Source organism: Nymphaea colorata, chromosome 8 (assembly GCF_008831285.2).
Source record: "Nymphaea colorata isolate Beijing-Zhang1983 chromosome 8, ASM883128v2, whole genome shotgun sequence".
In the NCBI taxonomy this organism is placed as follows: Eukaryota; Viridiplantae; Streptophyta; class Magnoliopsida; order Nymphaeales; family Nymphaeaceae; genus Nymphaea; species Nymphaea colorata.
In genome coordinates, this window is record NC_045145.1 from 22,966,173 (window position 1) to 23,098,039 (window position 131,867).

Below are 131,867 nucleotides of genomic sequence, written 5' to 3' on the forward strand. Positions count from 1 at the left end.
AAGCAGGAGGAATATTTCATCTTACTGTCCAGAGTGAGCCAAATCTCTCCTGCAGGCCTCGAGGCTGCATAGATGATGCCTCGTGGATCTAATGTACATTGACACAAAAATATAGCGTTCATGGGAATTGAACTGTTGATCGGGCTTCCACCTATTACCAGCTGAACCAGCTATGCTATGCCCCTTGAAACAACGAAATGCAAGAACATCAATTTACATTTTTTGAATTGGACATTTCTAGTGATCAAAAACTTCAATTGAACTGGACAGGATTTTGTTGATGCTTGAAAAATGGTTCTGCTTTATTGAAGGTATATAGACATGTAAAAAAATATAAAAAGTACATAATGAGAACAATAATGAACACCCATTCTAATAACATTGAAAAATCATGTTAGAAACCAGGTTTAGCAGCAAAGCAAGCACCTTTAAGTAGCTAAAACCCAATTTTTGGCATGGTTCTGGTGCCACAGATGGACATTATACCCCAAACCGACTCAGGGATCTTAAATTATTTATTGAAGCATCTGTGACATGTATATATTATATACTTAAATACTTACACTAAATGCAATAGTCAACTTCCTCGATCTCTTGATTACAATTATAATCGGTGTAATTAAAATAAAGATCGAAGTTTGCCAACATTTTGTCATGGTTCTCCTTACAGATTTTGGTTGTCAATGATGCATGTCTATTTTATGAACAAGGTTGGTAAACACAATTATGTGATATTTCTTTAGTATGGTGCAAACATTGACATGATTTATACTTTTATTCGCTGGATCAGGAGCATAAATGGCCTTTCCACATGTACTTAGTTTTTAGGCGGTCATGAATTTATGTGCATGTGCCTTCACATTAGGTGTTTGCACATGTGCATGTGTGTGAGATGCAAAGAAATAGACAAATCATGTGATGTGAGCATCATTGTACTATGAATGATTAAAACAGCATCATTTGACAATTTCATTATCGAAAGTTCTCTTTTTTTCTTTTTGGTCTTTAACATGCTTCATGAGATTACAATCTTTTGAAATTTGACATTTAGCTAATATAGTAATTACAGTATCGTGGGTTGCCAATGTTTGGTAGCAATGCAATTAATAGTATGCGCATCTTTTATATAATGAATCTTAAATCAATATGTTCACATTTTTATAGGAAACTTGTTTTGTTTGCCAATAGTATATAATGTAGTATATCATGCTTCAACAGCATTGAGGCATGGCAAAATTCCTTATTTTCATTCACGATTCACTTGAGTTCATGAACTTGAAAGTTCTAGAGAAGACATCAAAGATCATGAAGCTGGTCAAATTTTGCAAATAATTGGGGGGAACTTGAGTGTGTGACCTCAAGTAAGCTTGAAATAATGACAAGAAGATTACGACCCTTTTTTCTAGTTTGTAACAGTATGTGATTGGTTTATCAATATATTATTGTCTCATGCATATGCTCCAAAAATTAGAACAGATTCACGAAAAATGTGTTACATAAATCTGCTCCAATTTTAAGGCAGATACATGGAATAGTATAGTAACAATATGTTACTAGTACTAAACACCCGCTTAGGTATTCACTAGAGCGGTGTATATTGCTGCAAGGCCGAAGCAATAAGGAGACTTTTTCTTAATGGGAACCTGAGAAGCTCTATATGGAAGAAATACTGATTCAATGTTTTGCAAATTCAAGATATTATCGATGTAGTTGTGCGATTCATGCACACAAGCTCGAATATTATTTTCAAGATTTTCCTTCGTGAATTGATGTAATTATAAGGATGTGAACTTCATGATCATACGACTAGCTAAAAAATTCAAACCAATATTTGAATTAACTAAGACTGTAATTGCAAGGCATTTCTGCAATTATATTGCATTGGGTTCAGCCATGTCTTAAGTATAAAGCTAAAAAGAATTCAACCCCCTTACCTATAACGGGTGCAAGAGCTGGCCGGATCTAATTTAAGAAATAAGTTAACCCTCAAAAACCCGCGGCTTATTTTCTCAAAATACCAAGTTATATAAACCAGGAACGCGAAGAAATCACGTTTACAAACAGAAGGACCTGAAATTTTCATGCAAATGGTTCTGAAATTTCCACGAGGAAAGCTACCATCTTTCTATCATACAATAATTGGATTAGACCTTCTTGATGATACCTCATTTTTCCATCATTTGTTAACGATCCTTTTCCACCGCCTAAACTAAAAGAAATTTTGACAAAATCTGCAGAAGAGTCAGTTCGTAGCCTGAAACTGAAGTAGCTCAAGTTGCAGCGCCGAGAATCTGTAACACTAAAATTAGAAGCATCAGATAAGTCACTATGATGTACGAACTAATTTCAGAACATTAAGGATTTCAATAGCTCTAATTTTGTGGCTCCTTACGGGTGGAAACTCTCTCACTGGTTATATCGGGATAACATTGGCTCCAGAAAATTGAATGATCGATCCTTTCTCTCGCACATAAGATCTCCATCCGAACGTTGTCAAAGTTGGCACTCAAAGTGATTCGTTTTACAAATGATGAATAAATTGGAATATGATTGCTGTATCAAATAGGAGTGAATTGATTTGATTGTGGTTTTTCATTTATAAATGAGTACTTCAAAAGTTAAGTAACATGAATTTTTTGGTAGAGACTGTATTGTTCGAGGGACGGATACTCTTAGCCAGAACAAAGGACTTTTTTTACTGGCTAGAAACCCTTCAAGAGGTCGGAGAATGCTGGATGATCCTCGACCACAAGCTTAAGAAGACAACACCATGGAAAAGCTCAGGCTGCACTGTGACAATACTAAGACTCGAGTCAGTCATCAACCTGACACCCTTCACAGGCCCAAATACGATGAGGAAGATTTACATCTATGAGCCAACGCTAGAAAGTTGGGATCTGCATGCAATATTGAAGAGCATCTAAAGAGGAGTGGTCTGTGGGGAAGAGAGTCACAGACAGAGAGGTGGCGGATGAACATAGGAGCGGGCAAGGGAACAACAAGCACAAGTAGGCCACTGCTTTGAAGAATTGCCCATGATATTTGTTGTTTTCATAAACCCAAGTTCCAAACACTGGAATTAACTTTTTGAGAGACTAGAAAAAGTACATTTCCAATTATATATCTTAAATAGCCATGAATATATCTATATATATACACAAACATATGTATTTCCTTTTTTTCTTTCAATGTCCTAATTGTCCGGATCTTTTGACGAATCAAATATGGCCTTAACAAATAAAAATCAGATTTACACTTGTACGGACATAGACCTAATGCAGTAACTAGTAATTTTGTTCGCAGAACGGAGCTGTACCAACTGAAACCTCAAACCATGTATGTCATCGCCACCTCTATGATGTTCATGTGTGGCACACTCAGATTCGCTGCACCAGCCCTGCAGTTATTTCTCAAGAAGGCATACAAGTAGTTGATAACCAGTTTCTTGACAAACAACGAGTCCTTTCTTGCCCTGACATCTCCGTGAGCCAGCAGATACGTGACCCCAGAGTCCGTGGCTTCCCTCAAAGCTGAAAGCTCATACTCCAGAGCTGGATCCTCGTCTGATGATGGCATGCTAGCAGTCGGTAGTGCTGACCCATTGGCATTCTCAGAAGACGACTCAGATGGCACAATTCCAAGCTCCCCTCCTCTTTGATCTGCCATTAGAGGGATTTGAAGCTCTCCAACCGCACTGGGAGCTTCACGGCTCCTTGACACAACTGTTTCGCTTTCAAAATCCAAGTCAGACGCACCAAACTCAAGCGCCAGCTCATAAGCCTCCTTCCTCAGAAACTTCTCAAGGCTCTCTATCAGAAGCTGTTCAAATGAGTTATGATCCTCTTTCCTTACATCTTTATACCCATATCTTGCTATGCAACGAAACATGTGGTAATCCTTTGGGCAAACCCTTTTGAAAAGAAACCTTTCCTCTTGAGGAACAACTGGTACAGGTACATACTTGATGCAGACAAACACAATTGTTGAGTGTATAGCTGGAAGGTTGAGTAGAAACTGCCCAAAAATTGAAGGAACACCTTGGACAAGCTCATTGTACACTAATCCAATTCCTGGAACTCTAACGGTTCCAAGAGTAGAGCCAAGATCTAGCAAAAACTCCATTGATATCTTCTCCCTGACCTCACTTTCATACTTGAGCACACTTCCGTAGTTCCAAATGAACATCACACAGAGGAAACAAGTTGCAAATGCAAGAGGTAGCCAACCACCCTCCTTGATCTTGCTCAATACTGCAGATAAGTAGATGAGCTCCACCGAGCCAAACACAATGGGAAAGAATAAGGCCAGAAACAGATTTTTCTGCCATATTAGAAGCATCACCACCGTTACTAATGTGGTGCTAACCATCATCACGATAACCTCAGCAATGCCTGTGGAAGAAACATAAAGGAAAATATTTTGCAGTTAAAAGATCTGAATGATTATTTGAAGTTCTAAGAAGGGAAGTATAGTTGCTCTTGGACCTATGAGAAGTAGTTACGAACACTTTTTTGATAAGTTATGGTTCGGAGAATGAGAATGAGACAGAATCTCCCAGGAAATGAGAGATAATTCTGTCAGGCTCAAAAGTCTTTACAGTACCTATGTAAGTTGACAAGTCTTTGCCTTTCCTTTGATAAAAAGCTATTAGCAGATAATTTGGCTGTCCCCAATTAATTTTTCTAAACATATATTTTAAAACTTCCAATCATAGAGTACTTACCATATGCATTAGCTATGTCATTTGTACTCCTGAATGTGGCAACCACAACAATGCACATAATCATCAGGAACCAGTTGATTACTGGAATGTATATCTGGCCCATGTATCTCTTGGAAGTATGAACAATCTTCAGCCTTGGGAAACACCCTAGAGCCATGGCCTGTTTGATACATGAAAAGGTGGCTGATATCATGGCCTGGCTTGCAATTACCGCAGCAAGTGTCGCTATCACAAAAACTGGCCAGAATAGACCATCTTCCTCAAAGAAGAAGAGACAAGAGTTCTTTTTAATTAGAAAGAGTCAAAATATCATATAAAAGAAAATGAAAAGTGTTGATCTAGCAGGGCTAAAAGTATATGATGAAGCAGGATTAGACTCCCAATATTCCTTTTTATCTGTTTTCATATCATCCAACCAGCACTTACATTCACATCCAATTTGAAGAAAAAAAAAATCAGCTTCTATTAATTCAGATATCTATTCAAGCAGATGTTCTCTCTATCTGAAAGCAAAATTCCATTCATCTTTATGAGCATAAAATGTTATTTCCAAGATAAATCCTTAATTCATCATATAAATTTAAAAAAAAAAACAAACTGACCATATGACATTCAGTCAAACTTACTTGGGACAGAATCATAGAATATTCTTCCAACTGAAGTAGGGTTTTCTATTAAATATGCAGCTTGGCCCATGTAAGCCAAAAGAAGGCAGGGAAACACAACAAATGTGAAGGCGATCTGCAAAGCACAAAACATATTAGAGAGGAAATGTGCTAATAAGTTAATTCCAAAACTTTATCACAGCAATAAGCATCACTTTAGGGATCATTAATGGCATAAAACAGAAAAAAGATAGCCAGATAATGTCTAAGGCAGTAAGCAGCAAGTCAGTGACTTTTCTCTTTTGGTTCTGATATTTAAAGATGAAAACAAAGTCGCAATCTGCAGTTTGTCATTTTAGCGGACCCAGCAAGCTCATTAATTTCAATCAAATGACTTGTCTTAAGCCCTTGCTTCAACCGATTTAGAGAAGCTCTACAGTTACTAATCCCTATTGGGTTTGTGAACTTTGCTTGTTCAATATCCCAGTGAGCAATAGAAGAGAAATATTGAACAAATGACGGGCTGGACCTGTATGGAAGCAACAGAGAAGTGGCCAAGGTCTGCAAACATTGCTTCAGCACCTGCACATAAAATTCGCAATCATTCAAAAAAAGTGCCTCAAATAAAGTGTCTAATTAATTATTTAATACCTACTCGGACATACAAAAGGAAAACATCATATTGGATCATCAAATATTATTGACTTAGACACATACTGGACCAATTATTACCAAAAATCTTAAGCTAATCTTGCTCTTGTAAATGCACAAAAGCCACATTGTACATTATTCTTCCACCGAAAGGGGCAAACCGTAAGACATTTATGATCACATGCCTCTAGAGAGAGCGCTATAATCATTTAGCATGATTTTATGGTTAGTTCATGGTTGCACAAGTGGTTGGCACTTGGAAAGACATACAGGCTAAAAATTTGAGAACTAGACAAAAAAGACAACATGATACACTTATTCCATTGATTTATGCATCGACACTATACAGTTGTTCCAGTAATTTCTCATATATGAACGGAGTTTTTTTGCTGAATCACACCATAAAGAAGGAACTCCAGAAAAAAAGGATCCAACCATGATCACATGTTCCAAATAATAGGAGAACAACACCTATGATCAAATCTGAATGCTCTAATCATTTACAGATGTTGAAGGGATCCAGCAGCAAGATAACCTGTTATGCACAATACACAGCCTCCAAGAGCTGACCATGCCTGTCTGCTGTTTCTTTTGAAGAAATAATAGATGTAACATGGATTAAATGCCTTAACGACGGCAATATTGTATTTGCATATGTTGTAGAGTCCAGCTGATCCCAGATAAAAGAACCATATCGCTAATGCCGGTGCAAACAAGAAAGCCACTTTGCTTGTACCAAATCTTTGTATGCTGAACAAGGCAATGAGTATTATAATTGAAACAACCACAACGGCGTCTGTCACAATCAGTAGAGAACATTACAATTTGAAAGAACATGAAAGGAAAAGGGCAAGAAAGGAAACAACAGATTATGTCAAATATCGATTTATATATCTCAAGATGAGCATAACAAATTGAGTCCCATGGAACGGCTGAGTGCCACCACGTCAGCCACAGTCCACAGTACTGATCAGGCTTTAGCTAGGTCTGGTCCCTCTAGGAAAAGATTTGGACCTCCCCTTATGTATAAGTTTGTAACAGGCGTGCGGTCACCAAAATGAGCTACTTTATCTATTATTTAATCCAGCTCAAATTGCTCACAATTGGAGATTGCTTGAAGTTGCAAGCCTAGCCTCGCGATCCTTAAAAAGTACCTGACCACTTGTCTGCCCTCATACAAGATGAAATATTAGGAAAGACAAACAAATGTACCTTTACCAAAGCCATTAACTGCACCTTGCAGGCCACCCACAGCAGACATCACTACAAATACAAGGGGACAGAACACATTATCTAGCTGTAACTCATGCACACTTCCTCCAAGATATTTGTCAATTCCCTGACATATGGACATGAAAAACAGGAGGAATAAAGATACCTGACATTGCTGGAGTCAGAATGCCATCCCCAATAATCATGGAAGTTCCCATCAGCACTAGCAACAATAAAGCAGTCTTCAAGGAGGATGTTTTTTCTAAACTCTCTTTTATATTCAATGCTCTTTCCATCTCAGGAGTCGGTACCTTAAGTTTATAACTGGAGATACGTTCATCTGCAGGCTGCCGATTAGGAAGCCTACTGACTTTAGCATATCTGCAAATCAATGAATATAATGCAAAAGTGCCTCCTGCAGAAGCACTTCACCAGCTTCAGGCTTCAATTGTGAAATTGTGAATACATAAAACTCTATGCCTTTGCAGAAGGCAGCACTAAAGCTACTATTTGACACAGGAAACTTCAATCAACTGCACATCAAAGTAGCTACTGCAAACAGTGATTTCAGGGAAAAAAAAAACCAATAATAATCATTATCACAAAGAAACATCTCACCTTCACCGTTGTCATTAGCTTTGAGAACTATGAAAACATATTTTGCAAAAGGAATTATTGCAATTGTGTACATCACTAGAGACAATGCTCCTAGAACATCAATTTCAGACTTTATCGGTACTTTACTGAAGACATCGCTGAAGACATACAAAGGGCTTGTTCCCATATCACCATATACCACACCAAGCGTTTGGAATGCCAACGTAATGAGATGCCAATAGGAGGGATCCTGAAAAAATATACATGTGAAACATAAACAAATAAGTAAATAAAATTTGTATCCAATAGAGATATAAAGACATAAGAGGAGCATGTCCTTCAGGCAGTTGAAACCCCTTAGATTGCAAATAGTTAAAAAATAAATGGAGTGCTGCACAGTCATAATGTGCCAGTCCTGGCAGAAAATTATGACTGTGAATTCTTTGACAATCCCATTGCCATATGACCCAACAGAACTGCATTCACTGAATAATCACCTGAATATTTGGTAATTGGTATTCATCATCAGACAAGATGGAGTAGTTCATGAAATAGAAGGTATAAGAAAAAATAACCAAAGACACTATGGAAATAGCGGCTCACAAACAGACAAGCTAAATTCACTATTGAAGAATATGGACATCAGACTATAAAGTTCCAAAGACATAGTACCCATCCCAAAAAAGAGCAAGAAGTCCATCGCTACTACCAAAGATAAAGTTGCACAATAGGTCACCTCTGGAAAATACAATACCATACGAGGGACCCTGGATTCTAAATTGAACAGGTTAACTGGATATTAGAATTTAGAAAAGAAACTGCAGAGGAATCATGAACATGGAAATGTTCTAAAGGCCGAGACTCACGCTCCACATGAGAATGCAAATTCTGTTAAAAATCTACACAAGCAGCCAACAGTTTTGAAACCATCGTGAAGTCCATGCCATGGCTTTGTCCATCACATCGAGACAAAATGGCATATAAGAGCCAGCGCTTTGAAGGTTTAGGCGATTTAACCTACTTGACAAATATAATATTCCTTTACATGACAGAATACAGCACAGGAAACTATTTTCACTTTTATGTGTTCCTTCCAAATCCATTCGTTTCCTAATTGCAGAAGTGTTATGGTATGAACAAGGCACGTGGAATCTCGGGAAACAGCTGAGTGCAACATGCTTAACCCCAATGAAAACCCAGAAAATTACATGTCTGGACAACAAAACCACCTGTTTCTTATTTAGCAAAATTGTCTGAATACCACAAAGCATCCGTCCAATAGCCATGAAACAGAAGTTCATACCATCCAATAGCCATGAAACAGCAGTTCATACCCTCCAATAGCCATGAAACAGCAGTTCATACTTCATACCATCCAATAGCCATGAAACAACAGTTCATACCATCAAATTGCACAACTGAAGGGATCACTGATTCCAAAAGGAAACAAGTATAGGCTCATGAAAGATCACTTCACAGGCAAAAGTTAGAAGCAAATAGTAAAGGAACAATTATCGAGATCTGATAAACTTGGACTACCTAAAATTTAAACAAACTGGTTGAACATCAATTGATGAGAGCATCAGCCATCTCGTCTTCATTTGCCAAAAAATCAATCAGAAAAGAGGGAGACTCGCATACCTTCTTATGGTGAGCATTGTAGGAGGTGATTCCCATGGCCTCAACATCAAATGAATCAATTCTCTTGGGCTTCTTTGTCAACCTCCTCCTGACACCGCCAAGCTCGCTGTCCCTCATGGTGGCATCTTCCGCTGACCATTTTGAGGATTCCGAGTCTATCTCACTACCATCGACCCACCTCGTTTCCGACTGCACCAACCTCACACCTTGCTCACTACTTTCCACCACCTCCATCTTGCCCCTCGAATCAGAAAACCATGAAAAACCCAGCTAGCGAATAGATAAAGGTAGCTACATAAGCAAATCCTGAAAATCCGGGAGAGGCTTTTCCTCGATGCGTGGACTAAAGCTCAAGCCTGGGATGAAGTTTCAAGGATACCCACATAAAAGAATAAAAAAGAACCTCAGCGAGAGCTGAATTCAAGCTGGGCACTGAGTTCTGGGACACCCAAATGGATGAATCACCTTGTCCGAACTGGGATCAACTTTTTCTCCTTCCTCTATGACTGGCATCTATCTATCCCCAACACTGTGGAACCAAGAATGACAGAGTTTACTGATCCTGAGGGAAATGATCACGTAAGAAGAAAGAAATGGTGGCCTGTTGGAACTGAAATCGTCCAAATTCTAGTTCAGAGTTTGACCATGTATGAACCAATTACAGCATCCATGCCTCCCAGTCTTGCATCGAGCAAGCACGACTGATGGCACAGAGATGAGGCATCCGGAGCGACAATCATGAACTACGTTATCTGTAAAATGGCAGTAACATCCATCGGCATGACTTTTAGAAGTTACCAATTGCCAACACCCATTTAAATTGCATGGGATCTGCAATAAAATCTTTCATAGGTTTATAATATGATATTTTTTCCAAATGATAATCTTATCTTATCTTAAATTTAAAAGGGTCTCACCTTTCTGAGGTTCTTCCATATGGACCACAAGTTCTCTAGCATTAGCAAACCTCTGTCAATTTCTTATTTTGTATTCTTTGGTTCAAGCTTTTCATGTGTCCTTGAAAGTAGAGAAATACTTATCTAGAAAGTTTGTCATGTTATTAATAAAAACTTTGTCATGAGTTGAGCATGATAACATAGACTAGATTCTCATGTAGTAGCTTCTATGAAAGCTCAAGAATACGTCAGAAAATTTTGAATCATGAGAACTGTTTTCTTGAAGCTAAGAACAAACAGGGGACTTCTGACGAGATTTTCCCTTAAAAAACTTAACAGAAGATTTGGTTAAATAAAAAATTTGTTTGTTAAGGTTTCATACAAGGTGTGCCATCATAAATAATAAAATCCAAAGTCATGCAATCTAAAGCATACCAAAAGAAAGAGAATATTACCCTTTATATGAAAGAAGGTTGTCATATTTTTAATCATTGAATAAGGTCTCCTAGCAAGTATCATTGCTCACAAGGTTTCATTTTTCACACCTTGCCTTAACCCAAGGTAAACTGTTAAAGCCAAGTTAACAGAAATCAATTTTGTTAGAATATATATTATCAAGAGAAAAGATAAGAAAAACCCTTTTCCCATTTTGTGGTAATGAACACTTCGAAACTTTTGTCCAAAATAGACAATTCAAGGACTGGGCCCCCTGAATGATGGAGTCAGCCATTTATCTCTTCGGATTCTCTGATAGGGTCCTGTGATCTACCATCTTATTGGTTGCAGTTCTGAATAAGTCCATATCCACCGTCCGTTCTTGGAAATCTACGTCTCCAAAGATGCTTTGCTGGAGCAATTTTATTTACCAAAGAGGCTCTGCTAAAACAATAATTACACAGAAGTGCTCAAGCTTTTTTAAATTTAGATTCAACTGGTCGTGGAGACGGAGCATCTTGGGCTAAACGAAGATAAGAACGGAAATATCTTCGTTCTTTAGTTCGTCGGTTTTTAAATTACAATATAAGAAAGTAACCATTTTTGAAACTTTCAAAAAATTAACTTCTTTTTTTCTGGTCAGTCCAAGACAGCCGTAACACGAGACTTTGTGTCAAGAGGCTGGAAACAATGAAAACACCTGTAATTGTTTTTTTTTTTTTTTAAAAAAAAAAAACCATTCCCTATATGGCAAAAGTGAAATTCTAAGAATTCCTTAAAAAGACAAAAAATAAAAAACAATTGTGGTGAAATTGGGTGTTAGCCACCTAACACAGAAACCAGTCTCGTCAATGAAAATTTATCGTTAAGTCTCAAATGTTGTGGGACTTTTTTACTTGATTTGAACAGACTCCACTGCACATATAAATCTATATGTAGTGAGAGAGGAAGAGGATAGAAAGAGAGAGAGAAAAAAAAGTCATGAGAGAGAGAAAGGAGAGAGAGAGAGAGAGAGGATAGAAAGAGAGAGAAAAAAAGTCATGAGAGAGAGAGAGAGGAGAGAAAGAGAGAAAAAAAAAGAAGAAAAAGTCAACCTTGTCATGTGTCGGATTAAAATTAAAAAAATCATCATTAAAAAGCTATAAATCATATTTAAAGTCATCATAAACTATTGTCATTGTGGCATTTTGGTAATGCCAATCTATTACTTGTTTTTTAAAAAATGCATTTTTAAATTTCAACAGTATGACAAGATCTAATGGTAACTATATATATATATATATATATATGTCCATTTTGGCTTGAAACTTCATCACCAACCATTTTGAGGTTTCGAAGAACCCCAAACTTTGAAATGAGGAGGAATTGATGTTGTGGTACAGTAATAAGTTTCATCAGAAATGGGTTGAAGAGGTATCGTAAAATGATATTGCTGAACACGATAAGAGAGTTTTAAGCAGAAAGATTTAGGCTTGTAGAGAAAGCATAGTGTTTTGTTCATAAAACCATCAAACGATGGACAAAAAACATCAATGGCAGAACCAACATGACAAAAGTATGGTAGACAGGTTCTTTCATATGAAATAGTTATCAAATGACCTTAAGTTGTATGATCTTAGCAAGCATGTTTGGTAAATGACGCACATACAAATATATGTAAGAAATAGAGCCGCTCACTCTGTAGTGCTGTCACACAAATATACTTAAGTTTGAATTGTTTCATTTGGTTGCCTCTAATTCAAAAGTTAAATACAACAGGTGAGAGAGTTAGCTGCTCAACTAAGATATCATAAAGCTTTACATATATATATATATATATATATATCATTGTCTTAGTTCAATTATTTGAAATGATGACCCGGGTGGATAAGAAGGGAGAGAACATGGTGCCACCACCGAATAAGAAGAATCAACATTTGAGTGATAATAGAGCAGCGAACACATGGGGAATGTTTCTATGTGAGTTCACATAGGGCCCATTCGGTCAATTAAGTTGGACTCACCGAGCCACTTGAGCTGCAACTGGCGTAAAAGTGGAAGGGAAATGAGGGGCATAAATGGGGTCAAGCTATAGTTTAAATGTTTTATTTCCTTGCTTTAATGGCATTTATTTTATCTAAAAACTTCAAGCAGGTCATTGTGTATACTTATACATACGACACAGAGACAAAGAGAGATAATTTGAATGTGACTCTGACTACCTAGTGTCACCTAGTTCACTCACGAAGACTGTTTGATCAATCGTGATAGATAGTTGACATAAAAACAAAGAAAAAAGTTAGACATATTTTCATTATTTAGTATTAGTTCATATCATTTTTTCTTTGTTTTGAGTGAGCTTGATGACTCTTCATAACCAAAGCTACCATTATATATACATATATATATACGAAACTATATGATTTCATTATGCCAATGTATCTGCAAGTACGTACTTTATCAATTTTGGGTAATGGGAGTCAAAACTCAAAAATTTGTTCTACAAAAACACTTCTCAAATGCCTAAAAAATGTGGAAGGCCTCGAACAGAACACTCCGTTCTTAGAACATGATGGGAGCTCTGCCCAACAGTGGAACACATCTAAGAGCATCTTCGTTGAAAACATGAATCAGTTTCATATGAAAATATGCATTTTAAACATTGAGAAGAGAGAGCTCAATGCTCATGAACCTTCTCGATCGGCAAGGTTGATGCCTTCAAAACATTCAATAGTTACTCTCCACATCGAAAGAGTTAAAGCCAACGTTGAAAATGTCAATTTCCAATTTCTATTGAGGTTGCGTTTGATTTTCCAGGGATTTCAGATCTGAAGAAACCTGAAGTCAACGACGGTTGAAATTCACAATAGTTCAAATCCACAATTTTAACAAATGTAGATTTCAGCGCCAACCCGTAATATGAATCTCAAATCTTCGCTATACTGTATAAAGCGTGAATTTGAAATCCCATAGATCAAATCACCGTGACTAAGGCGCGTCAGTTCTTGCCGATCATTTTTAAACTGAAAAATAAATATATATTTTTTCTATCATTTAATTCAATCGCTCTCCCTGTCACATGCATCCGGATAAGATACATTGAGAGAGAGAGAGAGGTCAATGGTACTTCCGGAGGTGATGTAGGTGTACTCGTCACTCTGCAGCCTTGAGTTTGCTCAGAGAAAGGCTGCACAGAAATGGCGTGTCTCGTGTCCTCTTTGAGTTTGTTCATGTGTTGGAGAGGGGGAGAGAGAGGGAGGTGGTTGGTGCTTGGTTGAAATTTTATATTGATAAAAATGAGCTCCTTCCCCGGGAAAGTTCAACGTTGATGGGGTTCACAAGACACCAACAGCGTCAAATCTCTCAAAATATTCAGAGGAGATCGGATTCGGAAGCTGAGGAGGGGAGATCAAGAAAATTCCTTCACTGATGGAGAAGACAGGGCTGCTGATTCCCCTGGAGATCTTGAAGGAGGCGTTCGACATCCCATTCAAGAGCCACAAGTTCCTCCTCTTCACCTTCCTTATCTACCTCCCCCTCTCCCTCATAAGGCTCGCCATGGATCTACTCACCTATCCCCAAGCAATAGAAGTTCAATCCCAACTCCTCTTCCTGCATTCGCAGGGAAGGTACAGCCCACATGTTCTTGACATCCACACCAAACTCCAAGAAAACTCTCAAAAACTTATCAAGAATGAGGTCCTGTTCTTGGTTCCCATTGATGCCCTGACCTTCTTTGGATTGGTGGCAATTGTTCACACCGCTTCGGTTCTGCACATGGGGGAGAAATTGAGCCTCAGAGAGATGTTTAGCAGATTGATCACTAAAGCCTCGATCAAGGGTCCTTTGCTGACACATATATGTGTTGATTTGATGTCTTTTTCTTATATAGTTACTGCAACAATGTTCGGGATCGGCGCCTCTCATGCCATTGCAGGAAAGATGATTCTGATCTTGGTAGCTTATGTTTTGCCTGTGAGCATGTGGGTGTTCTTGCATGCAGTGTGGAACTTGGCCATGGTGGTGTCAGTTGTGGAAGGCAGGCATGGCATTGGGGCCCTAGAGAGAGGCTGGGTGGTTTTGAGAGGTAGGAAATTTTTGGGGTTTCTGTTGATGTTGGTTTCATTTAGTTCCTTCAACTGTGTTTGGGAATTAAGCCTTGAAGCAGCCAAAGTTGACAACAGAATGAGGCAGAAAGCTGCTTTTTCTGTAATTTTTGCTATCTTCTTTTGGTTTGGGAATGCAATGAGATGGGTTATCAGCTTGGTGTTCTACTACCACTGTAAAAGGCAACAGGGGGAGAAAAATGAAGGTTTGGGAGGAGAGCAGGAGTTTGGAGCCCTTTCCCCGAAGTCTCCTGTGTAGATTGGAGATTAGTTCTTGAGTTGTTGGGCAATTGAGATTCTTCCTTTCTTTTGTTCTTTTTTCCTTAAGGTGTCATTGTTGGTCTTATCATGATTGTTTGTGCATCTGGAGTTGCATAAGGTAGTTGGGGGCCATGATGAAACCAGAAAGAAAAATGGGTGATCACCAGGATGCTTCCAACCTACTCAATGTCTGTTTCTCCATCTAATCGTCTACTTTTCATGAATTTTTAGGCTTACAGAGATAAACTACTGGAGTAAACACACTTTTCTGTAATTTCCTTTCCATGCTGTCAAATGCTTGGACATAAAAATCTGTATATAGTATATACTGTGCCCAATCTCTCTCTCTCTCTCTCTCTCTTCCCTTGATATAAGTAGATACCATCTTATGTGATTGATCTTTACAGTTTTCAGCCACAGGATCATTTATAGTTTCTTTACAGCTTTTTCTTAGCAGTAACGTTGATGGTCCACCTGTAGGTAATAAATTGCATGCATATAAAATTGGCACGACCGAGTTTGCTGTTGGAAGAAGGACCACATATACTAACAAAATGTGTCTGCAAATATTCTGATAGAAAAGAAATGTGAGTAAACTAAGCAGCTTGCCCTGTAGAGCCAACGGTCAGTTAGATCCCCGCTTAAAGAAAGATTAATTTGCCTACAGTGGTCATGTGCTCTTCCCCTTCACATTAATTGTGCCTGGGGAGGAAACACTGTCCATTTTAGGGGCTGAGGCAGATGTGGGCGCTGTGTGGTCAGTTGCCCATACATACCAATAAAAAAGATGCATATTTTCGTATTGATATTTGAGGGTAATTTTTCTCGTTTATATATTGGTGCCTTTTAAATATTTAAAAATTTGCAGATATCCCCTCTTTTTTTCTTGCATGCTGGTTGTTTATTTCTTTCTCATTTTTTAATATTCTTTCTTCACCAGCTTCCTGTCATTTTAGTCATGACAGCGAGGTCTTTGTTTATGCGTGTCGTGTTCGTCTATACCTTTGACATCATCTCCAATATATGAATCGTTTAATATTCACTTTTCTTAATTTTTTATGCCTTTTTTATTCAGTAAGATGTATATATTATCAATTCCTCTGCCATTAATACGAAGAAAAACCTGATTCTTGTTTTAGGTAAATGTGTTCTCAAGTCTCCCTCCGTGTTTGTACTTTGAAAAGACCTGATGGCTTAACAAACATGCGATTCTAGAGCGAACCCGAAATCCTTACCTCATTATTTAACATCACAAAAAGTTCTGATATAAAATCAGAGGGAAGGGTCAATCTAGTGTGTGGATCTCAAAATGTGAGGTTTTTGAGATATAAAGTCTGGGCATGTAGGCAAGAGGTACACACGGTGAAGCGAGAAATTTTTTATACCAAAATTAAAACTTTTAAATTTTGATAGAAGCCGAAATATCATTTTCCAAAATTTTTATATAAAATAAGTACAATTTTCTCAAATTTACATGTATTTTTCTTTTTGAATTGAGGTGGGGCCGGGACCATGCAGGCCCCCCTTTAGCTCCGCTCTTGTCACTGCAGCACTTGAATTAGGCATGATAATGGATCGAATTCGTTCCGGACTATCCTACCAAACTGCTTCAAAAAGTTGAATATGGAAAAGTATTTTCATATTCAAGCATATTATGATTTGGATTGGGTTTTATGATCTGATAATAAGCATCGACATGCCCAGTCAATTTAATTTACCTATGTCCAATGATAGATGAATTCAAATTCGGATAGAATTCAAGTTTTTTAATTTAAAAGTCGGATCTGGATGTGGTATGGACTTTTCTTCATGCCTATTCAAATTTAAATATGAAAATGTTGAGCTTTTGATAGATCAAATTTTTGTACTTATTCGAATCCAATCCATTGTCATCCCTAACCTCAATGCAGTCTCACATGTTATATATGTGGTTAAATTGTTTTTTTTTTTTAAGTTCTTGTAATATTCCTGTTACTTGGGTCTCAATTGTCATTTCAAATGAAGATATTCTTGTGTATAGATGCGATACACACCCGCATGCAGCTTGAAGAAAGGTGCATGTAGCATCTACAAGCACGGGCGGAGTCAGGATTTTTTTCAAGAGCGGACCAAACGATTTGTGGATTGGGCCAAGAGGAGCGACAGGTAGAACCAAGAAGGACGATGGGTCAGGCCAAACTAAAAAAATTTGTCTGCCTACAAGAATGATGATTATGTCTTTCTTTCTATTAGTTTAAATTCTACATGGTTGCTCGTCATTGTTCATTTAATCATGCATATAATGCCTCTGTTGCTTTTCTCTTGCCACTAAAAGATTTTTTTTTATTTTTTATTTATAATGACTCTACGTTCTATGTATATATACCTGTATTATTCATATTGAATTGATATTATAGGGTCTCCAATGTTCTTATTGGGTTTATGACTATTTTATTATACAATAAACTAAGCTTTAGATCTTTCCTTAGTGCTTGGTAGGCGAAGCTTTACATGAGCCAAGCTACAAGAAAATACATATAAAAAAATAAATAAAATGCAGCTCAATTGGAATAAAGATGGAAAAGTCTTTGACATTATGTCAACTTTTTGTATTACAAAAAAAAAAAAAACATCGATATATAGATTGAAACATAGCATGAACATCATCTCCAAACACCAAGCAATGAAATATGGGAAAAGATCTCCAGACACCAAAAGCAAACAATGAAATATGGGAAAAGATAAAGACTTCGACTCTCACCTGAGTGATCGGATGAAAGAACCCTTGTTGATAAAATTTAAAACTAGAAAAGGTTGTTTTCTTGAAAAAAAAACAAAAATATGGTGATACAAAACAAAAGATGCCCTCACAAATGACAAACACAATGGCAAAATGTCCACTAACAGCTGACTATGGGGGCCCATCATAATGCTCCACACTGGATAAAATAATATAAACTAATAACAAAATACATTTGAATTTGGTGTTATTTTTTTCTAATCTGAATCCAGATTTGTAAGAAAGATCCGGTTTGAGAAGATCACATTGAAATCCAAACTTGGTTGTCGGATCCCACTTGGCCAGACCTCCTTTTTCTTTTTTTGGGTCGGACTCGGTTCCGATCCAGTCTTTACCGAATCTGACCCAATTGAATCCTCCTTATGGGTCCATACGCTAACTCAAATTTGGACTTGAGTTCTTGAAACAGTGTGGATCCAACAACCGTCGATTCTTATCCAGATTCAGTCATTAAACCCACACCACTTTCGAACCGGATCCCAGCTACCACCCGCGGTTTGTCCCCAACTGTAAAATTTGCATATGCGGGCCTAATCTTGATCTTATTTACATTTTTTTGCCAAAAATACGGTAGTTTGTTTATTGTTAATGTTCAGTCGTCAGCTGTAATCACATTTCTTCTGTCTAATCTTTCTACGGGGAGCAAAAGATGAAAGGGTGTAAGGGAGTAGGGCTGGGCATACGGTGAACGTCAAAATCATCAAACCTCGAAAAACCGTATCGGGTCAGCCCGAGGCCCGACTCCTTTATACTCCTTTATAAACGGGTCGGGTCAGGCCAATGTAATTTCGGGCATCGGGGTTCGGTTAATGCTCGAAGCTCGGCCCGGTCCGATTGATAATGGGCCAGGCAGGCTTAGTGGGGCTTTTGGGCGGAGGGCGGCCGGGCCTGTTTCTTATTTCTTCTTTCTTCTTTTTATTCTCGAAAGAGAAATCAATCGAGTGGTTGTGATGGACAGTTCATTGAAATGCAAAATCTGACGATGAAATGAAAAAATGATCGACTGGTTGCGATGATAACGAGAAGCGAGGGAGAGGGTGATAAAGAGGTGGTAGCGAGGGAGAGGAGCGCGATGGAAGAAGCCCTAACAGGCAGAATAAAAAAATCGTCGAAAAAAAGTCAAGCCTTTACGGTGATGGTGACGGCGACGGGTAAAACCTATGCCTGTGCAATGGTGATGGGGAGGACCGAAGGAGGTAGCCGAGGAGGATGGGAGGAAGCAGATGGAGAGATAAAACTTTTAACAACAAAACAAAAAGTTCAAAACCTTAATTTACTTAAGTTCATTTTTGTTAAAAACAAAAAATAGTATAATAGTAATGGGCCCCATAGAAAAAAAGCCCAAAACGCAAGGAGGAAGGAATCTGGCAATGAGTATAGGTCAGAGGTGACTTTGTGAATATGCAAATATTAAGGGACGAATATAGAGAAAAAAGGACGGGGGTCCGGACTCCGGAGGCCAGAAGGGAAAGGGTCGGTTCTTATTCTCTCTATCTCTCTCTCAGAAGAAATTGGCTCTTTCTCTCTCTAACTCTCTCTGTCGGAGGGAAATCGGCTGTTTCGAGCTTCACAACTGTGCTGGTTCTGCTTTGCCATTGAAGTGCTCTCTTTCCCTTTCTCTCTCTCTTTGTCTCTCTCTAAGGATTAGGGACGGTCCCACCGGCTGAGTAGGTTCGAAACCCAGTTTTTTGTTGAGTACGAGCCTTGAAGTTCCAATTTTATTGAAAAGAATTTTTTGTGCGTCTGTTTCTAATCTGACGCTTCTGTGCTTCTCGGCATTCAGAAGTTCTGTCAGCTCGCTGTGCGTTCCAGCACCGTCGGAGGAGATACTTTACGCAGGCGGCAATGGTTGGTTTCCTCTCAATTTATTGATGTTGGAATTGGTTGAAGACTTTTTTTCCTTGAATCGCGTTCATGGGAACTGTTAATCGTTCAAATTGAGGTTCTTGATGATTTTTTTGGTACCTATATGCGATATTCATTAGGTCTTCTGTCCTCTAACCTAATTGGTGGCAAGTGGAATTGTGGCTTTTGTTTCTCTGTTGTAAGCTGGTAATGGATTAAGACACGATGGAATGATCTTTGGTAGTGTTGAATTTGCTTTCGTTGTGGCGGTTTGATGTACCATTCATTTCATTTTTTTCAATTTAGTTTTTGTTTTTGCGTTTTTCTCCGGGGGAAATATTCTGCGTATGGATACAGGGTTTCCTATACTATATGAAGTGCCGAGTCGTCTTCGTGACGTTTGCTTCACTTTTCATGGGCACTTCTAAGATTTTGGTTCATGTGGCAGGGATCATACTTCTAGGTGTTGCTTAATGGCCATAATATCACATCACATATGTTTTCTACTGGTTTTCCATGTCAAACTTCGGTTGCATACTTGACAAATTAATTTCGGCAGGAGAAAGATGGGGATTGCAGTTTAGAACCCAGTTGAGCTTGTACATCATTCAGGGAGATAAATTTTATTACTATGATTGTTTGTTCTTTAGTGTGTTCAAACCTTGAAGATGCTGGAAAATGGCAAATTTTACTTTGAAAGTGCAAAATCTTGAGGATGCTGCAAAAGTTTACTTTGAAAGTGATCAGTGGATTATTGTGTTCCCTTTTCTAAGGAAAAATATAATTTTTAGTTGCCTTTTTTTCTTGGTCTATGTGGAAAGATTCAATTGACCTATTGTTAGTTTTGGAGGTGCTTGTATTATCTGTCCCATTTTTCTCCTCTCACATCTCCTGCTTGGATCTTGCTTAATGTTAAATTGACGTTGTCTTCTGCCATAACATAGAAAATTTGTGTCTGCAGGCCACTCTTGCCGATTCTTTCCTGGCAGATCTTGATGAGCTTTCAGATAATGAAGATGATATTATTGTGAGTAATTGCATACTTTTACGAAATTTGTTCGCTGAGGTGGTTCTTATGGTAGCTTTCCATTTGTGTGGGCCTTTTGTTCCTTTTGTTATTTTGTTTCATATCATCATCTAATGCTGGAAAACTCACTGTTCTTCTAGCATAACTTCTGATCGATTATAAATTGATTTAATACAGGAGGAGGAAAATGAGGGTGCTGGGGAGATGGAAGAAGATGATGGTGATATGGCTGACATTGAGTCCCTCAATTACGATGACCTGGATAGTGTCTCAAAGTTGCAGAAAACACAGCGTTATGCTGATATTATGCAGGTACATATGGATAACTTCCAAAATTTTATACCAATGCCACCCTTTTGCTTCACATATGCATCAGTTTTCATTTTTTTTTTCTCCAACCACATAAACTTTATGAACCTATGTAATCAAGGATCAAATTTAGAATGCACCAAGGCGAAGCATGAACCATGTGACTATGGCTTAACCTTGAAAGAAGACACAAAACAGGAGCGCTTTTATTCCAGCTATCTGGTATCCAGCTTTTATTTCCTCTTGGGGGGATGGAGGGGGTTTATGGCCATTTATGGAAGCTTTATTTGATCATGATGCTTGATGGCTGATAAAAATTAAAATGATAGTGCAAAAAAGCCTGAAGCACTGAATGCTAAACACGCTGACCTTGGGGTACTAGGTTGGATAAAAGAAAAAGCACAGTGGAATAGTGCCTTCTTTGAATACAATAACTTGGACCAGCCTGGATGGATTTCCGACATTAGCTAGGTAAGAACTGGCCCTGCCTGTGGTCATGTTGAGGGTTGAAGTTGGGATGGTTTTGGATTGCTTGGTTCTAGCTGGCACAAAGTTCATGGTTACATGTTAAATTTCCAATGGATCAATTTATTTTTCTAAGTTTTAAATATATGTTAGCTATGTAGTGGACATGTAGAGGTGTCAAAGTCATATATGTGAACAAAATTCCACAAAAATTCATACATTTTATTAAAAATAAAAATGGGTTTACCAAAATATCATGTCTTGTATCCATTGCTGTTGGGCGTATTGACGCACGTAAAGGGATCAATCTGTCATATCCATGTTACTGTCATACTTGTCTGTCCACAATCAAATAATTCTAATATCCATAATGAATCCCTGAGTAAACAATCTGACTATTTTTTTTTTAATTTCATTTGTTGACTTTCTCTACAAATTATGCAGAAAGTCGAAGAAGCACTAGAGAAAGGGTCGGATATGTCAAGTAATGCAATAGTACTGGAGGATGATCCAGAATATCAGCTTATTGTTGATTGTAATGCTTTGTCTGTTGACATAGAGAATGAAATTGTCATAATTCATAACTTTATACGGGACAACTATCGTTTGAAGTTTCCAGAGCTTGAGTCACTTGTACATCATCCAATTGATTATGCTAGGGTTGTGAAGAAAATTGGAAATGAGATGGATCTAACCCTTGTTGACCTGGAAGGACTTTTACCTTCAGCAATTATTATGGTTGTCTCAGTTACTGCTTCAACTACTAGTGGCAAACCACTTCCTGAAGAGAACCTGAAGAAAACAATTGATGCATGTGATCGAGCTCTTACCTTGGATACAGCAAGAAAGAAAGTTCTTGACTTTGTAGAGACCAGAATGGGATACATTGCACCAAATCTGTCTGCCATTGTTGGTAGTGCTGTTGCTGCAAAACTAATGGGAACAGCTGGTGGCCTGTCATCCTTGGCAAAAATGCCTGCTTGCAATGTTCAACTTCTTGGGGCAAAAAGGAAGAACTTGGCTGGATTTTCCACTGCAACTTCCCAGTTTCGTGTAGGATACATTGAACAAACTGAGATTATTCAAAGCACACCTCCAGCTTTGAGGATGCGGGCATGCCGACTTTTGGCAGCCAAGTCCACCCTTGCTTCACGAATCGATTCAACAAGAGGTGATCCAACTGGGAAGAAGGGGAGGGACTTGAGAGAGGAAGTACGCAAAAAAATCGAAAAATGGCAAGAGCCTCCTCCTGCAAAGCAACCAAAACCCCTTCCAGTTCCCGACTCAGAGCCTAAAAAGAAAAGAGGTGGTCGCCGGCTGAGAAAGATGAAAGAGAGGTCCACATATTTCCCTTCTATGAATCCATTTTTTTACTGCATTCGAGTCAGTTCGTACTTGATCTTGCATGCGTAATGGTTGCTTTTTCAAATTTGTAGGTATGCAGTCACGGACATGAGAAAACTTGCAAATAAAATGTTGTTTGGAGTACCAGAAGAGAGTTCTTTAGGTGAGTTAATACTCTGTGTCAATGGGAGTCTCCGATAATTATGTTTGTCATCTTCATTCATGTTTGTCCGAATTCGCTAACTGTATGTATTTTTTGGTTCTCTGTTTTGTAAGTTAAGTCACTTCTAGATTGTAATCCTTAATACTTATGCCGTGTAGAAATACAAAGGTCTTGCCATTCGTTTGAGAAGGCCTTGATATATAATGGATAGAATTTTGAACATATATTGATAGCACCATGTGTGTGTATAACTGTATGTCTAATAATGGTCAGGGTGGACAAACACAGGTCCGCTTTGACACCATATGATAGTCTGAATTCCTGCTTCTGATCAAGTGCTAGATATAACAAGAGGCTTACTTTGCTTTGCTTGACATGTAACAAGTTTCTTAAGTGTATCATGTGGTTCAATTATGAGATAACAAGGAATCAATAATATACATCTGATGATGCAGATGATTTAAAATGGTTCAATAATTTGCAGTTGTTTTTTGTATGAAAGAGCAAATAAATCACACCCTTGGTCCTCTTTGATTTAGTTTGACTAAATTTTGTTGCTGAGATTCTTTTCGCTTTTCCACTTGTCATAGGTGATGGACTTGGAGAAGGATATGGCATGCTTGGTCAAGCTGGTAGTGGTAAATTGAAGGTATCAGCTGTGCAGAGCAAACTTGCTGCTAAAGTAGCTAAAAAGTATGGCCTCCATCTCTGTTGAATTTTCTGCCTTGAGATTTTTTTTTTTGTAGCATCATTGGCAGTGCATGAAGTTTAGGTGGTCATAGCTATATGTCACGTGAATGTGCCATATGAGCTGCAGCACTTGAATTGACTGGGCTGTGGGACGGTGCAGATGGGCTGTGTGTGCAGCTGTTTATAGATGTGGTTATATATGCGTCACAACCTAAATTAATTACATATGCTTCTTTTATATACATATACATAAGCTTGATGTAGATGCATGCACACCTATACAAGTACATAAATATCCTTGCCACATCGATACCTTGGTTTCTTCTTTAGAAAAAATAAATGCAGCACCCTCATCTAAATCTGCACCTGGACCTGCAATGCACTTGCAGTGACACTCGTGACAATCAGATGTTTCTGCCCTTTGTGGGTTGAGTTTGCTGAATATGCTTTCCGGGCATCTTTGGTTTTTCGTGTTTTCTTTTCCAGGTTCAAGGAGAAGCGCTATGGGAGTAGTGGTGCTACTTCAGGATTGACTTCAAGTCTGGCATTTACTCCAGTGCAGGTGAGGGCAGTGGTGATTTTGTCTTCCTGTTCTTAATTAGGTTTGGTGAAGGATCCTTCAAATTTCTGTAAGGTTTAGTAGACAGTTATTGCTTTTAACTGTTTATACAAAATAATTTCATAATGGTATAAAGATATTGTTGTTGTAACTTCGAGTGAAGATTTCTGGCTTAATATAAAGCACTACAGCATCCGTTCTTGTTTTTGAGCTCTTATGGTGCTGTAGGTGCTCTGAAGAAGTGGCACTACGGTGGCTTCATGGTAATGACTAGTGTGACTCAATGGCATGCTAGGGTGCTGGCCTCGTGTGATACATGAGATTACTGGTGAATCTTATCTAAGAAAAAGGATATCCAAACAGACTTACTAGTTATGCCATCATGAGGGACGTTAGATCATTTGTCTACTTAGCTAGGAAAAAAAGGATCTAGTGTCAACAGATTGATGACTAAACCGGCAGAAATTCTTCCAGTTGAATGAACATATTAGTTCTAAACTTAATGTACTTGATCTAATCGGTCCCAGATGTACTCTGTGACCACATGTTTCAGTTTCTTAGCATATCCAGATCTGAAAATTGCTATGTGAACATTCATCTAGCTTGTGTCTGAGCAGCTTTTATTGGCTTTGTGCCTGAAAACCATGGATGTGACATCCATATCCATATTCCTTGTGCAAGGAGGACCTACTTGGAAAAGTTTGGGGTTGAGCTCTATTTATAAAGATTCTGAAACATCGTCATTGACATCAAGCTGAATGATAGTGTGAAATCTGATGCATAACATTTTCCAAATATTATTGTACAGGACATAAACGTTCTGGGTTACAAAGGTGGTAAACCAGCTGTAGCTTGACCTGCATGATAACTAGAAATACGAGCTTGATAGGGGACTGGGTTTGTTATTCCACACCAAAAACTAATTTGGGATTGTGCAGAATTAGACATGGGATGGCAATGCAAATTTTTCCAATTTCTTTTAGCTTTTGAAGTTTTTCCCCCCATTATATCAACGTCCATACTCTTCATTATTTTGTTATTGCTAAGAAATTTAGGGGCCATAGGAAATCAGAAATGAATAAACTTGCAGTCAAAGACATGATTGCCTCTGAGCTAAAGTCTTCAACTAGCTCGTTATGAATCAGGGCACATGTCTATCTCATTGCACCTCTGAATGGTCCTTTTTCATAACAAATCTTTAGTCCAAAGCAACTTGCAATTAAAAATTTTCATCTGGCTGGCTGTTGCTGCTTTGTTTTAGTGGTCAGAAATCATTGATTGATCTCTTTTGCTTTTGTCATTCTTTCAGCTGGTTCTTTTCCTCTCCACATTTTATTGAATTAGACATCGCTAAGTAGATTTTGGCTTGGAGGAGCCAGTGGTCGTGGTGGCTGTTTTTATTTCTAGTGGCTGACATGGAAACAGGGGGCCAGCTTATCTTTGGAGATTCATTCCTGCTCTTGATGATATTCTGGCTAGTATTCTGGACTTAGTTAATGTAGAAATATGTCCTTTACTGTTCTAGGAGCCCTTGTCACTTTTAAAGTGCTTTCGGAGAGTTGTTCAAAAACTCAAGAAAGGACCTCAATGAATCTGAGTTTGGATTGGGACCGGCACAAAGAGAAAAGATCAAACATGCGCCAAATACACATGTATGATGTTAAGTTCTTTGAACTATTGTGAATTCACTGGCTTAAAAAGATATGGATTATGAAGACAGTCGTTTGTATGTGTTGGCTTCTTTATTCAACCATTGCAATTGAATGCGTGGCACATTGTTGTGAAATGGGCAATGAATGAATTGATGCTTTATTTTATATTCAACAAGTTCATTAAATGAATACAACGTGCAGGTGTGCACACACACCTGCACGTTGTATTCATTTAATGAACTTGTGTTTAGTGACTCATTCTTGTTCTGGCTTCTGTGGGGAATTGAGCTGACAATCCACATTGTATTCATCTAGTGGTTAGTAACTTATTCTTATTCTGGCTTCTGTAGGGAATTGAGCTGACAAATCCACAGGCATATGCTCATCAGCTTGGTAGCGGAACCCAAAGCACCTACTTCTCTGAGATAGGAACGTTCTCTAAGATCAAGAGGACATGATGGGAGAACCATGGTACATCAATTGTTCGGTGATTGCTTTAATCTACTATTCTTTAAAGTGGAAGTCTTGGTCTATTATGTGCATTTTCTGGTCGCTTTACACCCGAAAAGAGAAAAATTGGTCTCTTGCTATTTGCTAATTTTGTTAGTAGACAATCACACGTCACTTCTTTATCTCTTCATGAATTTCCAAATGTGCTACCATAAGATCTGTGTCCTTGAAGCAAAAGCCAACTGTTTTAGAGTGTTGACTTAATTTTGGGAAAAGCGTTGCTTGAATTAAACTTGCCTGCAGCATGTGGTCTTATGATAATGGTTTGTTATTCTGCAGCTGACAGTGTGTGGTGTACAAGCTGGAGGACAGTTTCTCACGGTACAGATTGACGCGACAGATTTTTACCATAAGCTTGGCGGATGGAAGACTTGATGGAAGAAATGCAAAAGGAACATGGACAAAGCAGTCAACTTTTCTTCAGACTTTTGTTTCTCAAATTTTATATAGTCGACCAGTGTTAAAACACAAAGTAGTTCACTATTTCAAGAAGATGAAAAGAATGAGCTGAGATGGAAAAGTCAGTTGGGGAAGAAGCTCGAATCGGCTTGCATCTTCTAGCACATGGATACGTGTTATATCTTATGTCCAGAGATGGATAATTTCCAAACAGCCTTGAAAATCATATTTGTCTTCTCTAAAACTGATCTTATGGAAGTAATTTCCAAGTATTAGAGCTTGAGAATTTTTAATTGCGTACATTAGCTTATATACACACATAGCAACAGCCAAGTACCATACTAGCAATCAAAGTGAACCCACCGCATGCCAAATCAGATTGTATCTTTTTCATTTAAAAAGAGGAATTTGAGTAGGAAAATCATGTCTACACAATCAGATTAGCTGTTAACATGAGGACAGACCGTGGCTTGTGCACGTCATTCAGTCAGAATAACTGTTAACATGAGGACAAACCGCGGCTTATGCATGTCATCCAGTTTCCATACAAAAAGAAACAAAGACGTATAATATTGATGTTGGGAATGAACAAGTAGCTTTACTGCTGAATCGGTTCACACCGAAGTGTACTTGTTTCAACTTGGTTTAACAACATGAGTAGGCCTGCTATGACCATTTGAGAGCTTTAATGGCTTGCGTTGTTTGAACTTAGCTTGATTAGGCTCGATAATCAAATAAGTCATTAATGAGCTGCCCAACTTGGGTGTGTATGTAACGTGCTTATGAAGGCCGTGCTGCTTAGTGCTTGCTTACTGACATATATTTACGTTTATTATCAGTCATTTTATGTCTTATTTTCTTGTATTTTTAAATTTATGTAACATGACTCATAAGCAGAAGATGGACTTCGAATTTTAAGACGAAATTGTACATATATATGCTCGTGAACGTTAGATTGCTTTCACAACCTCAAGCTGTTCAATGTCCGTTGTGTGAATTGAGCAGTTCATGAAGCAAGCAGAAGCAAGTTATGTGCATGGTGACAGCAATGAGGCCAGATTTAGATTGAACTGCACTAGCCAATTCATAAATGAGATGAGCTTCAACATGCAATGTTCGGCTTGTTGACTTGATATCCTATGAGAGCACATATCCTAGTGGTAGGGATGTCGTTGAATGTACCATTTACCATATCTGATTTATTAGGAGTTCTCATGGTCGGATTTGAATTCAGAAAAAGGATTGAGCCATATTTGAATATGATTTCGAAACTAATAATCTGAACATGGATGCCAATCCGTCTTTCAAATTCATATATGAATCTGAATATTATTTCGAAATACACAATAGAGTCCAAATCGCGCTATGATATGTTAACAACCGATTTTCAAAATGCAGGCATATTGGATATAACTATTTGTTTAAAACTGATTCCAAATCTAGTTCCAATCATATGTGATTTCGTACTTCTAATTCTGAGCATGCGATTTCATAACTATGAATCCGATCTGGTTTCTTAATCAAATGTTTTTTCTATTCAGTTTGGTTGGATATCTGATTCAAAATTAGACAATGACATCCCCATCTGTTGGCTTCGTGACACTAAACTGGCGGGTGGACTTGAGGACTGATTCTTGGACTACATAAGGGAGGCAGAATCAGCACAAACGCTAAGATGCTTCTGGATGCCGTGCCGGAAATTCCAGTTCTCCTTGGACTGCTCTCATCTCTTCTCTCCTCTTATGAATTAACACGGGAACCAGTCTCCAAGATGCTGATTGTTCTGAAACAAGCTGAGAATTTTTTTTTTTTTTTGGGTAAAAGGCATTTTAATACCTTTAGAGACTCACTCAACGTTGCCATTCAAAAATAGTCATGAGGCAACACGGGTTTCATGTTAGGAGCTTCAATTCATGAAAATGCTCAATATTTTTTTGAGTGAGCAAAAGAAGTATTTCATCCATCCATCCAAAAAGAGAGTCTAAGCTCCCACCTAAAGGAGTATTTCATAAAAATGCAAAGTTTTCTTGAAAAGTAGGGATTCCATTCTGAAGATAAAAAATTATATTTGTGGAAAATATTCAAAATATTTAATTCTTTCAAACGGGAGAACTGGTTTCTTAGTGAAGTAGCTTTCTGTGATTTTTCATACATTGAAATTTTTTTTTGTAAATCGGTCAATCGTGGTCCGGTTACTCATATTTTTTTGTATGTATCTTTTCAAAAGAGTAAAAGGCGACGGGGAGGAAAAACGTCCGACAAATTTGGAAATATGCAAGAGAGGAGACAGAGAGAGAGCCTCTCTATCGGCTCCTTTCATCGTGCCGATTTCTCTGCGACGCCTCTCGATCTCCTTCCTCTCCACCCTCCCATGGCTACCTTCCTTCCCTTCCCCCTGATGCTTCCCTCCTCAACAACCCTCAAGCTTCCCAGCCTCCAAGTACATCTTCCCCCTCTTCCTCCCATGGGAGGAGATGATCTCCAGGCCCTCCAATTCCTCCCTCTCGGTCTCGACCTCCTCTGTTGCTGCATTTTTGTCTAGCTTGTATTCGTCATCGCCGTTACTGCAGTCGCTCATCGATTTCTGCCCTTGGCGGAGATGGGTGCTAGACCCACGCAGCGACGTAGTTCTCATTTGGTACAAGTGCTTCCTTGTCTCCTGCCTCATTGCTCTCTTCCTCGACCCTTTCTACTTCTTCCTCCCCACCGTCGACCCCGACGCCACCTGCCTCTCTATCCACGTCAGGCTCCGGATCACCGTCACCGTCCTCCGCTCCGTCACCGACCTGTTCTACGCACTGCACATCCTCAACAAGTTTCGTACTGCGTTCGTTTCTCGGGAGACCCGGGTCTTTGGCAGCGGTGATCTCGTCATGGACCCGAAGAAGATTGCCAGTCGCTACATGAGGGCGGGGTTCGCCATCGACCTGCTTGCCACGCTGCCGCTGCCTCAGGTACACTCTTTGCCATGGCGTTGTCATTTTGCTTGTAGGTTTTTTTATCATAAGGTGGAGAAAATGGTTTGCATGTGTAGCTTTCGATTTTGTATTTTCCTTTCATTGTTCTTTGTTTCTGGAAAAACTGGTCGTCGAATTTAATAGGTTTTGGGTGATGAGCTCCATAGTGGTTCTCCAATGGCTTTGTGGTATTCGCACATAGGTCGCATAAATTAACTGTCAAGGAAATTGCGTCCAAAAGTGATACAATGGACACATTTTTTGTTTTTAGAGGATGAAAACTAAGCTTAATATTTCACGGGCTTCTATCGTCTAGTTCGTCAGCTTTGTATATGGAAGAACTGCGGCTAATTGGGGACTTTGAAGTCATAGACTGTGGCCCATTGAGAAACTAGTACACATGGAAAGGAGTTTATTTCTATTGTTTCCATTTAGTCACAGTCTAGGAACAAAGGTGGTCTAGACAGTAACGGATGTGTTATGATATTAGCATTCTATCCAGTACTTGGAAGCGTCAACGTCGCGTATATTCCATTGCTAATGGAGCTGGCAATGCAGCTCCTTCCCCAAGACCGTAATGCAACACTATCCTGAGTATAATCATTTAGAATGAAATGTTTTGATGTTGCATCGGTCGGGCCGACCTATACGCCGTATTTGCGTATTGTGTATCGGTCGGGCCGACCTATACACCGTATCGTAACGTATCGTAAATGTATCGTAACTTATCGTAAAATTAATTTTTTAATTTTTAAAAAATATTAACAAAATATAAAAATAGAAAAAAATCAGAAAAATTTAAAAAAAATCAGAAAAAACAAGAAAAAATCAAGAAAAATGTATTTAAAGGAACATTCATGTATATAAAGTATGAAGTATGAACAACACATTCCAAAATAAGACATCAGACATTCAAAAATCAAAATAACATAATAAGCAGCCGAAGAGAATCCGATTACATCACAATTCGTAAGTTCAAAAGTCAAAAGACTCAAAACATATAGACATAGTTATCATCTTTCATGATTCAACAATAATCCTCATGTACATAGGGTGGCAATGGGTTCTTTAGGGAGCCATTGCATTGAGCCACATCGCTGTGTGTACCAGCTATATGGTGTTTAAAACGAAAAATCCCTCTTGATATGATTTGTTTACAATAATTACACTTAACTTTTAACCTATCTTTGGGATTCACCCTTGTACACCACTTCCATGTAGGATCCGACATTATATCTTCACAAACAAGTAAAAACATACAAATAAATGTAGGAAATAAGAGAAATGAACGATTGAATGGCGAAAATGAGTTATTTCTAACCTTTTTGCTGTTAGAAACCAAAAAACACTCTTTCTCCAACCTTCCCACCGTCCCTAGACTCCTCACAATGAGAATGAAAGCTTCTTCACAGGCAAAGCTTGATGCAAATGGAGAAAATCTCTTCCTCCCACGTCTCTTGCAGTGTTTACAAACAAGAAAAGAGAGAGGGAGGAGCGTCCATTTTAAAAGAACACGCAAAAAAGGGGCCGTCGGGCCCCTTTTTTGATTTTTCCCCGTATCGTGCGATACAGAGGCCGTATCGCACGATACACGTGCGATACGCGTACGATATGCACGCGTATCGCTTATCGATGATGTATCATATAGGTTCATTCGACCTATACGATACGTATCATACGATACGCGTGCGTATTGTATGATACAGATAACATTGGTTATACCCTTATATGTATCTTCTAAGCTGCATGTGAAACCTGACGAAAACCTTGTTTCATGTCTAGATAGGCACAAAAATCCCAACTTTTTCGAAAAAGACCCAATAAAAATGCTCAAAACAATGAAACCCCATCTTTTTCTAGAACTTTTCTCCCATTCTAGAAAAAAACTCCAAAATGATTTTTTCGCATTCTTATTGTTCTCTTTTCTCATTATTTTTGCTTTACAGTTTAAAACTTAAATGATTCGTGTTCATTTGTATCATTATTAAAACATCATTTGTATGATTTTGTCAAGTTATTTTTATGTTTTCATGTTAGCTTCATTTAGTTCACTTTTTCCTAATTTTTAAGATTCTTTTTTTTTTCTAAAGAAATTGCTAAAGTCTTTCCAAGATTTTCTCGAGATTTTAAGCTTTGGTGAAAAATAACATAGAAAAAGCTAACCCGTTAACGATATTTGTGACTGTGATAGTACATCACCTATTTTTTCAAGACTAAGTTTGACATCTAACAGCTGCCTACACACATAGGTCCTAGATATGGGGTGGCATTCTGTCTGTAGATTTGCAGGATACATTCTAGGTGGTGATGGACGCATACATGTTGAATTGTCATGAGGTCAAACAAATGGAAATGCACTGCAGAAGGAACCACCAATATTTGTGTTACGATTTATCCTTTTCCAATATTTACTTCAGCACATTTGGTTTTGTAATTCTTTACTTGTTTTTTCTTAACTATTCTCAAAATGAATTCTCTGCAGATCTTGATCTGGTTGATAATTCCAGGACTTAAGAACTCATCCGATGTTCATTCCAACAACAAGCTTGCTTTGATTGTTCTATTTCAATATGTGCCTAGATTGTTCCTTATCTTCCCGTTGAATCAGCGGATTGTTAAATCTTCTGGAGTTGTTACAAAAACTGCTTGGGCAGGAGCAGCATACAATTTACTTCTCTATATGCTAGCCAGTCATGTAAGCTTCCCATTGCATCTCATGGCTTATCCGTCAGCATCTTTATCATTTTTCTATGTTTCATGTCAAAATTGGAATCCATTTAAATTGGCAATTGACGTTATAGCTATTCTTTTGTGTGATGGAGCAGGTGCTTGGTGCTTCCTGGTATCTCCTGTCAGTTGAGAGATTAAGAACATGCTGGAGACGTGAATGCAGTAGGGAGAATGGCAACCTCCACACACCACAGTGTGATCCATATTTTTTAGATTGCAGTAGTTTGGGCCAGTTAGAACGTCAAATCTGGGTCAACGTTACCCATGTGATTGGAAATTGTGCTGTTGATAACAGTGGTATTAACTTCAACTATGGCATGTTCGCTGATGCATTGACTAATCATGTTGTGTCTTCTTCATTTATTGAGAAATACTTCTATTGCCTTTGGTGGGGCTTGAGGAACTTAAGGTACAGCTTCCAACAACTCAAAAGTATGGAGTTCTCTATAATTTCAGTTTGTGGTAAAAGGTATTGTGTAAAGAAGTGGTCAACTAAAGATTGAACTTTGGACACTGTTAAACGCCTTATCTATTTTGTTACTATGTTTATAGGAAAAAGGTTATGTTGATTATGGGTTTCAGACAAGGAGATGTAGTTTTATCTTGAAATGAACTTCTAATGCATTGTTTTGTGACCTCTGGTCTTAATATCATAGCGGTTGCGCCATTATAATATAAAACACACATGCATATGCTATGTGATGTGACCTTTTTACGGAAATACGTAAAGCCTTTCACTTTGTTGTGTATAATATAAAGGAAACAATGTAGAGATATACTTGCACAATAAGTGTTATTATTAAATAAAGTTTTTTTTGTATTGCTTTGGTCAATGGTGCATTACATTTATATACAAACTAAAGTATGCTAATTGCCATGTATATACTTGTGCTCTGTTTTATGAATGCTGCTTGTCATATAACTATACACATACATACATGCCATCGCTAGTGCTCCTATAATGACTGCTTTTTTGCCGTGATTTTTTTATTTTTAACCACCATGATTTTTTTTTTTTAAATTTTTAACCATCTGGCATCCAGCAGATTTGAACTCTGAGGGTTCAAATCTGCCGGATGCTGTAGGGTGGTTTAAAAATAAAAAACTTATGCATAAACTACAATTACTACAGGAGCGTTAGCGATGATTAATGGTGCAAAAACAGTTTATGGGACTTTTAACAATGATTTATGGTGTTTTCGGTGACAGTTTTTTAACTTTTAACCATCCGACAACATTTGACATTTGGCAATTTGAAGTTTCCTCTCTCTCTCTCTCTATATATATATATATACTCTCGGTATGAAATCAAGGGAAAAGGTGCTTTGTTTGTTGCACATGAAATGTCTGATGGCGCACACTTTGTATATAAGGCATTTAAAGAGTGCCGGCACCTGCCATTAACTGTCCATTTGTTTTGGGCACTTCGTCCGTGGAGTGTCAATTTTCAAAAGTGTTGGATATTGACACATGGCCGTCTAGAAGTGGCAAGTTAACATAGTCTGTGCATTTATAAAAAATTAGGTCACATGTTTACTCATCCAGAGTCACTGCATTTTGTAGCTTTGTCAATCAAGAAATGTAAACACAATTTTATCTGAAAAGGCTAATATATGGGTTACTGGCAGATCACAAATCAGAGTTTCTCAACCACCAGACTAAGTTTTGTTTCGTTCTCATCTAAATGTTGAGACCAACTTTTTACATCCATGGTTACATAAAATTGTACTCCCCTTTAACTTGTATGATGTCATATATAAAAAGTGTAGACTTGAATCAAGAGGGACAGAATGCTTCTCTTAGTTGCTTTTAACTTGTATGATGACATACATAAAAAGTGTAGACTTGAATCAAGGGGTTTTGATAAACAGAATGCTTCTCTTAGTTGCATGACTGCATCGTATTCTGCTAAGATGCTCCTTAGGCATCTTTTTGTTTTTCATCTTCTTTTGTTGTTGCACTTAGCTTTTCTATTTGGATCCTTATCAGGTTTCTTTCTTTTGATTCCCAGTTCTTATGGTCAGAATTTGTCAACAAGCACTTACATGGGGGAGACAGTATTTTGCATCCTAATATGCATATTTGGCTTGGTTTTGTTTTCACAGTTGATTGGAAATATGCAGGTAAGCTTTCTATAGTTTATTATTTGAGAAAATTCAACTTTTGTTTTCTTGTGCTTTTTTCGACTTTTGTTTTCTCGTGCTTTCAACTTGCAGTAATGATGTATACTAAAATGCTCACATGGACCACTCAGTTCAGGTCATATACAAAACTGCCCAAATTTCAGAAATAAATTTCATAAATACTAACTCGAGTTTGTAAGTCAACTATGAAAAAATAGCCTAGGTTTAGTTCTTTAGTTGATATGCCTTCGTGAATGCATGGTAATGATCCATAGCTGAATGAGTTTTTTCCATCAGCTTGTTCCTTCTTTTTGTAATTTGCTTCTTATATGGAAAAGTTAAACCTGCTTTTACAGTTGATAAGGGATTGGTTTTGCAAGACAATGAGTGGTGCAAAAGCCTCTTGGTTCAGCTATTCTACCACCACGACAGGTTTTGTACTTTCACAGGAATGAAGAGGACTGATTTTCTCTCCAAGGGCCTATTTGATTGCATGGATTATTTTTCCATGAAAAGTTTTGGTCAAATAGTTCTTTGTGCTTATGTTTTTTACCCTATGGTTTTTTTACTTTTCTATATTTCCTGTGCTGACTGACTGGTAAAAGACCATCTTTTTTCTGTGTTTCCATCACACATAATGTTTTAACTTGTAGCAAAGATGATGAGGAACATTTTTCTAGACAAAAGGTAAATTCCTTAAAAAACTTAGAAAGATTTACTTAATTGAGCTAATATAACACCCCACATGAAGGTTACCTGTCTTTGAAAAAGGGTGCCAGGCCTTCTAGAGCACTTTGGGCTTCCAGCTCCTTGGTAGGGGCTAGATATTTTGGTGGTTTCATTATTTTTATGGGTATCACCATGTTGTGGTTAATCTTGCTGTGGATGTGTAATTTTAACGTTTTTCTTGTATTATGTCTAATTGAGAATTTTTTGACATCTCTATGAAGACATACTTGCAATCTATTACTGTGAGAATTGAAGAATGGCGTGTAAAGCAACGGGACACTGAAGAGTGGATGATACACCGTCAGCTGCCCCAGGATTTGCAAGAACGTGTGAGGCGGTTTATTCACTATAAATGGCTTACTACCAGGGGAGTTGATGAAGAAGCCATTTTGCAGTCATTACCTTTGGACCTCCGTCGTGAAATTCAGCGGCATCTATGTCTTGGCCTCGTTCGTCGTGTAAGAAAGCACTTTTGCTCTTAGTTTTGCCATGTTTCTGACTATAATGAGGTTAAATTGCATTTAAAGGATCTCTCTTTCTGAATGAAAATGCACTCTGATAAATGTTGTTGTATGACACTAGTAATTGTCTGCCTGCTTCTGCTTTAGTTTGGCCTTATTCGCTATTTAGAAAAGCCACTAGTTGCATTCATGACTAGTGATTTTGAGTGGTATTCAAAGTAGCTTTTAAAATTTAAATCCATGTTTCCTCCAAGAATGCTGTTATTTGACAATAGTATTTGTCTGCTCGCTTGTGCTGTAGGTTCCCTTCTTTTCTCAGATGGATGACCAACTTCTGGATGCCATATGTGAGCGCTTGGTGTCATCATTGAACATAAAAAACACATACATTCTTCGCGAGGGGGACCCAGTCAATGAGATGCTTTTTATAATTAGAGGTAAACTTGAAAGCTCTACCACCAATGGTGGCAGAAGTGGCTTTTTCAATTCCATTATGCTTGGGCCTAGTGACTTTTGTGGTGAAGAGCTATTGACATGGGCGTTACTCCCAACCTCGAGTTTAAACTTGCCTTTATCAACACGTACTGTCCGTGCATTGGATGAGGTTGAGGCCTTTGCATTGCGAGCTGATGATTTGAAGTTTGTCGCCAATCAGTTTAAACGTTTGCACAGCAAGAAGCTGCAACACACATTTAGATTTTACTCTCACCAATGGAGGACATGGGCTGCTTGCTTTATACAAGCTGCATGGCGGCGCCATAAGAAGAGGAAGTTGGCAAGGGATCTGGAAATGCATGAAAACTTGTTTTATATGTCTGAAGATGCTAGCAGTTCAGATGCACTGCTAATTGATGTAGCTGGTGGCGGCGGCTATGATGGTGGCTATGGTGAAATTGTTATAGATCCTTCATTAGAAGGTTCTAACAACTTACCGCATCTTGATCTAGGTGCTACCATATTGGCTTCTAGGTTTGCTGCAAATACAAGAAGAGGTGTCAACCAAAAGATTAAGGGCACAGATCACATTGAAGAGAAAGTTCGGTTGCCAAAGATTCTCAAACCTGATGAACCTGATTTCTCATTAGACCTTCAAGAGGAGGAATGAGGAAGGTAGTATCTCTGACAAAGAATGGCTTTCTGTTTATGCAACTCTTGAGTAAATTCATAAGCTACCAACAATTATATGAACAGGGATCGGGAATACATCACCATAGGGCAGAAATCTTTCTTTTTTGTGACCGTAGCCCAAATGCTTTGTGAATAAGGTGAAAACAGAACAAAAGAGGAGACTGTCTTGATTCAGTCACTCAAGCCCTAGTTTCTCTCGTGGAGAAGAGGTTGTGGTGGGTACATGTTTCCTCCTTGGTGAGTTGATGAACTGTGAATACATCCTCACTTATTGTTTGTACTGAAAGGCTGTTAACTGGGAAGGTTGTGTTCCCAAAGAGCAGATCCATTTCTTTTGTTCAGATTTTAACTGCCATCTTTTTGTTCAGGTGTTGTATAGCATGCAGGAATTTAACTTACTTGGATTGACATACTAATTTGAAGTGCAAATAGATTGAGTTGTGAATTTCATCCTTGAGTTTTATTTGATGTCTCCATTCCTACAAAAAAACTCGTATTCTTGACTCTTGAATTTGTTGTTAATCTGCGAATATGAGAGCGTGCTGCAAGGACAGGAGTCCAGGGGAGAAAGTGTGCTTTTTTGCCGTGGAGCAACTGATTGTACGACAGCCTGAAAGTGAAGAGGACGACGTTTGCCTTTCGTCAGCTTTTTACTCATCTCTACTACAAAATTGGGAAAGATAGTGAGAACGACGAGCAACCAGAAGAATCACTCTGCCTATAACAGTGTAAAATTCTGAACCACCGCAGAATAATTGATGGGCAAATTTGCCCACCTTGAATGGATCAGGAAACAACTTGCAGTAATGAAACTAGCAAACAATTCAAGTAAGTAAACTGGTTAAGCCATTTATTTTTTGCCTGGTGGGCCTCGTGAAGATTGTGGGCGACTTCAGTGGGTCCCTTTTTCTCCATGATGGACGGTGGTGATTTCACAGCAGCAGTTGCTTATGTTGTGTCACATGGCCTGATCTGATGGAGAAAGCAGAGAAAGATCCGACAAAACACTCGGTCGGAACTTCAACTTTGGCACAATATTTATTAGAGAGAGATAGCACGTTGATGTGTTCAGCTTGAACATATTTTATGGAAGCTACATCTTATCATAGTGTTTCTGTCATCCTGCCACAATGAAGACGATAAAAGATTCAATTAAATTGCATATGAGCTTATCTTTTCTCCACAAAGACGTCCCCACATTATAAAAGAAAAGGGGATAGCGCCCACTGTTTCACAAACAGACTGCTGGAGTTTCAGTCATGGCATTATCACATATCCAAAATAATTGGTACCCACGAGCCAAAAAGAACACTTGGGTCCCTCGTTTCCTAGAACGTACAAAATGTCATTTCACAAAAAATGTCATGCACTCTTCCTTGTACATATTACAGCTTATAAACTTTCAAAGGGTTACCCTCCTCCTGTAAGCCAGTAAGGAAACCAGTTCGGGATTGGAACAAAAGAAACCAGATATGCAAATGAACTTGAATAACCTGGATATTTGGAAGTTTTAATTTATTAAAGTCCTGTATAGTTAGAATTGACATTTTCTTGGGTAAGTGTTACTGTTCATGAATGTTGTCTGAAGGCCTTCCCATTCTCCTTGCATCCTGGATCCTAAACCGTGTCGGAGACCTACGTTCGACGATGTGCCTTATGTGCAACCAGGTATATAGTACATCTCTTGAGGAACCTAGAGGACTTTAAAGAGGTGCTTTATCCGATTACCATTCTCACCCATGCATGTTTATCTTAGGTGTCACGATGGGAATCAAGGAATTTGAATAATATAATTACACCAGAGATTAGAGTTTCTGAAAAATAGTTGAGGAAAACTATATTCAAAATTTTATGTGATGGGTTCACATCTACATGAAGAACTTTCAGAAAGGTCACTTATCCCAACACTAGTGCATTTATACTGGTTTGATCAGATTCAAAAGTTCACATCCTTACTCTTTCCAAAACAATAATCGTCATCTCAACTTCTATGACAACTAATTTGTCCAGTCAATTGCTTCAATGTCAGCCCCCCTAAATGAAAAAAAGGCAGGGTCGATATTGACCCCTCTCAAGTGTCCTCTAGTAATCGGCTGAAATTTTCCGTACAATCCATTTATTTAACAAAGTAATAAGCCATTTTACATATTTTAATTACAGTTGCAGTATTTTAAGATTTTATGGGTACAGACAGATTTTTTGTCTTCTTTTCCAAATAATTCACCTCCAATACTGATGGTGGCAGCATCGAGTGTCCTTTCAAGGAAAGGATTTACTAAACCACGACCCGCTTTGGGCAACTTTTGACATCAGCAGAAGATGAAGAAGAAAAGTTCGTCACGCTTTTGCCTTTTGTCCTGTGTACAGCCCCCATCCTCCATCCTAGTGCAGAAAGAGAAGGGGACAGTTGCCAAGAGAGCACGGAATGAGGCATTTTGCCGTCATGGTGTTTGCCTAAGCAAAAGGCTCTCTCACTTGAGTCTTGAAAAGCAGTGGGCATCTAAAGAGAAGCAGCTCAGAGCCCATTTCAAGATAACCAAATGCTTCATTGAGGTTCACTGGTTCAAGGTACATAATCTATTGTCGCTCTGTCGAAGGTCGGCGGTTCGAGGCGAGTAGTGAGAGAGGCCACGACCACTAGGTAGACAAGGTTGGAGGTTCGAACATGAGGAGCGTACAGGAGTGGGACGGGCTACGACTCCCTTGAGGAGACAGCATAACGGGACGAGTTACAACCTCTAGATAGACAGTCATAGGAGGATTCAGTAACCAGAACACTGTGTTAGAACGCTGTTAGTATTCCATATGAATCTGTAAGACAAAATTTGAAATCACAATTTCTTTAACCAAATAACCCCTCAATAATATAGCGAGACGGGCACTGCTAGGAGATTTGAAGTTTGAACCCCACATGCACCCACTCTTTGTGTGTGTGTGTGTGTATATATATATATATATATAGAGAGAGAGAGAGAGAGAGAGAGTATATATATATATATATATATATATATATATATATATATATATATATATATATATATATATATATATATATATATATATATAGAGAGAGAGAGAGAGTATATATATATATATATATATAGATAGAGAGAGAGAGAGAGAGAGAGAGAGAGAGAGAGAGAGAGGACTTCCCTTCCTATTTATTAACAAAAAATAAAGAGAACATGCTTTTTTTATAGAAAGAAACAGAAAAACAAACTAAAATTGTGATCCAAAATAGCTAGATCACAGAGAGCTTACAAAATCCCACTCTACAACAGTAATAGGCTCCCTTTGCCGGAAAGATCAACAACCCCGGGAGCTGGGTTCGATGGTATGACCATGATGCTACCAATCAACCGTTGGCTTGATATCTAACAGTAGTTACAGTACTACGCTTTCTTCCCGGTGACGGGACTTTCGATTAGGCAACATTCACGAACGTTTCTCTACTAAATGTATAAGCTAAGAAGACATCCAACTCTAACAACACCTGCTTTCATGAAGAAACCTCCTTGAATATTTGCATTATATTATATACCATCTTCTGAATTCCTCTTGAACATAAAAACAGTGACTGCACTGGAAGGACATCCGACACCTGACATTCAAACAACAATATCCACAGCTCCTTTTCAGGCCCCATTTGAATAGTTGCAAGTGAGTTGGATATGGTACAAGCGTTTTGTCAATTTCTGGCGCTATGGTTGGGAAAACAATTTCCCAAGCTCGTCAGCTCATTCGGAGATTCTGAAAAGACCAAAAAGACAATGTAGGCAAACAGCGGCCCCGGCATTAATGACGGCTTTATTGATGCTTTTTTCTCACGGTTAGTAAAGGAATCACTGGCGGTAAAGATGCCTAGAGACAAAAAGGAATTGGCAGCGACAAAACCCGGCAGGAGTCCTAATTGGTTGGCCAGGGTGGGGTCGAACTCGATGTACACTTGAGCTTTGACTGTGCTCGTGTCATGAAGGGGTGGGGTCGAACTCGATGCACTCTGAGCATTGACTGTGCTCGTGTCATGAAAGAGCACGTGGAGTCGAGCTGCTATCATTTAGTCAGTTCTAGGAAGCCCTGGAATTTCTAGAACGTTTAGTATTTTAGTAAAGTAGCGTGCAAAGTATCAGGATAATATGGATATACAGATAAACAAAAGGATAATAGTCAATTCACTCGCCAAAGGGAGCTATGCCAAGTTGCAACTCTAGGCATAGCTAGAAGGATTCGATATAAACGTGACTAGCCCCTAGAAATCGTAAAATGAAAGAACGGATTAAATATTTAAAATATATATATATATATATATAATCTGTTGTTTCAAGTCATTATCAGGTGGAAACAAGATATTTCGGAATACAAAATTATCAAATATCACATTTTTTTTAGTGCAGTGAAACTATTAATGCTAAAAATCTTTTGAGAGAAATATGTTCTTGAACACAATTAGAACTTTGGTTTTGATTCTTGGAGAGAATATCTTCGAAATCATTAGCCAAATTGCAAAACTCATGCGATAAAAAGGAATATCATTAACAGTTAAACAAATATGTACAAGGTAGAAAAGAATATAATTTCGTGTGAGGAGGAAGTTGTCAATCTATCCAAAAGGTCTTCCCATTTGCCTTTATTTCCGGAATCATTGGCTGCATTAGGATCAACGATAATAGTAGTGCACCCTTTAACTTAAGTACTACGCCCACTGCTTAAGATATAAAAGTAAAATGCTTATAAAAAATAGATCGGCTTTTTCAAGTGCTCCTAAACTCACTATATCTCTTAAAGGCAAATCTGAGAAAACATAATTAAGATACAAGTAATCATTTATTTTTTGGAGTTAATCTTTCAATACACATATGCGTGCACGCCTTCAAATAAATCTTTACACACCAACATGTAACTTTTATGAATCAACGCACAAGTTTTGGTAGTAAAATAAGTAGGCACTTAAGTTGCGTCACAAGTTTTTGGTGTGCTGCGAATTAAATGGCAGTGTTGTTACTGATTGATCTGATAAGGCAACAAAATAAATATAGTTTTCCTGCGACATATCATTCTTGTTTGGGTCCATTTGAAAATTTAGCTAATATTTTTTGAAAATAGAAACATGATTTTATGACAAGACGTGAATTTTTCCAACCGTCCGAGTAATATGAGAAACGCAGAACCATACGAATATATATATATATATACCGTGACACCGTTGTCTGGAAAGGCTGACAGGAAGACAGTGCCGTATTTTCACGGTATTTTTGGAGACGTTGCAGGCATCCCACGTATCTGACAAAATATGGGAAATGCAACAGCGTTCTTGCTTCTAATTCGAGTATTACTGAGGGGACCCACTAGCTGGTGATGCATCCCCACCACCTTTTGTACTACACTACTGTATGTGCCAATACCAAAATTTGCAGGGAACTCCTTCATCGCCAACCCGCCGCCATTAAAGCCTTCTCCTCACGAGGGGGAGAGAAAGAGAGAGAGAGGGAGAGGGGAGAGAGAGAGGCTCACCCACCCCCCTGACCTACAACCACTCAGAGCCACCATGACCGTACGGATCACTCCCTCCCTCCTCTCCCTGGCCATGCGATCCTCTAAACTCCGATCACTGGGTAATAGAGCGTTCTCTCTTGTCATTTTTCTGTCATACCGCCATTTGGAAGGTCGACAGTTCGATCATTCCATGTGGACCTGCTTTCTTTCATTTAAGATGGCTTTCTATTTTTTCCTTTTCTTTTCTTGTACTTTTTCTCTGTCGATGTTTTTTCTTTCAGCATCATCATGAATTTATTTTCGCATTGTGGTGATTGGCTGATTGCTTTTACTTTTTTTTTTCTTTTTGGTGACTTCATGCTTGTATTAGCACGGGTCGATTTGGTGTATGAAGGTTGTTCTTTCGGTACATTTTCTGAGTATGAAATATTTCTGTTCATGAAAATGGATGGATGATCAAGTGCCCTGTTTATGTCGTTTACTTTGAAATTTGTATTTTAATATTTTGACGTTTCCTTCTTCTTTTGAGTTCTTCAGGGAAGCCTGGAATTCGTAGTGCCCGTTTGGTCATTCTTTCAATTTTACTAACTTTGTAGTACGCTGCTGGAGATTATCGGTTTATGATCAACAGTCTGCTCAGTGGCTAATAGTCTTTATTTTTTGTTTCGAATCTATCTCAACGTTCGTAACTCCTTTTGCCATGAATTTCTCCAGTTCTTAGGGCATTTCTATCCGTCCTGGCTGATAGTTCAGGCTGACGGTTTTAAGGCCGCCATCTTGGCGTGGATTGTGTAGCCCTTAAGATTACCAGGTTATCTGTGTGGCGCGTCTGAGTTACGCAAATCATAGCCCATGGACTTTTAGGCAGAACTGGTTTTGGGTCGACTAACCATAAGATTCTTTGCGCCTTCATAGCCTAATTCCGATTTTCGACAATTTTGCAGCTGGGGTAGCTAGTATGATAATCATTTATGTTATATTAGCATTAAATTCTTGTTGGTATTGAATGATATTGCTGTCAATGGGTCATACTCTGCTTGCACATAAATTCAGCAGATAAAAGAAGCATTCATGTCATAGTTGCCGAATCTGGAGTACGTTTTCTTCATTTTATTGGATCTTTTTCTACAGGTAAGAATTTTACAAGAAATACAAGAAGTCGCCTGCTTAGCACTGCGGTTGCAGCTGAGGAACCTATATCCCCCCTGTTCAAGTAAATCTGACACAGCTACTTATCGATGGGCAGTTTGTTGATTCCGCATCAGGTAATCCACAGGGTGTTTTTTATGAGACTTAAGTCATAAGGCATACGTGAAGCCAACATATATACTTATTGCGACTTGTGAAGAAGAAATGATGTACAAATGTTCCTGTTGGTGCCAGGAAAGACGTTTCCAACACTTGACCCCAGAACAGGACAAGTAATTGCACATGTTGCTGAAGCAGAAGCTGAGGATGTCAACAGGGCTGTGGCTGCAGCTCGCAGAGCATTTGATAATGGACCATGGCCAAAAATGACTGCTTATGTAATCATTACTTGTTTCCATTTCAATTTATACCTGCAGATGTTAAACTATCTGCGATGTCTAAGTTTCTTTTACATAACACGGTAATGAAAATCTGGTATTTAAGTGGGTAGTGATTAATGGAACAATGAACTCTTAACAGAAATTCTGCTCTTTGAGATTGTGAAATTTACTGAATATCTAACCAGACTTTCTACATTTTGTTAAAGCATTATAATAATTTGTTCTGAAAATTCTGCTTCTGAGTGTTTTATAGGCTTTTTATGTTCTGTTCAAGCATTACAGTCATTTGTTCTAAGAAAATCCTGCTCGCATTCCAGGAAAGGTCAAAAATACTTCTCCGATTTGCTGATCTGCTTGAAAAACACAGTGATGAGCTTTCAGCTCTTGAAACGTGGGACAATGGGAAGCCTTATGAACAGACATCTAAAGTTGAAGTTCCAATGCTGATCCGATGTATTCGGTATTATGCTGGTAAGTTAATTGAAAAACTACATCTCAAATTTCCATCAGCCAAGATGTGTAAGATATTCTAGACTGGGATTGGTGGGACTTCTTCAGGTTGGGCAGATAAGATCCATGGTCTCACTATTCCAGCTGATGGAAGCCATCATGTGCAAGTATTGCATGAACCAGTTGGAGTTGCTGGACAAATAATTCCTTGGAACTTTCCACTTCTCATGTATGGTTGGAAGGTTGGTCCTGCTTTAGCCTGTGGAAACAGTGTTGTTCTGAAGACTGCAGAGTTGACACCCTTGTCTGCTTTGTATGCATCCAATCTGCTTCTAGAGGTGAGTGCAAATGTTTCTGATGAACATGTATATCATTCTGGATATTTATGTTCTCAATTTGTTTGTTCATAAATTGATTGGCGATATAAAGTTGTACATTATCATCAGGCCTATGATCTTGGTAAGGAGCGGACAAAAAAGATGAGCTGATGTAGTTGCAGCGCATGCAAGATGTTTGGTTATTGTTGCAAGGACTCAAGAAATTTAATGAGATGCATGTCTTGTTCTTAAAGAAAATGATTTTTTATTGCTGTTGCACTAGAAGTCTTTCAAATAGACCCCTAAAGGATCCAAAGAATAACTTGAATTTCGCTATCTTCTCTCATGGGTTTCTCCCATTCTTTTGCCATCTGTCCCTTGTAACTCTCAAGCTTGGTAGTTGTATCTTTCAATTCTCCAAGGAAGAAAAACATGCATCAATATTCAGGCCTAACTGTTTGGGACTTAGCTTCTGCTTGCATTGGCAAAAACTTTTCTCTGAGGAGGAATTTAGCTTACTCCTATTTTAGTGCATGTGCAAACAAATGAAATCCCACTGTACCTCTTCATTCCCAAATTCCACCTTGAAACTTTTGTTCAGAGAGCCTCATCTATCAGGGTGAAGTTTACTGATTTGCTACAAAAGACTTTTAGAAGTTGTTCTTACTTTCCGCAGTTGGCTTACTGCTTTGCATATCTATAGGCTGGGCTGCCTCCTGGTGTTTTGAATGTGGTTTCTGGATTTGGTCCAACAGCTGGAGCGGCAATTGCTAGTCACATGGACGTGGATAAGGTACCACTGATATTGCTTGATTACTGTTTTGGTAGTTTTATCCAACTCCTACATTCCAGTTTTCAAATTGATTGTAAGAAAATTGTGCACATCTTTCTTTGTGGTTGATATGAGAATGCTTGAGGAATCTATCTAAAGTCTGAACTAATCCATTTTCCTGCAAATTTTTAAACCATTGTAAACAAGATGTTTGTCTACATTTCTTATTAATTTGCATTGCTTGAAAATCTTCACCTTAGTTCTATGCCATTCTCTTCCCTTGATATCTTTATAGGAATCAGGTTAAAGACACACATATTTATATGATGGGACATGTCTTTTGAGAAGCATGAATTGAAAGAAGATTGGATGTCAAACAAATGGTTCAATGTAGCACGTTCTGAAGTCCAATTCTATTAGTTGCTATGGCTATGTTCTTGATGGTTCATGTAATAGAGCCACTGTGTTATGAATGGAATACTCAATCATCAATGCTGCGCGGTTCTTGATACAATTGAATATTAAAATGTATTAAATTCTAGTATGTCCAGTAAAATGTGTTGAATGTTTGTCTGCCATGGGTGTCCAGGATGCAGGGTAAACCCATTTAGCTCCTGATCATTGTAGAAAGACAATTTTTTTAATGAATTGTTTATTTACTTGTCTCTTGGATGGATTAATGATAAAAGCATGTACATATCAAGTTGTTCTTTCCAACTTCTCTTGAACTTTTGAAATGCATTTTAGAATCACAAAAATATCTTGGCAACTTTAAATAGATTAAGGAATATGGGAAAATGGAAGAAGGATTCTCCATAGAAAAGAAACATAATTTTCGTATGGGTATGCTTTCTCTTATATTATTATGTGGACAAGGTTTTCTGAGAAAATATGGTACTCATATTTTGAAACATACATGATACTGATGCGCTAGCAGGAAGAAGATAACCTTTTGTGTTTTGAAAACAGCAATATTCGCCACATACTTGAACATTAAGCAGCAATGATTACCTGTGTTTTCCACAGGACGCATCCAGCTATCTTCCATTTAATTTTTCCATTTTTCTCGTTAGACTCTCTGTGTATATAAACGATACCTTTACTAAATTCCAGTATTCAGCTGAAAGGGGTTGAAAAGGACAGAATGAAATTATTTCCTCAAGTAAGGTCATCCAACATATCTTGTACTGCTTGCAATTAAAATTTCTTTCAGTTAACCTTGATAGACTCATCCAGAGCACTTTCCAAAAGTTGGAACATACTCTTTTCAGTTTTCTGTTAGGCAGAAGAATCTTGTGGCACGAGAAGTTCTCCACTGACATCCCTTTCTGGAAGCACATCTAAATACTACAGAAAGTAGTAGCTCTAGAAGTAGAATTTTAAAAACTTTTCTGCTAGGTTCAGGTCCTCATGATCTAGCATTATGCTAACTGAGCATCTGTTCCATATCTCTGCTGAACTATTAACTTTGCAGTTCATGAGACGGGGTTTCTGAACATAATACGTAGTGTAATTTTCCAGATTGCTATAGATTGATTTCATTGCCTTCTGTTTCTTCACTTAGTTTTGCATTCTGCAGATAGCCTTCACTGGATCTACTACAACAGGAAAGATTGTGCTTGAACTAGCTGCAAGAAGTAACATCAAGAACGTCACGCTGGAGCTTGGAGGGAAATCACCTTTCATCATATGTGAAGATGCTGACGTTGATGAGGCTGTAGAACTTGCACATCGTGCTCTGTTTTTCAATCAGGTGAGCTAACATGCTTGTGAAAGTCCACGAGTCTTATATGGGGATAGTTAATGGGGACCATCAATACCATTGCAGGGGCAGTGTTGCTGTGCTGGATCTCGAACATTTGTACATGAAAGCGTTTATGATGAATTTGTGGAGAAAGCTAAAGCACGGGCTCTGAAACGAGTGGTTGGTGATCCATTCAAGGAAGGTGTAGAACAAGGTCCTCAGGTATGAACATATCAACCAATGAACTGATCCTTTTTCCAGCAATTGTGGTTAGCATATAACTGAAAAGGACCATGTTCTTGCAAGAGAAAGAGACTCATATGCTAAACATTTTCCTTAACAAGAAGTTGGACTCTGTTTGTGCTTTTTCTTACGAACCATAACATAAGTCCTGATGCAGACACTGGAATACAGCAGCATGAAGGGCGTGCAACAATACTTTCAAAGGAATAGATATAACAAAAAATACAGAACAGGAACATAATTCTTATGCATGTGTTGTCCATATATATATATATATATATAATTAGAAATGCCTAGTGGTTCCCTGGTTATGGTCTGGAACTCTGAGTCAAATAGTGGTAGCAGTGTCAGGTAGAACTGCCATGTTATATAGCTTATATACATCTCTTTTGGAAAATGGATGCAGATAGATATGGCACAGTTTGAGAAGATATTAAGGTACATAAGATCTGGCATTGATCATGGAGCTACTCTGGAAGCAGGGGGTGAAAGACTGGGTGATAAAGGCTACTACATTAAGCCAACAATCTTTTCCGATGTTAAGGTACTTGCTTTCTTTAATTCCAAGTCAACCTTAAGCAAGTTATGATGCTGAATTCTGCTCGACAGGATGACATGCCAATTGCCACGGATGAAATATTTGGTCCAGTACAATCTATCTTGAAGTTCAAGTAGGAACTCAAAGAACTCAGATTTCAGTACATTCTACCTTTTACTAATAAAGTGTATCCATCTACTGATGTTTAATCTGCTTACAGAGATTTGGATGAAGTCATCAGGAGAGCAAATCAGTCTCACTATGGACTGGCAGCGGGCGTCTTCACCAAGAACCTCGATACTGCAAATACTTTGACACGGGCACTAAGAGTAGGTAGTGTCTGGATCAACTGCTATTTTGTTTTTGATGCTGCAATTCCTTTTGGTGGGTTCAAGATGAGTGGTCTGGGTAGAGAGAAAGGTGCTTATAGCCTGCAAAATTACTTGCAAGTCAAGGCTGTGGTTACGCCCTTGAAGAACCCAGCTTGGTTGTAGATGTAACTTCACACTCTGATGTATTGGACACTGGAGAGAGGTAATCTTGTGGATTTGAGAGCAACAATAAGAAGCAATAGATACTCTTTCATGGTATCATCATTTAGGCCACAGTGATCCGTGAACATGAAATGCTATATCCAAACCTTATCACCATCAAGGTTCTTTTCTCACTTGATCATTCTTTAGATCAATATCTCTAACAATATGTGTGCATTTACTTGACATCTAATATAATTAAAAAGCATATCCAAACCTTGTCACCATCAAGGTTATCTTTTCTCACTCTCATTCTTTAGATCAAATATCTCTAACAGTATATGTGCATTTACTTGACGTCTAATATAATTAAAAAGCAGTATATAAGAAACTGTTTGAAGAACAGAGAAAGGGGAGAGCAAAAGCTGTTTGGCAGTGGTACTCCGCCTGCTCTCGCAAGCCACACACCACCCCCTCTCTCTCTCTTTCTCTGCCTCCAACGTTCATGGCTACACTGGGGCTTGGAGTGGAACCTAATTTGGTGCCACTCTCCATGCCATATGGCCTAGGAGCATAGAGCCTGCTCCTATAGATATTGAATTGGGGAGGTGAGATTTTCGAGCTTACCAGCTATGCTATGCCCCTTAAGCATTCTAAGTGTGTTGTGCATCGAATTTTAACATAGTTTCCTTCGGTTTTAGCGGTGGCAGTAATTGACTATACATCCATCAGTCCAAAGTTTGGTTGAAAATGTCTCTGCATTTGGAGACAAAGACAAAGAAGTAGGTGGCCAATAATTATAAACAAAAAAATGGCAGAGGGCATATGAAAAAAATTTGGGGATTGATAATTTATAAAAGTCATCTAAAGTGGCTTTCGCTTAAAGACCATTAAGAGATGATCTAGACCGTTCATCCCACCAACCTAATGAGGAGATCACATCGTGTGGAGTGATAAAAGAATGAGATTCTCTAACCTTCCAAGTAATGCACCAAAAATATGCCACATTGCATTGGGCAACCGCTTGATATACATTTCCTTGAAAAGCATGTCAAGCCAATCGTGGGTGACCATGTCAATGTAAAATGCCGCCATGCGTCCACGTGTTTGGTCGCATCGAGGCGGCCGCAGTCATGATGTGGTGGAACGCAGCCATGTGTTATAAGATGGTAGGTTCGCATCACATTGTAAATGAACAGTTATAAAAATGGTTGGGGGTGGAGGGTGTCAAGGGATCAGATTCGAATCAGATATATCCTTAATCATATCCGTTTTTTCGAATATTCATATGTTCGGATTTGAATTCGAATAAAGAAAAGCCGTATCTGAATCTGAATCCAAATGCGAAATCCGATTTCACAATTCGAATCTGATCCGAATTCAATTTTTATATTTATATCCGAATCCGAATCCAAATTTTGAATCGGATTTTACCAATTTTCAAAATTTAATATCATTCAATACTGGATATTTAGCTAAAAATGAATATGATCCAAATCTGTATTTAAATCTGATCAGATATTTATGTATATCCGAATCCCAGCGGATGCCATTTATTAAATCCGAATCTGATCCGATTCTTTTCATACTGGATTGGTCGGATATCCGATTTAAATGTGATATATTGATCCCTAACAGGCAAGTGGTCACTATGTTTTTCAACTTTAAATACAATTTTTTTATACAATAAATAAAGAAAAATAAAAATATGAAGACTTATGTACATCTCATGTAAGCATCACTCCATTATCTTTCCACATATGGACCCATCTTTGAATAAAATGGGAACCTCTCCAATTTTCTCTCTCCCTCTCTCTCTCTCTTTCTCATGATCCCTAGAACACTTCAAGAACAAAGCCACTCAAATAGGGCTAGCCACTTAGATCTATTGTATTTTCAATTTTCATATAAACTGGATTAAATCACACAATATTTGTCTTTTAAATTAGCCAAAATACAATTTGTCGCGTGCTTTAAAATGTCATCCTTAGGGCCCATTTGATGGGTGAGTGAAATTTAACGCGGTAAATTTACCATGGTAAATTTTTCTGAAAAAATTTACAGGATGAAATTTCTTCTCATAAATTTTTCTGAAAAAATTTACAGGATGAAATTTCTCCCTCTTCCAATCTGAGACCCTGTTTGATGCGCAAGAAGAATTTATCGTGGTAAATTTAACCTTGTTTGATGCACAAAAAGAATTAAACATGGTAAATTTAATCATGTTTGATTCATAAAAAAAATTATGTTGTTTTTTTTGTGTCTTCTCCTCTCCAAATTTAGCTACCTTTGCCCTTGCCTTTTCATCAAAGTATGATTTCTTCTCCAAAAGAAGGCCGACCCTTGTGATGTATCGAATTTTTGGCCTTTACCAATCATTTGGGTCCCAAAAAGATCATTTCCATGGTCATAGCTAACTTGTTGAAGCAGCCTCACCTGGTGTCATCTTCCTAGCCTTTTTTTTTTTTTTTTTTTTTTTTTTTTTTTTTTTTTTTACTGTGAATTCATTTTTGCTTCCGAATTAGCTCATTTTTGGCTTCTTGCGGCTACCCACTTTACATGTTCAAGGTTGATTTAAAAAAACATTTTGCCTAGATCACTAACTAACACAACAATTTTCATTTGCAAAATAATATTTGAAGTTTGAAGGCAGCAAATCACGTTTTTCTCATCAAGTGTTCATATTTATGGAGAAAAAACATAAAACATCAGGCCTGCAAAGAGGGACACAGAGACAGGGCAGCAAATCCAACGCCCAAATCTCTATTTGAGGAGAAGCGAGAGAGATATTGATGAGAGACTCACGGGGCAGTAACAGAGTTACAGAGGGAAAGGAGCGGCAAATGTGGCAGTGGCCTACCAGTGAGAAGCCAGAGAAGAACGACTTACGGCAATAGAGAAAGAGAGAAATGGAAGACAACAGAGAAAGGGAAAAAGGAAGAAAGTGTACCAGCTGAGGAGCGGAGAGGCGACGGCGACGGTCAGAGCGGTGAGGCCTCTGTGCGACGGTGAGAAGGCAGGAGGGAGGAGGAGCTGCGGAGGGAAGTTGAGAGGGGTGAAATGAGTCCGAAACAAGAAACTCGAGCGGGTGAAATTTCACCTGCTCCCTTTTGCGTTAAACGGGTGAAATTTCACTCCCTTTAATGGGTTTTCAATCGGGCGGGTGAAATTTCACCCGCCCGTACAGATTTCCCCCTCCCCACAACATTTCACTCGCCCATCAAACGGGCCTTAATGAAAAATTTTCCCTCCATCAGCAATTAGTTGGTTCCGAAGCGAGCTTCGTTGGATCAGCTTGAGCAGGGCTTGACTCAACCATCTACCATTTGTAATATTATTGAAAACGGTTTACTAGATTCGGGTTGCAGATGACTCACGCCAGCTTAAACTAGTCAGGATTGCTTCAAGACCTCAGTGGTTTTATGATACACGCTTTAATTTGAATGTCACGCATGCCGCCGTTTGAGTTCAAGAAAAGTAGCGCTCATAAGAATCAAACTGATGGCTAGACTATTACCAGCCCACAGGCACCACCAGCCATTGATTGAATTGAAGTCTTGAACTCAACTTGTTAAAATATAAGGGTCCAGCTTAGCTTTTTGCTTGGCTCCTGTCATTGTTTATAGCCCTTTCATACTCGAACGTGCACCCATTTTGTTTTTATTAAATAAAACAATTATAGTGATTTCTAGAAACCTATATAATCCCAATAAAACTAAAATTTTGAAATAATGGCCGTGTTATACATATTATAGAACTTAATTGATGTTTTAGCATAATCTTATGGGTTTTTGTTTAAAATACAAATATTCCTAAAAATTAAGATTAACCATTTGAAATAAGATCAACTAACAAAAAATAACGGGCATTAATTAACCATGAAAGCAAAAAAGAAATAAAAATCAAATACAGCTCAGACCTCATTGCTTGAGTGTAAGCTAAAACTAACCTGGGCATCGGCCTGTCACCCAAAAATCGAGTCCGAGTTCAGCCCGGTTAAAAAAAATATTTTTTAATATAAAATAATTTTTTTTAATAATAGAATATATATCATTATTAAATAAATTAAATCGAGCCGAATAAGGTCAACCCTGGCCGGCCTGAGCTGAAACCCAACTTAATTTAATTCTCCTTTGATATGGTAGTCTACTCTAGAGCTGCCTCAAGACTTGATCAAACTTATGGTTACACATTTCAACTTGAGAATAGTGACTGAATATGAAACTGAAACACGTGATGGGAATATGAAATCAATATCCTTTTCCCATGAGCTGCCTTGCCGCCTGGTTGCGCTATGATTACCTATGAAGCTAATGACCCTCCAATTAATGAGGCAGTTTTTTCGATGTTGAAATGAGTTTTGAGCCATAAAAAAACCTAGTAGCTCAGGCTCTTTCTGTAACACTCCATAAGTTTAGTCTTGTATCGAAAATTATGAAGGATATTTAAGGGTTTATAAAGGGAGGTCATTAATGAAATGATTGTCCTGGTTCCTACCATTTTTGAGGCTGGAGCCGAAACCCTTAGAGGGCAAGTTGAGATCTGCTGAACCAAAGGCCCGAGCCTATGTGTAGGTCGGGTTGTTACACTCCCTTTCTCTTTCTCAGAGACACCATATATAGCTGACTTCATGCACTTTCTAATCATATATTCAGCAATCTAGTTTTGATTATCTAAAACTAGTATATTTGTCTTTTTATAATAAGAAAAATTTTGACTACCAAAATCAGACATTCTTTTCCTTAAAAATCAACTTGAACAAAAGCATATTTTATAACAAACAAGAAGCAGCAAACAAATTTGCATAATTTAAATTATCTCAGGTGCTGCGTGATACCACTCACTTCTACAGCTCACCCCTACCCCTTTTTACTTCAAGCTCTTGTGGGGGCAATGGCCCTCCATTAGGGATGAAATTGTGTCTGTGGTTATCATTATAAACAAGGTAAAGACCTAAGTCAACTTGAAATGTTGAGGCTTTCTTTGGCAAGTCGACGTGTTTTTATGCAACAACGCCGAAGAGAGCTCATTAGCACAAAGACTTTTCATGGAATATTTAGCTATGTTGTTTTTTATGGAATATTTAGACAAGGAGAAATAATGTTTTCTTCATAAGAATATGTATGACTTTCAAGTTTTACTTTTCAATATCTGGGTTAAATAATCTTGGGGTGCTGATCTAATCTCTACTTTTGCTTATTATTTCTCTTTCTGATTCCTTGTATGCTTTAAAGTCATTATTCATGGATATATATATATATATGAAAAATTGGCGAAAAACTAGACACTACGTACGTCAGGCATAAAAACCAGACCTAATGATTTTTTTGTTAAAAAACTATTTGTAAATAAAATGTAAACATCTGAATATGTTTATAAAGACTATTTAGATATAAAACATGGTTTGATCTAAGTTGTTTTAATGAAAAATATTGATTTTTTTTATTATTATGCTATGGGGCTTGTTCACTTTTTTTATTATAAAAACACCATTAAAGTTTTAACAAATGATCAACTTAGTATATGTTACACCAACCTCTTTTTTAAGATCACATCAATAAAGTTAGGTTGAAAAAATAAATAAATAAATAAATCAAAATCAAAGGATCTGATTTTTATTGACCTGGTTTTTACCAATTTCTCTCTCTTTTTCTCTCTCTCTCTCTAAATCCTCTGGTCTTCTAGCTTGCAATGGGCTATGTATGTGAAGCCCTTATTCTGTTGGGAAAAAAAGTCCTACATATATAGTATATTTAAAGACATGCATTCAACCTCTTGTGCCTTAAGGCGGTAGGCGTGACATTCAAGTTGAAGGGTGTTCCGTTTTATCACTGACATCGATGCAGCTGAAGACCCCAGAAGCAGGAGGAATGAAGGGACCTTCGGGCTTCGCTTCGAGCTGTGAGATTGACTCTCTTGCTCACCCGAAAAGACATGCATTCAACCAGTTTGGTGGTCTTGATTGGTTTGAAGTGAAATCCTGTGGCTGTCCATGCTGCGTTAGGGAATGCAGGTGTGTGTCTGAAACCCTTATTTAGTTGAAAGCAGGAAAAATCCTATATATCTAATATATTCAACCAGCCCCGTCTTGTTGATTGATTTGACTGGTCACTTAATTTTCAAGCAATTAATTTCTTACTCGAATTTTCTAGAATCTGCCTTATGAAAGTGACAAAAATATGAAATTATAAAGAATATGCCTGATAGGTGTACCGATAAAATTGTAATGAAAAATTGAATCCCATTGATCACTAAATTGTATGACAAAATTATTATATGTCACTAAAAAATCATCACAAAAGATGAATTCGATTGTTAGATGGAAAGTGCATTTCATTGTCAAAACCGAATTGAAATACATCTTTTGCGATAGTTGTTAATGACACAAAATAAAAAAAATAATCAAGTTGATGAAAGCAAACCAGTTAAATGAGGGAAACAACTCGCTTCGGAGGCCAGAGTTGATGCAGCTAATAAATTGGATAATGACGTGAACATTCTGTTCTCATCGACCATCCCCCAGTACGGCCGATGCGGACCGTCCACGGCAAATTTTCAGGCGATATCGAACCAACACATCAGGGTGACTCAAACATGGGGTGGACAACTAAGGGCCACCGCGTAGAGAAAGTACAACAAAATGTGGCCTGTAGTTGGGCCACATTTTCTATGCTAAAACCAGATTCTTAATATGCTTCTAGTCGCATCTAGATTTTTTGAATTTATGAGTTTTAAATGGTACTAAATTCTGCTAATGGCGGAGTTAAAAATTTTGAATTAAAAAGACTCATTAAGAATAATTTAAAAACTTAAGGGTCATCAATATATTATATATATTTTAGTGTAAATTATTAAATCATGAATTTAATTTTAAAATTTTGAAACTATAGTTTTTGAGACAAACACAATTAGGTCGGCAAATTTGATGAGAAAAATACAAACACTTATAATAATTTGGTTGCCGCTTTTTAGGATGAGAACCAAAGCAGGGAGATGTGGACGTCATATCCTTGCGTTCATGCAACCCTTGAAGTCGGCAAGTTGGAACGCTCGGCAAAGCTTGTCTGTTTGCGTCATCTAAAGGATAAGACGTTTGATCCCGTCTTCCTTTTGTTCCTGATCCATCTGAACAAGTCGCACCCAACCAACCGCGAGAAAGACCACATGCCTTTCTTCACCCACCTTTTATTTTCAACAGCGACCTTTGGCGATTGTTTCTTAAAATATCGCGATAAAATCGACACGGTTTTGGAAACGGCGAAAACCAAGAAAGGAACTTGGTATCCGCGAAGGATCGCAAATTTTGAGAACTTTGTATTCTCATTCGATATTATTATTATATCATCCGATCTACGGACCTAACGTGCTCCGGAATTTTAAAAGGTTAAATTTCCGTCTTTTTTGTTTTCAAATTTAAAACGAGATTTTGTTGGTTTTCTCCAGGGATGAGATTGAGATTCGTTCGAGGGGAAGAGTGGGACCTACGGGTATGGGCCTCCAGATCCGATATTTTCGGTCCACGGCCGACGCCAGGAAGAAATAATTGTTCGGGTCAAACCTTCCTCTCACTCACTCCTGCATGTCGACGCGAACTAACCCGGAGTCTTCTTCCCCCCGTGCATGCATTTGCCACGTGGTGGAGATCCGACGGCTGAGATCTCGAAGGAGCTCGGAAGATCGGGTCCGTCCGTTTCAAGAGGTTGGCGACAAGAGATGGCGACACGTGTAGGTCTTTTCCCTCGGATGCGAATCGTTGGATCCCCTCCATCGGGGAAGCTCGACCAAGGGGCGAGTCGACCGCCACGTGTCCGTCGAAAATTTCTATATATGGGTTGCCACCTCTGCGGTCTTCCTCAAACCGACCCTCTCACCGGAAAAAACTCCCAACGCCTGGTTTCTCTCTCTCTCTCTCTCTCTGTCTATCTATCGCTCTCTCTTTCCTTCTTCGAAGACCGTTGGAGAACAGACGGGCAATCTTCAATGGCACCGAATTCCGGGCACCGGATTTTCGCGTTCCAAGGGGCACCGCCCTGCCACGACGCCGACCCGGCGGCGCTTCTCGCCGTGCTGATTGAGATAGCCGGACGGGCTTCCAGGCGGCACGTGCGGGACGTCAACGCTCGGGAGCTCGCCCGCCAGGCCGGCGTCCTCCTGGCTCTCTTTGAGGATATTCGAGACCGGTACCCGCAGAAGCGGCCGCCTCCGGCTTGCGCGCTCTCGCTCTCCGAGCTCTACCTGGTGCTCAGGAAGTTGGATTGGTTTCTTGAAGAGTATGCCACCGCGGCCGGCAGCGGCGGCCGCCTCTGGCTCCTGATGAACGCCGAGCGCGTCGCCACCGAGCTCCGGATCCTCGCGCGGGACGTCGCTACTGCGCTCGACGTCCTTCCGATGCGTCGGCTGGATATCGAGGCCGAAGTGAAGGAGCTCGTCTGGTTGGTGAAGAAGCAGGCGAGGCAAGCGGCGATGACGGTCGATCCTGCCGACAGTTGGGCCGCGAGAGAAGTCGCTGCGGTGTTCAGGGGGTTCGAGCGAAAGATAGCGCCGGATTCCGGCTGCCTGCGACGGATCCTCGATTACCTGGAGATAACGAGCTGGGACCGGTGCAATGAAGGGATTCGGTTCCTTGAAGAGGAGCTCGAATTGTTGAAAGCCTCCGGCAAGGAGCGGGAGAAGGAACTTACCGAGGCTTTGATCGGACTCTTGCTGTACTGCCGGTGCGTGCTCTTCGACTCGACGAAGCGATCGCGGGAGGGCCACGTAGCCGAACGCAGGGACGACAGCAAGGAAGCTGTTGCGCTCATGAACATTGAAGATTTCCGGTGTCCGATCTCTCTGGAGCTTATGACGGACCCCGTGACTCTGGAGACGGGACAGACTTACGATCGGGCTTCGATCCTCGAATGGTTCAAGGCCGGAAACTTCACCTGCCCGAAGACGGGGAAGAAGATCGGGACATCAAATTTGATCCCTAACATTGTTCTGCGCAGCCTAATAGAGCAATTCTGTCGCTTAAAGGGCATTCCGTTTAACGGAGGGGACGGCCACCGCCGGAGTCCGGGAGCGGCGCCTCTCGAAAGCAGCATTACAGCCATGGAAGCGAGACGGATGATATTCGAAGTGCTCGTTGACAGATTGACAACGGGAACTCCCGCAGAAAAGGGGAATTCGGCGTTCGAGATCCGATTGCTCACAAAATTCAGCGTCGTCGATCGAGCACGATTGGCGGAGGGCGACGCGATTCCCGCCTTAATCGATCTGCTCTACTCGACGAGTCCAATCACTCAAGAGAACGCCGCGGCCGCACTTCTGAATCTCTCGAAGCACGCTACCTGCAGGAGCAGAATAGTGGAGGAAGGCGGCCTGAGACCGATCCTCCGCGTTGTCAGGTCGGGCTACAGGATGGAAGCTCGGCAGACGGCTGCCGCGGCCGTCTTCTACCTCTCGTCAATCGACGAGTACCGGAGAATAATCGGAGAAATGCCCGGCGCGATTCCGGCCCTCGTCGACCTGCTCAAATGCGGCAACTCCCGGGGGAAGAAGAACGCCGCGGTGGCGATCTTCGCGCTGCTGCTGCTTCCCGAAAACTACCAGCAGGTGCTGGACGCTGGAGCCGTCCCCTGTCTCGTCGACCTCCTGTCCAGCGAGAGAAACGATCTCGTGAACGACTCCCTGGCGGTGATCGCGCGGCTCGCGGAGCAACCGGAGGGAACTGAAGCCATCCTGGAAGCGTCCATCGTACCAATGCTAGCGAGCTTCCTCCACTCTTACGCCTCCCCTGCAGCGAAGGAGTTCTGCGTCTCCACTCTGCTGTCCCTCTGCATCAACGGAGGCGACCACGTCGTGTCCGCTCTGAGCAAGACGCCGTCTCTCATGGCCTCCCTCTACACTCTCCTCAGCAGCGGCACTTCTCGCGCTAGCAAGAAGGCAAGCTCGCTGCTCAAGATCCTCCACAATTACTACTGCCTGCATTCGGGTGACCAGAACGGTCCCGTTCACGGGGAATACATTGTTCGTGTACAGTAAGGAAACTCAGCCTCCTCCGTCTCCCATGCATCCATACGAGTACTTTTACAGAAACATGGATGCGCCATTTTTTTTCTTCTAGCTCGAATTTTTTAGAGCTAGAGGAAAACTTCGAGGTGTATATATACATATACTTGTGAACTTGTTCTCAAGATTCAATATTCTTTCAAAGTTTTTTAATAAAGGGTATCGATTTGATGCACAAAGAGTTGTTGAGCGTCGCAAAGTTGATGACGATTCAGAGATCCAAGCATTTGATGCGAATGTTTAATTTGTTTCTACAATTTTTTTTTTTTCCCTTGAATGTTGATTCGAAGTTTAATAAGTCCGACCGGTTATGTTATACACCGGTTGGCCGGACAGAAAATTTTTGATATCACTGAGTTTTTATTGTTCACATATAGTACAGTAGCTAGGAAGAAGAATAACATGATGTTAGGTAATTTTATTGACCATGCCATAATCGTTGTTTCCAATGGAAATTAATTGTAGCTTTCTTAAATAGCAAGTTAATTGCGGAGTTCAGTTAAGTATTGCTATTGTACTTGAATGCTAGCAAATGCTGCCATTAACTTGCTTAATTGGCGATTAATTGCGCTTCAGGTTGGTCTCTTTGCTCCATTATGGCAACTGAAGATCCAATTTCGCCAAATTGCTTGTTCTTAGATCCTTTCAATATTGGAAAAGAAATTGTGACGAAACATGAGTAAAGCAATTACATAGACCCAATCAACATGATCGATATCAAAAGCCATCTCCAAGTTGGAAAATGTCATAAGGAAAAAGATGACATGGTTCTATGCTATAAGGGATTTCCATTTACAGGCCTACCATTTGGCTGTAATTTCATATTACAGGCTATTGGGCATCTGGTTTTTCCAGTAACGGTCTCACCTTCGCTGATGTAGAAAAGAGTCTAAATCATGATATGCTGAAGCACCTGAAAAATGTTTCTTTTAATCTTTTCAATTTTTTTCGACTTTTTTCAAGTCCTCAAAAAAAGTATTATTTTTTCACTAACTGGAGGTATTTTAGTCATTAATCATACTGCCACATGAAAAATTCGTACACCAGTATGGGTAGGTGTTGGGTCTAAAATAATTGTGGACATTTGAATGGAAGATTTTCTAACTTTTCTGTTGTCCGATCGCTATCCCGAAGTTTTATGAATTGGATTCAAATCAGATATATTGTTTACCATATTCGATTGACTAGGTGCTTACATATTCACATTTTATCTCCGATTTGAATATGAACAAAGAAAAGTTTATATCACATTAGAATTCGATTTTTATATTTATAATCCAAACCCACTCTGAGTCTGATTTTTATTTTCACATCCAAATTTGAATCCGGCTTTTAGGTGCCTATCAAACTCTCAAAATCTATACATATTGGGGTAGAATATTTATTTGAAGAATCCGAATTCAAAGCCGAATTGGAATCCAATTATTGAAGGCCGAACCTGATCTGCATGGATGCCATTTCTTAAATCAAAACCTGATCCGATTTCTTTATCGGATATTAAATTTTTTTCCATGCCTGACATGTTTGAAGCAATTCGGCCGGATGTCCGATCCAAATCTAATTCATTGACATCCCAATTCCAAGCCTCACAAAACTTTTTGTTTTGTTTTTCTTAATTGAGGATGAGCTCCAGCTACTGAACTTTTCTAGAACACCAATAGGAGAAGTCTCAGGCACAAAATGACAACATTGGGGCTTAATCTAGGGTTTACAACTTCACTCCTTTCACATTATTATTTTGTCACCATACCATCATTCAAGCGAGGTCCTTTGATTTAGGGTTTGGTTTCTGTCGCTTTTGAGTGGTGGTGTGATGTACCGAATACCTGTAGCTCAATAATTTAAATTTATGATGGGAACTAAAAAAAAAGTATCACAAGTTGATAACAATCTCCTTGATTGGAAAGGAACTAAAAAAAGCTTATATGTCAATGTCGAATTGGTTGTTTTTAATCGAGGGGTTCGATGAAGCCAAAACTATGGAATTTTTTCATTATTAATGAAATGGGAATTGTGTTATCAAACAAAGAATTTTTTGATTCTTCAATTATAATTCTGGTATTATGATTCTGGTATTTTGAATTTTTTTTCTCTCTCTCTTTGGAGCACAAGGCATGAAGACTTCGATTCATGAATTCTATGAGATTAATTCCCCTTTCCAACCAAAATTCTAGATTATCAAATACAAAGAGAAACATGAATTGAAATTTTCAATCCAGTTTCAGTTTGATTGTGGAATTCTCATTCCAAAATCAACATTTCAAGCCATCAAATGCCTCCTAAGAGTTTGGTACGTTAAAAAGCTTGATTTTTCATGAAGCAAGCACGCAACAAAGGGGTTCTATTCTACTGCCGCTCTCAAGAGACTTAGTTTAGTTTTGAATTGCCTTTTCTCCTACCAAAAAGAAAGAGAGACCATTTTGGATATTTCTTTTTCAAGTTTAATACTATAAAATTGAAAAAAAAAAAGAGGCTAAGGTACAATGCTTGTTGGGGTATCCTCCCTTGGGGCCGTTTGATGCATTGAAAATATATAATCGGAAAGAAATTTTCAGAAACTTATTTCAAGAATTGAAGAAATTGAAACAAAATTCAGATTTCCAAAACCCCTTTGTGTTTGCTGGACTTGGGTCCATGTTCTTGGAAATAAATTTGTTTGATAGGAATAAAATATGAAAAAAAAACATAATCGTTTGATTAAGCATTGCTTTGAGATACCCAACGGTTACTTTTTTCCGTCAATGAATTTTTTTTTCCACCCCTTAGGTCGGGACGGAATTTTCAAAAGAAATTTATGAAAACCAATCCACCAGTAATTTTTTCAACCCAAGTTTAATGGGCAAGACAAATTTTTAAAAATTTGAATTTTATTTCCAATGCTACAGGAAATATCCCGTCCATCAAACGGGTCCTTATAGTTCATTAAAAAAAAGAGCCAGAGTAATTGAGGTTATAATTGCAAATACTAAACAAGTTCAACTAATTGCAGTGTCAACTTGCTCAAGGGTCTGACACTCATGAGAATTGAACTAAGGATTGGCCATCTGTCAGTCTATGCCAAATTCTTTTGAGTCGTTTGGCAAGTCTTAAAAAATGTAGCAGTGCATATTCATAAAACATTGTAACATAGTGTTTCTTGAATCGATCCTAATGTTTTAATTAGATTCATATTTGTTAGTGTTGTCAAACGGCTTCCCTGGAATCTCAATTTTTTTTCTTTTACCATAGCATTTTCTGGGTGTTTTTTAAAAGCTTGAACATATAATTGAGAAAATACTAAAAATGTTTATAGATATATAACATATATCTATAATATATTAGCATAAAATACATAATGATATATGTTTATTGGCATTGAATGTGTGAACATGCCCTTCTGAACCGAATATGTGATGAACATCACATTCTTTTACCAGCTTCTTATACCACCAATGATAAACATTAAGAGAAACTTTAAAGGACTCCTCACATTTTTCATATATTCACATAGAACCATCAAGTGCTTGATAAATTACAAATAACTGCTAAATTTTATAACGCGTATTTTTGTAAATGAAAAATATTTAAAAATATTTGAAAAAAATATCTTTACCTCAATAAAGATACTTTAAAGTAAGTTGTTTACGTACAATCCACAACTTTTTTGTTGGACTTTTCCCGCTCGCCTATTTTTAACTGCTTTAAAGTCTGACAGTCAAAAAGAAAATGTAGAGATTGAATGCGAGAGATGTGAAATCATTGAGAAATTGAATCACAATGTGATTTATGAAATTTCTTACTTGAATGAATTGTCTCTTTTGTTAAGTGAAAAATAGTCTTCTTGAGCATATTAACTTAACATTTTTCATTCATACAAACACAAGCAGTAATTTGTAATTTCTCAAACATTAGGTATTTATTTGTAAATATACTAAAAGTAGAGTACGGACAGTTTTCTGTAAAATCAAAGAACTGTTGTTAATTTGGTAACGTGCCATCCGGACCGGGCTGGTACACACTGCATCTGCTTCCTTAGAAAACGATACGTATGCTGACACAGCTTGAAAATGTTCCTTAGTCTTTAGTTTTACGATAAGTTTATATTAATTTTTTCTTATTTTTTAAAAACAAAATTAAGTTCTCATGTCACATCCAGAATTATGCAAAGTTTCTCCAGAAAAAAATTCTGCTCGTCGAGTCTGACGTTTCACATCGTAGTTTGGAAGAAGTGTCTGCGCAACATGGCTGTTCATCAAGATATGTATATTTCAGTTTAGAAGACGAAGCTCTTTACGTCGTGTACTTATGTGCAGCATCATCTGTATTTGGACTGAGAGGAGGATGTGTTGCAGGGAATGAAGTCTGGCTTAAATTTAGAGTTGTTGGTAGCGAGGAAGGAAGAATTCAGATGAGACCAGATGTATAATTTCTCTCATGTGCAGGATTAAAAGGGGAGAATCTGGGGATGCTTATTCATTTTGGGACCCTAAGACCAGCATGAACTTTGCAGGTATTTTAGCAGTAGCTTCTTTCTCAGTCAAATGTTCCTGAATGGGGACTCTCTGCAAGTGCTTAACTACTAGGACGAAGATGGAACACATACTGGGGAGTTGTTTTAATAGAAAGGAACGGTGTAATCAGCTGTTCAGATGTAGCTGAGGGTAGAAGGTAATGGATTCTCCTTCTTTTTTTCTGTATTCTGGACTATTCTAGGGTGCATAATTGTGTCTGTGGCATTCAGATTTTCTGAGACTGACTGAGGCTCACGGCCTCCACATTGGAAACTTTTTGGAGGATTGTAATATAGTGTTGCAAATTGGTTTTGTGCAAATTTGCTTGCCTGTTCATTCTTTCTCTATTTGCCCAGCATTCTCCCGAAATAAAAGAAAAGGGGTATTATTCCTAGCAGTCCTGCGATTTGCGTGTTCTAGATTCATTCGATGATGCAAGGAGGTACACTGAAAATGAACTAAAGATCCCTTGAAATGGCAAGAGAATTCCCAAGATATATTTGCTTGCTTTTTTGAGACATCAAGCAAATTGTGAAAAATGGAAGGGATGCGTATGCAACATTTTTAAACTTTCAACTGTTTGCAAAAGCAATTGAAAAATATGGACAAAAGCATTGGGAAAATGTGGACATTGTTCCAAAATGCCAAAAGAGAAAAGGCTTATGAGGACATGTGAATCATTTATGCCTTCGACATGTGGACTGGATTCAAATTACAAACTAACCTGCATAGAAGATTCAGACTGTCCATGATTTTGATGTATAAAGGGTACAGATTTCGAATACCATGTTAGTAGATCTTATGCATGTTTTAATTGTAGTAACAAATGCATGAGAGGTTCATAGTTCAAACATGAACAACGTATGCCTTACGGGCTACATCAACGACCTTGTGATGCTCGTCTCTTCTGCCTTAAATCTACAGACTTCCAATTACATTAATTGCACATACTGACAGACTAAAATTAATGATCATATTATGTTGCCTAAAACGCTGCCATGGGTTGATGAATGTCTAAAGGCAATGTCGCACACAATGGAACATCGAATTTCATTGAAGAACTTTTCAGTAAGGGATAGGCAGCGCATTCTCTTCCTATCTTCCTGCTGAACAGATTGTGCATATGACTGATCTGCCCGGCCCTTTGCGTTAAAGGAGCCTTAAGTTTCTTCGTGATCTTCAATTTGTCTACTATCTTTTAGATATGCTGCGGTCACCAGTCGCCGCTCATAGCACCCTCAACTTGACAACTATTGCAGTTGCATGTTTAAAGTGCAACTCTGTTCTGCTATTAACCTAGTTCAATATGCAGTTAGATTTCTGTCAGGTAGCTGGAAGAACTGACTTTTGGGAATTGACAGTACACACAAAGAATTGTATATGAAGCCTTTTTCATGATCATAAATAGGTTGAGAGCAAAACCCAAGTTAATCTGAAGGTCACACAATGAAAAATGGGATGTTGATGAACCTTGGAAGGACGAAAACCTTGCAATTCGAGCAAAGTTACTTCTGACCAATCATACCAAGCTAACATTCTGCCTCGAAATCATGAGGTTGGCAGTTGATCTTTCAATCAGGATCCCTATGATTCAGAAAGACCTAAACCCATAATTCAAGCCAAGGTTATCTCTCTTACAACCATCTCTAATGTCAAGAAACTGTTGCAGAACCTGAACATTTAGATGCAGTTCTGTCCAAATATTAAATTATTAAACATCTTAGTCCGATGAATTGGAATGGTGTTCATATTATATGCCCCACGTTGGAGATGACTCTCCACAAGTGATTCCATTCAGATTGACACATGGATAATAAAATAATAGTATACTCAAGCTGGTAAATAAATAAACTCAACAGACATGTTCTTTGAGAATGCGAGCGGCCAACTATAACCATTTTTATTTCAATTCTCCATCTATTATGAGAAGTAATCGTAATTGTAGCATGGTGGTAGTGGTGGTAGCTGCAGCAACGGTAAGAACAGGGGAACGAAAAGCACCACCATATTCTTGAGAAAGAATAAAACCGGTGGTATTGAGAAACCCATAAACAAAGAAAAATGAAAGATACTGACCAAATGATCTGAGAAAGTAGTTTACACAAAGTCTATTTAGAAAAGGAAAATACACGACAATGGCTTTAGGAATTGATAGAAGCTCCTAAGAAATGGCAAAATGGCAAAAGTATAAAATGTGAACCAAGGAACCAAATATGCTTAACAAACCTGATAAAATGAAAAGCTCTTTTGCCACAGAATATGTGTTACAACACTAACACTTAGCTTCAGTCTAGTCCAGAATCCAGATAATTAGTTTACCTATGCATCTAATGAATCAGACATAGCCTAAGAGATTACAATAAAACAAATTAGCATCAGCAGCACTGCTAAATAAGTTCATCCCTGAGCCAGCTGAATGTTTATATTTCACCAGATTTCTCCAGCTGTTCTCTGTCTCACAGCATAAAGTACGGTGTCAATCGACTCTGACAAGGTTCGAGATTTTTTACGTGTAAGAAAAAATATAGTCGTATATAACAATTTCGTCCGAACTTTCAACAGAAGCAAAGATGGTTTAATGCCACCATATTAAAGAAAACAGAGAAAAAACACGTATAACCAGTCAATAAACAGAAGACATCTCCTAAAAACTCAAATAAACTGCACTCTTCTGTCTTCATTTAGTATCTCATCATGTATTCACTGCCCTGTTCACATTGGCTTATCAGAACCTGAAAATACCAAGCCTGTTGAAGAAGCCCCCGAGTAACAACCCGTAAGAGAAGCAAAATCAAAGTAACAATTTGGGCCAATCACTGTTAAGAATAACAAAGATATCTACTTTTCTTGAGATCAAATACACGAAAAGTAGAGTAGATCCACCATCCCTGCCATCATAAAGAGACTACACACAGTAGATTCAGGAATTAGGAGCAGAAACCATTTCATTAACTGTTGAAACCTGAGGAGTGGAGCCAACAATAGGAGAACCAGTCAAAGGAGCCACAGCCAAAGAAGATGGGTCTGGGCTCACCGGAATCCCAATTGCAATAGGTTGAGCAGTTCCCAGTTCATCAGCCACACTCACAGGACCTCTGCCACTTCCCAATTCCAAATCATCGACTGCCTTCAAGAGGGTGCACGACCGGCATATGGGACAAAATGGCGTCTTGAGCAGCCATAAGTCGACACACTCAGCATGGAAACTATGTTTGCAAAGAGGCAACAATCTACATTTATCACCCGTCTCGAAACTTTCCAAGCAGACAGCACAAGGAACAGGGCTACCCTTCTCCCCCACACATCCATAGTGAAAGCAAGGAAGCCTCTCTAGCTCATCTTTGCTCATTCCATCACGCACACCAATGTTCCTGTCTGCCCCTATATTGCTAAGCCCTCTCCTAATAGCCCTACCCACAACACAGATATGTATGAACACCAAAACCCCAATACCAATGAACAGCAAAATGATAGAAATGATGATTGCCATGACCATTACCTGTGTGGCAATCCCTACAATCCTCTTATTCATCCCACCCCTTCTGAAGTCTAGACCGCCGATGTTTCATTAAGAGCAAGCAGCAGCAGCATTAGAAGAAGTAGAACCCTTACACTGTGGTTGGATGGATGGAAAGGAAAGGAAAACAATAAAAGGAAGAGAAAGCAGAAGAAAATAAGTAGAACTTACCACAGTCAGATTAGTTTGATGGGGATACGTGAAATTCTAGGTTAGAAAGATAAGAGATGGAACATCAGCACATGGGGACTGGGGAGTGCAGGAAATCAGAAAATGCACGACAGAAGGACTCTACAGATTAAGAATTTTGCACTGTTATTTGTCGCCGATAGGCGGTGGTTTCTCTCGAGTCTCAATAGTGGAGTAGGTACAGAAAACTTCAAAGGAGGACGAAAACAAAGAGACAAGATTGCTATCATCGGTGCATGCGGGTATCAGAACAAAGTTGCGATACGCAACAGATATTGGCATGGATGGTCAGGATTGGGCCGATTGGAATTTCGCCCTCCCTCCACCCTTTACGTCCTTTCCGCAGATTCCTGGACCAACCAACTGCTCTTTGCTTGACTTGTACACAGGCCACGGATTCCATATTTCCTGGTGTACAACTTGATCTGCATCTGTAGAATATATACGGCAGATAAAAAGATTATGTAACCAATTGGTGGTAGAACGTGCAACAACATCCAGGTAATACGAGAAGTTCATGTGCAATAAAATTAAACTACAGAGTGGTGTTGATTCCTCGGAGCGCCCCCAGTAAAAAAACAGAGCCTATGTACAATAAAAATGAAGGGACGCGATGTGGCGTTATTAATTATCATGTTGTATTTCCGATGCGAACTGGTCGGATCCACGATGACTGAAATAAATTGGAGGTTGGGTCCAAATAGCACTAAATAGTGGAGGAGATGACGAAAGTTGAATATCGCGTCCGACTCAGTTGCAACTTAGATTCTCACTAGCACTAAAGGTAGATTATATTGCAAGGATAAGATTGTCTAACCATCTTTCCTCCATTTGTTTGTATTTTCTACACAGTATGAGGTCCAGTATGGACTTTGATCAGATACCTTAAGTTGAAGTAATTAATGGATTAGAGTTGCATTTGTGGAGCTTCTAGTGCAAGTGACAGAAGCACAGTTGAAAAATAGGTGGAAATCTACATTGAACATTCAAATTCCTGAAGTAATTAGCCAGGTTTAATAAACTTTCCTTGGGTGGTACTTCGATAAATTCACCACCACCTATTGAATTTACTCATGATGTTCAATTTGAGATCTTTTCCAGATACACCAGATAAGGAGCTGAAAAATGGTGATATGACAAGATGGATGATTTTGGACTTAAGCTCATGAGAGGACCGTCTCCCAAATTCAGATTCAACGTTAAGGGTGGACAAGTGATGAATAGATGATTGGAAGTTTCCTGATTCCTTTGCATGAGGGCACATCAAAGCCAAGCAGACACCCATTTACTGGAAATGATCCCAAGTCTTCAGTTCCTCTTTCAATGCCTGCAGCACAGTTGAAATTTACTGCACCTGAACTGAGTCTTCTTCTATCTGTTCATATTTAATAAAGGTTTAGTGGAAAATGATTCACCTCCATCCTGAAAAGGCCTGTCTTCGTTATAAGGGTTCCAGCCGTTTTGATTTATATCACAGGTGCAAGTGCGGGTGCAGGATTTGTCGACACATACATAGGTGCGGGTGCTGGTATGCCAATATATACGAACAACAATTAAAAATTGGCAAGCTGTGATTCTATCAATGATTCGATGAAAAAGAAAGCAAATTTAGTCAATTGAGCACTTAGGCTCCAAGCATTAACCCATCACTTAAGCTCCTCCACAAAAAGGATCTCAAACCAAAGCATTAAGAAAAATATGTGGGATCTTCTTGGTTTTCCACTGCCAAAAGATCGTCTCCTTCAATGTCTTCTCTGTCACCAAGGATCAGGCCAAGGATACTACCAGGGGTGGAGCAAGGATTTTTTTTAGGAACGAGCCAAACAGTCCAATATTGAATCCGGGTATGGCCAAACTGAACTTGAATCTAAAAAATACATTGCACAACTAAAACTTTTTAATTTTTTCAATGTATTTTTTTTTTCAAATAATTGGGGTGGGGCCATGGCCTAGGTGGCCCACCCCCTCCCTCCGCCCCTGAATACTACAATTAGGACGGTAAATGAGGGGCACATGTTGGTGAGATTTATATTTTTCAAGGTTCAATCGGCCTTTAACAAGCTAACTGCGGCTCAGGCTCTCAAAGAATTCAAGGTAAAAAACCATGTTTAAACTGGCTTAGCTAAACAAGAAGTGCACCATTGAAAATCAAACCTGGAAGTTGTGAAATTATGATTGTGGAGTAACTGAGATCCTAACTGCTATAGAATATGATAACCGATATCATTCTTTGTTTCTCTCTTGGAAATGCAAAAGGAAGGCAGTCAAAGTAGGGCAACACAACGAGCAGAGCCAACTCGGGCTCGACTCGAACTCCCTTAAAAAAACTCGGCTTGTAGTCGACTCGTTTATAAACGAGTCGAGTTCAAGCTTATAAAAATAATCGAAACGATAAATGAGTCGAGTTTGAGTTTCAGAAACTCAACTCGTTTATAATCTACTCGACTCGCAAACTGGTATTCTATATAATATTATCAAAACCGGTTCACTGAATCACCAGTTTTAACTTTTAGGGCAAATACAAATTTCCACAAATTACACGAGTTAAACGAGTTACATGAGTTAACACTTACACGAGTTGATGCTTACATGAGTTAACACTAAAGAGATAACACTAAACGAGTTAAACGAGTCTAGTTCGAGCTCCATTTTGTGTTAATTGAGTCGACCTCGAGCTTGCCATAAGGAGCTCGACTCAATTTCGAGCCAAGCTCAAGCTTGAGTTTTTTGAGCCGAGTCGAGTTCTAGTTTTTTGAGCTGAGTTGAGCTCGAGCTGACCAAGTTTGGGCTCAACTCAGCTGGTGTGCAGTCCTAAGTCAAAGTGTAGAGAGATAAATCAAAACGGCAAGGGTTTAAGGGACAAACTTGATTTCATCGAGGACTTCGTTAATCTTGTTAAATACTTTGAATGGTAGTATTAATGCACAAAATTTTTGTACACCAGTATGGTTAATGATGAAAACACCTTTGGTTAATAAAAAAGTGAACTTTTTTTAGGGATAAAAAAGGAAAACGAAAAAAGATTTAAGATTAAAAAAGACAATTTTTTAAATAACTTTTAAAATATCCCCACTCCCTACCCATTTTTGTTGGTGTACATATGTTGTGTGCACTGAACGGCTAGCTTGCACAACAAGTGGAGCAACTCAAGCTTGTCTCATTTTCTTAAATGAGTTGAGTTACTCAACCTTGACTCATTGATTAGATGAGTTGAGTTTGTGCCAATGGTGAGCTTGTACTAAGATGTATGTTTACATTCACAACCTGTGACTTAATCTAAACTATTTTTTCAATATATATATATATATATATATATATATATTATATATATATATATATATTGAGACAATAAAATGAAAATGTATAACAAAATTTGGGAACAAGAAATCCTCTACATACAAGAATAAACTGAAAAAACAAAATAAAAAGAACGAAATATACAAAACAACAACACAACAAAGAAAGAGAGGAGAGGGAAAGGGATAAGTAGATACTAGGCTTCAATATGCCAAACGTTAGGACATTTGATTTTAAGATTAGACATCTTTTCGACAAAAAAAAAAAAAAAGTCATAGCACTTGCCTTGAATCAAACAGCTCTTAGAAATGAAATTGATTGGAAAAAGGAATTTAAATTGTTGAAACTACCCAATTGCATGTCTCCTGAAAAATAATGCAAGTTAATCTTTACATATATGGAAGGGCAAACTGAGTTGAGCGGCTACAATAAAAGTTTTCCAGAGACAAATGTCTTGGGTTCAATCTCTAGCCAGGCAGTATCAAGTAGCTGAACTATACTAATCATAAAGTATGGATGTAAAGATAAAATAGGTCAACTACTTAAGCTGCCTCTTGTATCATCTCTTACCATGTCAACTTGATAGAACAGTGACAATAAGCTATATTGTGTATTGGACATAGGCGCACACAAATTACTTAATTACTTATTAGCATCTCATAGCTATTTACTGGCAAAATCCAGTTCAAAATTCGGACTCGGATTTAGATATAAATATAAAAATCGGATTCGGATCGGATTTTGGATTGTAAAATCGGATTTTTGATTTGGATTTGGATATGACTTTTTTTTATTCGATTTCGAATATAAATATGTGAATATCCGAAAACGGATATGATTAAGGATATATCTGATCCAAATCCGATCTGTTGACATCCCTATCCACCACTAGTATATAAGGATAGTTATCGATTATAATATATATCTAATCCACATGTGAAATATCATTTAGGGACTTCAAGAAGATTTGTTCACACGGTTTTTTATCGAGGATTAAATGTCGCTTACGTATGGCTTGATTAACGCTATATTAATAAAGATTATACTCGAAACTTTAGTTAATCAACTGTATTGGGGGCGTAGGAAATACATATTTTACTTGGATTAATTGTGTCACTACCTTGTATTATTCTGAATAATGAAGGTTCATTTATTATTCCCATCAGCCACCTTGAGGGATGAGGGCAATCTTATGTATAGAAATAAGTCACATTATGACCAAATATGAGGCTGACATTGAATGCATGCATCTCTTGACATGTTCTATGGTAGAGACAGATAATCGGAAATATAGTATTTTTGACAAGGTCCCAATCATGCATTTATTTACCCATCATTTTCAAGCGTTGCGTGGACAAAAAAAAATAGTTAAGAGGTGAATCATCAATTAATAATAACTCCACGCGAAGCATCAGTGACATATATTGTCTACATCAGCAACAGGATTACATACTTTTTTATGGTGAAAAAAATCTCTCTCAGTGTTCGCTATGTCGGTTTGACATGTATGTATGGTCACATTCACAACAATATATTATAAAATGTCCCCAAAAGAAAAAAGCAAAAAGGGTCGTGTACACTTGCGGAGACACATGCCAGCTTGTATCAACAGCGAAAGTTATAGAAATTTTTGGATTTGGATGGAAGGTCAAACTATAGTTTCAAAATTTTAACAAAGATCGAAATATAAATTTATTACTATAAACTAAACTAATTTTTTTGAAAATTACATGTAAAGTTTTTAAATTAATAGCTGGACCCTCGAACTTGGCCTCTGACTTGTATAGGCAGCTGTCGGATGGTTCTACGAAATGTATTTATTTATAAAATAGTGCTCGCCCAACTATTTGCTTTGTTTATGCCCAGCTATCAATCATTATATGTATATTTACAGGTCTAATTTTTTTTTTTTTTGAGTTAGTGCTCCTCAGTCAAAAGTTTCTAGCTACTCTATTTCGAAGTCATGTAGCCCCTCTTAAATGTTTAGAACTCAACATCCCAGGTCAGGGAACATATGCTCTTTTTAGGACCCAAGCGCGAGCACACACACATACACACAAACACACATGATAAATAAATCTTGGTTTGAAGGAGGCCAAAACTTTGTTGGAAGCCGGTTGGATGTTCAAAAATGTTTGAAAAGAAGCATTGATAGTAATTAAAAACAATGCCTTAACATGGTTTTTTGCCCCATCCAGTGGGCCTATGAAGTATTGGTTTACAGTTTGAACTTGTAAGATGTGATTACAATTGCAAATGCAATTCCCAAGCAATCCATAAAGCGGGTTGAGTTGTAATGAGCTCATATATAGACCTATCTCTTTATTTAAAAGGGCAAGCATGACAAGGACATAAAGTGAAAGATACAATTCACCATGTAAGAAGGAGAGAGAGAGAAGGGAGGGTGCAACTAGGACTCCGACCATCCTAAAAACCTGACCTATCAACACCAAGCCGAGTGTGATGCCCACAGGAATCGAATCTGAGATGTGCTGTTCAGTCCAATCAATTATTCTACATTATAATCCAAGGAAAGTTAAGGGCCTTTTGAGAAGTTTATTCGAAAACAAACAATACAGAGGCATCATCGCTTTAGTAATACTAGTATCCACTTATAATAGAGTTCCAAATACACATTATTTGTATCCACACATTTTCCCCATTGAGATAGTCCTTGGAGTTCAAGGCCAGGCCAACCAGCCGAAGTTTTCTTCCTCCGGTTGCTCAGCCATGCCGCAGAAGTCCGAAAAATAGCTTGATCCCTCTCCGTCCATGCACAACTGCTCGTTCCTTTCCTTATCTTCATCATCTGGTTGCATGCTCATGTATCCCAGAAAGCTGGAGTTCCCGCTGTCGATCAGCTGCGGGCCGTCGTCGTCCACAACCACGCTTCCGCCGGAGCTCAGGCCTTCCTCCGGCTTACCTCCTGATCCTGCACTAGCAGCACCTGTTTCCGGCAGCGAGATCTGTTTTTGCTGATCCACCGTCCCCTTTGCTCTCAGTTTCGATTGCAGTGAGACGACCTGCACTTAGATGACGAGCAAAATTCTAAGACAATGCCCAGGCAATGCCAACCTGATTCACGTGATCCGACCAAATTCTTGATTAAATCAAGATATCAACAAAACCGAAAGATGAAGGTTCAGTCGTCGATTGTCCTTTAAAATGTTACAAGAGTATAATTTTTGGATAAATTAAAATGTCATAAAAAAACACCAAGAATGAAAAGTGTTGATTTGATATTAGAAATACTGAAAATATTTTATGATTTTGTTACAAAATTAAGGTAAAATACCCAAATGTCAAACAGCTATGAAAAGCATGATTAAGAACCCATAATAATCAAAGTCAATTATAAAAAAAAAAAAAGCTTTTGTGTTAACCTTCTAATATGCTAATAGTTAAATAGAAAATCTAATTTTATAAAATAATATGTTACCCTGTAATTTATCTAATAATTCATTTGTCACTAGAATAGGAAGTGGTGCTTATCAAGTGTTAATACTAAATTATAGCCGGTTTAGTTCTTAAATGACCAATCAAGTTTCAAGAGAGATCAGTCTATTTATTAGCTCATGTGGGTCCCAAAGCCTCTTGCCCAGAGGCCTAATTAAGCTCAAGCAGAGACGGATCGTATCGAAGCACGACTCGTACCGTTTCGATGTCGCGGTCATGTTTTAGATCCAAGCCGAGGAAGGCGAAAAAGGTCAACAAAAGTATAGCGGGGTATCACCGTCCATCAGGATGATGGACGGTCGAGGCTGCTGTTGGCATGACGTGGGTTCCACTATTTGTGCAACGAACGGTGGAGATGAAAGGCAGTGACGTGAAAGTGCGTTTTTTTTATTTATTTGACGGATCGGGAAATTTAAATCGGTTTGGGGATCCGATACGGTACGCACCTCCGACTTGAGCTTCTCGTTTTCCCTGACCAGGCCCTGGTAGTCGGAGGTCAACGAGTCGTAGGCGGACTTGAGGAGGTCGTAGTCCCGCTCCAGCTGCTTGGTCTTCCACCGGGCCCGCCGGTTCTGGAACCAGACCGCCACCTGCCTCGGCTGCAGCCCGAGCTTCCTCGCCAGCTGAGACTTCCGCTCCGGCTCCAGCTTGTTCTCCGCCTCGAAGCTCCTCTCCAGCAGGTGGACCTGCTCGGGCGTCAGCCGCCGCTTCTTCTCCGGCGTGTGCTCGTCCAGCAGCTCGTCGTCCAGCAACTCGTCCGGTATTCCGTAGAACGACTGCGGCAACGCCTTCTCGATGGCGATCATCGACCGGGACGCTGAAGCGGGAATATTTACATTGTTAAGGGTGATTCTGTAAATTGAAACTTCATCTGATTTTCTAACCAGCTATTGCTAGAGAAGAAAATTTGTCAAAAGATCTTAAATGCATTTGAGTGAGGACCGAAAATGTGGACAAATGGTCAAAGCAACCCTCCTACACTTTGGGAAAGACCAGCATGTCCTTGTTCCGTCGTCGCTCCTTGAGCTTTCAAGATTTTCCGACAAATTGATTCTTAAGGAGTTTAGATTATCTGAATCTGGATCATTTATCTAATTGATTTCTCATGTTCAATCTAATTTGCAACATGGCAGTTCATTGTTGTACTTGTTGTTTATAAGCACTGGATTTCCTCCGGAGTTACTTAATCATAGATTTCTTCGTCTGTAATTCCTTCTTTTTATGTTCTGTGCTTGTTGAAAAATCTCAAGCTCTGAAGGCTTTCGAATTAGGACGAAGCAAACATGAATCAATCATGTGATCGCTGTACTCCTCAAGTGGCTTTCTTTTTCCTGTTTGGGTTTAAGAAATATAATCAAAATTGGCAAGAAAAGCAAATCATGACAAGACATAATTGATTTTTTGTCTGCATCAAAAATCACGTTGGATCTAATTTTGGTTCTCATGAAAGGGAAAGCAGTATGATTCTGACCATGAAAATCTGAAAGCATCACACTGAAGGACTCGATCTGCTGCTTTCGAAATTAATAAGAAGCTAAGAATACACACTCCATAGCCTTTTCAACTCAATGATAAACACAAATTACTGAACTTAGAAGCGCAGTTCAGTAGAGGCATGATCTATTGAAGATCATGGTGGAAGAGTCAAATTACTGTTCTTGTAAAGGCAAAGACGAGAGATTAACACTGAAATTGCTCAAGAAAATCTATTATGAACTGTAAGTAAGAAGAATTTCGTAGTTTTAGATCAACATATCATGGAACCCAAGATGAATACAGCATGATGAGCCAAATTAAATTTCAGAGAGAAACCGATTAGGGAAGATTTGATGAATATTTTACCTTGGAAAATGGGGTCGGGGTTCCCGAAGAAGAACATATTCCCCGGGCAGCCGTTAACGAAAAGACGACCGGAATCCATCCGCCGGAAGGGAGAAATCCTTCCAACAAGATAATCAAATCTACAGCTCTAATTTCAGGACGTCACTTGTATATATGAAGAGAATCTTACACCTCAAAGCCACAACTGTTGTTGCACCCTGGACGGCACTCTGTACTAACAGTCGACGAACTTGTGGCGGAAGAAGCTGGTGGTCCAGAGCAACCTGAGGCGGGTTTCCAGAGGAGATAGAGCAAATCCCATAATGAGAAATCCGGGAGTTCGTCGATTTCTCCGGCCAAATTGGCCGGCAGAATAGGCGGGGCAAAGGAAGGAGGATGAAGGGAGGGCCGGGAGATGGAGAGGAGACTTTGAGCTGGTAGTAATGGTGGTGCTCGTGGCAGTGGTGGCGACTAAAGGGATTGGACTTGGAAGATATGCTATAAAAAGAGGAGAAAACGAATCCACCAGCTTTATTTTACCTCTTTCCTTTTTTTTAATGCTGCAAATGCCCACCCCATTATTTTTTTTTTCTTTATTTTGTCTTGTGTACCTTTTTCAGGTGGTCGGAATCTGACCCACATGGCCGGAAGTATCGAGCCCCGGCAAAATTAGCTTTGACGATCGTATGAAATGACCAAGTTGCCATCAATGATGAAGACCCCCATTTGGGCATTAATTTCGAAATGACCAAACTACCCTTCCTTCTTCTTCTTCTTCTTTCTCTCTCAATAACATGTGTTATTTTCTTGAACTATAAAATGTGAGATCATGACATTTAAGTGAAAGAGTATATCATAATAAGTTGTTAACCTCTTGATCACCGGGAACTTATAAAACCTGCCTTGTTCAATTAGTAGTACTAGAATTTATGTAAAAGGTGAAAGGAAAAAAAAACATAAACTTTTATGTGTACATAGTGAGTACTTTTTAACTTGAAAGCATAACTTCTTCTGTACTTTATCTGTGCACTGTACATTTGCTATATTATGGGAAAGCGACTGTAAGTTTAGGTTATTTACATTGTCTACGTATTTATAGTCTAGAGGATAAAAAAAAAAAACAGTGTTACGTGTTGCATCATAGATTGATGAAATGAACTTCATATACTTTTAACATAATTTAGTTCTACACATGGTCCTTTTAGTAGCTTAGTAAGCTTTTAAGGCATCAAAAATGTTTAGAATCTCTCTCGCTCTCACACCTTAGATGCTAGATCCTTTGGTACTAAACCCGTTAGAAGATAAGGATTTTAGTAACTTAATGTTAGTTGTCATTTTTTCTTCTTCTTTCTTTCAACTGTCAATGTCAATTGATTGAGATATCTCTCTCTCTCTCTCTCTCTCTCTCTCTCTCTCTCTCTCTCTCCATATAGTTAATTCATGAGCAATATGTTAAACCTACTTAGTGAATTTTCTGCAGTGACGCCCTTTTTACCATGCCCAAGATGTCACACTCGTTGAGGGTAGTTTCGGTACTTCCTTTAATAAGAAAAGTTTTTTTTTTTTTTTAAGAAAATGAACTATTTCTTGCTGTCTGACCCGTAGATTAAGCAGCCTGTCTGCAGCACATTGGTAATGCTCTTCTAGATGTGAAAAATGGGCCCAAAGAATCAAAGCTTTTTCCTCTCACTCTTCATTTTTCTCTTCTAGTGGAGAGAGGCAAAAGTGGAGGAGTTGTCCCAAACTTTCGCCGGGCACCAAAAAGCACTCCTCCTTTTTATAACTATTGACAAACCCATTCCTGTTTTCAATTATATATTTCAAATTGGTTCAATGAGAAGGCAAGGGCATTGGTTCGATTTTCATGTATGCTATGATTATATTATGTATGGATGAAACACAGTATCAAAATAAAAGTATATTACTTTTTCACCAGACATCGAAGCAGACTTGAATCTTGAACCAAAGGGAAGAATGAGCTCTTTTGTGTTTGGTTGGTTGTCACGCAAACATGTCACTGTGCAATGGTTAAGCTGAGAAGCAAAACTTGGAAAAGAAAAAGTAAAACAAGGAAATGAAATGAAATGAAATTAAAGATTGAACGTCTCAGACAAGAAATCCCCAAGGAAGTACTCAAAAGCGATTTATTTGATGTGTTATTTCGTCATCGTTTGAGAAAATCTAAGCCCATTCACATCACCTGTAGTTGAAATATTCAGTGCTTCTATTATGAAGAGCGTAGGTGTCTTTCGGTACCTCCATAAAATTGACTTAAATGTTCATGGATGCATCATTTTGAAAAAAGAAAAAAAAAATTATTTTATTCAAAGGTTAGATCTAGTGAAATAGGGTTCCCATGTGTAGGCCAGTTGTCAATGAGTGGGTGGAGATAATGAAATATTTTAAGAATAAAATAGCACTGTCATCTCAGAGAGGGAGAAAAATTGAAAGTGGGTCTCCTTACCTTCCAACAGAACAAAAGAGAAAGGAATCAATCTGTAGTGTTTGTGGCTGAGAAATGGAACCTTTTTGGACTTTGCATTTTTCTTTGAAACCTTCTCTCTCTAAACATTGAAGTTAATCTGAATAAGATCTTTCATAATCAACTAACAGAAAAAACTAGGCTTCTCAAATATATTGCACATCAAGTTTGTAAATCTCACTCAGTGTTTGGTCTGACTTTTGGGGATTAAGCTTCTTTTAGACAAAGAACTTTCAATGGTAGAAAGAGAAAAGTTGACCTCAAGTGGGGAATATTCAGGAGTTACTTCTACAAAAGTTGCTAGCTAACATTATGAAAAAGGCTATGCTAAGCCTCCCAAAATCTTTGTTTTCCATCACATATATGCTTTAATAGAAGAATCTCTTTCTCTCTTTCTTATATATGTTAGAAAATTGAACAGTGACGTTACTTTTTCAGAGTCACCCAGCTATCTAATCATAATCATATGTTTCAACATGATGGATGATTAAGAAAAAAACAAAGAAAAAACAATAATGAACATTTTTATCATCGTATATATTTCACACATTTTTTTCTCATTGTTTTCCTCTCCACCATCTATCTACTACAAATGGACGATGTTAGTTAGATGGCTAAATGATTCTGAATAGCCAGAGTCATCGTTCACTTACTATATATATGTGTATATATATATAAATGTGATTTAAATAACAGTGTGTACTAAAGTCATACTGTGGGGCAGGGGAGGGCTTAATTGCTAGAAGTCAGTACTGCCACCATAAATAATGACATCATCTCACATAGTTTTGAGTGTTGGGATCAACTAGAACAACAAGAGAATTTCAGGAAATAATTTTCTTTGTGAAACACAAGTGCAGTATCTATGTGTGAAAATTACTTGAGTTGAATTTCGCTTTCGGTTGCTTCTAGTGAGGTCTCTTACCTGATAAAGACACATAAACAATCGCACATCCCTTTCAAAAGCGTGAGAAATTGAACCCGTTTCCATGGTTTGATGTGAAATTTTTTCCTAGGAACAGAATTTCAGGCGGAATCAAACATACCAAAGTAAGAAACCCAAAAACTATGGCATTAACCAGCAGTAAGAAACAATCAATAACACCAATAGTAATAATAATGGCGGCATTCAATAATATGGATAAGGATGGAAGCATTTAAATGAGATAGGTGGATATGTACTATCATGATACAATAACCAAGTGTTCTTATTATAAGAAAAGAAAAGGTCTCTTGGTTGGATTTCTAGGGGGTCTATGCCCTAGCTTGGGTATAGAAAATTATATTAAGGCTCCTTATGCCCTAGCCTGGTTATAGAAAACATATATTAAGGCTCCTTTTCTCTATTAACATGATGAAAAGGTTGGGAGGCATAAGTTGGTGGGTTTTGTCTTTATTAAAGAAGGTAAATGCTAAGGCCAAGGTGAAAGTTGGAATTGCAAACAATGCTCCCTTACTTTTATGACATCATTAAGCAGCGATCCGTCTCTTAGATAAAAGCTGTCTTCCTCTCTCTAGATCTCTCTCTCTCTCTCTCTCTCTGGACTTAAAGTTTCAATCTCAAAACAATCTGGTCCAGATCCATATATGATGTTTTTTTGAATTTGAGAAGAACATCAACACGGGAATATTGATTGGAATGTAAATGGGTCAGATATATCCTGCTACCCATCCAATTGCAGAACCGCCCTTTAGCTGGATCAGATACGATCACCAACTTCATGATCATATTTGATATGCAGTTTCAAAACTGAATTGGATCCGAGTTTGAGATCCTAACAGAATGTGAGGAAGATCCACCCGATTAGATATGTAGATGTTGAATCTTACGCTGTTCCGATATGAATTCAAGTTTAAAAAATATGATTTCACACCCTTCGATGCACACAGAACATTTCTTGAATAGCATAGTAGGGTTTGCCTAACATGATGCAATATACAATCTTTATATCAATATCATTTTATATTGGCCAATGAACATTATATCAGCCCATCCCAAAAATCTCGGCCGATACGATTTTTTTCTCTCCTAATTTTCTTATTTCTTAAGAGCCATTGGAATTGTGTTTTACTTTTTTATTTAAAGAATAAAACAAATAAATCTTTCTCGTCAGTTCAATTCTTCTGGGCATTGTTTATCTAACCTGTAAATGGTAGATGCACAACATTCTAGTTCGCTGGTGTCTATGTTTTACGTAGACTTTTAGAGTAACGAGAAAGTCGGAAAGGTTTCGACCTCTTGAGAGTAGTTCTCTTTTCAGATCGTGTCGGATATGACTCGATTAATTCTCAAGTAGAGTCGACCAATCGGGAGCTCAGTATATATGCTCATGGACCCAACTAGAGATCCCTCTCTATAGCGAAACCCTAGAGCTGAAGAGCAAGGAAGCATAAAGTGAACAAAAAAAAAAAGGGGACTACAAGGCGTTGTTCAAGATAAGAAAGAGAAACAAGAAAAGGAAGAGAAGAATATGCCCAAGCAGTTCAAGAAGCCAAGTAACCGCTAGTATTCCAAGTGAAGCTTATATCAAGTTTTTTTCTTTTTTTTTTTCAGTTTTACAATGAGAAACAAGTTAAAAAGAACATTTAAAAAAGATCTCAAAATGCCCCAACTTTCCTTTTTTTTTTTTTTTTTTTTTACTGTGAAGGCGATTATCGTCATAAAATATTTAAGATACGAATGCAAAGTGTTCAACAGTATAAGCCGTTAATGTTAATAGCACACCCACATGCATCACTGGCTAAATTATCACCATGTCATAATTTAAAGTTTGTGTCCTTGGTGGTGTTGGGCAATACGTTTACGGAGATTATTTTTTAATATTATTTTATTGATTTCTTTTTTTTTTTTAATTTTTGTGAAAAGGGAGCCTTATTATGAAAGAAAATTAATGAGATGAAATTCATTTCTATCAAAAAATGAAAAGGTATGGCCTAGAGTCCCTCTACTTGTTGGGGCTAATCCCATGCTGAAACTTTTCAGCAAACATATTTCATTATTTTAATTTAAAGCAAACAAACAAAAATAAAAAGGCACCCAGCTAAATATATTTGAAGAATCTTGGTAAATTAACTGAGGACAATTCTCTACATGTTCTTTTCACCTGTTTTTCTGCCTCTATGGAGAATTACTAGGTTTCTTCTAGCTAGGGACCCTTCAAATGTATAAAGAATAAACTTTACTACTCATTCTACAAGCTGGATGCACTCTGTGGCACTAATATTAGCGTTTAGTGACGCATGATGTGAACTCCATTAATTTCTCACTTCCACCATTTTTGTTCCTTGATCCTTTGACACCAGAGGGAAAATCTAAGTATCAAAATGTGTGATAGGAAAGCATGAAGTGGAAGAAAATGAGGGAAATACAATCAAGAGGTCAACAGCACAACATCCACTTGCTGGAGGCCAGGATTTAAGACCTTCAAGTTGGAGGAAGTAAAGTTTGAATTTGATGCGTCTCTCTCTGTGTCGTTTGGGAGGATGTGCCTTAGAAAGAAAAGGAAAAGATGCAATAGCATGATTTGCTATGGTAATTTACATTGTGTTTACTCGTGGCAGGGGCAAAGCTACATGCGGGCATGTGTAGGCAGTTGCCCAAATAAGTAGTGCTGCACACGAACCGAGTCGAGCCCGAGTTTACTCGAGCTCGACTTAGCTAGAAAAACCTCGAGCTCCTTATAGCAAACTTGAGTTCGACTCAATTACACAAAATCGAGCTAGAACTCGACTCGTTTAACCCATTTAAGTCGTTTAGGTGTTAACTCGTGTAAGCACCAACTTGTTTAACTTGCATAAACGTTTAACTCATGTAACTTGTGAAAATTTGTTTTTGCGATAAAAGTTAATACCAGTGATTCGGTGAACCGGTTTTTGCAATATTATATAGAGTGTCGATTTGCGAGTCGAGTCGAGTATAAACAAGTCGAGTTCCTGAAGCTCGAACTAGACTTGTTTATTGTTTCGAGTATCTTTGTAAGCTCGAACTCGGTTCGTTTATAAACGAGTTGAGCACGAGCCGAGTTTTTTTGAGCGAGTTCGAGTCGAGCCCAAGTTGGCTCGGCTCGTTGTGCAGCCCTACAAATGAGACCGTGAAAGCCCCTTTGTGTAGAAGCTAGATCTAGGTTCAACAAAGTAGAGTTGCACCTAATGAACCTAGTTTCTTGCCTCGCACCTCTGTGAAGACAAAAGCATGGTGCTCCCTAGCCATAAATTTCTGACTCCACCCCCAAGTCTTAACATAGTTTTTTCGACCCTTTGTCATATATTTGCCTTACTAAAGAGAAGCATTTATTTACCGAAAAATATAGACTACCAGTTCACTCGAGAGATGTTGGATGTAACTGAAAGCCCTATAAATTGTTTCTAAAAACATAATAAACTGCATTAAAAACTAGTAAAAATGTCTTTCTGATAATGATTAATTTTTAGTCATATGACAACAGAACAAATTTTAAATGTTGTCTTCAATTCACCACATGTATGAGAAAAGTGCAATAACCTGAAAAGGCATCTTATCTTAGATGCCCTTCATTGCACCCTAAAAAACACCCATAAAAGATAAACAACGTTTACATGTAATGAAATTGAAGCGTAAAATAATGAATATAGTAGTCAATTGGTTTATTTGAATGTATAGCGTTAATAATTATTTCATAATTTATAGTGAGAAACATATCATGAACTTACCTTTACTGGACCTTATTAGCTTTATCAGCCATAAATTCAAGACGGCCAGAAATGAAAGGTAAAACACAAGGCCCTTTATTAGCTTTTCGGCGAAGCTTTAACAATTTCAGAGCTGATTGTGGAAAAAGGTCATTTATTCTAGTGCAAACAGTATTGAAATGACCAAATTACCCCGGTACTTTAAAGGAAGAGCCCCTTTGTAAGGTTAAAAAATGAGAGAATAATTTTTTTTTTTACAAGGATTGAAGCTGTCATAGAAGTCCTGTCGTTTTTAAAATGACCAAAAGGTTTTTCTTCCAAGGATGTTAACGGATCAGATTCGAATTTGATGTATCTTAAATTTTTAAATCCCCAATTTGAATCTGACTTTTAAATTAACATTCAAATCCAAATACACCTTTTAAACACCAAACCAAATTTGAACAGCATAATAATACGTTAAAAACTGATTTTCAAAATTTATGGATGTTAGATACAGGGTCTTATTTAAAAATGTATCTGAATGCAACCATATATTCATTTAAAACCAAATATGAATCTGGACTCGATCTGATATCATTCTTTAAATCTAAATTCGATCTGATTTCTTAATAGGGTGTCAATTGGAAGTAATTTGGCCAGATACCCGATCTGAACCCTATCTATTGTCATTCCTACAAAAACTGTTTAAGGAGTCAAACAAGTGGGCTTCTTAGCATTAGCATGCATTTTATTTCAGTGAAACTCGTCTATCCCCAACTCATATATTGGGGGATGAACAAAATAAGAAAAAGATAAATTGAATATGGATGCTTGTTGATATAAACATGAGCATTGAAAGTAAGGGGTTTACTTGGCGTCGAAGGGCATAGCACAGTTGTCCGACAGACTAGGAGCAGGGGCGGAGGGAGGGGGGACCCGCCTAGGCCTTGCTCCCATCCCAGCTAAGTGAAAAAAAAAAAAAATTATATTAAAAAAGTTAAAAACTTGTAGTTGTGTAATGTATTTTTTTTATTTAAGTTTAGTTTGGTCCTACCTGGGTAACTTTATTGGACCGTTTGGTCTGCCCCTAAATAGGAGCGCACGAAATAACATGTTTCTGTTTCGACTCTCATGACTGCAATATATGAAATAAACTAAAGCTGAAGGGTACATTACACACTACTGCCATTTTTTATGTCGATGCAGATCAAGACCCCAGAAGCAGAAGGAGGAGCATCTTTCAAATGGGTAAAGGGGTTTTACTCTTTAATTTCATGTATTAATCAAGAAGAAGTGATGTAAAACTGAGCACGTAGCTGATAGGAATTGAGGATAAAATTGAATTGATTCCTCGGAACAAAGCATAAATTGAATTAGAAAAGAGATGTCAAAACTTGAGCACAAAGAAAGGGAATGTGGGCACCTCATTTCTGGAAAGATGAACAAAGGGAAGTGGGTGAGACTCAACAAAGCCAGACAAAATCTAGTGGGAGAAGTTTCAATTCTGCATCACATTCACATTCTTGGATCTATTCAAAAAGCGAGCCCTTTGCTCGCCAAAAAGGAGCAAAACTTTCCTTTTCCTCTCGTGTTAAAGCAGGAGTTGTCCCGCCGTTGAGGATTCTTGGAGCTTTAATAAGTTGGGGTTGACACGAAGCCGACGTGGGTTTTCTTTGGAATGTTTTGTTCTCCCTTTGTTCTGACCAATCGGCTTATTCGAATTGATTCACCCGGGAGTGATACATGTCATATACCTTTTATTTTTCTTTATTATTTTCAAATATTTCTAACGATCTTGTTCTGACCAATCGGCTTTTTTCAGACGAGGGGACAAGTTCTTAGACTGATAGGAAGTTCTTAGATTGTTGATGAAAGGATCAACGTTTACACTTCCGGGGGTTTGTCGCCATGGTTTCTTCGCTATTATTTTCCTAGTTTGCAAGGTGCAAAGCAAATTTTAGTAATGGCGTTTATTACAAAGGGGTTTACTTTGATCACCTTATTTCTTGTCGTGCTGTAGAATTCCTTCCTTCTCGTTACTCTGTGGTGCCTCTTTTATTTTTGGTTCGTTTACTAAATTCAGCCTTTTGGTAGCAGTTGATCTATAACTCCCAGCATATGGAATTGATCCATTTTTACGCTACGTAGTCAAAAGCGTGCCTAGCTGCTGGACTCGGCAGTTTAAAAGCTAATGGGCGCCTCAAACAGAAAAGATATTATTTATCTAGTTTTTAATGCTAAAATCCAGTTTGTCCAATTTTTGAAGTTATATTTGAATCCAATCGAAATCCAAATCTTAAGTTATATCGATCTAAATAGGACTTTTAAGTTATATCTGAATCCGATTTATAACTTTTAAACCATATGTAAATTTGATCCATATCCGATTTATGTACAAAAAAAATATATGGTAAACACCAAATGAACTATGAAACTCATTCTTCACATCACACTAGCTCAAACTTGACTGGTGATAATTGTCATACAAAAAGTTAAAATTTGCTCCAATTAACTCAAAGAAATTAAAATAAAAAAGTCAAACCAGTAAATGCATGAAAATATCTTTCTTCATTTCTTCAACCATACCCAGTACTAGAAGTAAGTGTTGCACAAAAAATTACTACATGAAGCAGAACGTGGGAAAAATATAAGTTATGTGAATTGCATAATTCAGGTTTTCTTATTAGGTGGCTAGTATATGAGACAATTGAAACATTTTTTTTTTATTACTTGCTAATAAGAATGTATTTGAGATGTCATTGCCAACATAAAAAGCAATCAAAATGAACAAAAATCCAGGTAGCAGCTTTAAGTAACCAGGTCTCTTTCTTTCATAAGTCTGAACAGCCAAATTTGATTCTCTTGCATGCTTATGTATACATTTTAATGACAAAAAAAAAACATCAAAATGACCAGCAAGTTTCTGCACTGGTTCGCCTAGTGCCACAAGATTCATCTCTCAAAGTTCAAAGAGTTCCTTGTACAACTTGCAGCTCCAACATCACAAATCATCATCAAATCTGGGAACCATCTTTCTGCTCACAGCAGTTGAAAGTCCAGCTTAAGATCCTTCAGCAAGTATAAAATTTATAGGATGCTATATACACAGTTGCTATGTGCTTCCAGCTTGACTCCCCTCGACCTTTTCAATTCTTCAGCACCCCAAACTGGCTAGTCCAATATGACTGACTACAAACAGCAATGCAGCAAGCAAGAACTGACTACAAGTCTTCTAAGACAGCCCCAGGAGCAATCCAGATTCCAAAGATTTTAAAACCCTTGGTTTTCTTGGGCAAAGAAGGATAAATGCCTTTCAGGACTAATATAGAACATGTGAAATAGTTAAGAAATCCTTTGCATTGATGTTCTTCATACCAACCACATCAACCTCTGTTGAAATTGAAAATGATATGCTATGATGATTTCATAACAAAAGATGGATATCACAAGACTTCTTTGGTCAGGTAAGTACTAAAGTCTGTTGTTGCAGATATCAAAACAACTCAGCAGAACATCTTATTTACTATAGCACAAAGAAGTGGAAACTTAATAATGAAAAGAATAACCTGCATAAGATCATTGAAAGCCTTTACCTATCATGTATCACGTGCAAGTCTAGCAAAGGAAGATACAAACTGGATTACCGCCATAAGCTCACGTGATCCCTGCATTCATTTATTCATACTTCCTCATGTCTATGACACTTTGTTGATCACATCTATAGTTAAACCATAAAATTTTGGAGGAAAACCAACTTGTTATATGAGCTTCTGTTCAAATAGGAAAATGACATCTAGAGTTTCATATGTGTGCTGGCATAAGCAAAGGATGTTGAAGGAAATTCAGGCACTTACACATGCTTTATCACATGTAGTGAGCCCAACACCAATTGCAAAAACAGGAATACCCTGCAACAGAAAACTGCAACTTGTTAAGTCCTTCACATACTGCAAATGGCAAAGGATGATCGAATTTGTTGGGTTACTCGCCCGGTTACTACCTAAGGGTTACTACCTAAGAGTCTGTTTGACAACAATAATATATAATTATCTATAAACATGATAAGATTTATACTTGATAATTTACACATATAATCAGTGGGCCAACCTGTGTGTGAATCACTAGTCAATTTTAGCACAGAAGATGCCGAATATGTGAAAAGTACCTCCAGGAAGCAGCCCGCGGCACCTACTACATTCAGATCTTGGACAGTCCCTTGCACATTGAGGGAGTTTCCACCACCAGTATCTGTCAAGAGGGCATCTAGAAAAAAGAAAAAAAAAAATTACATAAAGTGGAGCAATTTCTTTTCATAATACACTCTACACAATCTATATGATATCAGTACGCTATTTCAAGTATCATGACTGAATTTAATATATACCATAATAGAATAATCTAAGATATTAGTACACTTTTGTCCTGACAGTTATATATCTGCTAAAAATGGGATGAAGATCCCAAAGTTACCGCTAATCTCAGAAAATTTTGTCAACACAATTACTCAAAAAACTGTAGACCAATCCCAGTTGATCCCAATTGACACTACACAGGTCAATTGAGGCTCATTGCTGGTTCACCTACTAGAGACCTAAAAACTGCCTCTACCAAAACAGATCCGTCTCAAAAAAAGTAAAACAAAATTACCATAGAGTGAAAAGGAAACATAGTATGTGGGTCCCCTGGCCTTCCAGAACCCATAGTCATCTTCATTGAGAAGAGATCCATCTCCTTTATCTAAAAAGGAAACATCAACCATGAACCTCAAATTTTGAGCCAATAAAATATCTACTTGATTCAGTAAAATGAAAAGCATAGCATACAATAAATGTAGAGAAAGGCTGAATCACATATATTTAAGTACATAGAACAATACACTGCCAAAAGGTTGTGCGTTTTAATATCTTATGCTTCTATATCGTAAGAAGACTGCAGGATTATGTTGAGAACCAAAAAAAACTACGCAGTAGGAATGGGACTTTAACATAGGGAGACAATTTGAGAGAATGAAAACGTATTGTTTCCAACTATCAAAATGTATAACCAAAGCTGCTCAACAGTTTTCACCATCCTGAGGACCCATATCCGCTAGAATAAATTTTATAAATCTTAATGTCGCCAACAATGCCAAACCTGGCATAACTTCGATGTTAAAGCCGTGCATAAAAATTACACATCCAAAGCTAAATCCTCAAAAAGGATAAGTGGTTCAGTTGAAGCATTTTTTGGACTTTGGTGTACAGTAGGTTTGGGATTCTAACCTTGTAAATACGGACACCTTTGTTTCCCCATATCCCTGGCCTGAAAATCAGTCAGCAAATCATGCCATATGAAAAATGATACTTGAAAAAGGTTTTAGATTGTGATTCAAGTAATTCGAACCAGTGAACTTGATATAACCCAACAGACCAAGGCGGGATAAACACATTTGCAGGTTTCAGAACTCTCAGCACCCGAAGCTCATCTGCCAGACAACCCACATGGGAAATAAACACATTTCAGTTTAGAGCTCTCTTTTCATCATCCTATCTGCATCAAGAGAACACAATGGTATCAATGACACACAACCATACTCAAACATAAGGTTGGTCTTACTTAACCCATTAAAAACAAAACAAGAACCAAAAGTTGGATTAATCTACATACATGAAAGAGCCTGATTGTAAGTGGAAACATGGCTTGAAAGCGTAGGACTGGAATGACAGCGGAAGCCACATTAAACAAAAGCCAACGGAGAAAAAGAAAATCTCAAGAAAAAATAAACCATCGAGGAAGAAGAACAGAGGAAAAGAAGCAAATTCGATTTGAGAAAATCGGAAACACGAACTTTAATTGAATTGGTTGAAGAGCAAATCAGGGGATGAATCGAAGTTCCACAAATTGGGAAGGAAAAAAGAAAAATGAACGAACCCATAGGAAAGGAACGACAGAGGAGCTCATCCCTTATTTAAATGAAGGAGAAAAAATGAAGAAAGAAGGATGTAATCCTAAAGCAACTGAAGGAAACACTACCATCAAGAACAATAAAGAAGAGGAAGAAGAAGCAACAGTGAGAAGAGGAAAAAAGGGATACCCTTTTGTTCTTCGGCTGTCTGCTTTAACAACATAATAGACGTTGGATGATAAGGGCTACCCAAGAACGGGGAGGAAGAAAGCATTGTCATCGTAGTAGGTTTTCGTCTCTCCCGTGCTATTTCAAGTCCAGCAGCTTGTCTTGAGGGAAGGGCAGAGAAGTAACGTCGTCGTCCTGGCAAGGTCCTTGTACAATATGTAGAACCAAAGGGGATCAGGAGAGTGAGAGGGCGATGTCGATGTTAACCATAGCTTCCTCATTAAACCCATAGTGTGTCGTCGTGTACTACTATTTTTTTTTTTTTCATCTGCAGTCTGAACATGGGAATTAAGTGTTTCGGATCGAAGCACGAGAGATCCAAATCCAAGTTCAACCCCCCTTTTCGTTTATCTGAATCCAGCGAAGTTTAAATTAGACAAAACGAGAAGTAATCATCAATCTTCCAATTGTATCAATAACAAGTTAAACATGTCAAAAAATTCAGATTTAATCTGGAACAGGGAATATCGGTTTAAACCGGATCCAAATATGTGCAAATGATAACTTGTCATGTTTCAAAACTTCAATTCCAAGAACAAGATCGGTTCTGGACCCGACGTGAGGTCTAAATCCAGACCGACTGAACCTGCCTGCACACCAGATGATTGATGACCACGTTGGAACAGTCAATCTCTTTCGCCCCGCAGAAATGTTATTCCAGTGGATCTTGAACCGATTGCTCCTCTATCTTCCCTGGAGGCTGAGGACCATCGTCTCGTTCCCATCGTCCTTCCGTTCCGTGACCTCGAATCTGGCGAGGTCTCAGAGAATTCTAGCTTTTCTACATTCTTTTTTTTTTTTTTTTTTGAAATTTTAACGGTTTATTGAATTGTTCATTTTATGAAACTAACCTTTTAATTTATTTGTTAGTTCAAGTTATGTTCAAGATATAGTGTTGTTTTCTCTTCTTCAACTTTTCAATTTTAAATTTTTTGCTTAAAGTTTTCATGCTTGCAATGGCAATTTTTTTGGAGCAAACATTTTTTCAGCATTTTTAGGCTTAAATTTAAGTTTCAAAGATTATGAATTTTAAGCACTTAACTTAATCTAACTTTTGGTTTTGAACCTAATTTAAATTTTTAATTTGTGTTTTAAATTTGAGACCTTTAGTCTTATTGTTTGAACTCAATTTTAATATTAGAATTTTCTTTGACCTTTAGATTTGAGTTTAACCTTTTTTATATTGTAATTATCACTTTTTTCTCAAAATATATTTTATAATTTTTTCTTCAATTTTCATTTTCAATGTGTAGGCAGTCATCTTTTCTTTAGTTGTTTGATTATTTATTTTATATTCTGGTCTTTTGAAAATTTATATGGTTTTAATGAAAGGTTCATTTTATGTAACTATTGTATAATTTGTTTTGTTAAATGAAGTTCTGTTTAAGATATATTGAAGGGAACATGAATTTCAATTTCTAATTTAAATCTTGTTTTTCAATTTTTTGGCGTTCAATTTTCTTGCTTTAGTTTGTCTTTAACTTTTCATTTTAGTTTTTTTCTTTTACTTAAAAGTTTTCATGCTTGCATTAGTAGTTCTCTTCAAGTGAGCTTTTTGTTACGAATTTCCATTTTTTCAATTTAAGTTTAAATTTCAAAGATTTTGAATTTTTAATATTTAGCTAAAAATTACTCTAATTTTGATTCTAATTTAAAATTTTAACATGCATTTTAAATTTGAAACCCTTTTACATGTTGGAGTTGTATATTTTTACCTTAAATTTTAATACCAAAATATTCTTTTAACTCTTAGGTTTGAGTTCAGTTTTAAATTTTTATTGTGCATTTTAAATTTTAAGTTCTTCTTGTGTATTGGAATTTTATCCTCTTGCGTTCAACTATTTATGTATGGATTTTACCATAATAGAATAATCTAAGATATTAGTACACTTTTGTCCTAACAGTTATACATCAAAGTTACTGGTAGTCTCAACAAATTTTGTCAACACAACTACTCAAAAAGCTGTAGATCAATCCCAGTTGAGGCTCACTGCTGATTCACCTACTACAGACCTAAATCAGATTCCTGTCTCAAAAAAAAGTAAAACAAAATTACCATAGAGTGAGATATCTTGCTGACTCAAGAAGGAACTCAAGTAACAACGTCAAACAGCAACACTCACACAATTTAAATTATTCACCATTCATCACTACAATTAAGAAAAGATAGATGGGAATTGGCCGGGATGGTGGTGCTCCAAAGCACCTTAACAGAACCTCTTCTTTCAAATAGCAAAAGATCACAACCCAAACCCTAGAGGAAGAAGATTGATGAGAATCGCAAATGATGCCGGTGGCCGGATAGTGGTGCTGCCGTGCCAGAAGGGTGCTCATCTGGTCGACGGAAGACGGGAAGAGAGAGAGCAGTTGGAAAGACGGAAGGCTGAAGGCGAAGGGTGGTCTCAGGTCTGGTTGTCTGGTCACCATGGTCGACGGAAGAGAGAGCAGTAGGAAAGACGGAAGAGTAAAGACCGAAGAGAAGACTTCGGTAAACAGCGAGTGGGCTTTTTCCTTCTTTTCTGACTGCCGAGCCCTTCCAAAGGAGTTGACTAAACTAATTAGCGACGGGCTACAGAGTTGGGAAAGTCTGCAAATCAAGTCTCGATGTTTGTGTGAACCTAATTAACAAGCGAGAAACCATGGCTGATCAGTGACGTGTTCGCAGCAAGTATGACGCAATGAAAAAAGAAAAAAGAAAAAATACAACTTGGTTCAAATCAACGAAGGATCGTCCTTTCCACTTTATTGAATTATAATGAAAAATTTGGTTGTTAACATTTCCCTATTCATCACAACTTGGTTGTTAACATTTCCCTATTCATCACAACAGTCAAGTGTGGCCTAGTTTCTTAGCACATGTGCACTTCAAAAACTCCTCTTGAGTTATATAGTTGCTAGTTTTGTTTGCTATCCTCCATTCTCCTATGTTAGTTGTAAGAACATCACTCAAACCCTTCAGATTGAGTCTGCAGGTCCTCTTTTGTTGGGCTGATAATGGCAAAAATGCTATTCAGCATAGGTGGCTTGCTGTTCATGATGCAGAGAAAAGTTCCAATTGCTGATAATGGCAAAAATTTCTCGCTCCTAAAAAATTAACATTTCAAAGTAATGTTCGTATCTTCAATTTGAAAATTTAATTTATAAAATTTATACAAAACATGCCAAATTTGAGATGCAAATAAACCTGAAATTTACAAAAAAAAAAACAGATAACACAAATTTTTTGTTATGAAGATAATGAAACAAAAGTTGAAAATAAAAGGGATGAAAATAATTAAAGACAAAACAAGGATGCGAAAACTCAAAATATGTTGTGGGATAAGATAAAAATTGAAGTAGAGGGTTACACATAAAAACCCAATATTGTAATTCAGGAACAGAAATATAAATTTCAAACATAAAATCCATACATAAAAAGTTGAATGAAAGAGGATAAAATTCCAATACACAAGAAGAACTTAAAATTTAAAATGCACAACAAAAATTTAAAACTGAACTCAAACCTAAGAGTTAAAGAATATTTTGGTATTAAAATTTAAGGTAAAAATATAGAACTCCAACATGTAAAAGGGTTTCAAATTTAAAATGCATGTTAAAACCAAACTAAAATTTAGCTAGCTCAAAATCTTTGAAATTTAAACTTAAATTGAAAAAATAGAAACTCATAAAAGAAGCCTGATTCCACGAAAATTGCCACCATAAGCATGAAAACTTTAAGCAAAAAAACTAAAATTGAAAAATGGAAGGCAAACGAAAGCATCTAAATTGAAAATTTTAAAAGATCATAAATTTAAAAAATGAAAAATTTGAAGTTAAGTTCAAACAAAATTTGAAATTTATGTTAAAATTTAATACATCTTAAACATTATTTAAATTAAGAAAATAAATTAAACCTTCATTAAAAGATATAGAAAATTAGGCAGTGATCTGCCACTGCTTGTAAAGAGTTCAAATCCCAGTGTAGCTTCTTCTGTGACTTGAAGAAGAGTATCTCCCTTTGTTCACATTGTTGAGAACTAGAAAGAATTTGCATCTCATTTAACTAAAACCATTATAATTAAAAGTTTCATGGAAACACTTATATGTTCCTCAAGCACAATCGAGATTCGGCTGGGTGAACTTTACTCAATAATTAAGCTTTTTTCCTCTCCATCTATACAATTACAAACATGATGAATGAATCATCTCGTGAGGACTGCCAGTATTGTACAATTGAATCGACTCCGATTCCACAACTGTTGATTATGAATTGATAACATAAGGAACATTATTAAAAAATTAAATGATATTTGACCGATTATCTCTATGGCTATGGCTGGATTTTTTTTCCATTTTGTTTTATTAAAAACTATCTCAAAAAAGGAAACTTGTCAAGCAATTGGGCATCTCAAATACACCCTTTACTACAGTTTTTAACAGCATCAAATAAAAAAAGAAAAAACTATTCGGTTATTACAGAAGTAGTTGCCTGATTTCAAGTCCTTTCTCTCTCTTTCTCTGTTTAAAAACTTTAGAAAATAATTAAAAAAAAAGGTATATGACATTTATATCAATTCGAATGGGCCGATTGGACTGCACAAAGGCACAACAAAATATTCTAAAGAAAACTCAGATTGGCTTCATGTTAAGCCCAACAACTTGATTTTGACAATGCTTTGAGAATCATCATGCTGCGTAAAGAGTTGCCACTCCTCAGACGTCGCCCCTCGCAAGTAGCACCGGGCTCTTGAAGGGAAGAGGGAAGGGCAGAATCCCCTGTTTCACACATTGCAGAAGAAGACACAGCAAGGTGGATGCCCTGTTTCATACGTTGCAGTAGAAGACACAGCAAGCGGACGAAAAACAGAGGATTCCAGCCAGCTCAGGCGATGGTTTTGGGCAAGGATGGGTTCTTTGGAACCACAACGAGCAGGGGATGTCTAGGACGGCGGTATAAGGACCAACAGATAAATGCACCGGCGACGGTTTGCTGCTGAAATGGAATGCTGAAAAAAAAAAGAACTATGGCTGAACAGAGGAGCAGCAGGAACTTGCATAAGAGAGACCTATGTGACGATTGTGCAGAGAAACCAAGGTTGCATAAGAAAATATGAACCTTGGCTCTGGTACCATGAAAAAAGAAAGCAGAAGGTGACACAGGCAAGTGAGTAAATCTCTTTCTATATATGATTTGAAAGAGTTTTCGTTTTATTTATAATGTTTATACGGTTGATACAAAAATAGTTACAAGATACAACGTGATGAGGCAGCTATACATACGGTAAAGAGTTGCAACATTTGAAAACCTTCTCTTGCTGGGATGAATCTTCACACGGCAATTCCTGATTGCCAATCTTCATTTCTTCCTTTATTTCTCCACACGGTAATCTTTCATTGCCTCTTTCCTTTTGACATCTCTTTCCTTAACACTAAAAGTGACGCTCTCCAAAGAAAAACACACGAACACCCACGGCAAACGCTTGTTCCTTCTGCTGTAATTAGAGCACGAAACCAAACGGACCAAACCTCTGTTCTGGGTGCTTCTTCTTCCCCACTCAAAGCGACGCGAGATAACTCATGCATACTCCCGCTGTAATTAGAACTGCCACAGTTGTGATGAATAGGGAAACAACCCGAAGACAATTTAGACAGATCTCACTCGTTTCCAGGTAAAGAGCAAAGATCCTCCAATACAACGTGAGAAGCAAACCGATGGCCATCAGGAAAAAGACTGCTTCCAAAGGAAGGCCAAGCCAAGCAGAAGGCAGCGCCTTTACCAAGCACACTGATACAAGCCCCACAATCCAACTGCACTGAATAGCAATGAGAGTCGAACCTACGGCACCCCAATCAATTAAAGCCTGCGATTGCAGCCCATCGTTATGTGATGAAGAAGGACCGGGCAATGGTAGAGAGGAGGAAGAATCACGGAGGGGGGTAGACGTAGAAGCGACGGGCGACACGGCAGTTGAGGGATGTAAGGAGTTTGAATTCTCTGAGACCTCGCCAGATTCGACGTCACGGAAGGTCGATGGGAACGACACGATGTTCCTCAGCCTCCGGGCAATGGCAACAACTAAGAGCTTGGAAGCCATGAAGCTAGCTAGCTATTCTCCGAATGCACTAAACTCTCATGTTGTGAATGAAGCAGTGTGAGAAACGCATAAGAGAAGCTGCGTATTTATAGAGTTGGGAGACGCCCCAACAGTAACATATGAAAAGGCTGTAAAGGAGCACTAAGGGTCGTTGGTAGATCCCTGCTGAGAATATATTTCTTTTTCCACGAGGAAAAAAATGGAGCACTAAGGTTCGGTGGAAGTCTTTTTCCTGATGGCCATCGGTTTGCTTCTCACGTTGTATTGGCGGATCTTTGCTCTTTACCTGGAAACGAGTGGGATCTGTCTAAATTGTCTTCGGGTTGTTTCCCTATTCATCACAACTGTGGCAGTTCTAATTACAGCGGGAGTATGCATGAGTTATCTCGGGTCGCTTTGAGTGGGGAAGAAGAAGCACCCAGAACAGAGGTTTGGTCCGTTTGGTTTCGTGCTCTAATTACAGCGGAAGGAACAAGCGTTTGCCGTGGGTGTTCGTGTGTTTTTCTTTGGAGAGCGTCACTTGTTAGTGTTAAGGAAAGAGATGTCAAAAGGAAAGAGGCAATCAAAGATTACCGTGTGGAGAAATAAGAGAAGAAATGAAGATTGGCAATCAGGAATTGCCGTGTGAAATTCATCCCAGCAAGGGAAGGTTTTCAAATGTTGCAAACTCTTTACCATATGTATAGCTGCCTCATCACGTTGTATCTTGTTACCATTTCTGTATCAACCGTGCAAACATTATAAATAAAACTAAAACTCTTTCAAATCATATATAGCAAGAGATTTACTCACTTTCTCTGTCACCTTCTGCTTTCTTTTTTCATGGTACCAGAGCCAAGGTTCATATTTTCTTATGCAACCTTGGTTTCTCTGCACAATCGTCACATAGGTCTCTCTTATGCAAGTTCTTGCTGCTCTTCTGTTCAGCCATAATTCTTTTTTTTTCAGCATTCCATTTCAGCAGTAAACCGTCGCCGGTGCATTTCTCTGTTGGTCTAGATGTTTTGTTAACATTGCCACTTTATATAAAAATAAGTACTTTTTGTAGATATATGTGAAGAATGGCCCACACGTTGCCCAGACCAACCTCTACCCTGAAGTTCCAACCATAGACACAAAAAAGTACTCAATTTCATGGCCTTCGCTTTTTCTATTCCATTTTAGATGCAGACCAGTTAGAAAAGAAGAAGATCACATCTATTGCTTTTTAACAAAACATTGACACATCTATTGCTTTTCAAACTAGTCTAGTCTGTACTTGCCACTACACGGCACTTTCTATACAAGTAAGCACCATAGGACGGCGTCTTGTCTTCTGTTTCTCTCCCTAGAAAATCCTCTGATGCGGTGACTTCTCCCTAGAAAATAAATGTTCCTCAACTCATGGTCAGTAAGATTTGATCCTTGATACAAAGAGAATAAGTCAATTATGATAATCGGCATATGATATGAGAAATAGCATCAGGCCTTTTACTTACTTAATCTTTAAGATTTATTGCTATACATACAGGATTTACAAATATGCATTCTGAAGTTATTACAATTTTGACAAAAATATCAGACAATAAAATGAAATACTCTTCTTCCTCACTCGGATCATCACTTGTAATTGCATGACATAAAATCCTAAGATTAGTACTCTTAGTCCGCATCAGACCAGGCAGTGGCCCCACGAAATTGACTTTCAAAGCTTACAAAAGTTTGTTTATGGATAATGGTTGAGCAAATGTTAACACCTCTTGAATATATAATGTAGAATAGATTATGAGTTTTTTCATTCAACATGTTTGAATTGAGGGAATGGAGAGATATTAATCAATAGAATGAAAGGCAAAGAAAAAGGAGAAATCAATGGTAGGGAAGGAAAGGAAAAAAAGAGAGAAGGAAATGAATTAATATTTTTATTCTTTCCATTCTTTTCTCACTTTTCATCCATCCAAATAAGGTGTTAAGCTTATATACCTAGATAATTTTTATATTATTTGGAATTATGTTTTTAATTTAACTTTCGACATTTCCTAACCTTCTTAAAAACTGAAAATTTGAATCGAACTTGTCAGGCTTAAGTCGGTCACAGCTCACAAATTAATAAATTTTCTTAATCATGTATATAAGAATAATTATAAAAACAAAACAAAAAAAAACTTTTTTAGTCAAACCTATGCGAAGAAGTCACCGCATCAGAGGATTTTCTAGGGAGAGAAACAGAAGACAAGACGCCGTCCTGTGGTGCTTACTTGTATAGAAAGTGCCGCGTAGTGGCAAGTATGCAGACTAGACTAGTTTGAAAAGCAATAGATGTGTCAATGTTTTGTTAAAAAGCAATAGATGTGATCTTTTTCTTTTCTAACTGGTCTGCATTTAAAATGGAATAGAAAAAGCGAAGGCCATGAAATTTTGTATAAACGAAGTATATAAATAGTATGGTTTTCTTTTTTCTACTTTTCTTGTTTTTCTTGTGGCCATTGGTCGAAAAGACTTGTCCAGCCAAACAGGCTAAACACTAGACCGACAAAGAGCTGCTCCATTGGGCTTTACAATCATCCTATTGTATTCTCCCATGTTTCCCGGAACATTTTTCCCAGACATTATCATTTTACAAGTGCTTGTGTGACAGCAGCCATTGCATTTATGCTTGTTCTTGTTATTGTGGTAGGCTCGTTTGAAACTTATATTCGGTACTGTTACTGTCTGCAAGAATATTTTTTGTGCTTCTTATTTTTAAATCATATCCCAACATATCATTTTTCACTAGTGTTGAAGGAAACACATAAGATCTGACACCCAATTCAAGTAGTTGTTGTTTCATCCCTCTTCCTTCCTCCTCCACGCACAAACAAAAGAGAGAGAGAGAGAGAGAGAGAGAGAGTGAAAAAAAAAAAGAGAAAAAAAGAAAACCCTTACTGCACAAATCATAGAGGCATATTCTAGTGTAGTTAATTAGAACACAGTGGAATTCGTGCGTGTAGCTTTGAACATTCAAGAATGTATAATACAAAGGTTGGAGAACATGGCTTTGGATGGTCACCAATGTGAAGCAATGGGCACATTATATTGCATATAATACTTTTGAGAAAGAATCATTAATGGTAGGTGACCAAATAAGAAATGGGGGGAAATTTGACAACAAATCTTTTTTTTCTTTTTTTTTTAAACAGAGAAAAGTTGTAAACTTTGGATTGTATCTTCACTTATTATGACAATCGATACCACCCATTTGTTAATTTGTTTTTCCAATCTTTCATGATTAATGTCAATGAGTGTCAAATTTGATTATCTATGTGGGCAAAATTTATAAAGGTTTTTTTTTCACCTTTACAAAGCAAAAATTGATTGGAAGGATTGTATATACCATGAAAAATGACATTATATAGTTGGAGTACTTGAGAAACAAAAGGGGGAGATGATAAAAGGGAATCCTTGTTGTCACTGGTGCATATTTTCTTTCCAGTCATAGGTAATACCTACCCAAATGGTTGTGCATTACGCCCCCGTGACACCAAGTAGAAAATACATGGTCCATTTCACTAATGAATAACAGAAAAATACAATAATTTATATATTTAGACTAAAAGCAAATGTAATGCTACCATCACTGCATTGAAACAAATCAACTTGGAAAATAAGAACTTCTCAATTTGGTAAATGTGTTAAGTCTTGCATTTAGTTTTCCAAGGGAAATAAAAATGCCCTCCTTTTTTGTTCACAAATAACTTGTATTGGTAAATGCGAAGCCATATGTTTCCACAAAATTTTCCTCACTATTGGAGATATTTATCCTTTATTAAATTTTTAAATCTGTTCTTATCTTTTCTTTTTTTTTAGACAAGTTTATTTTTTAGGTTAAGGCTGTTCAGATGCAAAGCTGCTCCTTTCCTTTTTATTAATAAAGAATGAAAAATAAAAATACATCCTTGAAAAAAAAAATGATTGAGTACTAGCCTAAAGCTTTGGCCAAAGGATCAACAAGAGACTTAAAGACCTCACTGCAAGATTTGCAACTCCTAATTATAGTCTTATTCTTAGCCATATGTAGGGGTTAGTACCTCACCTTGGCTTTTATAAATTATGAACTTTTTGTTCCAACATTTGCTTCCAACATTTAGGTACTAGGGATGTCAAAGAATCAAATTTGAATAGGATAAACTCATAATCGTATCTATTCTTTTGCATAATCTGCATGCTTGGAATTGAATTCAGATTCAAATATAAACAAACAAACAAACAAAAAATCATATCTAAATTTTAATATGATTCTGATATCCAATATCACAATCTGAATCTGAATCCAAATTTTGAACAATATCTGGCTGATTTTCAAAAGGTAACGGCATTGGATATATAATGTTTTTTCAAAACTAGATATCATGTGAACCCAAAACTCATCTGTTGTCTCTTCTTCAATCCGAAGCCGACCCACTTTATTAATCGGATACTATTTTTTTTATATCCAATTTTTTTTTAGAACTATCCAATTGGCTATTGGATCAAACCTGGATACATTGACATCCCTATCTTCCACCAAATAAGTTTAACTATAGCTTCCCTAGGTGCTGAAGCAGTATTGGACCTTGGGTATAAAGGGGAGACAAGGAGAAGGGAAGAGAACCTTCAATCGTTTGATTGCTATCCATTGGGACATGACAGATACAATGCCCTGTTTATCATACTACTGTCATGTCCTCATGGACAATGATGTTTTTTGTCTATCGTTTGATGATTTTAGGAACATAACACTATATTTCTCTTGTCCAATGTTTGTTTCACACATGTCTATTCTGTCACACTTGTTTGAAGTTTTTCTTTGTTTTGTCAAATCTATCCATTCTAGCTAATGTTTGTGCCTTCTACGGTTAGTTATGTCTATCCTGTCTACTGTTTGTTTATGCTATATTCGAATTGTTTGTTATATCCATTGTTTCTGTTTTCTACGATCAGTTTTGTCTATTATATTCTCTCAATTTAAATAGTGTTTAAGATATATTAAACTTAACATAAATTTCAAATTTTGTTTGAAGTTTAACTTCAAATTTTTAATGTTTTTAATTTTATGCTCTTTTAAAAGTTTCAATTTAAATGCTTTAGTTTGTCTTCAATTTTTTAATTTTTGTTTTTTTGCTTAAAGTTTCAATGCTTATGGTGGCAATTTTCGTGGAATCAGGTTTTTTTCATGAGTTTCTATTTTTTCTATTTAAGTTTAAATTTCAAGGATTTTGAATTAGCTAAATTGTAGTTTGGTTTTAAATCTAATTTAAAAGTTTTAATATGCGTTTTAAATTTGAGGTCTTGGAATTCTATTGTCTTATATCCAATTTTAATATTAGATATTTTTTAACCTTGAGGTATGAGTTTAATGTTTTTATATTGTAACTATAACTTTTTCAAAAATAAGCTTTTCTACATTCTAATTTTATCTTTTTTACATTTTTTTTAATTTGTGTTATGTGTTTTTTTTTTATAAATTTCAGGTTTATTTGCATCTCAAATTTGGCATGTTTGTATGAATTTTATAAATCAAATTTTTTAATTGAAGATATGAACAGTACTTTGAAATTTTAATTTCGTGCTTTGAAGTTACTTACGTTTTCGTATTCATTTTTTTAGGTTTTGCTTCAGATTTTGCCTTATAATCTATTTTTTAGTATTCAATTAATTTTGTGCTTTTTTGCTTTCCTTTTTAATTTTTGTTTTAAATTTGTGTTTTGAGTCTATGCTTCATTCTTTGGGTGTTTAAATAGCTATTTCATAATTTATCATATAAGTTCATAATTTCAATTGCCTTATTTAGCCACAATTTTTTGAATTTTGTGCCATTTTTTAATGTTAAAGGGTTTGTACCACGAATATTTAACTTTATCATTTGTTTTTAATTTTATCTTCGAACCAGATTCTAAAATTAGTGAATTGTATCTTTCTTCTAGAAGTTTTAATTTTTAGTTTTCTTGTTTTGCTTTTAAACACGTACTTGAAAATTCTTGTTAAATATATCTTTTTATGAATTACAAATTTTAGTACATTCTTGAATATCTGAAGAATCTGGAGTGCTTGTCACCTACAACCTTAAATCTAATTTCAAATTTTTAACATAATTTTTGAATTTGAGGCCCTTTTATGTTTGTAGTTTCGATCCATGTTATATACAAATCTTGAATTTCAAGTGTTGTCGGGCCGACCCGGGCCTTATAATATTAAAAAAAATTATTTTTAAATTTAATACTATATATGTTATTATTTAAAATATTAATTTAGATTAAAAATTAATTTTATAATTAAAAAATACTTTTTAATTGTAAACGGGCCCGGCCCAATTCCCACCCCTAAAAAAAACCAATCAATTTTCTGGTGCACATATAAAATTACTACATGATTCGTTATTAGGTCCTTGTCTATTGCCACCAAATCTCATGCAACTATAGTCGATCAAGTTTCTTGGAGCAATAATATAGTTTTTTTATAACATGTTCGAATAAAATTGCTCAGCAATTTTTGATGTCATTATCTCTTATAGGGCCTGGCAATTATGGACAGATTATACTCTCTTCTAAAATTATTTTTGTTGCACAATTTTTCGATTGAGTTTCAAAATCTATGGCGTTTGGTTGATCAGATAAAGGATAGAAGAAAGCAACTGTAGAAAATGGGTTACGTTCGTGCTCGCACTTTGTAATTGTGAGTTCGGTTAAGCTTTTTGGAGTGTGTAGTTAATTAATTAAAACGCTTTTTCTTTTTTAGATTAAAAAAAAAAACACTATGAATTAGAAGTGTCACGGGCCGACAACTCCGGACCGTGCGGCGCGGCAAACTCTCGCCAGTAAGCCGCAAGCCAAAAGGACTGTACAGACTCTAGACGCAGGAGAACAGGAAGAATCGTTCATATAATTAATTTAAAGAAAATGGAAGAAAAAAACAATTTCTGTTTATGCTATTTCTATATGAAACCACATGTCAATATGTATGAAAACAGTATAACAAACAAAATGCATACTCCAAAAGGGAATGTTATGCCTCGTAGTTGGGTATAGTTAAGACAAGTCAGCCAGACTCCATTTATATCCTTAATTGCTTTTGAAAAAACAGAATCAATTTGGTTCGGTCCCTTTTCCTTTTTGTTTATTTTGAAAAATTTGTGGAATAACAAAGAATCAATTCTTATGTGCTTATTGGATCTTAGTTACTGATAAATTTTGATATACTTATCGAATCTTCATTTAATTTTGGAGCCAATAATTATGGTTATCCAATCATTTGGGAAACATGAATCATGTTTATCTGTAAGATCTATGTTTAGGTACTGTTACTTCTTGACAAGCGGAAGAAGCAAAAAATTTGGTTTCAAAAAATGAAAATTCAATCAGGTAAACTTATATAATTTTGTTGATTTTGCTAATAAGACTGGTTATTACCATAGTTTCATGAGCAAATAGATTGCAGATAGTCGAGTAGTTGGTAGGCAGTCATTCATCAACAAACAAAAATTGACAGACTTATGTTAGGAATCCAGGAGTTGTCATTCATCATATGAGACTAACAGATAAAATGCACCGGCGACGGTTTGCTGCTGAAATGGAATGCTGAAAAAAAAAAGAACTATGGCTGAACAGAGGAGCAGGAACTTGCATAAGAGAGACCTATGTGACGATTGTGCAGAGAAACCAAGGTTGCATAAGAAAATATGAACCTTGGCTCTGGTACCATGAAAAAAGAAAGCAGAAGGTGACACAGGCAAGTGAGTAAATCTCTTGCTATATATGATTTGAAAGAGTTTTCGTTTTATTTATAATGTTTATACGGTTGATACAGAAATGGTTACAAGATACAACGTGATGAGGCAGCTATACATATGGTAAAGAGTTGCAACATTTGAAAACCTTCTCTTCCTGGGATGAATCTTCACACGGCAATTCCTGATTGCTAATCTTCATTTCTTCCTTTAAAGCACGAAACCAAACGGACCAAACCTCTGTTCTGGGTGCTTCTTCTTCCCCACTCAAAGCGACGCGAGATAACTCATGCATACTCCCGCTGTAATTAGAACTGCCACAGTTGTGATGAATAGGGAAACAACCCGAAGACAATTTAGACAGATCCCACTCGTTTCCAGGTAAAGAGCAAAGATCCGCCAATACAACGTGAGAAGCAAACCGATGGCCATCAGGAAAAAGACTGCTTCCAAAGGAAGGCCAAGCCAAGCAGCAGGCAGCGCCTTCACCAAGCACACTGATACAAGCCCCACAATCCAACTGCACTGAATAGCAATGAGAGTCGAACCTACGGCACCCCAATCAATCAAAGCCTGCGATTGCAGCCCATCGTTATGTGATGAAGAAGGACCGGGCAATGGTAGAGAGGAGGAAGAATCACGGAGGCGGGTAGACGTAGAAGCGACGGGCGACACGGCAGTTGAGGGATGTAAGGAGTTTGAATTCTCTGAGACCTCGCCAGATTCGACGTCACGGAAGGACGATGGGAACGACACGATGTTCCTCAGCCTCCGGGCAATGGCAACAACTAAGAGCTTGGAAGCCATGAAGCTAGCTAGCTATTCTCCGAATGCACTAAACTCTCATGTTGTGAATGAAGCAGTGTGAGAAACGCATAAGAGAAGCTGCGTATTTATAGAGTTGGGAGACGCCCCAACAGTTAGTCCGGAGGCCTTTTACTCTCCTTTCTCGACTGTCAAGAAACATATGAAAAGGCTGTAATGGAGCACTAAGGTTCGGTGGTAGATCCCTGCTGAGAATATGTTTCTTTTTCTGCGAAGAAAAAGATGGCACACTAAGGTTCGGTGGTTAACGTTTAAAGCCCAATGGAGCAGCTCTTTGTCGGTCTAGTGTTTAGCCTATTTGGCTGGACAAGTCTATTCGACCAATGGCCACAAGAAAAACCAGAAAAGAAAACCATACTATTTATATACTTCGTTTATACAAAATAGTCAGATATCTATTTCATGAGTACAGGTGTGACGTGCACAAGCCTGTATGATCAGTGGCCGCAAGAAAAACATAAAAGTAGTAAAATAGAACCATAATATACATTTTTATGTATTTATATATGTTGTATGTACAAAGCATTCAGACATGTTTTTAATGAGCGCAGGCATGGTGTGGATGCAGGTGCAGCACTGGCATGTGTGTGTGTATAGTATGTACATATATATTCACACACGAAGGATTCATACGCAATTGAAGTTATTGAACTAACAGATTCACCTGCACCTGCACCTGAGTTGAGTTGGGTGCAGCGACCATTTGACTAGTTTGTGTGATATAGACACATATACAAGTATCTAAAGATGTTATTTATGTTTATATATGTGTATAATGCGCAGACATTCCCTTCCACTTTTTAATGATTTGGTTAAAAAAAAAAAAAATTCAGGAGGAACGTGATTAAGAGCTTGAGAGTCTTGTTGAAGAGGTCCATAAATTGGAAATCCGTATTCTCCCTGAAGTGCTATGTGTTGACGTAAAGACAATTACTCAATATGCCTGATACGCTTGTGGGAAATTGTCACTGCTATATAATATTTTGTAAATGAGTGAAATGCTTTACCTTTGGGAATATCCATGCCGGGGGAACCTCCATGAAAGCTTCTTTATTTATGTTTTCATTTTGTCATTCATTTAACATACATTTGATTAAGTTATGCTATATATAAAACAGTGAGTGAGCTACGGTAGTTCAAAATTTTCAGCATCTCAGGACAGAAACCAATATGGTAGATCCAAACTCCAAACAACTCATAACATGAGAAAGGGTTATCAATCGATGTTTCTTCACCCCCCTTCCCTTTTTCAAAGAAAAAAAGCCATGGTTTTCCTTCCTCCCGCAAGTCACTAGAGCTGTTATTCCCATAATTTATTGTTTATGTTAAACTTATTTATTATTTCTTTTACGAGTTGGGTTGATCGAAATTAAGAATTTGATATCAACGAAGAGCTGATGGTTTAGAGATCAAAGCAGAAAACATGCAGAAACCCAGCTCCTGCAAAAACGTCATGTGCAGTTTTTCCCTAGAAAATCGTTTTCAGCAACTGTTTCTAAATGTCTTTCCGGCCCCAAAGATAAGTCCATATCAAGCTCACAAAATGTATAGTCTGCATACTAGTCTAGTCCGCATACTTGCCACTTAATAGATGTGTCAAGTGGCAATGTTTTGTTAAAGCAATAGATGTGTCAAGTGGCAATGTTTTGTTAAAGCAATATCTGTGTCAAGTGGCAAGTATGCAGACTAGTTAGAAAAGAAGAAGATCACATCTATTGCTTTATAACAAAACATTACTAGATGTTTTGTTAACATTGCCACTTTACATTGCCACTTTACACATCTATTAAGTGGCAAGTATGCAGACTAGTTAGAAAAGAAGAAGATCACATCTAGGCACCGCGAGACTTCTTTTTCCAGGTGAATTTTGTTTCAGACTAGAAAAGCTGGTTAGCATTTGGGTAGCCGGTGTCACCGGAATTGGTTTGAATCGGTTCATTAGAATTGAATGGGTAGCAAATGGGCTTCACTCATCAGCATGCTTGTTATTTTCTCAAATTTTAAAAGTTTTTTTTTTGTTTTTATAATTATTCTTATATACATGATTAAGAAAATATGTTTCTTTTTCTGTGAGGAAAAAGATGGAGCACTAAGGTTCGGTGGTATGTTTACCTGGATAGACGGGGTTAACGTTTACCCTGCTGAGAATATGTTTCTTTTTCCGCGAGGAAAAAGATGGAGCACTAAGGTTCGGTGGTATGTTTATCCTCGGTGGTATGTTTATCCTTAAACATACCACCGAACCTTAGTGCTCCATCTTTTTCCTCGCGGAAAAAGAAACATATTCTCAGCAGGGTAAACGTTAACCCCGTCTATCCAGGTAAACATACCACCGAACCTTAGTGCTCCATCTTTTTCCTCACAGAAAAAGAAACATATTCTCAGCAGGGTAAACGTTAACCCCGTCTATTCAGGTAAACATACCACCGAACCTTAGTGTTCCATCTTTTTCCTCACAGAAAAAGAAACATATTTTCTTAATCATGTATATAAGAATAATTATAAAAACAAAAAAAAACTTTTAAAATTTGAGAAAATAACAAGCATGCTGATGAGTGAAGCCCATTTGCTACCCATTCAATTCTAATGAACCGATTCAAACCAATTCCGGTGACACCGGCTACCCAAATGCTAACCAGCTTTTCTAGTCTGAAACAAAATTCACCTGGAAAAAGAAGTCTCGCGGTGCCTAGATGTGATCTTCTTCTTTTCTAACTAGTCTGCATACTTGCCACTTAATAGATGTGTAAAGTGGCAATGTTAACAAAACATCTAGTAATGTTTTGTTAAAAAGCAATAGATGTGATCTTCAAAATTTTCTTTGAAAAAGGGAAGGGGGGTGAAGAAACATCGATTGATAACCCTTTCTCATGTTATGAGTTGTTTGGAGTTTGGATCTACCATATTGGTTTCTGTCCTGAGATGCAGAAAATTTTGAACTACCGTAGCTCACTCACTGTTTTCTATAGCATAACTTAATCAAATGTTTGTTAAATGAATGACAAAATGAAAACATAAATAAACAAGCTTTCATGGAGGCTCCCCCTGGCATGGATATTCCCAAAGGTAAAGCATTTCACTCATTTACAAAATATTATATAGCAGTGACAATTTCCCACAAGCGTATCAGGCATATTGAGTAATTGTCTTTACGTCAACACATAGCACTTCAGGGAGAATGTGGATTTCCAACTTGTGGACCTCTTCACCAAGACTCTCAAGCTCTTAATCAGGTTCCTCCTGAATTTTTTTTTTTTTACCAAATCATTAAAAAGTGGAAGGGAATGCCTGCGCATTATACACATATATAAACATAAATAACATCTTTAGATACTTGTATATGTGTCTATATCACACAAACTAGTCAACTCAGGTGCAGGTGCAGGTGAATCTGTTAGTTCAATAACTTCAATTGGGTATGAATCCTTCGTGTGTGAATATATATGTACATCCTATACACACACACATGCACACACGCCAGGTGTCCACACCACGCCTGCGCTCATTAGAAACATGTCTGAATGCTTTGTTCATACAACATATATAAATACATAAAATGTATATTATGGTTCTATTTTACAACTTTTATGTTTTTCTTGCCGCCACTGATCATACAGGCTTGTCCACATCACACCTGCACTCATGAAATAGATATCTGACTATTTTGTATAAACGAAGTATATAAATAGTATGGTTTTCTTTTCTGGTTTTTCTTGTGGCCATTGGTCGAATAGACTTGTCCAGCCAAATAGGCTACACACTAGACCGACAAAGAGCTGCTCCATTGGGCTTTACAATCATCCTATTGTATTCTCCCATTTTTCCCGGAACATTTTTCCCAGACATTATCATTTTACAAGTGCTTGTGTGACATAGCAGCCATTGCATTTATGCTTGTTCTTGTTATTGTGATAGGCTCGTTTGAAACTTATATTCAGTACTGTTACTGCCTGCAAGAATATTTTTTGTGCTTCTTATTTTTAAATCATATCCCAACATATTATTTTTCACTAGTGTTGAAGGAAACACATAAGATCTGACACCCAATTCAAGTAGTTGTTGATTCATCCTTCTTCCTTCCTCCTCCACGCACAAACAAGAGAGAGAGAGAGAGAGTGAAAAAAAAAGAGAAAAAAAGAAAACCCTTACTGCACAAATCATAGAGGCATATTCTAGTGTAGTTAATTAGAACACAGTGGAATTCATACATGTAGCTTTGAACATTCAAGAATGTATAATACAAAGGTTGGAGAACATGGCTTTGGATGGTCACCAATGTGAAGCAATGGGCACATTATATTGCATATAATACTTTTGAGAAAGAATCATTAATGGTAGGTGACCAAATAAGAAATGGTGGGAAATTTGACAACAAATCTTTTTTTTTTTAAACAGAGAAAAGTTGTAAACTTTGGATTGTATCTTCACTTATTATGACAATCGATACCACCCATTTGTTAATTTGTTTTTCCAATCTTTCATGATTAATGTCAATGAGTGTCAAATTTGATTATCTATGTGGGCAAAGTTTATAAAGGTTTTTTTTCCTTCTTTACAAAGCAAAAATTGATTGGAAGGATTGTATATACCATGAAAAATGACATTATATAGTTGGAATACTTGAGAAACAAAAGGGGGAGATGATAAAAGGGAATCCTTGTTGTCAGTGGTGCATATTTTCTTTCCAATCATAGATAATACCTACCCAAATGGTTGGGCATGACGCCCCCGTGGCACCAAGTAGAAAATACATGGTCAATTTCACTAATGAACAACAGAAAAATGCAATAATTTATATATTTAGACTAAAAGCAAATGTAATGCTACCATCACTGCATTGAAACAAATCAACTTGGAAAATAAGAACTTCTCAATTTGGTAAATGTGTTAAGTCTTGCATTTAGTTTTCCAAGGGAAATAAAAATGCCCTCCTTTTTGGTTCACAAATAACTTGTATTGGTAAACGCGAGGCCATATGTTTCCACAAAATTTTCCTCACTATTGCAGATATTTATCCTTTATTAAATTTTAAAATCTGTTCTTATCTTTTCTTTTTTTCTAGACAAATTTATTTTTTAGGTTAAGGCTGTTCAGATGCAAAGCTGATCCTTTCCTTTTTATGAATAAAGAATGAAAAATAAAAATACATCCTTGAAAAAAAAAAGTGATTGAGTGCTAGCCTAAAACTTTGGCCAAAGGATCAACAAGAGACTTAAAAGACCTCCATTGCAGAATTTGCAACTCCTAATTATAGTCTTATTCTTAGCCATATGTAGGGGTTAGTACCTCACCTTGGCTTTTATAAACTATGAACTTTTTGTTCCAACATTTGCTTCCAACATTTAGGTACTAGGGATGTCAAAGAATCAAATTTGAATAGGATAAACTCATAATCGTATCTATTCTTTTGGATAATCTGCATGCTTGGAATTGAATTCAGATTCGAATATAAACAAACAAACAACCAAAAAATCATATGTAAATTTTACTATGATTCTGATATCCAATATCACAATCCGAATCTAAATCCAAATTTTGAACAATATCTGGCTGATTTTCAAAAGGTAACGGCATTGGATATATAATGTTTTTTCAAAACTAGAGACCATGCGAACCCAAAACTCATCGGTTGTCTCTTCTTCAATCCGAAGCCAACCCACTTTATTAATCGGATACTATTTTTTTATATCCAATTTTTTTGGAACTATCCAATTGGGTATTGGATCAAACCTGGATACATTGACATCCCTATCTTCCACCAAATAAGTTTAACTATAGCTTCCCTAGGTGCTGAAGCAGTATTGGACCTTGGGTATAAAGGGGAGACAAGGAGAAGGGAAGAGAACCTTCAATCGTTTGATTGCTATCCATTAGGACATGACAGATACAATGCCCTGTTTATCATACTACTGTCATGTCCTCATGGACAATGATGTTTTTTGTCTATCGTTTGATGATTTTAGGAACATAACACTATATTTCTCTTGTCCAATGTTTGTTTCACACATGTCTATTCTGTCACACTTGTTTGAAGTTTTTCTTTGTTTTGTCAAATCTATCCATTCTAGCTAATGTTTGTGCCTACTACGGTTAGTTCTGTCTATCCTGTCTACTGTTTGTTTATGCTATATTCGAATTGTTTGTTATATCCATTGTTTCTGTCTTCTACGATCAGTTTTGTCTATTATATTCTCTCAATTTAAATAGTGTTTAAGATATATTAAACTTAACATAAATTTCAAATTTTGTTTGAAGTTTAACTTCAAATTTTTAATGTTTTTAATTTTATGCTCTTTTAAAAGTTTCAATTTAAATGCTTTAGTTTGTCTTCAATTTTTTAATTTTTGTTTTTTTGCTTAAAGTTTCAATGCTTATGGTGGCAATTTTCGTGGAATCAAGTTTTTTTCATGAGTTTCTATTTTTTCTATTTAAGTTTAAATTTCAAGGATTTTGAATTAGCTAAATTGTAGTTTGGTTTTAAATCTAATTTAAAAGTTTTAATATGCGTTTTAAATTTGAGGTCTTGGAATTCTATTGTCTTATATCCAATTTTAATATTAGATATTTTTTAACCTTGAGGTATGAGTTTAATGTTTTTATATTGTAACTATAACTTTTTCAAAAATAAGCTTTTCTACATTCTAATTTTATCTTTTTTACATTTTTTTTAATTTGTGTTATGTGTTTTTTTTTTATAAATTTCAGGTTTATTTGCATCTCAAATTTGGCATGTTTTGTATGAATTTTATGAATCAAATTTTTTTAATTGAAGATATGAACAGTACTTTGAAATTTTAATTTCGTGCTTTCAAGTTACTTACGTTTTCGTATTCATTTTTTTAGGTTTTGCTTCAGATTTTGCCTTATAATCTATTTTTTAGTATTCAATTAATTTTGTGCTTTTTGGTTTCCTTTTTAATTTTTGTTTTAAATTTGTGTTTTGAGTCTATGCTTCATTCTTTGGGTGTTTAAATAGCTATTTCATAATTTATCATATAAGTTCATAATTTCAATTGCCTTATTTAGCCACAATTTTTTGAATTTTGTGCCATTTTTTAATGTTAAAGGGTTTGTACCACGAATATTTAACTTTATCATTTGTTTTTAATTTTATCTTCGAACCAGATTCTAAAATTAGTGAATTGTATCTTTCTTCTAGAAGTTTTAATTTTTAGTTTTCTTGTTTTGCTTTTAAACACGTACTTGAAAATTCTTGTTAAATATATCTTTTTATGAATTACAAATTTTAGTACATTCTTGAATATCTGAAGAATCTGGAGTGCTTGTCACCTACAACCTTAAATCTAATTTCAAATTTTTAACATAATTTTTTAATTTGAGGCCCTTTTATGTTTGTAGTTTCGATCCATGTTATATACAAATCTTGAATTTCAAGTGTTGTCGGGCCGACCCGGGCCTTATAATATTAAAAAAAATATTTTTAAATTTAATAGTATATATGTTATTATTTAAAATATTAATTTAGATTAAAAATTAATTTTATAATTAAAAAATACTTTTTAATTGTAAACGGGCCCGGCCCAATGCCCACCCCTAAAAAAAACCAATCAATTTTCTGGTGCACATAAAATTACTACATGATTCGTTATTAGGTCCTTGTCTATTGCCACCAAATCTCATGCAACTATAGTCGATCAAGTTTCTTGGAGCAATAATATAGTTTTTTAATAACATGTTCGAAGAAAATTGCTCAGCAATTTTTTATGTCATTATCTCTTATAGGGCCTGGCAATTATGGACAGATTATACTCTCTTCTAAAATTATTTTTGTTGCACAATTTTTCGATTGAGTTTCAAAATCTATAGCGTTTGGTTGATCAGATAAAGGATAGAAGAAAGCAACTGTAGAAAATGGGTTACGTTCGTTAAGCTTTTTGGAGTGTGTAGTTAATTAATTAAAACGTTCTGTCTTTTTTAGATTCCAAAAAAAAAAAACACTGTGAATATGAATTAATTGGAAGAATCGTTCATATAATTAATTTAAAGAAAATGGAAGGAAAAAACAATTTCTGTTTATGCTATTTCTATGAGAACCCACATGTCAATATGCATGAAAACAGTATAACAAACAAATTACATACTCTAGAAGGGAATATTATGCCTTGTAGTTGGGTATAGTTAAGACAAGTCAGCCAGACTCCATTTATATCCTTAATTGCTTTGGAAAAAACAGAATCAATTTGGTTCGGTCTCTTTTCCTTTTTGTTTATTTTGAAAATTTGTGGAATAACAAAGATTCAATTTTTATATACTTGTTGGATCTTCGTTACTGATAAATTTAGATATACTTATTGAATCTTCATTTAATTTTGGAGCCAATAATTATGGTTATCCAATCATTTGGGAAACATGAATCATGTTTATCTGTAAGATCTATGTTTAGGTACTGTTACTTCTTGACAAGCGGAAGAAGCAAAAAATTTGGTTTCAAAAAATGAAAATTCAATCAGGTAAACTTATATAATTTTGTTGATTTTGCTAATAAGACTGGTTATTACCATAGTTTATTGAGCAAATAGATTGAAGATAGTCGAGAAGTTGGTAGGCAGTCATTCATCAACAAACAAAAATTGACAGACTTATGTTAGGAATCCAGGCGTTGTCATTCATCATATGAGACTAATGCATATAGCTCGAGTTGGCCAGCTCGAGCTGGACTGGACTCAAAAAAATTATGAAGCTCAAGTTCGGGTTGAGCTCGAGCTCCATAGAACATCTTCGAGCTTTGACTCGACAATATTGCATCGAGCACGACTCGATTAACTCGTCTTTGTTAAGCATGTCTCGTTTCTTTTAACTAGTTAATTCTTTTAACTTGTTTAGTTGGTGTTCGTCTAATTTAAAGAGGCCCAAGTCTACTCGTTTAACATTTCAATTATATATTTGAACTCAATCTTCACTCATTTATAAACCAATCGAGTTCCAGTCAGGCTTGAGTTGGTTCGACTTATTGTGCAGCCCTATGCACAATTGGTAGTCACATAGTTCTCATATTCAAACAACCTAAATGAATTTGGAGCGGCCAGGCAAATAGGAAACCAGATGTGGATTTGATCCACTTAAAGTATGCTAGTTTCACTGTGGATCTGACATCTGCCGTGATTGATAGTGATCCATGGATTTAAGGTTGGACATACTCCACATGTAATGTGGATTTAAGATCCACACTACTAAGATATATCTTTTAATGCACACCTTTTAATGTAACATTGGGTATAAGATCTGATGCTTAATTGAGCTATTTTTTCAATCCTTTGAGGTAGCTTGTCGTGTTATCTTTCCATATTCTTCTAAACTCTGGAGTGATTTACAAACAACGTGGCATCAGCTTTGAAACTGGCTGAGATAGACCTACATCTTTTGACAAGAAGCGTTGTCAAGTAAGTATGAGAAATTTTAAGGCAGTTTGGCAACAGTAATTTATGGTTTCTTGAACTTAGCCCAAAAAATAGAACAGATTCATAGAACACCACCACGAGCCTCCTTTTGTGACAGATTTATGAAACAGTTAAATTTTTCCTTTCTCGGATAAATAAAAAAAAAAAAGAAAGAAAACAACGAGAATCTCAAACATGTGATAGATGGTAAGTACATGCATTAAAGAATTGTTTCCTAAATGGCTTTATCACACGAATTCAGCCTTAATAGTAGTTCAAATCTACAAACGCATAACTGGACAATAAATGTCAGAAAAAAGAAAAAAAACTAAAGAAGATACAATATTAATCTGCAGCGAATAATTAACGCATCGACTCATTTTCACCTACTATAGACCCACCACAGCAAATTGGTAAGGGAGTTGCCGTCGTCATGCGTTGTGAGGGTTTTTATACTCGCTAAAGCTTGGCCTCTGTCATAGACTCCCTGCAGGGCATAGACGAAGCCCTTCCAGCCATCCTCGACGCCGGGCCTGGACAACGCAGGCATCGCCCAATTCACCAGCTGCTTCACGTACTTAACATCTTGAAACAGTGTCTCCGTCACCGGCAGGATGGGCAGCAGCTGGATGCCCAGCCTGCATTCCCTTCTCTCCGCCGGTGCAAACCAGAGGCCGCTCTCCCTCTTGTTAGACCACAGAACCCCTGTAACTCTGTTGTCGCTGCTGAAAGTGGTGTTGTACACCATGCTCTCATCTCCCACATGCCACCATGTCTGTGCTGCCTGCATCACATCACAGCAAGTAAACGTCAAACATCCCACTCTTGATTTAAATAGCAACCATCTCAGTTGTTGTTCACATTAGATCACTTTCTCTCTTTTTAAGAGTTGTCCTGGTTTAGGGACTGTGTCTTCCTTCCTAGCCCTCTCTTTCTCTCTCTGTTTCTCTCTCTAAATAAATTAACAAATAAATAAATGTAAATGCTCACGCATGACATTATTTCAGTTGTCAATGGTGGGAGAAAAAAGATCATTTTTCTAAACCTGCCATTGACCATGCTTGTGGTGGTTGAAGGTGGGTTAGAACCTCCTTCCACTACTCTTTCTCACCATCATCATCTAATTCTCAGAAAACCGCCTTCCATTCATAATGGTTGTGATTGCGTGCACCCAACCTAGTATCTTCTTCAAGTTTGGTACATCGGAATTAATTAACAACCTTCTCAAACCAAATTGTCTTGGGGAAAGTAACCATAATCACTGTCGCTCCAACAACTTATAGCTTGGTACACCACCGCTCTTGTGATCTGGATTCTTGATTGATGGTAACATTTAATCTTTCAAGTGTCTTTTTATTAGTTGCCCCTGAGTTGGTAGGGCAGGTGAAAAGCATCCATGGGGAGAAAAAAGTTCTGGAAAATGTTATACCAGTATAGGCGATAGGATCTAGGAGAGGAGCAGTGTGAAAACAGACAGCCAATAAGAAGAAGAAGGTGAATTGTGGGCAGGATACCTCAAGCTGGTTAAAAAAAACAAAGCAGCACAAGAGTGCATGAGTAACTTGTGATTCTGGCTGTTGAAAACTTTTCAAAATGTGGAAGACCAAACTATCACGGGCGGATAGATTCAAAATAAAGTTTGTATTCTAAAATATACGGGGAGATATTTAAAAACAAAAAACATGACAAGGACATTGAAATATGAAATGTATGAATGGTTAATATCGCATTAATACCATAATGATTTCATGGTAGTCAACAAATTAAGTAGCCCCATTTAATATCCCATCGAAACGATCAAAGTTAATTTGGAAAATCTTAAATTTTTACGGTATCAAACTTAATGCCAGAATAGTTTCATGGTATACCAAGAATGAGCCACAGATCTCGCTATTTTTTCTGTATGAGATCTGATTTGATAAATCTCTACCGGCTTATTCTCCTTTGCACAGAAAATACTATGCTAGATCTTGCAGTAAAAGCTAAACCAGAGGCCACTCTTTACGTACCTGTATCTCGAATGCTGCCAGTGTTGATCCGACCGTCACCAGCTGCTGATCTGCAAATGCCTTGCCGACCAAAGCCCCTGAATAGTAAGCGGCGATGGCCTCGCTGCTGCTCTCCTGGTTCCGGCCGTCGCCGAACTCCGTCAGGCCGCCGGCCCATGAGTGCAGCTTCCATAAGTCGAAGTTCCTGAGCTTTGTAGACGTTTTTGATGAGTTCATAGACATATAATCATCCACCAGAGCGTAAATCTGCGGCCGGAAGCTTTTCCCCCAGCTCGGGTCGAGCTTCGAGAGCACGGCGCAGCCGTAAGCGAAGTAGCCCAGATGGAAATGATGGTCATTGTAAACTCCAAATCCGAAGTCGGCGCCCGAGTCAACCGAGCCGCTCTTGGTTGTGAGCCCTCCCCACATGGAATCGTAGAGAAAACCATTGCCTTGGAAGTTTCCATTGAGCCATGGAGTGATTGAGCTCTTCAGGAACTGAGTAATGGTCGGAATCGGGCCCGGAACTTGCAGTTCTTCGGCAATCATCGCCAGCCTAGCAGCCCTGGCGATCGCTTTCCCGTAGAAATAAGAAGATGTAGTGTTGATGGTGTTCAATCCGGCCACGTCGCTTTGAAGTGCAGCGATAATTTCCGGCGAGGATCCATTGGCCACGCCGGATTTGGAGTGCCATGTGATAGGGATTGCACCAGTCCCAAGAGTCCATGCATCCCCAACGACACCAACAAGCTCGCCGTCAACACTTTGATACCGGAATTCGGGCAAGATGGTGGTGCCGTTCGCGAGAAGCCGGCGATGGAGCGGGTGGGCGAGGAGCAGGAGCTCTCCATTCCCTTGTTTGCTCCAGGAGTACTCTATCGTGAAAGGTTTGGTGATGGTGGCAACGCCGGACACCGGATACGCGGCGCTGTAACGGTCGAGAACGGATTCGTAGCTCTTGTCCGGAACGACCGCCAGCCGTAGGACGCCGGCGAACTTCGGGGCAAAGAGAGTCGCATTGTTAGCGGTGAACTGGACTCCGGGAGCGGTGTAGAGCTTCCACGTTTGGCCGTTTTTGAGCACGACGGTGTGAGAGGTGGAGTCGCCGGATGAGGAGAAAGAGAGGATGGGGTTGGTGGCGGAGATTGAGATTCCGGTAGCGGCGTCGGCGGAAGCTATACATGTTATATAAGGGGAGCCGCGGACTAGAGGGAAGGAGAGGCCTCCGGGGATGCTGAGAGTGACGGAGGTCTCATCGAAGTGGGTGATAGTGTGTTGGGGAGACGATGCTGACTGAGGGGAAGTGGTGGCGGTAATGGTGAGGTCAGGGAGGAAGAGTTGGGAGATCAAGGAGAGGGTGACCAAGAGAGAAGGGTAAGAGATGGAGAGGGAGTTGTTGGAGGATCTGACGAGGTAAGGGTGGATGTACTCCGGTTGATCGCCGTTCTTCAAGACGTAGTTCTGCCAGAAGGCGTTCGTTGGGAGAGGTGGGGAGCGGAGTTGGTCGGAAAAGAATGGTGGCGGAGAAGGAAGAACCGGAGATTGGGTGATGGTGAAGGGAGAAAGAGATCCCATCTCTCTCTCTCTCTCTCTCTCTCTCTCTCCCCTCTTGGTTTAGAGATGATGTAAATATATAGCGGCTATAGTGATTGAATGTCGCTATTTATTACTGTCATAATGAAGGTAATAATCTAAGTTATACTAAGAAATACGGTGAGCAATTACAGATATTTGGCATTAATACTCGCGAATCAATATTGTAAGAAGTTGGTATCTATCATTATCTATGAACAAATTTTCTTTTGGGTTCTTCTTTAATGGTAACCATCCTATTAATCATATTCTAAGTTCAGTTCCCCGATCAAGGTGTTCTTATCTTCCCCTGGGCAAGGGCAAGTTTCATCCTTGAAATCGTCTCGACCCTTGAATTTTTGGTCAACAATGTCAAATTGAGCCACAAAACTGTCGTATCTTCATTTAAAGGTGAATTAGATACGGATAATTAGAAAGATCCGAGAACATATTTATCTTTTCGCAAAGGTTTTCCGAAGTTATTGTGATCTCCATTTGGAAAAAGCAAACAATCAAGATGAAGGTATTTAGATATCTTATGAAGATGTAGAGACATCAAGGGTCGAACTTCATTTTCGTAGGTCCAATTAAAAATGATTTATTCTATCATAAGCTTGGTGCTTTGGAGTCAAAATCTTTCCAATCATTTTGAAAATAAGATGCATTGTGTGTGAAAGGCTTGGGCTTGGTTGGTTGGAGGCCTAACACTTTAGCCATGGTTGACAAATTGATCTTTGGTGTCGAGTTGGATGGGTTGGAGACCATCTTTGGTGTTAATTTTCTATAGATCCTGATCTTCGTGGTTTGGATTTGGATTGAAAGTCCGATATCAAATTCCATAAATCGTTAGGATTTGGATTCCACTGACGTATAAAATTGAATTCAAATCTGATATACTATCAAAAATCAGAAGCCAATGCAGCGTGTGATGTGAGAAAGCGTGTTGACACCATCAAGTTCTTCACTCCTAACCAGATTTGACTTTTTCATGAGTAGTTGGGAGTAGTGCACTTTCATGTGTGTGTTTGTGTGTGTTGTGTGTGCCTGTCTGTGTATATGTATGAATGATAAATTACTATTATTTTCATTATTATTATATATATAAATTAAATAATATATATATATATATATATATATATAATCTTTTCTTGCTTCTTTTATCATTAACTGCTCAAATATGAGAATCAAATGTATAGAGAAATACAAAAAGAATTGTCAATTGAAGTTTTTGGTTAACTATATTTTGTGAAAGAGTGGTTGATTTAGTGCAACTTTATTATATGAAGTTTTATTACCACCACCCTTGCACTATCGCTTGAAGGTATCAATATCGAATCGACTAACAGCAGCTCGGTTGCATGTGGTCCTTATCAACTCTTGCTTTTGTTTTTATAACAACGACCTTGATGGTAAAATTTTCTCCAATAAAATATATTTTGTTATCATGCTGAAGAAATTAAATTTAGGGGAATTTTCTTTTTTTTTTTAATGTACATTTTTTGTTAAAAATTCTGAAAACGAGATTTTCTGTTATCTTTTGTTATCTTTCTAATAAGATTTGTAAGCTATCAACAAAGAGGAAGCGCTTTCGGCGATCTATCGTTGCACTTTTTGCTTTTGTTATTTGTTTCACGCATTTCACCTGCTACGGTATAACGACATAATAAATAATTTGTCTCGTTAAAAGATTAAAATGAAATTTTGCTAAACTAAGAAGTGAAAAATCTTAGATGCAATTTTTGTTAACACTGCCATCATGACTAAGTTACATCCTTACCATTTTTGTTGTTGTTTTTTTTCAGGTTTAAGAAAGTCTATTTAAGCCCACTTGTCTCTTTGATAACTATATGAAATGTATGGCCTTCTTACCAAGAAGATTTTAAAAGGTAGTCTTTTTCTTGAAATTTTAGACAAATGGTTGGCTGAAAAAATAAAATTTCCATTAAATTTGAGACGTTATTTTTTCCAAAAAAATATTTTTGACGTACTTAAAATGTTGATAAATTAATAATAACCCCTTAAAATCTTTTGAATAAACCACTAATTATCAAATGGAAGCACGTTGTTGCGACTTGTGAGTACAATCTCCACAGGCCAGAGGAATCTTGAAGTTTTTGAATACTCCAAGGCATCTTATATAATTCTTAATTTCCACTTTGTGACTTAAATATATTCAACTTCCCAATATAAATAACAAATTAACAAAACTATACCCTCTTTCTCTCCCATATAATTTCTTAATGATAATTTTCATGTCGGCAGCATCTGAAGACAAAATGTCTCCTCTGCCTACAAGACGTGTGAACAGGATGATGGATCACTTGGCTCGCCACTAGCCGTACGTTTGGTAAAGCCCACCATAGACTGTCTATAATATATATATATATATATATATATAATCTATATATATAACTTCGAATCATAAGATTTTATGAATTTGTCCACATCTTTGTTGACAGATTTGTGGAACAGTAAAAAACTGTTACTGTTACAAAAAAAAACTGTTACTGTTACCAAAGGCCTCTTTAGCATGTGTTTACTTTACCACGGATTTGATCTCGACAGAATCACTAGATCTTAGATCCGTGGATTTAACTTTTCAATCCCACTTTAAAGATACAGCTTTTTTATATGTAACGTGGATTTATGATCTATACTACTAAATCCTTGGTTCAAACTGATGATCTTATTATACGCACTTTTTAATGCAGTCTCTTATCTATAGGGCTGCACACAAGCCAAGTCGAGCCCGAGTTTGGCCAGCTCGAGCTTGACTCGGCCCAAAAAACTTGCGTTCGACTCGACTACACAAAATCGAGCTCAAACTCGACTCATTTAACCAATTTAACTCGTTTGGGTGTTAACTTGTGTAAGCATTAACTCGTTCAACTCGCGTAAGCGTTAACTTGTGCAACTTGTGGAACTGGTTTTGGTAATATTATATAGAGTACCAGTTTGCGAGTTGAGTCGAGTTCCTGAAACTCGAGCTTAACTCGTTTATCGTTTCGAGCATCCTTGTAAGCTCGAACTCTGCTCGTTTATAAACGAGTCTAGCACGAGCCGAGTTTTTTTTAGCGAATTCGAATCGAGCCCGAGTTGGCTCGGCTTGTCGTGCAGCCCTACTTATCTAAGATCTGAGGCTATCAAACACCACTTTAAAGGTATTGAGGTGAAGAGACGATTACAGGAAGTGCAGGTTCAAAGAGCAAGAACAAATCCCACCGCTTCTTCACGGCAGGCGACACGGCTAAATGGGGTTTGGTATTCATTAAGATACAAAAAGGTCGGGGTGGTTGGCTTCACTCTCATTGTCAACAACAGTAGCCATGATATCAGATCAGATTGAGCCGTGTGGAACTCTCTAAATGAACTGAGTATGACAGAATTAGATGCACTCCGATATTATTTTTGAGAAACCAAATTATTTCTGCATTTATCTAGTTTTGTTGTCTTCTCTGTTAATCGAGAGATTGTTCCTGTTATTGAAATAATGTGAGCTAAAGATGAACATATAAGGATTGATCACAAGGTCAATAGTGAAGTAGGAAAACATCAAATCAATTATATTCACCTAATCCAGCGACTGCATCCTGTAATATATTCTAACTTAGTAAATCTTTTTTTTTTTGGCCCACAAGATCAAAATTTAATGATTTTTTAAGAAACTTACAAATGTTAGGTGCATTTGCAGAGCAAGAAGTTGGGGACATTTATGAACATTCTTTTCTCAATGGGCATCATTGAATAGAAAAAGACATATTTGGATGCAGAGCACGGGCTCAGTTAAATTTTGTGTTTGTTAGTTGGCACTCTTTCCTTCCAATTCCATTAATTCATTAGGAGATTGTTTCTTATGGCAGAGTCATTAGCTAGATGTGTGGGATTCACCTCTTGCCACAGTAGGGTAAGTTGGGACTGTTTGTGGTAAGGGACTTCTATTCCTACCCACTGCACTAACTCTAATGCAAACATGAACAGTGAAAGTTCACCATTCTCAGTTTTATATATATATTTTCTGTGATTATCATATAGCCCAAACTGTCATGTCATGACTACAGAAATATCATATGCATAAGCTGTTCAATATTAAAATTCTGATATTTTTCATTTTTTTATTTTTATTTCTTACAAATGTATATAAATCCAGTAAGCTTTGGAACTAATTTGCCAAAAAAAAAGGGGGGGGGATTAAAAAATTTCAGCTACACGGGATAATATATCTTTCAACCATAGTCATAAATAATGTCTCGGAATTTTAAATAGTAAGGTTTTTATCAGTTATAATACGCGAGCTTGAAAAAAACAAGAAAAAAAAGGGGGGAAATGGTATTTATTTAAATTAAAGAACTAAAAATAAAATAAGTGAAAAAATAATAACACAAACATCAAAAGATATATAGATTTGCAAAAAATAAAAAATGAAAAAAAACTGTTTGTCATTAAAAAAAAGTGAAAAAAATGCATTAAGTTTTCACGTTTAAAAAAAAATCATTTTTTAAAAATTTAAACAGCATTTGATTTTCTCACATTTTTTCACGTTTTTTGTGACTAGGCTTTCAACGATATACCTTCAGATAAGATTGGTGAGAAGTGGAAAATATTTTGGGCATGATTTCCCGCTTCTTTATAAACTATATCAGCAATTTGTAGCCCTGATTATCTGTAACAGTGCAGTGACTTCTTCAGCATGCTCATAGATAATCTTAATTAGCATGAGCATGAATCTTGAAGTTATCTTCAATGGCCCCGAACTTTAAAATGGAAATATGATCGAGACATCCTGCAATTGAAATTCCCAACCTTTTACCGTTCAAACAATTGTTTTAATTAATGAGTATCACCTACAAAGGCAAAGGCATCAATCTTTCTTCTTGGTAACTCAATAACAGTAAACTGTGGGATCCATGTGAACTGAATTTGAATATGCGTGAATCTAGATCATTATCGGCCAACTTGAAGTGAGTAGGTTCTGCGGGGGCTGATAGGCAGTCAGTTTTTGTTTCGCCTCCTTGAGGCATCGACTACTTTCTGCTACAAAAGGAGGGTCATTGAAGTGCAAGTTGAAGCACGGTGAGAACGGCATCTCAAAGCACCCAAACCAGTCCCTATTCCTTTGATGGACAAGGAATTAGGTGGAAGCTTCGGCTCTCTTTTGGGTCTAAATTTTTAGATCCCAGACATGCCACATGGCTCTCATAGAACAGGTTGAGGTGGGTAGATGTATGCACAGGCTTTCACCCTTAAAGAGTCCATTCACTTGGCCAAAAACGGAAAAAAAAGGTAAGCTTGATACATCTTATTCATAAATTATAACTGGAAATTTTGTTTTAATATACTTAGATTTGGATCTGGATCTGATATAGGAATTATTTGGATCTGATATAGCTATAAAACTAATCTGATATTGCTTTGTCCAACTTGAAGTTGGAATGGGATTCAATTACATTAGAAAATACAAAGCCATATCCAAGTTTTTGCGTGTGATCAGATTCGGAAGCCCATGAAAGAAAAATATGCATCTAATTTGCTAAAAAAATTCACCGCCAAGTTCAAATCCAATTACTAATGAACGTGTTTTTTTAGCTATCTGATTCCACTACCCGGATTTGGATCATAAATGGAAGAATGATGCACAGACGCTTAATGGAGAAAGAGGTTCTTCTCCAATACATGTGGTTCTCAAGTACTCCAATAAGTCTCAAATTCAATTTCATATTGGATTGTATAAATAGTGATCCAAAAACTCAAGATCAATTATACATTTGGCACTTTAATTGTCACACAGGCGAATTAATACAGGTTTTTCTTGCTTTTAACAAAAATATTATTTGTAATCTAAACATAATGATTAAATGATCAAAGTAGACGCATGATCATATTATGTTGATGCTACAATCTCCATTATCTCATGATAATGAGTCAACAGTTTAGAGTCACATATAATAAGATATGCAGGTATATATATAATTTTAACATTGGTCAATCTTAATAGTAGCCACAAGAAATGATTAAGACAAAATTAACTACTTTGGTGGTTCAACTACAGTGTATTCATATCTTTTCTACTACTTGTATGATCAATCACATTCAAGAAACCTGCATAAAATGGCAACAACATTTTAAAATACAATCAATCTATATGTCACAACGTGTTTTCAATACCTTTGTTTGGTAAAAGTAAATAATTATGCAGCTAAAAAACAAACAGCAAAACACATATAAGTGTGACGAACTAACTTATTTATGTTCCACTTTGTTGATTCTCTTGAACATTTTGAAGATTTTCAACTAACATGTATTGTCATTGCAACTAGTTCAAAATTTTTTTTTGAATATTTTCAACTAGCATGTATATATAATATAAAAACAAATTAGTCTAACTTGTTTATCATCTTAAATGACAATGTTTCAATTTCTAATAGCATGCTCATCCTTAACTTGCATGCGGAAAATACTTAATTTATGATTTCTAAATAACATAAGAGCCATAAAAATATGACAATAATCTGTGAGCTAATTTCTGCATCCTGAATAAAATGAGAAGAGTTATGCAGCCAAAAATATTTTCCTAATAACCTTCAAATGCCCTGAATTATCGATAAAGAGGAAAAGAAAACAACGAATCGGCTTCAGAAACGATGAACCGGCCAAAAACAGTTTGAACCACAGTCACCTGGGTGCGTTTGATTTGAGCTCGCACCCGTACGGACGCGTTGCGGGTGCGGGTGCGCTCCAGGTGAGCTCGCACCCAAGGGTTGGATCTAGTTTCCAAATTCAAACCAAGTGTATGGTTTGGATCTAAATCTGATTTCGGGAAAAAACCAGATCTAAAATCCATAAAATCAATACCAGATCCAAAATCCATAAAATCAAATCCACCATTCTCACCCATTGGCCACTATAAGCTAGATACATCTATTGATATATTATATGTTCTCTTTTCTTTTTTAAAAAAAACGATACAGGACTAAAGTATATGTTCTAAAGTATATGTTCTCTTTTCCCTTTCAAAAAAAAAGATACAGGACTAAAGAATGGTTTTCATAAAACAATCTGTTTGCCTTTTTTTCAAACATTTCTTTTTTGATTTTTTTCCACTACTACCATAAAATGTATAATTTTAATTGTGTTATTTAATTTCTACAAAATAATAATAATAATAATATTATTATTATTAATATTAATAAAATATCTTCACCGCACCGCCGCACCTAATTTTTTTGAGATGTGCTGCACCGGCACCGGCACCGGCACCCGCACCCCGCACACAGGTGACATAGGTTTGAACCTGTTCAAAACCGTGAACTGGTCCAGAACCACCTGAACCGGTTTATAATGCCGAGAGCATTATGGATCGGTTTTAGACTTTGTGAACCCGTTCCAGAAATGAACAATATGAACCGGTTTTACTGCTGTATCGGTTCTTCTTATTGATGCGATCTTGGATGATGTCAGATCCAAATTTATATTAAAATAGATTGTATTATTTATGGGTCTTGAATCTCAAACAAGATGCCTACACGATTCACAACAAATTGGACACCAGTATATATAATCTAAAACCGCGACCCAATTCTCAACCAAATGGATCTGGGTCCTAGGAAACTGGATCACAAAAGAAGATCTGATCCATAATTCCTTATTGGATCTGGATTGATAATGGATCTAAATCAAATTTGATTGAGTCCATATAGGGACCAGAATCTGATCCATAACTTTTTCTTGAATATGGGATAAGGACTTGGATTGAGATCTGGATCGTGGATCCAATAAAAAGAGGGTATAAAAGCCCTCATGATAGGGTTAAGGAACCCGTAACCTTGACTGCACTTGCACGCCGGTGCCGTCCGTCGTTCTTGCGGGCCCTACGGCGGCCATCGCCGGCAGCCATGGCATCGCATGATGCGGTTCTTACTCTCTCCCCTTTCGACATGACGAGGACTCGGCGGAGGGTTGCGATGGAACGAATCGTCGGAGGACGAGGAGGCCGAAACCAGTGGCCGATCCCTGCGATGTCCTGCCCTTTCTCCAGGTAAGCCTTCGAGGTCTCCGGAATCCTCGAAAATTACTGCTTCCCGGCGACATCATGTACCACGCGCCCGCTGTCGGATGGCGAAAAGGCGAAGGAGCTGGTTGGGTCGCCGGCAGACACCGAAGTTCGAACGTCTTTGGTTTGGGGTTTCTTGGTTGGGAGATTGAGGTGGACTGTGAATTTGCGTTGTTCATCCTTGAAGCAGCGGTTGTTTTCTTATTTCTGACTTTTTCTGCAGAAAATTGAGGAAAGGAGGGAGGGGTGCGAGAGAAGAATGCGGTGTTGTCAGGTGCACGATGGATGCGACTTTCGGCGGTGGCGGTGGTGGTGTAGGTGAGGCTAAATCGGATCTTATTTGTTTTTTTGGTTTTGGTTGATGTTCAAGAACTCTCGTTGTTGTTGTTGATTACGTATTGATTAAAAAGAACTACCGAAAATATGGGTAGTAGAACTTCTTAAGTTCATTGAGGACGAAAGTGTTGCATTATGCCAAAGTGCGCCTCCTTCTCTGGGCGATATAAGGGAGGTGCTTATCGATGTACTTGTATGTCTACTGATTCCCAACCCTAAGGCTAAGATTGGATTCGCACCAAAATTCGAACATTTTTGCATTTCCTTTTTAGCACCAGGAGATATTGTGGACCGCCTCTCAATTCCGGGTGTCTTGGTAGATTGCTTTATCAGGTAATTTGGGATGTTGGAGGGAGAACTTTTTTTCTTTGTGTAATTCATCAATTTGGGGTCCGGTGGCACATCCAATACTTGCAGTCAGTGTTTTTTGTGAATCTCGTTTTGGTTTGTCATTTTGGCATGTAAGAATATATGACGGGGGTGAATCTTCTGGCAGAAGGTCGCCTTGACAGTATGGAGCAAACGGATAATGTTTGTAAATTCCTTTGTTAACGTCACCTATCAAACTTGTGATTTTCTATGACAGAGTCTCAGAGAAATCTGTTGGTGCTGTCTGAGTTCATGAGTTGTCTCATATTCCATCGCCTTGAGTAGCGGTGTCACTGCCATTACTTCCTGGGATTGGCCATGAGATGTACAAATTTTTTCTTCAACTGTTCTATTTAGTCATTTTTGTAGAGATGTTTATTTCATTCTTATGACATTGTTGCTGGAGGTTATGACATCATTTAAGCAGAGGCTAGTTTGGTTCTTTAGTTCTTCTATACTTTTCGTTGTGTGTTAGGAAAGACCTTTATAGTTCCAGATGCATTTGTTAACGGTGATATTACGGCCTTTATGATCCATTAGTCAAGGGATATCAGATTTTTATTTTGTTGTAAAATCCTTGATGCAAGAAAAGTCCTTTTTGAAGGTTTCTTTGTTTGAATGTGACGGGGGAGATTCCTCTGGCTGAAGAATCCCCTGACAGATGTGGAGCAAGTTCGCGATGCTTGTATATTCCTCTGTTAACGTCACATAGGAAACTGATGGGCACTTGTCAGCTTTGTTGCTGTGCGTTTCCGTCAGTGGTCTCATATTCCATCGCCTTGAGTAGCAGTGTCACTGCCATTACTTCCTGGGATTGGCCATGAGACATATATTTAAATTTTTATGTGTAATCATATTTCCATATCGTGGCCTTAAAGCTTTGTCTCCTTTGTTTTCCTTTTCCAATGTTGTAATCCTTTATGCGGCCAGGGATGAAGCTTCTGAAATACCATCTTTCGGGACTGAAAGGCTATGAAGCCTTGATGCCATTCTGCAATTCTGAGGCCATGTGAAATGTTTTGTGCAATCTACTTTTAGTGGTTTTGTTACAGTTCTTTGTCTTATCATCTGGACGTGTTGCTCCATTCCTATCAGCGTCACTAAAATCATACATGCATACATACATATATATATATATATAAAACTAAGAATTTGAAAATTATCAAATTTCTTAAAAAAGTACTAAAAAAGGCGCATGGCACTCATGAATTGATCACTAAATGTAATCAGCTCGCCACGGTTTGGGTTGATTCAGCCCCGTTCTTGTGACACTGGTTCCTGTATCGTAATGTATTGCTTTGATTCCAAATTAGGTTTAGGTGCTTCTGCATTCAGCGGCTCAGCATATTCTCAATTACTTATGTCTGTTTGTACTTTATACTAGTCTTATGCAAGAAGATATTCAAAAGATTATGTAACTAATGTAACATTTCAACAGCTGTACCAAAATTTCCAAGGATGCATGTATGGGATCCTTATAGACGCTTGGGAGTCACTCGCGATGCTTCTTCTGAAGAAATTCGAGGAGCACGATATTTTCTGTTGGATCAATATGCTGGCCATGAGCCAAGTGAGGAGTCCATAGAAGGTGCTTACGAGAAAATCATAATGGCCAGTTTCAGACAAAGAAAGAAAACAAAAATTAATCTGAAGACTAGGCTAAAGAAGAGGGTAGAGGAATCCCCTCCTTGGTTTAAGAGCCTGCTGGAATTTGTTGAGCTACCACCAACTGACGTTATCCTTAGGAGATTTGCTCTCTTTGCTTTCATGGGAGGCTGGAGTATCACAAATTCTGCTGAAACAGGCCCTGCTTTCCAGGTATGTTATTCATGGTTGTAGTTTGACTATAAAAAATATATATAGTTTTAGTTAATTCTAATTTCTTTTCACTAAAAAGAAATTCTACTTGGTGCTTGTAGTTTGGGTATCTTACTTTTCTTTTGGCTGTGAATAATTAATGGGTTGATGTCAATTTCAAATCTGTGGATACATTTAAGTAGTCACCATCTTAGCTCGTTAGCATCATTTGCAGTAATCCTTAATACTGTTATAGTGTAACTTCATCAGGACACAATTACAAAATACAAAACTTAAGTACTAAATGTATTTGGATTGTTGTAGTTTTGTAACACTTTTGTTTTCCTATATGGCCTGTTAATCCTTGTCTATTCTCAGTTCTTGAATGCACTAACAAGTAAAGAACAATTCTTGAAAAGAAATTGTACAAGAAGATTCCGTGTAGATCCCAAAGAGATCCCAGATGTTGTTAGTTAATCAATTGACTTATCAGTTTGAATCACAATATCACAATATCACTTTTTTTAAAAAAAATATAATATTAATGCTAGAATTAGAAAATTACAAAACATTTTTTTAAAAGAAAACGTGGAAGCAAATTTAACTTATTTTTTGCATTTTTTTATGTAGCACGGGGTATGTCTTACTTTAAAATTTAAAACCAAAGGAACTTATTCCTTAAAAAACCGCTGATTACGGCTTCTCTCAGTTGATATCAACAAGAGAGAGGGAGAGTTCAGTGGCAAGAAGATTCTTGTAGTGGTGATTTAGCGGTGAGCCACTAGAGTGAGAGAGAGAGAGAGAGAGAGAGAGAGAGAGAGGGAGAAATGGGCTTGAGAGAAAGTGGGTATGGTTTAAAGTGTTGGTCGGTTGACCTTTTTAAACTTTTTTCATGTCTTTATAAAATTTCTTTACTCATATGGGCTTGAGAGAAAGTGGGTATGGTTTAAAGTGTTGGTCGCTTGACCTTTTTAAACTTTTTTCATGTCTTTATAAAATTTCTTTACTCATATGTTGCTTAAATTACAAATATAGATACAAAAATAGCCTATATTTCTGTAGACTCTTTTTAAATCCGCAGAGTGGGTTAAAAGTTGTCATTGTTTAGATTTTAAGCCTCCAGACCTCTTTCTGGCGCATTTGAGTGACGCTCAAAACTGGGTTTTGACAAAACAATTTTCACGAAAGGGAGTAAGTAATCTGAACCCCTAGGTTTTCCACAGAAAATGCCATCTTGGGTGTGGCCCCTTAACGAGGTTTCAGAAAATTTCTTAAAAATCCACAAAGTTCCAACAAAACCTATTTCTTACAAAACGGCTATCCTTTTGAGGTTGTCATTCAAACTCTATCTTACACTTAAATTTAATTATTCTTCGTCACTTTGATAATCATTAAATAAAACATCATTTTTATCATTTTAGTTAGTTATCTTTTATGTCTTAGTTCGTCTTAGGTTGTCGATTATTTTGCTTTATCTAATTTTTAGGTTTTCTTTTCCATTTTAAAAATGAGATTTTCCTGAAAGAAACAACTTTGCAGGAAAATACCTGGTAAAAACATTGCTGTTGAATCCTAAGAACAGTATTTATAGCTGTAGTTTGAATAATAGCAGAGTTAGTTTCTTTAAAACTGAGACAAGGCTTCTATTTTTTAAGAATGGTGAGAAATCAAGGGATGTATTCCTTTTCATGATTTTGCCATGAATCTCTTTCTCGCTCTTAACAGTTGAGGGCTATTAAGGAAGCTGCTATAGGAAGCTCTAGTGAAAAGAAGAAAGGTTGGGCAGTTCCTCTCCTGTGAAAAGTGAGATAAAGCATGATTCGAGGAGAAAAGCGAACTTTTCCACAATTCAACAGTTCTCTAGAGTTTTCTGGAGTCCGATTATTTGTTGTCTCTTTTCAAGTGGTTTGAACCTTGTTGAACATTGCATGCTTCGCTTGCTATAGTTTCCTTGAACTTCATTGGCAAAGATGCCAAAGATATTGTATTTGTTATTACATGTTTAATTCCAATGTATCTGAGAGCTGATAGATGTAAACTGTGAGGTAAATCTAAGAAAATCACTCGTAGTGGCCGGATGATACATGGTACGTTAGTGTAAATTTTTGTCAGTAGATCGATGCTCGTTTATAGTTATGTCTGGTTTTATCCTGTGTACCAGGTTGCAGTTTCCCTTGCGGCTTGCATTTACTTTCTAAATGACAAGATGAAGAGTATCGCCAGGGCTTCCATAACTGGGTAGGCTATAATTATGAATCATTAGTATGATTTTTTGTCATCGTTTGTTCATCTGTCTTATTCTCATCTTCACTATCTTTTCTCTCAGATTCTTGGCGCTGGCGGTTGGATGGATATGCGGCTCTACAGTAGTTCCATTTATTCCCACTTTTCTTATCCGGCCAACGTGGAGTCTCGAACTCCTCACCTCTTTGGTTGCTTATGTATTTCTTTTCCTTGCTTGCACTTTTCTTAAATAACCAACACTTGCCAAATTGTATTTGGTTTTGGCCATCAAGTAATGTTGTAATTCTAGTCTTATAATTCTTAGGTGACCTTGAGATTAAGTGCTGTGAAGTGGTCATATATGCTGAGGCTCTTTCCCTGTCAAAATACTCTTGTACTCTTGTTTTGCAGCTTTGCTTCTGTTCAAGTTCAGATTGGGTCTTCCATGAGGTTTCACGCTAATTGGAAAGCGTGGTGCTGGGTTACAAATGGCGGTGGATTCATTCATTCTCTCTCTCTCTCTCTCTCTCTCTCTCTCTCTCTCGCTCTCGCTTCCAGATGGCCTTCCCCCTCCATGCTATGGACCTCTGGTCTTTTCCGTCTTCCTCCAGACTCGCATTCTTTTCTCGCATCCTTGGTGATTATCGCATCCAGTTATCGCCATTCTGCGGCCGTGGCGTTTTCGTCTGTGGGGTTTCTCTCACTGGGTGGACTACACAACTAACTGGATGGCTTTGGATGAAGTTTCATGGGACCTAACTTGGGTTCTTATCCAGTTGCTGCCCACCTCTGATGTCAGGGCTCTTCTCCCTATTCCTGTTTCTATAACTACTTGCTTGCGTTGGGTCTCAGTTGGCACGTTCGGTGGCTGCTTCCATATCCACTGCGGTGGACGTAAGATGTTTGGTTCCTTGAATAAACATGGCTGCTTCCATTTTTATCATCCATTGAATCAATATGTTGTGCACTTTGAATCTCAATTTTCACAAATAGTATCTTCTGTTATGACAGACTAAGGCAGAAATAAAATTCTTGCATTTACTCATGTTGGTTCATTCTTTTCGGGATCAGAAAGGCCCTTTCAATTTTGTTTCAATGGCCTGTGTCATGCACCGAAACAGAAGTACCTAATCGAGAATTTTCTACGAATTGATGCTGTGGTATGTAATCTTTCGAAGCTGGACATCCTTTTCCATACGAAATTTTATTGGAGGTCAGTTAAACGGACGCAATCAAAACGTCGTGGGACGGAGTGGAACGTCTTGTTCCATCCAACGCAAATGCAGTTTCTTTCGCTCCCATACTGGGATTTTTCTTCTTTTCAATAAAAAATGCCAAGAACAAGACGTCTTGCTCCTACCTTTCTAAACATGAGAAATCACACGTCGGCGTTCATAGGAGGTGCGTGGCAGCCAGTTAACCAACTCAAACCCTAGGGCCTGAAACCGAACCTAGTGGCTTGGTTAGGCTCGAATAGTTGGGTTACGGTCTGGTTTCTGCCTCTGGTAAACTGGTCTCTCTGGTCCACAGGCTGTTTCCAATCGTGAGCTATTTATTGAAGGTGTCGCAGACCCGAACACCGGTCCTCTTTCGTCGGCCATTTACAGGGTTGCGCGAGGATTCTTTCTAGGGTTTTTAACCCCATCCCTTGCTGCTCTCTCACTCTCTGGGCTCCCTGGTGCTTGTTCGTAAATTGGGGCCTTGTTCCTGCCGAGAATTCAATTCAGGAGTCTCCTCCACTCTTTTATCTCCACTGGTAATGTCTCTCTCTCTCTCTAGCTCTCTCTATCTCTCTCTATCTCCCTCCCTCTCTCTCTCTCTCTCTCTCTCTCTCTCTCTCAATCAATGTGCGAAGGAAACGAGAGAGAGAAGAACTTTTGTGATAGTTATGCGTTCAAATGAACTAGGGTGTGAACCTTCATCCTCTCTGCAGCTGGTTCGTCTTTTTGTTTCTCTATTTTGTTATTATTTTTTTCTGGCTTTCTTCTGCTTCATTTTTCTCATAGTCGGTGTGATCTGCGATTCTGGAAGCGGTCGTGCACATGTGTGCGTGCTCATCGTTTAGGATTTGGGTAGTTTGAGATCGTGACTTGCATTTCATCCAGCTGAAGCTGGTATTGCTTGTGGGTATTTTTCAAAATTTCTGCGGACTCATCGCGAAATCGCAGTGTTCTACTGTTTTTTGTGTTGGGCATGTTTAGCATTTGACGGTAAAGGCTCTCAGCATTTCCGAGCAGTGAATCTGCTCGCAATTTTGCATATTGGTAGGTTTTTATTGGGAGTGCATCCCATCTGATGATTTTCAAAATCAATACCTGATGGAAATGGGGCTGCTTGCTACTTAAGTAACTGAAATTTAATTGACTTTTAACTGGGAAGGAGATTATTTGCACTGAATTGGTCGACGTAGTGTGGGAACTGGGAAATTTGTCTTGAAATTCCAAATGCTGGTATTTGTTGCTGAATTCTCGTGTACAATTGTTATGATTTTTTTCTTTGAATCTTGTAGGTGCAAGAGAGGCATGGATTTGTGAGCTTTATTGGGAATCTCCCTCTCTTAATTGTTGGAGCCTAAACATTCGTTGTGTTTCTCGGCTGAAGGTCAGTTTTTTGCTGCTTCTTCCAGAATGTTTCTTCTCCGCTTCTTCATTGGAGCCTAGTTGACTAATTTACTGCTTCTTCCAGAATGTTTTTTCTCTAAAGGAAGTTGAACCGCTTTAGGTCAGACATCTTGTTTCATTTCCCATTGTCATCAAAATTCATCCATGTATGTGAAATAGGATCTTTCAAATCTTACTGGTCATAGGTATGATGCAACTTTGAGGCGTTCTTTCCATTCATTTATCCGAGAATTATACCCAAAAGTGTAGGTATAAAAGGGTTTCTACGTACTATCTTTTCGTACTTTTGGTATGCCAC

General features: G+C 37.7%; 11 protein-coding genes, 1 non-coding gene and 1 pseudogene across 22 annotated transcripts in view; 8 read left to right on the forward strand and 5 right to left on the reverse strand.

Moving 5' to 3' along the window:
* Window positions 1–3,105: 3,105 nt before the first annotated feature.
* LOC116258738 (putative potassium transporter 12) lies at window positions 3,106–10,243 on the reverse strand. Of its 2 annotated transcripts, XM_050079121.1 has the most exons (10): window positions 10,074–10,243; window positions 9,430–9,991; window positions 7,810–8,038; window positions 7,358–7,606; window positions 7,192–7,242; window positions 6,515–6,775; window positions 5,858–5,910; window positions 5,350–5,464; window positions 4,724–4,978; window positions 3,106–4,391 (listed from the first exon to the last, which is right to left on the reverse strand). In XM_050079121.1, exons 2-10 carry the CDS (start codon window positions 9,661–9,663, stop codon window positions 3,328–3,330), a joined length of 2,511 nt encoding a protein of 836 aa, XP_049935078.1. In that variant the 5' UTR covers window positions 9,664–9,991; window positions 10,074–10,243; the 3' UTR covers window positions 3,106–3,327. The 2 variants fall into 2 exon arrangements, with proteins under 2 accessions (XP_049935078.1, XP_031491954.1); XM_031636094.2 differs by lacking the exon at window positions 6,515–6,775 and having other exon boundaries at window positions 9,430–10,243.
* Window positions 10,244–13,843: 3,600 nt separating this feature from the next.
* Window positions 13,844–15,430, forward strand: LOC116258999 (uncharacterized). Its single transcript, XM_031636576.2, has one exon. The coding sequence runs from the start codon at window positions 14,169–14,171 to the stop codon at window positions 15,102–15,104; it is 936 nt and encodes a 311-aa protein (XP_031492436.1). The 5' UTR covers window positions 13,844–14,168; the 3' UTR covers window positions 15,105–15,430.
* Window positions 15,431–19,337: 3,907 nt separating this feature from the next.
* On the forward strand, window positions 19,338–27,141 carry LOC116259043 (U4/U6 small nuclear ribonucleoprotein Prp31 homolog). Of its 4 annotated transcripts, none has more exons than XM_031636640.2 (10): window positions 19,338–19,580; window positions 19,669–19,733; window positions 20,692–20,757; window positions 20,935–21,069; window positions 21,976–22,868; window positions 22,968–23,038; window positions 23,629–23,731; window positions 24,215–24,290; window positions 26,290–26,410; window positions 26,729–27,141. In XM_031636640.2, the coding sequence occupies exons 2-9, from the start codon at window positions 19,731–19,733 to the stop codon at window positions 26,395–26,397; spliced, it is 1,455 nt and encodes a 484-aa protein (XP_031492500.1). In that variant the 5' UTR covers window positions 19,338–19,580; window positions 19,669–19,730; the 3' UTR covers window positions 26,398–26,410; window positions 26,729–27,141. The 4 variants fall into 4 exon arrangements, with proteins under 4 accessions (XP_031492500.1, XP_031492501.1, XP_031492498.1 ...); XM_031636641.2 differs by having other exon boundaries at window positions 19,338–19,556; window positions 26,290–26,426; XM_031636638.2 differs by having other exon boundaries at window positions 19,338–19,552.
* A 1,961-nt stretch (window positions 27,142–29,102) lies between these two features.
* LOC116259145 (cyclic nucleotide-gated ion channel 18-like) lies at window positions 29,103–37,426 on the forward strand. 2 transcript variants are annotated; one of them, XM_031636800.2, is made up of 7 exons: window positions 29,103–29,802; window positions 32,288–32,500; window positions 32,631–32,944; window positions 34,547–34,658; window positions 35,609–35,845; window positions 36,150–36,958; window positions 37,040–37,426. In XM_031636800.2, the coding sequence occupies exons 1-6, from the start codon at window positions 29,323–29,325 to the stop codon at window positions 36,951–36,953; spliced, it is 2,160 nt and encodes a 719-aa protein (XP_031492660.1). In that variant the 5' UTR covers window positions 29,103–29,322; the 3' UTR covers window positions 36,954–36,958; window positions 37,040–37,426. The 2 variants fall into 2 exon arrangements, with proteins under 2 accessions (XP_031492660.1, XP_031492659.1); XM_031636799.2 differs by having other exon boundaries at window positions 36,150–37,426.
* Window positions 37,427–42,521: 5,095 nt separating this feature from the next.
* Window positions 42,522–48,652, forward strand: LOC116259051 (benzaldehyde dehydrogenase, mitochondrial-like; annotated as a pseudogene).
* Window positions 48,653–56,396: 7,744 nt separating this feature from the next.
* On the forward strand, window positions 56,397–58,764 carry LOC116259489 (U-box domain-containing protein 19-like). The gene has a single exon (XM_031637343.2). It carries the CDS (start codon window positions 56,516–56,518, stop codon window positions 58,556–58,558), a length of 2,043 nt encoding a protein of 680 aa, XP_031493203.1. The 5' UTR covers window positions 56,397–56,515; the 3' UTR covers window positions 58,559–58,764.
* Window positions 58,765–65,252: 6,488 nt separating this feature from the next.
* Window positions 65,253–67,250, reverse strand: LOC116258495 (RING-H2 finger protein ATL74-like). Its single transcript, XM_031635662.2, has 2 exons — window positions 66,764–67,250; window positions 65,253–66,624 (listed from the first exon to the last, which is right to left on the reverse strand). Exon 2 carries the CDS (start codon window positions 66,605–66,607, stop codon window positions 65,996–65,998), a length of 612 nt encoding a protein of 203 aa, XP_031491522.1. The 5' UTR covers window positions 66,608–66,624; window positions 66,764–67,250; the 3' UTR covers window positions 65,253–65,995.
* A 5,359-nt stretch (window positions 67,251–72,609) lies between these two features.
* On the reverse strand, window positions 72,610–75,853 carry LOC116258354 (homeobox-leucine zipper protein HAT5-like). The gene is made up of 3 exons (XM_031635466.2): window positions 75,377–75,853; window positions 73,981–74,351; window positions 72,610–73,101 (listed from the first exon to the last, which is right to left on the reverse strand). Exons 1-3 carry the CDS (start codon window positions 75,453–75,455, stop codon window positions 72,760–72,762), a joined length of 792 nt encoding a protein of 263 aa, XP_031491326.1. The 5' UTR covers window positions 75,456–75,853; the 3' UTR covers window positions 72,610–72,759.
* A 9,436-nt stretch (window positions 75,854–85,289) lies between these two features.
* LOC116258414 (uncharacterized) lies at window positions 85,290–88,803 on the reverse strand. Of its 6 annotated transcripts, none has more exons than XM_031635556.2 (7): window positions 88,561–88,803; window positions 87,897–88,016; window positions 87,749–87,788; window positions 87,135–87,224; window positions 86,653–86,750; window positions 86,342–86,395; window positions 85,290–86,152 (listed from the first exon to the last, which is right to left on the reverse strand). In XM_031635556.2, exons 3-7 carry the CDS (start codon window positions 87,777–87,779, stop codon window positions 86,084–86,086), a joined length of 342 nt encoding a protein of 113 aa, XP_031491416.1. In that variant the 5' UTR covers window positions 87,780–87,788; window positions 87,897–88,016; window positions 88,561–88,803; the 3' UTR covers window positions 85,290–86,083. The 6 variants fall into 6 exon arrangements, with proteins under 6 accessions (XP_031491416.1, XP_031491415.1, XP_031491413.1 ...); XM_031635555.2 differs by having other exon boundaries at window positions 87,870–88,016; XM_031635553.2 differs by lacking the exons at window positions 87,749–87,788; window positions 87,897–88,016 and having other exon boundaries at window positions 85,290–85,676; window positions 86,081–86,152.
* Window positions 88,804–112,819: 24,016 nt separating this feature from the next.
* Window positions 112,820–116,217, reverse strand: LOC116259704 (probable endo-1,3(4)-beta-glucanase ARB_01444). The gene is made up of 2 exons (XM_031637610.1): window positions 114,626–116,217; window positions 112,820–113,400 (listed from the first exon to the last, which is right to left on the reverse strand). Exons 1-2 carry the CDS (start codon window positions 116,177–116,179, stop codon window positions 112,999–113,001), a joined length of 1,956 nt encoding a protein of 651 aa, XP_031493470.1. The 5' UTR covers window positions 116,180–116,217; the 3' UTR covers window positions 112,820–112,998.
* Window positions 116,218–123,993: 7,776 nt separating this feature from the next.
* LOC116258618 (protein CHAPERONE-LIKE PROTEIN OF POR1, chloroplastic) lies at window positions 123,994–129,380 on the forward strand. Its single transcript, XM_031635853.2, has 5 exons — window positions 123,994–124,208; window positions 124,447–124,541; window positions 126,367–126,746; window positions 128,887–128,963; window positions 129,052–129,380. The coding sequence occupies exons 1-5, from the start codon at window positions 124,066–124,068 to the stop codon at window positions 129,200–129,202; spliced, it is 846 nt and encodes a 281-aa protein (XP_031491713.1). The 5' UTR covers window positions 123,994–124,065; the 3' UTR covers window positions 129,203–129,380.
* Window positions 125,852–125,936, forward strand: LOC116259755 (small nucleolar RNA SNORD96 family). The gene has a single exon (XR_004173967.1). It is a non-coding gene; the product is annotated as a small nucleolar RNA SNORD96 family (small nucleolar RNA).
* Window positions 129,381–130,313: 933 nt separating the features above from the next.
* LOC116258617 (protein FLX-like 2) overlaps window positions 130,314–131,867 on the forward strand; it is a 7,050-nt gene continuing 5,496 nt past the window's right edge. Inside the window, exons 1-2 of the mRNA XM_031635852.2 lie at window positions 130,314–130,704; window positions 131,458–131,549. The gene's annotated coding sequence lies outside the window, so the exon portion shown is untranslated. The remainder of the gene's footprint in view (window positions 130,705–131,457; window positions 131,550–131,867) is intronic.

Coding starts and splice junctions, on each gene's coding strand:
- LOC116259043 (XM_031636640.2), top strand. Junction 20,758..20,934: donor ATAATGAAGATGATATTATT/GTGAGTAATTGC, acceptor GATTTAATACAG/GAGGAGGAAAATGAGGGTGC. Junction 21,070..21,975: donor GTTATGCTGATATTATGCAG/GTACATATGGAT, acceptor CAAATTATGCAG/AAAGTCGAAGAAGCACTAGA.
- LOC116259489 (XM_031637343.2), top strand. CDS start 56,516: ATGGCACCGAATTCCGGGCACCGGATTTTCGCGTTCCAAGGGGCACCG.
- LOC116258414 (XM_031635553.2), bottom strand. CDS start 88,651: ATGACAATGCTTTCTTCCTCCCCGTTCTTGGGTAGCCCTTATCATCCA. Junction 86,751..87,134: donor TGTTTCCTTTTCACTCTATG/GTAATTTTGTTT, acceptor TCTTTTTTCTAG/ATGCCCTCTTGACAGATACT. Junction 86,153..86,341: donor CTACATGTGATAAAGCATGT/GTAAGTGCCTGA, acceptor AAATGAATGCAG/GGATCACGTGAGCTTATGGC.
- LOC116258999 (XM_031636576.2), top strand. CDS start 14,169: ATGGAGAAGACAGGGCTGCTGATTCCCCTGGAGATCTTGAAGGAGGCG.
- LOC116259704 (XM_031637610.1), bottom strand. CDS start 116,179: ATGGGATCTCTTTCTCCCTTCACCATCACCCAATCTCCGGTTCTTCCT. Junction 113,401..114,625: donor TGGCAGCATTCGAGATACAG/GTACGTAAAGAG, acceptor GATGTGATGCAG/GCAGCACAGACATGGTGGCA.
- LOC116258738 (XM_050079121.1), bottom strand. CDS start 9,663: ATGGAGGTGGTGGAAAGTAGTGAGCAAGGTGTGAGGTTGGTGCAGTCG. Junction 7,607..7,809: donor AGCTAATGACAACGGTGAAG/GTGAGATGTTTC, acceptor GTGCTTCTGCAG/GAGGCACTTTTGCATTATAT. Junction 6,776..7,191: donor AGTTAATGGCTTTGGTAAAG/GTACATTTGTTT, acceptor TGATTGTGACAG/ACGCCGTTGTGGTTGTTTCA.
- LOC116258495 (XM_031635662.2), bottom strand. CDS start 66,607: ATGAATAAGAGGATTGTAGGGATTGCCACACAGGTAATGGTCATGGCA.
- LOC116258618 (XM_031635853.2), top strand. CDS start 124,066: ATGGCATCGCATGATGCGGTTCTTACTCTCTCCCCTTTCGACATGACG. Junction 124,542..126,366: donor CGGTGGCGGTGGTGGTGTAG/GTGAGGCTAAAT, acceptor ACATTTCAACAG/CTGTACCAAAATTTCCAAGG. Junction 128,964..129,051: donor GCCAGGGCTTCCATAACTGG/GTAGGCTATAAT, acceptor CTTTTCTCTCAG/ATTCTTGGCGCTGGCGGTTG.
- LOC116259145 (XM_031636799.2), top strand. CDS start 29,323: ATGATCTCCAGGCCCTCCAATTCCTCCCTCTCGGTCTCGACCTCCTCT. Junction 32,945..34,546: donor TGGGGCTTGAGGAACTTAAG/GTACAGCTTCCA, acceptor TTTGATTCCCAG/TTCTTATGGTCAGAATTTGT. Junction 34,659..35,608: donor AGTTGATTGGAAATATGCAG/GTAAGCTTTCTA, acceptor ATCTCTATGAAG/ACATACTTGCAATCTATTAC.
- LOC116258354 (XM_031635466.2), bottom strand. CDS start 75,455: ATGGATTCCGGTCGTCTTTTCGTTAACGGCTGCCCGGGGAATATGTTC. Junction 74,352..75,376: donor CCCCGACCCCATTTTCCAAG/GTAAAATATTCA, acceptor TTCCCGCTTCAG/CGTCCCGGTCGATGATCGCC. Junction 73,102..73,980: donor ACGAGAAGCTCAAGTCGGAG/GTGCGTACCGTA, acceptor ATCTAAGTGCAG/GTCGTCTCACTGCAATCGAA.